We start from the raw sequence: 130626 nt of genomic DNA, 5'->3' as shown, positions 1-130626 counted from the left end.
TCCAAAAATCTGGTGATGGGGTGAGTACATTCATAAAGACATACTCACAATTAAATACATTATTTTGGCTTTTATCCTTCTTACCTGCCTGTGTTTTGGACCACAGTGCGAGTTAATGGAGCCCAGTGGTCAGTCCCCAAGTGCAGAGGATGAGATGCGGTCAGCAGCCTGTGGACTGGTGTGTGAGTGGGCACAGAAGGTCCTCAGTCGTCAGTTTGATAACGTCGAGGATTTGGCCCGCTTCCTTCTCAACAGCCACTACATCGGTACAAAGTCTATGGCAGCGCTTACTGTAATGACGGGAACACCAACAGGTACAAATGAGTTGGTGATTTAGAGAAATTTCCTGTTGCATGCTATCTAAATCCATATGTATTAATATATTCATCTAATTATAAGTCTTTTTTTAAAATAAAAAATAAATTATTATTATTGTATTATCCTCCATAAAAAAATGAAATTGTGCCTAGTAAGTGCAAAACTAAACAGGCATTTCATTACATTTCTATTATTTTTTGGTCTTAATGTAAATTACATGTATAACAAATAATTGTTTTATGTATTGAAGTTGTTAATTATTATTAAAACAAGGTAGCTTGTACGATAATGTATTTGCTTATTTGATAAATGTTATTTTTTATCCTTTATCCAGGAATGAAAACACCAACTCCAGCATCCGCATTTGTGCCCACAGCTGAGGCAAACTCTTTTCAGCCTCAGGTGAAGACCCTGCCTTCTCCCTCCGTTGACGCAAAGCAGCAGCTCCAGAGAAAAATCCAGAAGAAACAACAGGAACAGAAACTGCACTCCCCTCTGCCCAGTGACGTCCAAGTGAAGAGGACAGAGGCCAGTACACCCGGCCCGACCATCCCCTGCGGCAGCCCCGCTCTGCTCTCCCCTCAGCCAACCATCGGCATCGTAGTAGCAGCAGTCCCCAGCCCAGTCACGGTAACTTGGCATCCTCATTGTGGTTTGCTACCTGTAATAAGCCTTTAGTATAATGGTACTCCCTGACTGAGCACAGGGCATTGTAGTTTATTATTACTTTTTATTAGCAGTACACGCATATGCATTTAATTATAACAACATAGCAAGAGAGAATGTCTAAAGAATTACCGTACATTTTCTTTTACTATGTGCAATTAAGGGATTACACAAAGTTGTATCAACAAATGTAAACAATTCTATAAGTCTATCAATTAGAAGCTTTGTAATCTGTTGTTTAGATCTGACACTTTTTCTGATGTCAAAACTTTAAAAAGTGTGTATCTAATTAGTATAACAAAATGCAAAATATGAAACTTAGTTTGTTTATAATACTACATACATTTTTTTTTCTTTTTTTATCTAGGTACAAAGAAATAGGCAACTGATGACCTCACCGAGCCCTGTTGGAACAGCAGAAGGGAAAGTGTTGCCTGTTAACTTCCAAGTCGTTACACAATCTCTTAAACAATCACCCAAAACACCTCAGAATATTTCGGCCAGTCCTGTGGGTGACCGTTTGGCACGTCATGGGACGAGGTACGCTCAAATCCTGCCCAAACCCTCCGCCACCAGCGCCATCACCCTGCGCTCCCCTCCTACGTTACTCATCACCAACAGCCCCATAAAGACTGTGATGCCCACCCCCCACGTCAGCTCGGTCAATGTGGTGAAGATGACGGCCATCGCTCTGGCTCCCAGCAGCGGCAGCACAACTGTGAGACCAGCCTCAGCTGGAGTCAACACCACTGCAGCATCTGAGGATTCACAGCCACATCAACCACCTGCTGTCAGGACGAGCATCGCGCCTTCAGCCTCTGCCCTCTGCACTGACACCAAGCCTGAACCTGGAGACATACCTGCTGCAGAGAAAATGGCTGTGAAGGAGGACAGAGTGGCCAAGTTCAGAGCAGCCAGTGAACCGAGCTTCCTGGTGAAGTGTTCCCTGGGACCAGACAAAGGAGGGAGACTAAAAAGTGACTCCACATCCTCTGCTTCTGTAGCTGGGACTCAGGACAGCAATAACAGTAACTGCCATGACAGTACCTTGTATTTGACTGTTGATAATCAGAACTCCAATGGCAACATGTCCGCCAATGGCTCCTCTGCTGTTACTCATGCACTCAAAGACTCTTGCCCAGACACCAAGAGCCCCCGAAAGCGCACAGGCCCAGGCGGAGAGTCGCCTGTGATTCCTGTCAAAAGGGTTTTCATCTCTCAGCAGCCTCTGGCTGTAGTCGACAATCCCAAACCTGGTGTCAGTGCTGCAGTGAAGAGGATCCCCCGCCCAGGAACGCCCGCACGACCAGAGAGTGCTCCCTGCAAAGTGACTGTGAAGCAAAGCCCCATAGGACCTCCACAGATTCTTGCACTGTCCGATTCGCCGATCACCCACACTCCGACTGTTGTTAAGCCACAGGCCTTGGTTTTGGTGAAGCCTGAACAGGGCTCTCTCAGCAGTAACGCCAGTGCTACAACCGCTGGGAGCTCCGCTGTTGACCAGGTTTTACTGCAGCAGATCACTGGAGACCCCCGTGCCATACCAGCCAACTCAGGAGCACACGACGCCTCTGCAATGAGTGACCTAAAGAGCACAATCTGGGAGGAGGGACAGCTTGATGAGCTTCGGAAACAAGCATTTGCTCAGCAGATACCAGCAGAACACAAACAAGCCCCCACTGACCAGCTTTCCATTATATCTCAACCTGCAGAGGCCTCAAGCCAGCTCACCCTAACACAGGAGATGGTTGACTTTGCAGGTTCTCAGACCAACATGGACTACTTTCCCTTCAATGATGATGATATGACACAAGATAGCATTGTGGAGGAGCTAGTCCAAATGGAGGAGCAGATGAAGCTGAAAGGTTTGTTCGGTGGTTGTGTTGAAGTGGCTCTTCAAGGCCAGACCCAAAATAATCAAACCTCAATACTTAATACTCATCAGACAGGCACTACCTTCTACCACTCTGCACACAGCAGCACCACACCCGTTCAGACACCCACCCCAACCCCTACGCCTACTCCGACACCCACCCCCACGTCAGAGATGACACTGGTGCACACGCTGACCAGAGAGAGCCCCTGTTCTCGCATGGCCCCCATCACACCTGTAGACAGCGCCATGGGTCGCCACACACCAATCAGCACACCGCTCTCCAACTGCAGCAGTAGTGTCCCTCCCAGCCCAGTCGAGTGCAGAAACCCTTTTGCTTTCACACCCATCAACTCCAGCATGACCGGTTACCATGACGCCAGTATTGTGTCCAGTAGCCCGGTTAAACCCATGCAAAGGCCAATGGCGACACACCCAGACAAGGCCAAACTGGAGTGGATAAACAACCGTTATAACAGCAACACTAGTTCAGGTCCTGTGAACAACCACAGCATTGGCATTCTGCCTAGTTATCAAGACCTGGTAGATGACCAGTTTCGCAAGCCACATGCCTTTGCTATCCCAGGCCAGTCATTTCAAGCACAGTCCCGACAGGATGCTGCTCACCTTGGACGTTTGACCCCAATTTCTCCAGTCCAACAACAGCAGCAGCAGCAGGCAACAGGTGTCACCACTCCCACTAAACAGGAGAGCTTTGCTGTGCCTGCCCCTTTGGATAATAAAGTATCCACCTCCGCAGCATCTAGTACTTTCCGTTGTCGAAGTGTTAGCCCTGCAGTGCGACAGAGGGACTCTGGTGGTAATTCGGGCCCACCTACCACACCCACCAACACAGCCTCAACAGCACGAGCCGTTGTGTCACCCTTTAGTTCCCCCATCACTTCTGAGGTGCTAAGCATCCTCTCCAACACACAAGCGGTCAGCTCTGTCCACAGCATGGTGCAGAGGAGCCAGTCTGTACCTTTAAACATTATGATGCAGAGTGAGATGTTGCCGGTGCAGCAGAGTAACACCGCCAAAATAACGAACGTTCTCCTCAGTAAGATGGAGGCCGACACGGATGACTCTGTCCGCGGCCTGGGCATTAACAACCTTCCCTCCAACTACACCGCGCGCATGAACCTCACACAGATCCTTGAGACCACTCCTGCCTTCGCTGGAGCAGCTTCCCACCAGAGCCAGCTGCCTGTCAGCTCCAGCCCTGCTGCCTTCGAGCTCCAGCAGCACGGTTACCTCAGCACGGGCAGCGGAGAGACGGCCTTCTCATCCGGGGAGGCCCAAGCACAAACGGGGCCGAGCGAACCAGAGCCGCCCCCGCCGCTCCAAGACAGTCCCACACAGACACAGCTCCTCCTCCAGAGCACACCGCAGCAGGACGCGGAGGACGAGCAGCAGCAACTGGATTTCAACAACACTGTCAAAGACCTGCTGGGAGAGGATGGCCTGAACCCCAGCTCTCAGCTGGTGGGCCAGGTAGCGTCCGAGCTCAATGCAGTAGCATCGGATTTCTCCAATGACATCAGGCTGCCCTCAGATCTGTCCAGTAGCATCACTGATCTCAATACGCTAGACACCAACCTGCTGTTTGACCCGAACCAGCAGCAGGAACAATATGAAGACTCGACACTGGAAGAACTGAAAAACGACCCGCTGTTTCAGCAGATATGCAGTGATACTGTGAACTCTGGTTTTGACTGGCTCGAGAGCAAAGACCAGCCAACGACAGTAGAGATGTTGGGCTAAGGATCTTTAATTCTATGTTTGTTTGGTGCATATGTAGTATATCTGTTTTCTTAAGAATAGTTTGTTGGGATTTGTCTGGACTTTGCCATTAGTTCTGTTTATAGTGCCAGACTCACCAGAAAATATCTGCAACATTTAGTTACTGCTCTACTTTTCATTTGTCAGCCAGAACACCACATCTTAATTTCAAAATGAAAACATTTCAAGTATCATTGTTTCAACAGCAACATACAAGTGCAGGCAAATATGCTATGAACATTTAACAGAAACAGAATCTTCCATGTTGTTACAAATCAATAATGCAATATTTGTGTTAAATCGTTATTTCAATTTGTACAAGTAGAGAAATTGGCACAATACGTCACCAAAAATGTATGCTGTTCTATACCTTGTGTTCATTGTGTGCAGTAGTACAACTTTAACCAAATGAGGTTAAAGTTTATGCACAGAATAGCTGTAGTACATTTGCCTGCCATATCTTAATATAAACGGTAGCAACTTTTGCTGCCAGGTGCTGAATTTATGACATAATCTTTATATTTTATCATATACCAAATCAGTGGAAAACTGATTTACATCTAAGCATTGTCCAAGATTGACATTTTCTTACTGTTTAATATCTTAAAGGGAGTAGATGAATCAGTAGGCAGAAGATGGAAGTTTTAGGCCGCTGTATGGACTAATACATTTAAAGGAATCAACAACTGGCTGCCTTATCCCCAAAGTCCATGGCCTTAAACCATCTGTAGAGATTGACTGTATATAGTACAAAGTCAAAGTCTGAACCACCCAGAGCTTCATCATATCAAGGCAGCTCTTGCTCTGTTGATCTTTTCACTACTATTTCTTGTTCTGTTTTCTTCTGCCGTGTTACCGTGTAGATGTTTTTGTATAGGTTGTGTGCCCTAATGGAGATTAAGGAATTCAATATGCTCATTATTCACCCAGCCATGGAAGGCACATGTAGAGTCTTGAGATTTCCTTTGGCATGCTAGACTCCCAGCACAGATTATATTATCAATGGTATGGAGAAGGCTTTAGTTGTAGGCTTTAGGCTGAAAACCTGTCATCTGCAAATCAAGAGGAATCCAGCCTTATATCCATACCAAAGATGATTTTTAATACCATATGAGATTAGTACATCTGATGAACATAAAGAACAATGGGACTGGGCTGCCTGTGAGATATTTAAGAGTTTAATGAATTAAGTTGCATAAATCTTATGTACAGTATGTAAATTAGTGAATCGGTCACTATGATTTATAGGTAACCATGGACCTGAAAGCATGTTGAAACCATCACTGCTAGCCAGGTAGGCTCCGTGATTCAGTAGGATGCTTGCTTGAGTTTTTGGCTATCGTCAATGTTGTATAAGTCATGTTTAAGCTCCATTTGTAAATAGAATAGATACATAGAGATTTGATGTATCAAGACACTATATTATGGCCATTATTCTACCTAAGTATGTGCCATTTAAAAGAAAAAAGCATAACAGATCTATAGTCGCAAGATACTGTATGTTGTGTGTTACATTTTTGGCTCGATGTGTTGTAACAGTAATGCTGTCTGGTCTCGCTTGCTGATTTTACTTTCTTTTTGTTTTCTATTCAAAGATAATAGGTCTCTGCAGTTGCAGAAGTGATGTTTCGCTTTGAGCAGGATCAATAGCATGGTATATTGAGAAAAAAGTTGTGATACTGTTAGCTGGTTCAGACATCTCTGTGACAGACTTTGTGCTCGGAGCCTTTGAGCAGACACTGGAAAATAACTATTACTCATGTTTCAACTCTGGAGGTTCACCTTTTTGCACTAAATTTTTATGACACATGGCTTTGACACATCTTAATGGACAAATGAAATGATGGATGCCCGTAAAAATGATAGAAAATATATGGTGAGTAAGGAAATTGTCAGTAAATGACTAATTGTCTTGTAGCAAAATGTGCATTAATCTCAGTGAGATACACATTTCTTACTCATTCTCATACATGAGAATATAAGCATTGAGGGAAAAAGTTGAAAACCTTTTGAAACCTACATGCTCATTATGTTGATAAATGATTGTACGCACGCATGTGTGATGATTTCTGTTGTATTTTGTATTCTTGATAACCACTGTCTTCTGTGATTTGGGCAGGTTCTGTTAAACCAGACTGGCAGTGCTAGTTTCATGAGTTACATTACTTTTGTTGTGTGCTGTTTACTAAGTTAATGTTCTTAATGTTATGTTGATGACTGTTTTGTTGTTTGTTTATATTTTACATATTTTTTGCAAAAGAGCATTTGTGAAGAAATTTTACATTGTTTCTTAACGTTTTCTTTTACAACAAGGCACTGATTTTTGAAATTTGGATGAAGGAATTGCACCTCTTATGAGTACAAGAGCTCCATCAAGCAGTGACTTTGAACTTTCCCTTTGACTGACCCAAATCCAACTGTTTGACTGTCCATTTCTACAGTAGAAGAACCCTCCTCTGTGATGTTGTCTGGTGTACTGCTTAATGTACAGTAGCTTGTTAATATTGCAAACGCGTTGTTTCTTTTTCAATGGAAAGTACTCACTGGTGAGATTTTTAAAGTGGTTTTAAAAGCCAATAAACTTTTTTAAAGAATGATTGTGTGTGGTTTATTGATAACTTTTATGCAGCAAATACAATGACATTCACTATTGGCATTAATTTGTCTTTTTGTCAGTTACAGTTGTTTCCTATTTAATAAAAAGTTTCTACCAGAGTGTGCACCCTGTTTCCTGCTTTTTTACATTACAAAATAATGAATCCACATTGTTGGTGTAGTCACCTTTTGCATAGAGCCAAAGAATTAGAGCCCTATAAACTATTTTTTGCATATTAGTGCAGTTTTTAGTCAACTTAAAACCAGTCTTTTAGAGCAAAAAATTCCCCTTTATCTCATCTTGGATATTGGCGCCGCAATAATAAAATGCTTCTCAAGTTAGTGATTTTAAAAAAGAAATTTTTTGGCAAACCTTAGAAATAATGTCTTTGATTTTCAAAAAAATCAAAGACTTAGTCCTGTGACTATTAACTTATTGTTGAATGAATAGATTTAACAATGTTTCTTCAGCTCAATATTTGTCCGCAGCTGTAAAATGTCAAATAAATAAATTCTAAGATTCATTATAGATACTGACTAATTACAGTTTACAGATGTCTACAGTTTTATTTGGGTTTACAGCAGCTATTTTATTCATGTCATAGTCTTATTTAACTGATAAACCTGGACCATCCTGGGCCTGTGACATAATGGTATTGATCCTTGCAAACACTATGCTTACTCTGTTTATTTGCATTTGATTCATTACCATACACACTTTTAATATTTTCACCACCAATTCAATTCCAGCGTTAAAGCCTTTCCATCACTGTCTTGGCAAAAAGGTTACAGGTCACTGGCTCTTTGAATGACCCTGGAGGTCAACTGGGGGTGGCCTGTCCCAAAGACAAGTTTCGACCAATCAGAGGCAAGCATGAGGATCCTGGCTCTGGTTTCCCAGGGCCTCGAGATCTTCATACATGTTAATGACCTTAACCCTATTGATCATGGCCGAACAGCCTATGACCTGCAGCCATGTGGAGTCCAGGCCAGCGCTAACCTCCACCTACGCACCAGTAGTGAGTGTGCACATTTCACAATAGGGGAGAGAGAGGGGATTTTATGTTTGTAAACAATGTATTGATTGATAGGAACTGAATGAACAGCTGAAGCCAGAGAGGCAGTTAAAGCAATGTATTTTAAAAACTGCTACAGCAATAATAGTAATCCAGTAACCTATATGTGAACAACCCATAACACAAATTTTCACTGTGGTCATTTTGTAAAAAAAAAACAACACTTCAGTTTGGAGAAATAAACAAATCAAAATTGCAGTTTCAATGGTCTCTAGCAAAGAATGCCATTATAGATAGTGTATTTTTAATTCCAAGCATAGAACTAGCCTTAACATCTTCTTATTGTCAAAAATTGTAAATCCTGACAGAATATAACTACATGCATATTTTTAAAAAGCTGGTAGTTAAACATAGGAAAACTCCAAAATGTCCTTGTTTAATTTTTTCATTTACCTTAATTTCATTTACTCAGACTCTCCTTCTCATGAGCATCCTGTTTAAAATACAGAAAAATACAAACAAAAAACAAACAAAACAAATAAGTGCATAAATCCATTTAAAACATTAAAAACAGGAGCAGGTGTCATTATAAATGTTGTCACCAGATTATTAAAGTGCATTTGTGGCTCCAGTATTTCCAGTTTTGCATGTGTTTGAAATATATTCCATTTTTGGGAAGAAAAATAGCCTTTTTTTCTCATTTCAGTTCTAGTGTGGCCAGTTTTCATAAACAATCAAGAGATCTCGTATTTAAAGTTTCCATATCGAAGTTCAACAAGCAGGTTATCAAGTAGTCCCTTATAAATAAAAATTATACAGTGTTGTTCTCTTGTAACATAGCAACTGCCAACCTACTTTTTCATAGGGTTCACAGTGATGGGTTTTAAATTCATCACCTGTTATGAAACGAAGGGATGAGTAAAAGAGTGTTGAAATTGTCATATTGACTTTCAGACTTCATTCACTGTCAACACACTCCTCCAAGTCAACCTACACATTATCTCCACTCCAACCTCTTTAATAACCAGTGTCGACCAGGCTCACATCTGTCTTGTTTTCCCCAATCAGAAATCTTTAATAGCATCATCTAAAAATCCAAACTATCGAGTAAACACTTTATGGCGTACTATAAACAACAAGCTATTGGTTTGTAGACATGAATTATGATTTTAACTATAGGGATCGAGATGGTTAAATCAATTGTTGGCAGTAATCAATAGATAATTACACTTGGCTTTCCTCACTTTGATTGCATATTGGAGCGCACAGATGCATCTTAAAAACCATTATACAACTATGCAAGGTTACTATTGTGGAGAAATGTATGTAGGATGCAGTAAAGTGATATTTTGTTTTACCTGTTTATATAGCGCTGATTTGGCAGGTTTAAAGTCACAGCTGGAGCCCATTGTATGACAATTCAATGAAAGGAAGAGAGAGAGAGAGAGGGAGAGAGAGAGAGAGGGTCATTGTCAAAAGGCACGGTCGCCCGATCAATATTTGAATTCATTAGACAGCTGACGTGCGGCCATCAATATCTCTTCATAATTACCAGCTTCTGTTCAGAGCAGATGCTTTGCAATAACCTTTTACCAATCACTCCCACCGACTGATCATTCACTTTGGTTTATTTGTACGTTGTATATCTGAAAAAAAATGAAGAAGAGTAGAACATGCAATATTAAGGGGAATATCTGAAAGCCAGAAGTCCAAAAAAATGCTAAATTACTGCAAAGTTGAATATTTACAAGTCTTCAAATATTTTAACACCAACTTTTACATGGTGCCAGTGCCACAACTACTGACATTACTACTGCTATATATACTAAGCTTTACTTTAAAAACTTTAATCACCACTGCCCTGTCCATTTTGCCCCACTTTTTAATTTAAACAATACAAACACACAAAAAAAATAAATAAAAAAAACACAAAAAACTGAATATACTACATATATAGTTCATTATTTGTGTGATATATCATCTTAGCCCCTAAAAAAATCATCTTAGCCCCTAAATGTTCCAAGTGCTGTCCCTGTCTCCTTAGATTTATGAGTGGAGTAATAACAGTCTAAAAGTACAGTACAGTAAAATATAGGCCAGAGAAAATATTATATAACCTCCAGGTATGCTTGGCCACTGCATAAACATTCTTTTGGTGCAAAGGCATAAATTTAAGCAAAACTTTAAGGATTTCATGACACTGGACATATTTAAGGAACGCTATAGCCTAATAATTTAGAAACTTGCAGACCAACATGCCAAGTGTGTCTGTAATGTGTAAGAGTAGTAGCCCCCATACCTCTGTAGAAATAGCTCTACTTCTTAATTGGACACTCTGCATGTTAGTTGCAACTTAAAATACACAGAAATATGCCTAAACACACATAGTAAAAATCTTAAACTCCTGCGGTTGTCCATGCACAATTTTACAACCTTGTCCAGTGTATTTGCTGTTATTTCCTGTGGCCCCTGGGTCCCCTGGTGCAGAGGTTTGGCCGCGCTCGCGTGGTTGTGCGCATGTGCATAGGACGGGTAGGAGGGGGCTGTTGGGACCCCTGTACAGAGCACGGTGCGGTTTGAGTTCAGAAGTGATTTGGGGATCTACGGAGCGCACGCAGGAGAGCGGAGGATCCCGTCCCGGTGGAAAATGTCTGAAGAAAGTGGATTATAATGGCGAAATTTAAAATGAAACTTTGTCAGCGATGGCTTCTTTTTGTTTTGTTTATAGCTCTACCAGGTAAGAGTTTGGGTTGCACGTTTTTTACAGCTTTGTGGACCAGCAGATTGTGAGAAGATGCTGAATGCACGTAGCCTCAAATACCCCTGGAAAACGAGATCATATGTAGGCTGCAATATTTTATTTAGTCTTATGGATCCAAATAGGTTATGATGAGACAACTTCGATGGTGTTTCTTAGACTAGGCTGCTATTCAGTAATTAGTTTTTATAGTTTTTAGTGTTATTATGTAAACCCTCTAATGTTCCATCCTCTATGTGAATTTGACTATAACTTTATGACAGACCTACTTGTTCATGACATGTTCATAACATTTAAGGTGCACAATTTTGTTTTATTATACTACATTTAACTTAAATAGCATCATGATTTAGTTATTACACTGCCACATTTGAAATATAGATAACACACCGAATATACTCATATAGGCATACATTATTGAGATTGTAATGTGTTTGTCTACATATAAACTGCAATAAACAGATTTAGATTAATAATTCGTGCACTTACAGTTTATGCATGCTCTACGATACAGGTTAGGTAAGATGATCCACGATATCTGATCTGTTGTTTTGTGTTTCTTGTCTTCCCAAAGGGGTTTTAAGCTTTAGCGAGTTGTCCTTCATCACAGAGCCCAGTGATGTGATAGTCTTACCAAAGGATCCTGCTGTCCTTGACTGTCAGGCTCATGGGCAGCCTCCAGTCTCCATCAAGTGGCTTAAGAACGGAGTCCGCCTGACAGAAAGTGAGCACATACAATTTCTGCCCAACGGCTCCTTGTTCATACCAAAGATAAAACACACCACGGAGGAATCGGATGAAGGATTCTACCAGTGCCTCTCCCAAAACAAATTCGGAGCTATCCTAAGCCAAAGATCTCGTCTGACTATCGCAAGTAAGTATGGAGCTCAGAGTGATTTAAATTCTTTGCAGACTGACATTGACATTTTTGGTACCATGGGGCTTAAGCAGCTTAGTGATGTCTGTGTTTTTTGCATTGCACTGTGCAGATTGTCAACGTGCAGGAGGCATTAGAATGGCATGGGTTATTAACCTAAAGATGGGAAGCAGATGTACAATGTGCTAGCCATTTTTAAAGAGGAAAAACCCTTAAATCTTTGTGTCAGTGTCACTGAAAGTTGTTCTGACCTGACAAAATCGGAGTTTAAATCGGTCAGTTCAGTTATAGGCCCATTTTAAGAGACAGTTACAGGTAGATGGAGAGTCAATCAAGAAGCCAATAAATAGCCCATAAATTGAAAACCTTGACTTTACTATATGGACATGTTTTGCCAGCAGTGCCACTTGTTTGCCTGTAAAAGTGAAGGGAACACTTCCAGAAACTTCACTTATGATTGCTGAATGGTCTGTTACCCAAAGGAATCTCTCAGAGGCCATTTGCTTTTTAGCTTTTGTTTGGAATGGCTCTGACTACCCCAGAAGAAAAGACTAGGGTCCAGGGCATTTGTTTGTCCATGTATCAGTGGACAGGACAGCTGTGTCCATTCAATAGGCTTCTCCTGCCATTGAGTCTTAAGGTCTTTAAGGGCATATCCCATGGCTGTTATCATGGAAACTAATATATGCTCCAAAAATGTTAAATTTGACATTGACACTGAATTTTGACCTTTGAGAAAGTTTTGTGTAGTTTGTATCATAGTTAATTTAATAATTCTGTCCCACTGTATCATACTTAGAAATATAACCAGGAAATTGTTCAACAGGTTATCTTTTAAAAACATTTTACTCTCAAACTAGTGCAACCTAAAAATTGTCAAGTTTATTTGTATGTTGTTAGGTCAGTTACATCCAAAAGTCAAGTTTGCTATAGTGTCCAGTTTTTTTGTTAATGAAAGGGTTAAAGGTTGTGGTCAACTGCAGGCTGTGGGGCAGTGAGGGCAGTGGAGGATGGGTTGGCCCTGCTCTCCTTCTGTCCAGGGGCTCTAAGGGTCAAGGGTCATGAGGGAAAGGCTTTTGTGATGTCAGGGCCTGCTTTGGTTGGGACAGCCTGCTGTTCTACCCCCACAATCCTTTTCACTGGATCATTCCCTCTGTTGCCGTGTCAACCAGGGGCCGTTTGTGAAAACTGGCCATTTTGTCATATGAGTAAATAGCCTGAACCAACAGGGTGCAGTTGAGTTTGAACTTCAAAAACAAAAGTGTGTTTACATCTTGAAAAAAATTGTATTTGTTATGACAACAAGGGAGAACATTTAGATGCAATGCAATGACAATCAACAGTGTCATGAAATTGTAAACATACACAAAATATATAAAGTTCAGTTTTGTTTAATGGCACATTTCTAAATGTGTTCCTATAATATCACAGTTACCTGTCACATTTCAATAACCACATAGTGAGGAAAAAACAAATCATGCTCACAATGATTATTTCATAGGACAACCCAGTATTTGAATGTTCATAGATCTTATTATCTTCTTATAACAGTCAATAGTTTATAGTTCACTACATACAAACCAGCCTCTGGCTTTTCAACACAAATGACCAAAGTTTTCCATCTGAATCTGAATCTGAGTTTGGGTTAAAATTAAATGGACAGGGGGTTGAGGCGAACTTTGACCTCTGAGGGGAAACCTTTGTGCTGTTTGGCCTAGGCATTGATTTCCTCCTTATAGCAGAGGTGGCCATATTACCGGACCGGCTCGGATAGGCACCTCCCACAATTTGCACCAGGAAGGCAGCTGGCCGGTTCTCTCTCATTAGCTTTTCAACAACATGCACTTTTTGTTCAATATAGGTCATGATGCTCATAGGCAGCCATTTCTGTAAAGGACAGAAAAACTACCTATTTTATAATGAATGAAATAGTGTTAATGCTTTACAAGACAGAACGTTGCCCTATGTCAATAGTAACACATTTACCTGTAAGGGTTATGCATTAAAGGATTTTAAAAAAAGAAAACATAACAATATTTTAAAATGATCAGTCTTATTATGCTGTCTTCTCAACACTAATACTACTGGTCAAAAATATATAAAGTGAAACAAAGTGATAAAATACTTAGTAGTGAATAGAAAAGTAAATAAAGTGTAATTATTATAGTTGTGTGAGTAGTTGCTAGTTAATAGTATTATTTGAACAAAACCAGTAAAAAGTTACATTTGTGTTAAAAATAACCTGGACTATATAACTGTAATAGTATTTATTTACATTTACAAACTTCACATTAAGTTGAACACATAAATAAAATAAAAAAAACACACACAAACAGCTTAACCCTTAAATTAAATCTATCTGAGGACTTAACTAGAATAATATAACAGAACATGGTTCTTTACTGAAAATACCCTTAATACACTCAGGCTTCTCTGTCTATCCCTGTTTTATTGATAACATAAAGTGCTAAATTAAAGGATTGGTCTTTCATTTGGACCCCCCCCCCCCAAAGCCTGGGATTTGAATGTTGAGCTTCAGCTGGAGACCAGGCTATTGATTTCCTTTAACATGATATTGACTGTCTTTCTGTAAGTGAGGGGGAGGAAGAGGCAGTTTTCACCTTAATGAGTGAAGGTCATTGGCTCATATTTTAGGTACAAAATGGGATGTATGCTTTGTGGTCATTATTGATATGGGCTTTGAATCTATATGCGACTAGGTAACAAACCATGAGTCAGGGGAATTTGATCAGCTGTTTATGAGCAAGCACATATAAGCCAGTAACCACTCTATCCAGAAATGGGCCTCTGGAGTCTATACCAAATCGTTAGTTATATCAGGTTGGCACTAGGACATACAGAAACTTTAAAGTTGAATGTTGTCCAGTCTGTGATCAGCTGTTGTGACCTAAGTTACAACATCATATATCTATCTATAAAATGTGTAGCTTAGATTTGTCAATAAGTCTAGAAATCTATACTAAAATCACATATTTTTATTAGTCTTTCATCAGTTATGTAGCCTATGATTTGTAGGTCTAGTTTGTATTTAAATTGGGTCAAATTAATTGGTTTGGCAACTATAACATTGCATCATTCATTGTCATTCTTGCATTGATCCATTGATTGGCCAGCTAGTGGGTATGACTAGTAATATAACTCATCTGTTCTAAAGCAAGCACCCCAGTGCTATAGAAATCAATGCTTTTTCAAAGGAACAGTTGACATCAATCTTATGTGTTTGATACAAGATCAAAGGGTTTTTAGTGTTAAAGAGTTTAGCTTTAACTACAGTTAAACAAAAAGACAAGATATGGTAACTTAAAGTGAGGCTAAATTTAGGCGTCTGGATTATATTTCCATTTAGTAATTCTGTGGTTGTCACTGAGAAGTATTGCTTTTTTTAAAATAGTGTAAAGTTGGCCTTAAATTTGATCACAAATTTAACACGGACTTGCAGTTTTAATTTTCTGATCTTCTGGTCTTCTACTTGAACACATAAAATAACAATTTATGTGTTATCTTTGCAGCTATTTCTGAGTTTCTCACTCATCCAGTGCCTATGGTGGTGACCGAGGGCTCAGTGGCACGGTTTTCCTGTGCAGTGGCCTCCAACCCTCCAGCCACCATCACCTGGGAGCTCAACCAAAGCACACTACCACTATCAACAAACAGGTAAGTGCTACTGACATTAACAATGTACCATTAGATTTTGATCTAAGAATGCCTTGTGACCATATATGTAGTGGTTTCAATGTGGAAACCATAGAAGGTTAGAACTATGTCTTTAATATTTTATTTCATTAATTTAATTGTATTTGTTCAGAATTACTGTTTTGCCAAATGGAGTACTCCAAATCCACAATGTACAGCTAGAGGATGCTGGACAATATCGGTGTGTCGCAGCTAACATCGGTACCCGTCTAAGCAGCAAAGAAGCAACTCTCACAGTCAATCAAGGTGCAATCACTGAATTCACAGATAGCTTTAGAATAAACTGACAATGTATGGTGGTGTATTGAACTATTTTTCTCTTTGTCTACAGTAACAGGCCCTGTACCCCGCCAAAGACCCAGGATCATTGCTGGACCACAGAACATCACAGTGTCTCTCCATCAGACTGTGGTTTTGGAGTGTGTGGCCACTGGGAATCCTTGGCCTATCATCTCCTGGAGCCGCGCTGACAGTAAACCCATTGACGTGTACAATGCCAAAGTCCTGGGAAATGGAAACCTGGTTATCACCGATGTTAATGTCAAACACAACGGGGTCTACCTCTGTAGGGCCACGACGCCAGGGACGCGGAACTATACCATTGCTGCTGCTAATCTCACTGTCCTTGGTAAACAAATATAGAATAACATTTTATTCAAGATTGATATTCATTAAAGACTTTGGAGGAAGAAATTTGACTATATTTTTGGTTTCAAATGGCAATTATTAAAAGTAAATCTTATTCAGGAAATTAATATTGAAGTCATTTTAGTCATTAATTAGACACAATGATAAACTATTGATCAAAATGAGAAAATATAATAATTTTTTTTTAAATTCAGTGCCCCCATCCATTGTGGAAAAACCCGAAAGCCAAACCCGTCCAAGAGCAGGGACAGCGAGGTTCATGTGCCAGGCTGAAGGAGAGCCCCCGCCCCGAATAAGTTGGCTCAAGAATGGAGAAGAGGTCCATTTGAACGGCAGAATTAAGCTGTACAACAGGTAACCATTTTACATGTTTGTCTGTGTAGGCCTTTGTGACTTGGTTATATTAACCATTTTTATTGCTGACCTGCAGTAAACTGGTGATAACTCAGATCATCCCAGAAGACGATGCCATCTACCAGTGTGTGGCAGAGAGTGAACAGGGCTCTGTGCTGTCCTTGGCTAGACTCATTGTTGTCATGTCTGAGGACAGGCCCAGTGCACCTAGAAACATCCACGCGGAAACCATCTCCAGTTCAGCCATCTTACTGGCCTGGGAGAGACCTCTTTACAATGCAGACAAAGTCATTGCTTATTCCATCCATTATATGAAAGCTGAAGGTAAGATTATAGTGATGTTGAAGTGGTTCTTCTCCCTTTAACTAGTTGAAGGGGTGAAAGATATTTACCATGATAACAACAGTGGGCTATCTGACTCACACATGTGATTAGTTTTCTTGGTGAAGGCCATCTGTTGTTGCAGCGTGGAGCAGAGGTCAAGGAGGACCTAGAATGGCAACTTCGCTCAGATAACAACAGGTTTAGTCAGGCCTTTGTCCACTCAGCAGCACTCCACATAGTTAAAAGGACAAGGCAGCTTTTAGAGGGACAGCCCCCTAAAACATACACAAACATGAAAGAATATGTGAAGATTTTTTAGTTACAAACATTCATCTAAGCCAATTTTAGCCTGTAAACACTTTTTGATGCGTAAGCTTTTAGGGGCACTGCTCAGCCTCCTAATCTATATAACTTCATTAACTCATGTAAACAGTGACATGCATGCTCTTGAACATATCTTAACATGCACAGACCCTTTCATGTTAAAACTGAACATAATTTGTCACCCTGTCTGTTTCATGCCAGGTCTTAACAATGAAGAATACCAAGTTGTTATTGGAAATGACACAACAAGTTACATCATCGATGACCTGGAACCAGCACGAAACTACAGCTTTTACATCGTGGCCTATATGCCAATGGGAGCTAGTCGTATGTCTGACCAAGTCAGTCAACATACTCTGGAAGATGGTAAGCACAGAGCAGAGACTTTAACATTCCTAGCAGTAAATCACAGTGGTAGTTAGGCTAACATGCATGCAAGGGATGTGTTCACAAAGGGCTCTTTTGGGGAGTGCAGAGGGGGGCTGGAATTACTTTTTTATGTCTAAGGGGAAGAGTAGATACTAGTCACTAATGTCCAAGCCACTGAGTGTAATAATAACAACCAATCTCTGTCTCCTCCTAGTACCGCTTCGGACACCTGAGCTAACCCTGACCAGCCACAGCTCCACAGACATCCAGGTGAAGTGGAATCCGCTTCCTGCCAAACTGAGCCGTGGTCGGGTGTCTGCCTATCGCCTCTCCTATCGTACTGCAGCGGATGCCTCAGTCACCTCAGTGGAGTTGCCCCAAAACACCACAGAGTACCTCCTGGAGGATCTGCAGCCGGACAGCATCTACCTGCTGCGGATGGCTGCTTCGACTCGGGCTGGGTGGTGTGAGCCCTCAGCCTGGACCTCCCATCGCACTCCCAGAACCACCAGCAGCAAAGGTATCTGCACAATTTCACTTGTTGTTGAGAATCTCTTATTCTAAATTAGTAACAAGAGTTATAGTTTATAAGTATGGCTGCAAGATTAATAGCAATCAAATCAAAATCACAATTTGAATCAGTGCAACAAAATCACGAAGGCTGCAATTTTTTAAACTACCATAATTTCTGCCACAAACAACAAAATATCCAGTCTAATTCTGCATAAAAACTGCTAACCTGGCTACAAATGTGGTAAAATATGATTTTTGTATCAGCTTGTCAGTTCATATTTCAGTATTTTTGTCAGTAGTAGTGGATGCATCTCAATTGTGAACTTTGAACAGAATCACACATCTAATCAGAATGGCAATGTTGGTCAGAAAAATTTCAATTACCGTAGATATTTTTTGACAAAACGTGCAGCTTTAGATATACACGTGGGTTAAGCATTTGCCCACAAACTGTAGGATGGAAAGTATAAAGTCTGCTTATATTCTTGTCTGCTTCTATATTGATGTTGCAGTTTATTAAATTAAGATTTCAGTTATTATTGTTTGAGTTGGACAATACAGGTAATGAGATTGTGTTAAAATCATATTGTTAAAAGCACAAGTTACAGCCACGATACCCTCTGTTGCCTAAACAGTGGTATTGTATAGCCAACGGACTCTCACGAAGAATGCTATAGTTACATCAAACATCAAACAGTACCACACAAGTCCAATATTTTTATGGTGCTTTCCTGGTAAAAAAACAAGGCCCTCTGTGGCTGATGTGAAGTGGCCAGCTCATGAGCATTAGCGTTAGCCCTTGTAGCATTGTCCCACAGTCTTTGTGTTGGTTACCCAGGAACCTTTGCCCTCTGCTGTCAGTGATGTGAGAGCGGCCTCAGTCACGGGTCATAAACGAGGGCCTCAGGCGACTGTGTGTTGGAAAGAATAGCGGCTTTTCACCGCTCTGTGTGTTGCTGTGGAGGCTGTTTGTTCACCTACGCAAAATTTTCTTGTTTTCAATAGGTTTGTCATATATTCTCAGTCAATGGCCCGAAAACAGAATATTCTTGTTATGTTTGATACAAAGCCAGTTGTAAACACTCCTGGTAGGTCAACAGGCTCAAAAATATTAAATTGTATAACCAGGTCCTAAAGGTTTTTCATGTTTGTATTAAATGTGTCAACAGTTATGAAAAAATATTGTAACAGAGGCAACATATTTAGCTGTATGGTTAATTTTTAATGATTGATTTACGATTCATTTTAATATAGCTTAGGGTGGCTTCATTTAAATTAAACTCCAAGATAGTTGTACAAATGTTTTCTTACTGTAAAAAGAAATATGTCGTTATGTTATAGAAAGTATTAATGTCTTCAGTTGACAAGGCAACATTTATTATGCAACATGATTGTGTATGTTGTTCATTGTTTTTTACAGTACCTTCAGCCCCTATCCTGCAGTTGGAGCCCCTCAACTGTACCTCAGTAGTGGCCCGTTGGCAGCCCTCCTCAGACTCTGTACCTGTCCTGGGGTATAGGCTGGTTTACCACGAGGAAGACCAACCAGAGCAGCCCACCATCCAACTGCAAGCTCTCAACTACACTTTTACCATCACTGGCCTTGGTAGGTTAATGGTAAAATTATCTTGAATTGAGTATAGACCTGTCTAAACTTGTTTTAGTACTTTTTTCTTTTTTTTCCTTTGGTGAAGTTATTTGAGTTGCAAGGTTCTTAGAGTGATAAAAAAAAAATAGGACAGTTGCCAAGCAATTAATAATTAAAACCTAAATATCCTACTTTTTGAATGGTGAAAAGCCCTCAAAATGTTGCCTATAATAGGAAATTGAAACCCATAAATTGGTTAACTTAGCATTTTCAGAAACAGAATTTTCAGAAACACTGCTCTCTGGTGTATTTTTACTATACTGGCCTTGAAGTAGTGACCACTCGTTTGGTCAATTTGCATTTTGGCCCCGTGTCCTGATCAATATGGAGTGACCCCACTTCCATAAGCAGTCTGGCCACCGTTTTAAGGCTCCAGAGGGTCAAAGTTCATAGTCCAGATGTCCCTCCCACCACCCGTTCCCATCCCAGTGCTTGCATAGTCATTACCTAAAGCCATTGTCCTATGTCCACTGCCAGACCTGCTCTGTAAGCCCCTGGTCCACTTCCCCCTTCTTCAGCTGGACACTGAGACATATTGGGAATACCCGAGGGACTGGCCAAAGCTGGACAGAGACAATGACCTCTGGCCATGAGACAGCAAACCTAGACTAGGACCCAGCCCCCATTTGCTGTCCATTTAAATAAGCCAATGAGATCAATATGCAATTCACATGATTTTCTGGGACTATAATGATTTTCCATCAGTTGTTGTGTCAAAAACAAATGAGTTAGCAGTATTTATAATATAGACAATTGAACAAACCCTAGGACAAAAATTGAAACAGCATTGAAATAATAAAAACTAACTAACTAAACTAACTAACATATCTTGTTGTGAGATTTAGTTGACCTGTATATCTTTCTTATAAAGAAAACCTAACATAAATACAGTGCATTGACCCCAGGAAAGTCTTAGTTTAGTCTAAACATAATCTAAAACTAAATTTATCATTTAGCTTTCACTACTTTTTAACAAAATCTTGAATAAACCAATGTAGCACAAAACTGTAATTGTATATACCATTCTAAAGCAATATTATAGAAAAAACTAGAAGCCACGATCATAGAAGCCAGTATCATATTGCATTTTTTTCACACATTTACCTCTAGACACAACACACACTAGCACTGTCCACTTTTTCCAGCATCCATGTTTTGAAGTTTAAGGCTATAGCAGTGGCCTGGCTGGATGACCGTGAAAGAGGGGAACAAAAGAGGCCCCGCTCCTGTCCCACAGTCCAGAGCCCGGATTCCTTCTGTTCTATCTTGGCCTGACCCTCCGACCCCAGTCAAACCCCCTTCGTCCCATGGGCCTAGGCTCCCAGCAGCTGAACCTCCCCCCATGGTGGTTCTAGACACACCGCCCTCACTGGTCAATATCCATAAGCTGACCTTTCACACTGGGGATATAAAACAAATCTTAACACTCCCTAAAATGTCCAAATTTAGGAGCTGAGGAGAATTTTGAAAGTTAAAATGGATGATTTGGGGCCATACTTAACCAACAAAGTTTCCTCACACAACTTTTTTACTTTTTGTATCTCTGGCCCTTTTGAGACATATAATATAATCCACACGGAACAGCAACTTTACTGTTTACTGTAATAAGTCAGATTGTTGTCATGATATACTTTTTTGTTTTGTTTCTTGGAATTCAAAACTTTATTAAAATGATTAAATAGTACATCTGAAGGATAGTTTGGGTTGCTGTGGAGATAAGGTTTGCCCAATCAGATTAAGACAGCTTGGACATGCACAAAGCAGAAATAGTGTATATATGTGAAGGTGGTAAGACATTTTTCCATTTTTCCAACATGTAGAGTGGAAAAAGTCTACTATCTTATGCCTTTTTTGTTTTCTATTGTCCTGTTACTTCGGTTACTTCCTTCCATCTGTTCATATATAGAAATATTTTATAGTAATTGGCCTATGCTTTATTGATCATGTCTGTTTTTACTGCCCACCTTATAGGCTGCTCTTTCTCATGCTCCTTACACTTGACATCACATGACAAATGAGAGGCTGGGCTGACTCAGGAGACCTCATATTGTCCATGCAAAAGGCCTGGCCAGTTTTGACCCCCCAGACCTCCCCTCCCTCCCACAGCTAATTTACAAAGCTGCTGTGCTTGTTGTTAAGAAAAAATGTTCTCTCCTTGTTTCATCTATGGTTTCTATGGTTCAACAATTAATTTGGCAGTTATAAATATTGGACATCTAGGTTTATCCTGATCATTAACTCCTCAAAAATGTTGTATTGAAAGTAGCTTGCTGGTCTTAGTAGGTTTTAGATTGATTTCAATACTGCGGAAAAGGCTCCATACATGATACTGATTTCAATGCCACAAAGATAATAAAAAAGGCTCTTTCTATAGATAATAGACTCAACATTACTTTAATATTACCATGTGATCTTCTACAATTATAAAACTATTCAGGCAATCAATATTTGTTTGATACTAGTTTTAGTATCTATTAGTGTCTGGGTATCAATATGTTTTTTTTACCCTACTAGATTTACTATATAGTCATGTCATACTTTTTATTTGTAGATCCAAGGAGAAAATACCATGTGAAGATCCTCGCTATAGGTCAAGCGGGAGAAGGTTATCAGACTGACCAAACTGTAACTACACCTGGATGTCTGTGTAAGTGATTTCCCGAGTTTAAATTAAAACAAATCAAGTTTATATCAGTACATTAATTGTAAATATTTATGATTACAGCCACCAGAGACCAGCTCGCAGCCACCCCTCCTGCTCCAAACAACTTGATAGTTCTGGCTAATAACTCCACCTCTGTGTCCCTGCGGTGGAGTCGCCCTGCCTACACCTCAGGGAAAGCTGTGAGCTACACGGTCCGCTGTACTCCTGTGGGCACACACAATGCCTCTGCCATCAGATACCTGCAGACGTGAGTAAAGATTTGAATATGATTTTGCATTTGTGCTCTGAGCTGCTCTCTTGTAAAGTGTACATTTAGTTACTGTACATAAGCCATTTGCCTGGGATTAGCATCAGAGGTTAATCAAATTGTTTTGTATTATCATTTTAATTGATTATTATTTTTTATTTTTGTTTATGTAACTGTAAAATGTGTTTAAAGTTGAGATTCTTTAGAGCCGTTTGAATGGATATACGTTTTGCTTTGGAAGAAAAAAATATTTGTAGGATGATCAAGGAAGGTTGCACAAAAGTTGGATAATAGTTGTAGTAGACAGTAACTGGACACAAGAAGCCAAAGCACTAGAGGTTAGACCTGTTTGTTTGAGAGAAGAGAATTGTAGATGCAGAGGATAAGGTTAAATGAAGGCAGAGGGTTGTAGTACTGCTGTTTTACAATACAATCTGTAGCTGGAGAGAGTGTGGAAATGTCATTACAATTTTGTTTTTACTATAGTATCCTTTTTCTTCTGTCCACAGTACCAAGCAGACTGTAGTGATTCTGAAGCTCCATCCAAATACCCGTTATGAGTTTGTAGTGCGTCTTCATGTTGACCAGATGTCCAGTCCATGGAGCTCTGTTGTTTACCACCAAACTTTGCCGTCAGGTAAGAAACTAAACATGTAGCTATGTTCACTATATTTATTTACACCAGTGCCAAATTAAATGGCTCTAAAGGTTAAATGTTGTTGTTTTTTCTCTATGCAGTGCCAAACCACCCACCTGCAGCCGTCCGGGTTACTTTGATTGAAGATGACACTGCGTTGGTGTCTTGGAGAGAGCCTCCTGAACCTAATATTGTGGTCACACACTACACCATTATGTACGCCTCGCAGAAATCATGGTTGGCTGGAAACTGGCAAATTGTGCAAAGAGAGGGTGAGTAAAATGAGTAGTAGTTATAACTTTTTATTGCCATCTGTGTCAGTTTTTTCAGTTGTTACATACGGATTTATCTTAATTAGGCTGCAAAATCACAACTGAATCAAAATCACAATTTCAGTTGACACAATAATCATATCACAAAGACTGCAGTTATTTAGATAATAGAATACCCTCTGCAAAGAACAAAATATCTGGTCCTTAATCATTTTGTACCTGTATTTTAGTACTCTACCAACTTCTTCTGTTATACATGGGATTTTTGTATTAGTTTATTTGTTCATATTTCAGTATTTTCTGAAATGTTCTTCTCTTCCTACTTTTAAACATACATACAAATCTAATCACAATTCATAGTATAACATCCAATATTATTATAGAAATATAAATACTAAAATTGCAGGGCTGTAGTTGTATATTTTTTGCACAGAACACAAGATAAGTCAGTATTTAAAGATAGTGTAACTTGTCATAATTTCCATTGTTGTCAATAGGAAGTCATACAATGGCTCTGTTAGAACAACTGGACCCCGGGAGCATTTACCTGGTGAAGATCTCTGCGTCGAACCAGGTTGGGGACGGACCATTCTCAAACCCGGTGGAGCTGGCTCTAAAGAGAGGAAGTGCACATCGCACAAAGAACCCGAGGCACTCAGATAGCTTCCCAGACACCACAGGTAAGGGAATTCAAATGATTTATTTTGACAAAAGGCATCACCACACTCAAAATGATATGTGTAAGTTGTACAGTTGCACTATGTTTTGAGACTTCAGTGGTATAGGTAGCTGTTGTACATTATATCAGTAATTTTAGAAGGAGCAGTAGCAGTAGTAGTACTAGTACTAGTACTACTAGTAATAATCTTTTACTACTCCTGGCTAACGCTGAAGCAAGAGATATTTAACATATATGTAATACTTATATAGCAGAATAGTGAAGGAAACCATTTAAAGCTCATGGTTTAAGCCAGTTGGTTATTGTTACCATGTTGTTTTGACTGTGTCTATCTGTTTCTATTCTAGTGTATTCTGATGGCCTCTACCACATTGACCAGAAGTCCATGACAGGGATCATTGTTGGAGTGAGCATTGCTTTGGCTTGTATCATTATGTGTGCCCTCATTCTCATCAGCAAAGGCAGACCAAGGTACAAAAAAACAACATCATAATAGTATTCTAGTATTCTATAGTACTTTTTTCTAATATGGCTTTTTTTGGTCATGTCAATTAGAAAAACGTCTGGCCACAAAGTGATTGCTGTTGGGAACCCTGATATATTAAGACCTGGTATATCTCTCCCTAATGAGCGTCATGTGGAAAATGTGGAAGCCTTGATTCCAATGATGCGGGACCATTTTATTGATGCCAAGGTAAGACTGGGTTATGTTTATAAGCATGTTGCAGAAAAGTGTAATTTTTTGCTGACATGGAAAGCCATTAAATGCAAAAGTAAGTAAGCAAAGGTGCCTGATTGTCTTAATAGTAATTATATGTATATTCCTTTGAAGGGTGGATCCACTATAATTATAAATAGTGGTGGCCCAGTCAACGACAAGAACCAAAGCAAGAAATGGCTACTCTTCAGCAAAGAGAGAAACAGCGCCACTGAGAACGATGTAAGTACAATTTTATCTTAAAGAATCTATAATTAAATGTATACAGATCATAAATAAAGAAAATGAAATTATTTACAGTCATCAAATTAATCATTGGAAACTGTATTGAACCCTCTATATAATGTTGCTTAAAACATGACTTTTTTAATAGGTTGAAAGCAGAGCCTGTTTGTATGAAGCTGGTAAAACCGTCCTCACATATGAAGACCGTTTGGGGGCAGCTCCGCTCCCACCCTCCTCCAGAGAGATCATCTATGGCCCACTCCACTCAGAGAGCTCTCACTCCAGCGAAGGCAGCCAGGAAACAGGAGACTCCGGACATTACTCCAACGAAGTCAGCAGCGAAGAGATGAGCAACCCCTCTACCTCCGAAACCTCCAGACCCGCATCATTTGGCCCAGAAGACGAAGTCCCTACTGTCTCCAAACTAAAGCAGTCGTTTGAAGTAGAAAACCAGGAGATGCGAGGACACCACAAACATCACTCCACCTCTAATGCCCCTCACTGCAACACAGAGGCCTCCCATCCCGATCAGCACTTGTCCCAAGCTGTCGACTCCTGACAATGACCAGCCTTGCTTTCCAAATTACCAGAGTTATGCCACTAATTCTTCCTTGTTTACTTCCCAAGTTGAGCCTCTCTATTTTCTGTGGCACAAAAGGTCAGGAAGCTAAAGCTGCTGCAATGGGGGAAAGTGCATGTACTCCGGATCTACCTCAGGACATTGTATGAATGTTCAGTATAACTTTGATTTCCATTTGTTTTCTACCTGTTTGTCTGTGTTTGGTCATTGTCCAAAACCAAAGCTCACCTATGATGAATGTCAAGAAGAATGTACTGTTTGACGCCGATCAGGCATAACACTATGACCTGCCTTTTAGTCCTTCCTTGGATTTCTTCAAACCAGGTCCACACAACCTGTAGTTTTATAGATGCTTTGACCTAGCAGTCTAACCACCTGCCTGCCCTTGACAAGTTTGCTCATATTCCACCCAATAAGACTTTCCTGGATCAAAAGTCTTTGTTATGTCGCTCATCGGTGGTCATAATGTTATGCCTGATCTCATATATTTAATTTTTGGGCCACTGGAACAAGAGGTGGAGTGGAGCTCTTTAAGTCTGTTTATCTACCTCACTGTTTTTGTATGCTACTACCTCCTTTTTACCATATATTGTGCAGTATTATTATCTCAAACTCAGGGACAAGGTAATTCATTTTTACATTGTCTTTCTAATATTTCCAAAGAGGTCTTCCTTAATTTTGACTGTCCCAGCTTTAATTCAACGGTTGGAAGAGCTTTTGTTTCATATTATTTCTTTCTTTTGGTGTATGTTGTTGAAAAATACAAGTGCATTAGATGTTGCCAGACTATTTTGAGCTTTAAAAATTATATAAATTAGTTTGGCATCTCAAGTGCACTACTTTAAAGCTTTAACATGGCCTTAATATTGAAAGGTCTTCGAAAGCGGAGATCCAAAGACAGGAAGAATTGTACCAAAATAATACCTTAGATATTTTAAGGCAACCAAAAAGAAGATTGTGGAGTTGAACGTTTGCCAAATATTGTTCTCCTTTTTTGCCAAATGATGTAAATTTTCCATAATGGTTTAGGTGCTTTACTTCATTGTATTTTCAAATGCTTTATTCTGGTGAAAGCTTTAGCACAGGTCGTCTCAGCTTGTGCCCCATTTGCCTTTGAGACCATTTGCTAAACGCAGAGGTGATGCCGATGCTATTATCCAAAGAGTTGTCTGCTTCCTCATACGGTTAAGGCTTTTCATTCAGTCTTTTATTGAAACAGGGTTAACTTAAGATACTGACAACCGCTTGATTGCAGATGATGTTATATATTTGTTTTGGAGAGTCATCTGTGATTCTTAAGCATTTTTTATCATAATGGGGGAAGAATTCTTTATTTCTCCATGTTATTTGTCTAGGTGTGACAATGAAGGATTCTGACTATCAAATGGAAAACCCTATGTGTGAACAGCAACATAATCATTTTTATAGCTTTGTAATACAAATAATCCTAACCAAAGAAATGTAAAAGTTATTAAGCCATTTTCTTTGGTTTCCTCATTGTTTTCATTTAAAATTTAGTTTTAAATGATTATTGGGTTTTTTACTAGTATAAGGCATAGGTGATTAAGGCTTGAGATATCATAAGCTGTTCTGCTGTATTTGTCCACCATATTTTTACCGGAATGAAACTTAGGTTGCAAGTAATATTTTGATTTTTTTTTTTAGTTTGCTATTGTGAACAAAAAGTTTCCCATTTTTATATGGATTTTTCTAAATTATTTGAATAGTCCCATATCGTGTCTGTGATTGCTTATTGGTTCCCTCATGTTAATTTGCTGACTTACCTCAGGTGCCAAAAATGTAGACGTAGAATGTAGACTTAACTGTTCTTATTTAAGTTATGATTTCTGCTTTTGAAACCAAATACATCTTGATGCAAGTTTGCAACAGGCTATTTTATGAGTTGTAATGTTGCAACAGACTTTTTGATACTCTCAAGATTATCGCAGATATTAGAAAATAAAGTTGTTTTGGAAAAATAACTGGTTTACTGTTTGTTTTTGTCCAAACACACAAACATTTACAACAACATGAAAATAATTTGCCAATTTATATCCTTATTTAGTGGCTATGAAGGGACCTATTTTAAGCACCAGCATAGTCTTTGAGATATCCCTAATACTACTGAGCCATGAGGGGTAGCAGTAATAGTGACAGGCTTTGAAAATTATGTTTTAATGTTGTGTTTTCCAATTAAATTAGAAAGCTATCACCATAATAATGGATATTCTTGGATAGTTTCACTCTGAATTGTATTCACTGCCTGCTACAGATACCATGAAGTCCTTACCGTTAATAAATGAATACCACTGGTGTAGTTTATATTATCTCCAGCAGATGGAGGCCGTGAGGCAGTGGGCGCTTTGTCTGTCACAGTAGCTCCGGCTGAAGAAGCGCACGGGGCGGTCTTGTTTGTGTCGGTGCCACACGCAGCACATCTGCGGCCAAAATGCGCATCGAAAAGTGCTATTTCTGCTCTGGACCGGTGTATCCCGGACATGGAGTCATGTTTGTACGGAACGACTGTAAGGTACGACAGTTTTTCTAACCAGAATCTAATGTATGATTCGAGCTGTGGTGCTGGAGCTGTTTGGATGTGATGTTAGCCTGCTAGCCCTTTTCTCTCACGTGGAATGGATAGGAGGTGATGCGTTCAAATTGCACCTGAAGATGGTAGAGGTTATGCGAGGACCCGTGACCACGATTCACATGTAGATTTTGTATGTTCTGGTTTGATCATTTCACTGGTTGTCATTTAAAGTAATTTGGGCCTGGCCCATCAGCGTTTATTCTTATACAGCAGCGACCTCTAATGGTGCTTTGTTGATATGCACGTTTCAATAACGTGATTTCTTTGTCTTTTTTGCAGACATTCAGATTTTGTCGATCTAAATGCGTAAAGAACTTCAAAAAGAAGCGTAACCCCAGAAAAACGAGATGGACCAAAGCTTTTAGGAAGGCATCAGGAAAGGAGCTGACAGTGGTGGGTTATTATGATGGTTTTGTTTATCCTTTATAATACTATTACAGCGTTGTTTCACATTTGGGCACTTCCTTCTTAACTATTTAGTTGTAATGGATACATTGTTAGAAATATGTCATTTTCAATAACATGTTACATAGTCCAATATGTAGTTACAATACATTTGTATCTTGCAGGACAACTCTTTAGAGTTTGAAAAACGCAGAAATACTCCTGTTAAATACAACAGAGAACTATGGGACAAGACGGGTAAGCTACAATTTTGTGTTAAACTGTGAGTCAAATATAAATATAAATACGTTTTTTAATCACTTGTTTTGCACTTTTTCCAGTTCAAGCTATGAAGAAGGTGGAAGAAATAAAACGGAAACGACAGGCAAGATTTATCATGAACAGGTAAACAATCAGAACTTTGTATGCTTACTGTACATGGGAATGTCAGGCTTTTTACCAGAAGAGCTGTGGAAATGTCCTAAGCTAGTGTACAAAAGAAGTGTATGCGTGAGAGAGTGTGAGAGAGTGTGAGAGAGTGTGAGAGAGTGTGAGAGAGTGTGAGAGAGTGTGAGAGAGTGTGAGAGAGTGTGAGAGAGTGTGAGAGCGTGTGAGAGCGTGTGAGAGAGTGTGAGAAATACTTGACGCCTGTTGGATGCCAGTTTTGTTACCATTGTTTATTCAGGGCAAAAACCCTGACCTTAAATTGCAACTGCTTGTCCATGTAACTGTTTTGTTTTAAAAAAAACAAACAATTTAATCTCTTACAGAGGCAGTGTACCACTGCCTTTGTTTCCTTCAACTTGATGTAATAAGATAATAGGGTTAAAGGTCTTGTATTGATATTTTTTTTTTCTTTTTCAGATTAAAGAAGGGCAAGCAGTTAGAAAAGGAAGAGGCCATCAACGAAGTCAAGAAAAATATCCATCTCATCAGAGCTCCACATGCAGGTAAGATTTATGAGCTTTTTGTTTTGGCAACTGATCATGTGCCAGGTATGTATTTACCTCATACCTTTTGTTCTGTTTACAGGAAAGGCCAAACAAATGGAAGAAAAGATGGTGCAGAAGTTACAAGCAGATGTCGACATGGAGGATGATGATTTATAATTATAGAAATATAATGCATCTAAATAAAGTTATTATTGTGTTGAACTGTTGCATATATATACACAGTAACACATACTGTACAGTTTTGATTATTTCATTATTTTCATTTGTCTGATAATAGAACTTACTGAATTGCAATTACATTTTGGCTTTCTTTTCTCATTTAGATCTATCTTAATGCAAGGTTTATTGTCTTATAGTGTACAAATTGGCACAAAAATAAATGTTTACTTTGTACCATGTTTATTGAAATCATTTTCATATTCATATATTGCCAGTCTTGAAATAGTGAAATTATCATTAGTGTTCATTAATTTGATTCTGCTGTTAAGTCGTTCAGTAGGTCCCTTTAAATGGTTCCTACAGTGAAACATTTCACGTTTTCCTCAGCTCAGTTCATGTACAGTCTATGGTTCATCTCTGGTATTTTGTCTCAATTTTCAATCTCCTGCGTGTATCCATGTTGATTATGGGATATTATAAGACGGTTTACGCTGAAATAAATTATTCCTGCATATATCGGCATTATAAGTATTTAGCTTTGTGAAACACCTAATTCTAATGCAATATATTGAGTTTTAATAACCTATTAAATGTATTAACAGATCAGTTCACATTAGAAACTGATCTGTTTTGTAGCCCTGTGTAAAATGATAAATCCCGTTGTAAGTTCCCAATAATATATTCATCGATCACCCGATCACCGTGATTTAGGAGCAGGGTTATACATTCATCGTGCACTCTGTGATCGGCTGAGCTGCCTGTCCGGAGCTTCCGTCCTGCTCTGAGCTCACTTCACCCGCCGAGCCCATAGCCGAGCCGCTGCTCTCAGAGCTATTATCCCCGAAGAGAAGGAGGACGAGACCGACACATCAGGGACCAGCACGGGGAGAAAACACAACCATGTCCGGGGAAGAAGAGACAATGACCGTGGAGGAGCAGCAGGTAACATATAATACAAAATCTTGGAGGTTTTGAGCAAATGTGCAACTGTCTCAATGTTGACAGACAGTTAGCAGCTAACAGCTAATCAAAAACGCTACCGTCAACTAATTAGCTTTTAGCTCATTAGTCACAATTGTTCGTGATAAATTCAGACTATTTCACACTATAAATTCACACCATTTGTACACTTTTGATGATCTCGGGAAAATCAATTGACATTATTTATAAGTTTGATGTTTTAGCCTATTAATATATTTTGTTCTTTTTGTGTGAGAACCTGATGCTAACTAGGCAAACATTAGCATCAGGTGCTGTCACTCTTGTAGTGACGCCAGCTCAAATTTGATGCTCCTGTGTTTTTACGAGCTTTTCTGTTGTGTTTTATCTGGATTTGTCTGAGCGTCTGGCTTTTTTATTGTTTAATCAATAGGAAGTCAACGACAAAGTGGTCAGCCCGGAGAAAGCTGAGGAGGCCAAGCTGAAAGCCAGGTATCCTAACCTAGGAGCCAAGCCTGGAGGATCGGATCTGCTTAGGAAACGACTTCAGAAGGGGGTATGTTTACAGCCTTTGCTCTGTCCAACGTCTTTGTGAACTAAGTTTTCATGTGACGATAATGCTATGATTTGTCCGTTTTTCATATAGCAAAAGTATTTCGACTCTGGTGACTACAACATGGCCAAGGCAAAGATGAAGAACAAGCAGTTACCATTGGCCCCTGTGGAGAAGACTGAGATCACAGGAGGACACATTCCCACACCTCAGGACCTGCCTCAGAGAAAGACTTCTATTGTAGCAAGCAAACTGGCTGGTTAAGGTTTTATGTCCACACTGTTATGTTACCATTCCAAATCATGTTTAAATCTAAAGCCGTTTACATGTTTTGTTTATTATTTGTCACTTTTGTATGTAATATCTAAAAGAACAGGTAATGCCCAGAGCCGAAATACTTGAACTATTGGCAACTTCTAAAAAGTGCTGATAAAACTGACAGCTGAAAACACTTGAAAAATTGCATGGAAAAATGTATGCAGAATTTCACTTAATGATATGTGCCTCCACAGGGCTCTGCAAATGCAAACCTGCAATATTCAAGGTGAAGGGGCTGCTACCTCCAACCACAGGCAAAATATCTTGATGTAATTTGCATGCTCTTGAAGGATTTATGGACACTCAAAGCGCTACACAATTATTTCTTTGTGTTTAATATTTTTGTTCAGTAGAGCCGTTTGAAACTGTGTTGCAGGTAAAAGTAGTCAAAAAATAATTTGTAGCCAGTTATACTTGAGTTAGTACTAACATCCGCTGCTCTTTTTGACCTCTAAATGGCCTTAAAATTACAAACACTTGTTCCTCTTGAGCAATATTTGCTCCCACATTTCAGTTGTGAATCTTGCTTGATGATATGTCTCACTGTCTGACTGGAATCATTTAGGATTTTATGAAAGAAACATGTCTGGAGTGTGCATGTGCAGTTACACTGTGCCATTTGTTTTGTAAATAAAATAATTTTGCATAATATCTTGTAAGTACATTTAATCAACAGTGGAATTTATTTCTGCTATCTCTAGTTAAAAGATTTCATTACCCAGAAGGTCCAAAGCAAAATTGACACAAGGCTAATGGATAATAACATCTGTTCTAGTGGGGGTACTAAAATTACTACTAGTGTATTGTGCAACTGCAAATTCATTTGGTGGTTTATGATACAAAAATATGCCAGCAACTGTATAAAATTAGATATTTATTCAAAACAAAACATTGCCAAATTTTCTGTGTATTATTTTCTCTACAATGACAGAACTGTGGACTCACAATTTAAAAACTTAAACTTAAAAACATCAATTAATAAAATTACATTTTACTTTTATTTATGCTCAAATGGACATAATTAGACAACATTACTGCATCTCTCTTTCAAGGGTCATAAATCATTCCATGTTTTTTTTGTTTTATGCCACCCCAGAAATACAGTTCAGAGCTCCATCACCACTCTATTACCAGCCTAAAACGTATTTCATTAGAAAGCATTTCCTTTTAAATATCAACGGTGCATCCTTTTTTGCCCAGCTGCAATAGGCACTTGTGTTCCAGTGAGAGACAGAAGACATCCCGGAGGTGGATTTGGGCTTGCTTTTTCCTGTCCTAGAGTGTTACTCCGTCCTTTTTTTATGTCAGCTTGTGGTAAGCTTTGTCCACTGATTGTTATGTTTTGTTGATGTTGCCGTAGCTGCTGAATTTTGAGATGAAGTTGGGTGTTTTCATAGCGCATGGCATCTCTGCGCCTCCTAAGAACCTCCCGCTGAAGAAGTGCTGATTTCTGATGGGCAGTGAATAACTTAAGCTGTGGGTACTCCCAGGACTGGTAGAAAAGAGACATAATAGTCTGTACATGAGTCTGTAGTGGCTTTTTACATTATACAAAAAAAATAAGTAAGTAAAAAATTGACCTGCATGTTGACATTCTCACCTCTGGTTCTTCATCCTCTTCTGCCATTTCATTTTCAGGTGGAGTTTCCAGCTCATTTGTGATCAGTAGCTTCTCCTCCAGCTTCTTACAAAGTTTAGCAAGACGTAATGTTCTCTCACCCTGAAATATGTTCATATTATAAATGTTAAATGGTCTATCAAATGCTTGATACTGTTTGTTCAGATATACAGTATTCTGATTCTAGAAATCCATTTGAAATGGTTTCAGAAATGTTTTGCATAACAGCGAGTATATTTACATGGCCAGTAAATGAAAAAGCTGATAACTAGAATAATCATATTACTCAATAATTAGATTTTTGTTGTGTGCTTGCATCACAAACACGTGTATCAGTTAATCAGTAGATTTTTAGATTACATACTTGGAAAATAAACTCCAATTAATTTACTTAATTCTTATTAAAACCTCTACAGATGTGAACATTATTCACAGCAGATATAGCTGTTTACATGGCATTTCTATAATCTTATAATGAAATCAGATAACAATCAGATTTCTGGTGTGTATGTAAACATAGTGAGTGTAGAAAGATTGCACTATATCTAAAATGTATCAATGCTTTTCTACTGTCTCAAGTAAAAGGACACTATCATTTAAACAAAAAATTTCAGTGCTTACTGTGTTGACAACATTGAGTAGTTTCTTTGCTGCTTTGTCGTTGTTCACAGAAAGCACAGTGAGGAGTTTCCTGCTTTTGCTGCGCTCCTTCTCCATCTGGGCCCTCAGACTCTGAATGCCCTCTGTGGTCACACTCAGCTGGTGCTCAAGCTCAGACAGCCCATTATCAGTGGAACTGAGTGATGTTTGCAAATCAAATAACCTTTTCTGGGGAATAAACAAAAACATCACATGTATTTAAAAAAAAAAAAAAAAAAAAAAAATTGAAATATAATTTTTTAAAGTTTTTAATGAAAGATATATTTTGACTTAACAACATTACTTTGGTCTTGATCATATTTGAGCCTGTGCATAATTTGTCTTTTCAGTAGGAAGATCAGTACCTTTAATAGGGATGTGCAAATCAATTCTAAATGCCAGCTGTTCTAATTTATTATGTTGATACTGTTCTAAAAGAATCAATACAAAACATTTACAAACACACAGCCAATATTTGACACAATGACAACCTGAAGTACTTTTATTATTACCTATTAACATCACAAAACTGCATTTCAGTGGTAAGGTCTCAAATGTCTTGGACAACCGTTGCACATTTATGCATTTATATTTGAAATTGGCATTGGCATGGTATCTGTATTATGTTAGAATAAAATCTAACATGAAAATCTTGGCATCGCACATCCCAGACATTTAAATGACTCAACAAAGAAAGTCAACGCCTGTCTATTATTTTTAGACAAATTCTGATGTGTTCCTCACCTGTAGACGTTGTATTTCTCCACTGCTCCGCTCTATGGACTTGGTGTACTCTTGGTTTTCTTTGATTAGAGATTCCAACTCTTGACATCTGGCACTGTGCTGCTGCATCAGCTGCTGGTGCTCCCTTCTTCTCTCCTCAGGGATCTTCTCCAATTTGCTTACCTACAAGATTAATCAATGTAACACCACTGACAGCCTCTAGATGGTACTGTGTCAAAACTGGACAGCTACAGTGAGACGACTGCTCAGTGTTTAAAGTTTTTTTTTTTTTTTTATTAGCTACCCGTGTCTCTACATTCAAATCAAATATTGAGTTTACTGATAGCAATTCTAATGCTATTTATAATTACAAAACATTAGACATGATGGCTATTGTTGATGTGGACATGGTATTTGGGTTGCCAGTTCCAATCCCTATATCCAATTGGTTTGAATCAATAAAATAATTTACCTTGTCCAAGAAGAGGTTCTCATAGAAATCCATGGCCTGTCTGTACACTGCAGCGATCTCATTCATCATCTCGTCATAGTTGTGTTGAATCAGTAAAGAGTTGTCATCAATATCCTGGTGTTGCTGCTGAATTTCAGCTGTAATTCGTTCCCTAAAAGATTTTGCATTGTAAATATGTTTTCAAAAAGTTCAAAATTATATTTCCAGTCATTATGGTTTATACCGAAAATCTTTAGAAACCCAATATGTATGTATATGTATAATGTGATACAAGGTTGGTTGATTAATTAACATTAAAAAGAGGGACAGACTTTACATTAACATTATTTTTCATTATCACAGGAATTAAATGAACCAACTTCACTGAAATTATCTGATATTCCACCTTTTATTTGTTATCAAGACTAATTTAGTATAGAAAAACATTACACATCAGCACCAGCGTATCTTTTACAACTCTCTGAACTCATGTGACCTTAAGGAAGTTATGGGAAACAAAATAATACAAGTGTGAGGAATAGTTTTAGTAATCTGCATTTGTAACAGTAGAGTATAATATCTCTGATGCTTTATTTACCCCTGGGTTATGTACCGGTCCTGGATTGCCTCCATGGTGCTCTCCCATCCCTGCTCAAGGTAGTCCATGCGTTTCCTCTGCAGCTCCAGTAGAGTCTGGATCTGCTGCAGGTGAGAGCGGTGCAGCTGAGCCGACTGGCTCTCAGCCTCAGTCACATTCACCCCCAGGTTCTGCACAAAGTCAGGTTCATAAATGTATCACATGGTTTGGACAATACATTACAATACAACACGGCAGTGGTTCTCAAAGTCACAAAAATCTTCCAAACTACACCAATGCAACAGAAGTTCTAAACAAGAACTAACTCAAAGAAAGAGAAAAAATATATGCTACCAGAACAAGCCATACCACAGGTTGAGAACCACTGTAATATGTAATAAAATAATGATTTTCTTGTGAATAATCACATTTTTATATAGCACTTTTCCATCTTCAAAGCGATTTACATCAAGGAACCGCTCACCCATTCACATACCAGTGTACGGGGGTAGGGTGGGGTTAAAGGTCTGGCTCAAGAACAATGATCTGTGGGAGGTGGAATCACACCACCAACCTGTGGGTCATTGGTTCTGACATCTCAACCAATAATGTTTATGTCAAGAGTGGGATTCAAACCATCAACCTTTGGATAAGTGGACAAACACTCTACCAACTGAGCTATTGTTTTCTACATGTACATGTGGGATTCATCATGATATAGATCCATAAAGCAGAATATTAATCTTTAAATCCAGTATGAAGCACTCTTACTTTCAGTTAAACCAGTTCTTATTATTTATGTGTGTGTCTGGAACTGTCTACTGTGCTATGGACATTTTTGTGGGGTTTTCCTTTTACTTGTTCCTTACCTGTTCAATAGCACCATTTCAAGTATGTTCTAGTATGACTGATTTTATTGCCACATTAATATAATATATTATTAGCCTACCCTTGTATAGACAGATGGATAGACAGCTTTGTAGATAGAGGCTTACCTTGATGATGCTGTCCAGTAGGTCCACTTGCCTCTCAAAGGTCTGCTGTAGAACATCCAGGTCCTTCTTGATCTCTGTGGATTTCTTCTGACGCAGGATGGACCTCCAGCCATCATTCAGCTTCAGCAGATTCAGCACACTATTTCTCTCATCGTCCTGGAGCTTGTCCTGGAAAAAAATAACAGACAGCTATTAGAACGTGGCTTTAGAGTGCATTTTTACGTAGATGGTATTCCATTTTTTCACTCAGATTAATATATCATGATGATGGCACAACAAGTCTAGACACAGAAAGGAAAAGTATTTTGTAAAGACACAACAAAGACAATGCATCAGTGGCAAAAACAAATCTAAAACATTGCAAAAAATAACTGCTTTCTCTTCTTTGAAACAGTGGCATTTCTGAAGGACTGCCATAATGTTGAAGTATTTATTTCTGATCCCACTTATGTGTGTACAAACATATTGTAATAGTACAGTATACTGCAGTAGCAGCAGTAGCATTAGTAGTGAAGAGTTACCCTGAGGAAGTGTGTGAGTATCTCCTCTTTCTTGCGGGCCAGCTCGGCCTCAGCCTGTGCCCTCTGCTGCAGGTACAGAGGCCTGTCCTCCTCTGACCTCACCACCTTACTGGCTCTGCTCCTCTTCCCTCGCGGCATCACGTCTCCTGCAACACGTCACCTGTGAACTGTCCAAATAACACCACTCACATCAGGTTAAAACTCATCATACAAACTATTTCAAAGGTTATTCTCCAATTTAGATGCCAAATAAGTAATTTGATTAATTCATCAGCTCTGGGCTGTAATAATTAATTGACAGCAGAATTTTTACATTTGGCATAAGTGACCGATAAAGTAACCCTGGCCTGGCCTAGGGCAGATAAATGGACCTAAAGCTGACTATAGTTTACAAAAAATAGTTTTCATAATAATCAACAGCCTACCCTGAAAGAATATTTAAAATAACTTTAAACTGACACACAAAGACAGGTGTAAATACTGTATTTTAATTGGTTTACCTTTAATAGATTTTGTGCTCTCTCGCGCGGGGCCTGAGGCTCTCTCCTGGGTTTTGTTGTTAGTCTCCGTGGTGACGACGTTAGTTACGTCTCCTTTGAAGTCGCATTTCACGCGAGTGACCACTAGGGGCCGACAATATTCAAGTACCACTGTCCATTTCCCCCATTTATCTGAGCCCCACAAATCCCAGAGGCAAAGACACACTTAACTGTGCTACAATGGAGCTTTCGTGACAAAAGAATGTCTTGTTTCCCTGTTGTTTAGTCTAATTCTGCTGTTTTGGTTTCTGCTCAAGTGGACCTCTCCACAGGATGCTGCCTCGAGTGCTATTGCCAGATTCTTGGTATTGTCAAGCTTTTAGAAGCTATAAAATAATAGTCTATTTAAAAAAAACAAAAAAACATATTATTTGTTTTTAACAATATGGATCAGTACTGTGCTTTTTTATTTTGAATTGCAGCACAATAATAAAATTCTAGCCACCACTTTAATATTGTGAAATCCTACAAAAATACTTCAACTGTGCGACCTAACAGTATTTTGTTGTAGGCCTATTTATGTTATGCTGAAATCCCATAAACCTGTATTTATTTTCTCTGGTATGTTAAGTGAGTGTGAAAGTTACATCCGCCATCCAGGCTGCAGTTAAGTGTGGACTCATTAGAGGTTCTTAACAGTGGATAGACCCGGCACAGGACCCTGAGCCCCTGAGGGCAGACTCTCACTGTGCCCTGGCCCTTTACTCATTAACACAGATTTGGAGGGACAAGCTTTATTCGGCTTCAAAGACACGGTACCAAACCCCCAACGAGGTTACCTCTATTGTGTCCCTTTTTGTCAACACATATTAGACCAGCTTTTGGAGGTATGTATTTAGAAGAAAGGGTTGTATTTGTGTTAATTGTTTCTAATAATTTATGGCCTGCAGGTTTGTTGATGCATCGCTCAACCATAAACAAAAGGACCAAAAGTACACATGGGGTTACGTGATAAGAGATGTAGAGCACTGACCCCTAACAGGCCTAGTGTTACTGATGACGTCACTTCCAAAAAAACAGAGAAAGATCAAGACAACTATAAAGCAAAGAGTGCACAATTATGAAAAGTTGCACAGAAAAGTTACATTCTTTTCTGAGGGTGGGTCTGCCATCTCCTTGGCTCCATGATGGTTCAAGATGTCATTGCTTTGCCTGGAATGTCCCCCAGTGTTAAAGAAATGACTGTTATCCAACTAGGCAGGAGACTCTGGATGTCTGAAGCAAGAGAAGTGCATTTTCTGTTTCATATTCTGTAACAATTGCATGACACCAGAGCTAACCACAGAAAAATGTCAGCAATGAACTAGAAGTGTCCTTGCTAAGACTATGCAGGGGACGCTAAATTTCACAACCTTCCAGTATGGCATTAAACCTCCATCATCCATATACAGTATTCAGTTACAGATGTTTTATTGCTAGAGAATTCCTTGAAAAACATTAATTCTTAGTCTCAGCAGGGCTCCCGCTCCACAGATCTGATCTGTAACTTAGTCTGCTGGTGTCACCTATTTGTCTTAATGGAGGTAATGTTATACTGTGGAAATGTCTGTCTATTAATGTATACAATGGCTATATGTTCAAAGAAGGACTTTTTTTTATGGGGGGAAATATTAGAACAACATCCAAAGGTCATACATATCTATTCTAAAGAAATAATTTATTAAACAGGTCTAAAACTGCAACCATCACTGCAATAAATTAATAAAAAAAGTTGTTGTTAACATTACAGAAAACCCAAGAATCATCAGATGGATTCTTGAATATTTTTAACACCATCATAAAACTTTTACTTGCCACAAAACACTGTCAGTTTACATAGTTTAGATAGTCTATCAATGAGATTAACCTTATCTCAGACTCATGTTTATGATGCACTTACTGTTTTATTGCCCCAAAGTACACCTTTTTGTCAGCTTCCCATGTCTTACTCCCACTCTTACTGGTGGGTCTATGGTGCAGACTGGCGCATGGACTCATATGGCTTTGATTAACACGTTCATTTCACCTCTCTCTGTCACACTGCCCAGAGCCGGTAGACTGATCGAATTCACAGAGCCCTCACGTGGGTACAAAGTGTTTATAAAATTCGGTCTAGCAATTATTCATCTGTGTCTTGCCAACTTTGCTGAGTCTGGTCTATGATACAGTGCTGGGTGTCTAGGCATTTGTCCTATATTGACAGACTTAAGGTCTTATATTCTCAATAGGCCTAATTATCTCTTTTTTTACACCATGATGCTACTGAAAACATTTGGCATTTAAGGAATCCATTTAAATAAATCCAAAAAGACAACACACAAGGCTATATAAAGGCACACCAATATATTCACACAGCAGGAATAAATTAAGATCTAATGTTATCAGATAGAATTTAATCAGGACTAACCCAGGTCTAACTTAAACTAGGATTTAATTAGAACACACTCTCAGTCTCCAGTTCTCAGACCACCATTTGAGAAATTGGTGCACTGTATTCTGTCTGAATGATGTCAAGCGTCTACAAAATATTGCAGGTTTTTTAAGAGTGTGTAAAAAATGATTACCTAAGTTTTGGGATGTACAGTCTGTGCGTAGCTTGAACGTAAATTAGCCACAAACCAGCTCCAGATGTGAAATAATCAGTGGATTCATTAGTCACAGTCAGAAAAGGAGCATTTTGTCAGTGATGAGAAGACAGTTTCCATGTGTGCAGACAGGAGCTGTACTGCACAGTAGCACTAGGATTATGCAAGAGCAGCATGGGGAACAGTCTAGATGATAGAGTACTGTGGTGTTGGCTATAGCCTGGATGAGTTGTGAATATTGGGAAAACTGTGATTTTTATATTAAGTCCACAATATCATACAGCTCAACCATCACAAGATTCATAATAATTATAAATAATAATTAAACAATAGTAATAATATTGCAGTTATGACTTCTTGTAAGCTATGTTGTTGCCCTGTAGACCATGGACAGATTCAATCAAACAACCAAATTAATGACGCTGGTCCTTCTCCAAAAATCAACAATCGGTCGTCTTTTATTGGTAGAAGTGCTGGACTGCTCGTCTAGATGGCGTATTTCTAAAGCCAGGTTGGACAGCGAGTGGCGCAACTTTGAGTGGCCCCAGCCCGCCCCCTCTGGAGCCATAATCAGACACTGTCTCCCGCGGCAGTCACGCTACAACCGCGGCTCAGCATCTCATCCACTTCCCGTCTGTCTCAAACTCCCGAGGACTGTGGCGCCCTCTGCACCCTGCGCACTGACGACCACGCGGGAAATAAGACACGTTTCTCTCTTTTTACCTGTGCAAAGTTTACCGAGCCTGTTTCAATGGGTCCGCGTGCTGTCCTGCTCTGCTCCCTCTTTGGGATCATCCTCACTCAAGGTAAGTAAAGTTACCTGCTTGTATCGCGTCACTCCTTTCTGCGTTATTACGCATCTACACTTGTTGGTTATCTTATCTTTAAGAGCTAGTTACAAAATGCTTGTTCTAATAAATGCAGTGTAATCTTCTAAATACAATGTATAGCCCGCGTTGTGTCCATAGACAAAGAGATAGTCCTGTATGATGATGTCATGAATGTGCGTGTTTGGGCATGTGGTGCTACCTCACTTCATAGCCTATTAGTAATCTCTGCAAGTCTTAAACATTAGCCTAAAGTTTATTGAGGTGAAATCAGGTCCAAGTCTCTCCAACAATATAAACCTTTTTTGATTAACTGCTAATTTTGGCTTTACATTTGAGCGAGATTAATGGTTGCCTGAAACATATTCATTATATCTTTAGATAATAAACATAAGCAGAAGTCCAGTAGGAGGTCTGTGCACTGTGTGCTGTGAGTCAAAGGCCAATTCTGGTATGCAGCGATGCTGTTCAACATCCACTAGCCCAGGAGGAGCAGACACTTGGTTGTGATTTATACTTGAGTGCCCACAGTAGGGTCACAGGCAGGAGGAGGACACTGATCCCCTGGACATGCCTTGGCCCATTTTCTCAATCAACAGCTCATTTCTCAGCTGTCATGTTCCTGAGGTCATAGGTCACCCTCTCTACCAAAGTTTGAACAGATCAGACTGCACATACAGGAGAGTTCTGTGTGGGACAGGATATGAAAAGTGCGTCACATTTAGTGTCTTAGTGCTTTATAGTGCATGGTGTAAAACTCTTGAAAGCTCCCAGTGCTGAGGAGATGCTGAGTGCTTTTGCGATGTCTGGCTCGGACCATACTTTGTTTTGGCTCTGCTCCACTGTTAGGCTCATTAGACTTGTTTACATGAGGCGTCTAGACACAGTCAAGCCATGTGCTTTTCTGCCAAGACACAATAACCCTCTTTACTCGCACTCCTGCAATCCAAGATGAAAATCAGCTTTATGCAGGCAGACAATGCATCAGCGAGATGGAGCACTGTGGCAAGCTGCTCTGTCTATTTTGATGCAATTGGAGCACATGTTTTCCTCTGGTACTTTGGGATGTTGGAATGAGAGTACTGATGTCTGAGTAACTGTGGTTATCGACACAACTACTGTGTGGATAACTCATGAGGGGGAGCAGACACTGGGACATCCAGGCTGTCATTCACAACATGTTTATGAATCTCTGTAGAGGAGAAAATCTGAATTAAGCTTCTCTTGGAATCTACACTGCTTCAAATCTCTCCTTTTGGCACTAGCACATAAAATGTGACACTGACTTGCACTGTTAGATAAATGTATTCACTGACCTGTTTATAGATGTCCCTTTTCTCATTGTGAGCAACTGATATGAAAGTTATTAACAGTAGTGAAAAGAGTGCTGAAAATGTGTAATCAAGCAAACATACAGTTATATGTTGAATCAATAATGCTAATTTGTGCTTAAGTAAAGTAAAAAAAAAAGTATGAAAAATACTACTCAAACTACAGTTACTAGTTCCTTCCACAATTTTATATGTATTTTAGGTCAGTCTTTAATACAAACATGATCAATCAAACTGTAAAACAGAATTTTTGTCATTTTAAAACACAATTTGCAAATTATCTATCCAATCAGAGCAGGCTATGAGGTGCTATTATGTTTGTTTGTAGGAGCAGAGACAGGATAATTGGAACTTATACAGTTCTGAGTAACCTGGTTTAAAATGTAATGAAGTGCAATTACATGTCTAGAATTATACTGTTAAAAGTATAAGTACAGGTTTAAAATACACTGAAATCTACTCAATTACAGTAACTTCAGTATTTGTAATGAGTTACTTCCCACTCCTGGTTATTGGGTAAAATAGTTTGTTGAGATAGTTTAAGAACTCTAACTTTCATATTTGTCAGGTCTGGAGTGTTTGGTAGGTCCATGTGAAGCCCTTTAAAATACCATCTGATTGTGCTGCTGAGAGGTGGCAGGAGTCCCGGAGTCACAGTGAGTCAGTAGGCTCAGCACTGTGGATGTCTGCTGCTCCATTGTCTTGGCTTCTTGCCTGGTTAATCACTGGCCATTTAGCATGAGCTGTCACTCACTGCTGGATTTGCTTAGTTGGGGTAATGGCTCAATTTTTTCAGATTGGTCAAATTTCAGAAACCACAAATGCCCCAATGGCAAACACTGTACAAGTGATCAGTAGGAGAATCATAGTTGGTAAGTGCAAAGCATTTGAAGAATCTCATTTTTGGTTTACTGGTTGAAAAAGATTATTTATGTCCTCTTGAGGAAACAAACAAAAAAATAAACATGGAAGTCTATGTTCCAGACACTAAATATGAGGTCTGTTTTCAGCTGAGGCATTATTATTTATTATCATTATGCTTATTCGGGTATTTAGAATAAAACTATGACATGCATAGAACAATAATGATCGGTGCTATTGACTTCCTGTTCAAAACTGCAGAGCTAACAGGCCTCATCTCTTCATAATGGTATTTCACTGCAGTACAGCTGCAACGAATCGTCTACGTAATCGACGACGTAGACTAGAAAAATACGTCGACGCATGTCGAGCGCGTCGATGCGTCGCCTGTAGAGCCGAGTCTATAATCAATGACATATTTACAGGTACAGGTGCGCTCTGGACATCGCGCTGTATTTTCACACAGAGCACAGCAGTGCACGTGCAACACACACACAGAAGACCATCGTCAGAGAGTTTTCAGATCAGAGCGATAATATTAACCCTGTGCCTGAACAGAACCTCGTGTTGTAAAAGCGAGGCAGACTCCATAGCGCTGCATGTGCCCCGCTGTCCGCTTATCTGCTCCGGATGCAGAACTTTTGTCCAAACATAAATTGTGCATCAGGGAGACTCCGTTTCTCATTGGAGCTACACGTGCAGGGCCCTTAACACACAGAGGACACCGACGACTGCACAGGCACAAGGCACCGCCGAGTCAACAGGCGATTAGTCGACTAATCAGAAAAAAATCGTTAGATCAATTGATAAGATAACAATCGTTAGTTGGAGCCCCACACCACAGCAAGCAGTAAATATTTATAAGTTACTTTGTGACTGAATATTTTAAATACAGAGAAGTGGGTGGAGATAGGGGGTAGTTGAAAACATTTCCTCTGTACTCAAGCCTCAGTCACCACAGGATGGATCATTACTGGTTCAGGCAGTCATATTGTATAGACACTTGACCCTGAACTGAATTAAAACATGTTGCTCCACAGAGTTGGGTTTCATCCAGTTAAAATCAACACATCCAACACCACTGTCTTTGGTAAAATACCCCTGGGCTGATCACATTGTCAGATATATAAAAAATCTTTTCACCACCAATCAAGAGATTAGGCAATTGCCTTTTGGTAAAATTTTACAGACTAGATAAAGGCTTGCAATCTACCTTGCATTCAGCCAAAACAACTCAATTGTGTTACCAGTTAGTTTGGTTAATTTGCTTTGATCTGAGACTGTGAACTTGATGTAAATTAGAATCAGAATCAGAATCAGAATCACTTTTATTGATCCCCGAAGGGAAATTCACTTAGTTAACCGATGCCACAACCACAGGATAGAATTTAAGAATAAGAATAAAAGTCATTTAAATAAGAATAAAGAATTAGAATTAGAATAAAGAATAAGAATTACAAACAGCAGGCAGGTTGAAGGCTAATGTAATCTTATTTTTGCAATTAAAACGGCCACTGTGGAGCTACGCTATAATGTCATTTCTGGTCCATACTGGTTATGTCATCAAATGCCTATAATAGCTTTTCATCACTATTTTTTGATAATGAAATATCATAGGTAATGCAAACCTTAGATGTCTCACTTCTTGCTAAAACTGTGTTTTTTTCTAGGAACTAAAGAGATCACTTTGGAGGATTGCTGTGAAGATGGTCAGTCACGTGGCAAGATGGATGAAGACTGCTCCTCTCTCCCTCTAATGTCAGATTCAGTGACCTGCATGTAAGGAAAATGGTACCCCCCTCTTAGTCCTGATTTGGCCAGGACGTTTAGTTTAGTTCTGATGTAGACCTTAGTTTAGCCTAACTTCTAGCTATGGTTTTGGCTCAGTACCATTTCTATTCAATAGTCCATTCTGTGCTGCTGGAAGTGGTTCCCTAGAAGTATAACCTTCGATTATTGGATTGCTTTACCAAACACACTTAAATTTCTGTCACATTATTGACTTTATACAAGTGTAGGAAGTGTAACAGGGACAATGAGTGTTATATTGGTAACACTAGAAAGTGGAGTGCCACAGGTCAGGCCATTATATGCCAGAGGGACCTACTAATGGCAAACGCATTCACCAGAGACACCAAAGCAGATCCCAGATTTGTTTAAATTATACAGTGAGGGGGAGACAGTAGGTTTTGTGGATGATAATTAGTTGGTGGGGGTCAGGAGAGGTGCTCTTCAAAACCCCAGGAAATACCTCTGAGGTGAACTGCGACATGGAGGGAGGATAGACAAGCCAATAACAGGAAATCTCAATGATTACTGCAGAAACCAACAGGGGAAAAGTGAAAGTGAGGAGAGAAAAGAAAAACAGGAGTGGAGTGTGCCCTTAAAAGGCTGTGCTGGGGAGGTGTGTGTCTGACGTGGCTCTCAGACGTTCGATTCAGATGTGGGTTTACGGGCTGCATAAGATTCTGGTAAGTGTTGATAAAGAGCCTCTATGGAAAGAGGAGGGGGGCTGATGATGTGTTGTAAAATCTCACAAAGAACAAGATCCAGACCAGACTGTCACTGACCTCTGTCCTAACATCAGTTTGTTACTCTTGGAACTATGTCCTATTCATGCACATTTTTTTAATTTATTCTTTCTACACCTTTAGCTTTATGCTTTCTCATTAAAGTGCAGCGATAACATGGGGGATGATGTTTTGCACTTGGTTCTTGCAGAAGCATTTACTGATGACTAAGTATCTGGTCTGCCTTTGCTATTGTAAACAACATAACATTGTTCACATTCATTGCAATAGGCAGTTAGTGTTTTAAACCCACCTAATACTATTGTAAAGTGACCTTTGCAAACTTGACATTTAAAACTGCATTATACCAGCTGTGACCAGTGCGTCGCTCTGCACCCTTCCTGTCTTTGTGATATAAAAACAAATCTGGCAGACAAACAAATCCCAAATATGCTAACCTCACTCATCTGTCCTGGCTTTGAGCCTGGGGGTCAATTAATTAAGCACTGTACATAATTAAGCATTTGTACAAAAATACACAGTCAAATAACATCTGTTTAAGAAATATCTTACAAAAGAATATGGCTAAAAAGCATTAAAATTACACCACAGCACCTTGTCACTACTATGAGTAACAAACAAAGTATTCCGTCTTTTACTAAAATCTCCTTGTTTATTTGCCAAAAGCTACTAAAGATTGCATCAGAAAATCCTCTGTCTATTTGTCTTAATGAAATGTTACTGTTTTGTTTTTCTATTTTTGCTTGTTGGCAGGATAGTCAGGGAGCAGTGCTGTTTGTCTGTCCTGGAGGACAACATGTGTAGCACCGGCATCAACACAGCCAAGAGCAACGGAGCCTGCGATGCCCTGTTCACCAGCACCTGCGATGCCAAGACTACAAAGGTCTGTTAAAACAAGTACTGTCACGTCATTATGTGTGTATACTCAAATAAAGAGGATTGTATCGGGGGAGTCATGTGAAATCCAAAACCCTTTTAGGGCTGATACAACTATATTATTGCAACTGACATTTTGTCAGTTGTATTCCTCTTAACAGTTCAGAACACTGCATGATGTCATAAGGCAAGGAAAGGCAAGTTTATTTGTATAGCACAATTCGTACACAAAATAATTCAAAGGTCATAAGGTGTTAACCCATGAAGTCTGTGTTTTTCAAGTCTATAAATGAATACTGCACAATGTATTTACATCTAATTTCAATGCTAGCACTCCCAAATAAGCAGTAATAACTGCTCTAATGTTTTTGGTGAAGGGTCTGCCATCTACTTGTCTCCATGAAGATGTTATTGCAATGCTTGGAATTTTCCACAGTATGACATTTGGCTTATCTAACTCCATGGAGAAAAGCAGGTGAATATACCAGACCAAGTTACAGGTTGGCTCTGTGAAGAGGTGACTTAGCCAGCTCACACTAAGAGTGCATGTTTTTAAAGATAATAAAAACATCTGTAACTGACAAATGGAACATTCCAGGTAAAGCATCAGATTAAATATAAGTTTGGCCCCGTTCTTTACGTACGTATCTTGACAATAATGGCCAAAGTACCTAGAAAGATGTTTTATGACTTATAAGACTGTGGGCTTCCTGTTATATCAAGATTGTATCACAAAATAATAATCACAAAATTTCCACATGAGAACAAACTTTATATTTGATTAAGATTTGGGGGAAGATAGCAGGGCCTTACAGAGAGCTATGAGCAGGACGGGGCATGCCACTCCACACAGGAATGGAGTGAGAAAGATAGATTATAAATGAAGTCCTGTCTCAGGGAAATCCGCAGGGTCTGAAATTTCATCTCACAAAATACCTCTTTGTGTTTCAATAATGCATCAACAAGTACTTGGCAGGCTTGTGTTTTCTGTTACTACTAAAATAACCTAGCTGCATGGCCAAATAAAATGAGAGTTGTTGGGTAAATTTGACACACTGAACACTGTTGTTGTGTTCTTGGGCAAGACATTAACCCACATTCAGCATCATGATTTGCCCAAGGGAAACTGTTGACTATTGGAACAAGGAGGTACATTTTTAAAAGTAAGTAACTTTTCTGAGAGAGGGATACTACCTGCTTGTGTCCATGGAAATGTTATTGCTTTGATTGGAATAGTCCAAACTGATCTATCTTGCAATTATTCAGTTGCACAATAGGGGTACATTCCAGGCAAAGAAATTACATTACATAGAGATGATAGGGTAGCAGACCCTCCACCTGAAAAGTTACACTGTGTACCTTTAATACATAAAATATTAGAAAATTAGGTACTATTATACCATCTCTTTCCCTTGTAGAGTTGATAGTGCTGGAGCGTATTTTTCCTCTATGTTTTTGTCTTGTACCTTTGTCCTGTAGATGTGCTGTGGGTGCTGTCTGTTGGGGAAGGCCCTCCAGGAGAAAGGCCTGCCCTGTGACCATAAGCTCTCAGTCAGTTACCAGTGTGCGCTTGTGTCCCGGGCCTGCTGTGCCGATAGTGTCCATGACAACCAGACGGATTCAACAGGGACAAATGAGTGTAAGGAGTAAACATATTTCAATTTTTTAATAAAACAGCTATAAATTGCATAAATCAAGACACCTTTCCATAAAAGACAATCTATTTTCTAGATCTTGATGATTTATTCTGTTTTGCCATTAAAGCTGCAAGCCACTAATTTAGAATTTCTTCATAGTGCCAAACAAAGATGAAACCCCAAAAACTGGAGATAACTTTGTGTTACCAGATCAGTGCAATGGTGAGAAAATAATACTCTCAGTGAGTAAAGGTGCAATAAGTAACAGACATCTTTTTGTTATGTAGGTGCGTGTGCTCATCAGTGTGTCGGTAACAACACCTGCGGCTGCCTCAAAGGTTACAAACTCAAACCAGATGGAAGAAGCTGCGATGGTAACTTATTTTTGGTGTGTTACATCTTTTTATTTTTACTTAGTATACTAACTTGTCTTCTCATTTCTCTCTGACAGATATAAATGAGTGCTTGTTGGGCTCCAGTAACTGTCGCAGTGGAGAGCGGTGCATTAACACAGAGGGGTCATTCCGGTGTCAGAGGGAGGTCAGCTGTGGGACGGGCTATGAGCTCACTGATACCAACGACTGTGAAGGTCAGTGGCTGCTTCTAAAATGTCTCCTTGTTTTTATATAGTTACAGGGCCTAATATGTGTCAAGGTTTACAAACATTTGTCCCCATATCCACAAGGTTGGAGGTTCAAATCCTGCTCTTCCAACTTAAGACTGTCACTTTATCCAGTTTGTCTTGAATGTGTTAGTGTGGTCACAGAGACAGTAAGTGCAGAATTTCTCAAATCATAGTGCAAATCTGCACGTACTTGGAAAACCACGGCTCACTCTGACAACACTATTGCATTCAACTGCACAGGGGTAGAAACAGCCAAGAAATATTAGACGTGTATGGATAGGTGTAGGCCCTTTTTTTTACTTGATTTTTCACCACACAATATGGCCCTTCCGCTTTACACAATTGCATCTGGCAGAAAGCAATAACATCTTCCTGGAGACAAGCAGACAGTCCCTCCACCAAAAAGTTTTCACTTTTAAATAATATTACAACAGTGTGATTATATGTATGCTACCAGCATTTGTCATCCATTATAGCTACATAGATTTCCTGCTACAACACACCCCTGAACATCTCTCAGCCATCTGCAGTATTTTGCTTTCGGACCTGCATACAGACTGGGACATGGACTGACCAGCTCTCTGGAGAAATCAGACAAGAATGGCCAAAAAGTTTATTTGCAGTACTCTTGTGTGACTTAAAATGTCATAAGCAGATTTTGTTGTGATATTTTATTACAGATATAAATGAGTGTGAGGCAGGCATCCATAACTGTGGTTCCGAGTTTGAGTGCCAAAACACACAGGGCTCGTTCCGCTGTCTGCCCAAAGTCAAGTGTGCCTCTGGCTTTATCCAGGACGCTCTCGGCAACTGCATTGGTATGAACTGATCAAAACCAGTAAATTGCATGTACATGTATTTTAGTCCACACATTAATTCTTGTGGATGTTTCTTAGATATAAATGAGTGTTTGAGTCAGACTGGTCCCTGCCACAGAGGACACCTTTGTATCAACACGGTGGGGTCCTACATGTGTCAGAGGAACTCGGTTAACTGTGGACGAGGATACCACCTTAACGAAGAGGGCACGCGCTGCATTGGTGTGGAACTAAGCCTCTTCAGAGAATATTAGTGGCCTAAGCAGCACTTACAAGATAATTTCATATTTTTGTTCTTGTATTTCTCAGATATTGATGAATGCAAGAACCCTGACAAGGTCTGTGAGGGTCATGGTTGTGTAAACTTGGTGGGCTCCTATCGTTGTGAGTGTGAAGCCGGATACAATTTTAACAGTGTAAGCAGAACTTGTGATGGTGAGTAGACTTCATTTTTTTTTTCTTCAGATTTTTTATTCTCTCTATGGATTACAGTATTTTATGTATGATGCGAATGTGACTGGTTTATGGATATCATATTAGTGGAAGCAACATTCTTTAAATACTAAAATATATTTAAACACAATGTGACAAACATGTTTAGGTATATTTTTAAAGTTAAATGTAATACATTATAATAAGAGACACATGATCATGCTAAATCAGATCATTTAAATCAGACAAAACCCATACTTAACTAGAAAGAACAGAATAAACCAGAATTGACCAGAACATTGACTCTATATACATTTCTGTAGTTAGTTTTTGTTTTGCATATACTCTAAACTGTACTGTTAACATTTGCACCCCTAATCAGTTTTGCCTATGCTGTTTTAGACATAAATGAGTGCAGACACTACCCTGGTCGCCTGTGTGCTCACAAATGTGAAAACACGCTTGGTTCATACAAGTGTGGCTGCACCATGGGCTTCAAGCTGGCAGCTGATGGCAGAAACTGTGATGGTAAGTAAAACACACCATATTTATAAAAAAAAAAAAAAAAAAAAAAAAAAATATATATATATATATATATATATATATATATATATATATATATATATATATATATATATATATATATATATATATATATATATATATATATATATATATATATATATATATAGTATTGATGCACTGATCCGATACTCATATTTGATATCAGCACTGATACTGAAAAAATAGCTGGATCAGATATTAGCTTCCAAATACTGTTTCAGCTGATATCATTGTTGGACATATAAATTAATATAATAAGGTTGTAGTTGCCCCATGAATGTCTAATAATATTTGATCTTTTATTATTACAAAACTGTTCAGTACCTGTTACTTGTTAAGTAACAGGTACATATCACATTTGGTTTTCAGTTTTTTCTTATTTTATTTAATTTTTAAAGGGAATAAAGGGTGTTTTCAATTTCTACACTGGTAATGTTGATTTTCGACAGATAGTTAAAGCTTTAGAGTCAGAATCGGTATTGGAACATAAAAATTTTTGCATCAGTGAGTCAGGAGGGTAATCTTTTCATTATTTTTTATTTTTGCAACAAAAATCTAACATAAAAAATATGAAAATCACATTTATTCTCATTCATATTTCAAAGAATCAAATAGTGACTTACTCCATTCATAAAGTAAGTGTTTGTATTACTAATTATATTGTACAGCATATTAATGAATGTATGTTTTCTGTATAGATTTGAATGAGTGTGAGGAAAACCCATGCAGTCAGGAATGTGCTAATGTCTATGGCTCCTACCAGTGCTATTGTCGCAGGGGCTACCAACTTAGTGACATAGATGGCCAGACATGTGAAGGTAAAACCTATTAAAATGTTATTAACAGAATATATTCTTTTTAGTTTTGCTCTAGGTTCACGTTGCCTTTCTTTCCAGACATTGATGAGTGTGCACTGCCCACTGGTGGTCATATCTGCTCATATCGTTGTCACAACACTCCAGGAAGTTTCCACTGCTCCTGCCCTGTTAACGGCTACACATTGGCTCCTAATGGACGTAGCTGTCAAGGTATGATTTTATTTTGAATTATTTTTTAACTTAACTCTGGAAATGAATTTAAAAACACATAATAATATTGTTTCAGATGTGGATGAATGTGTGATCGGGACACACACTTGCACGGTGGACCAGAGCTGCTTCAATGTTCAGGGAGGATTTAGATGCCTGTTTTTTGATTGTCCGCCAAACTACCGCAAAGTGGGAGAAACGTGAGTAGTACTAAAATTGCCACAACCAAAACTACTGAGGTTTAAATCCAATAGAAGATTAACTACATTCACAAAAATGTTGAGTCAGAGAGGGGCAAATACCATCAGAAATATGCAAGAGACAATATCACGCTTGTTGGATAATTTGTTCCTGGTTTGAATGAAGGCTGTGCATGTCCAGTGACTGGGCAGTAGCATGATCTACCCAAATATTGAAACACAAACTAGAACTGCAGTGAGTCTTAGCTTCAGTAGTAAATCTTAATATCTTAATGGAGGCAGTTTGAATGTCTTGCATGACTTCACTGAGGGCACCACAATTCACTTGAAATGCTGCTGATGTGATGATCCTCCACTGCATGCCATGCACGGCATATGACATTCACTCCTCTTTTCTCTTTGTGCCTGTTCTGTTCTTCTTTTTTTCTTTCACAGTCGATGTGAGCGCTTGCTTTGCAATGAGTCTGTTGAGTGCCTGCCCAAGCCCCTGAGAATAACCTACTACTACCTCACCTTCCCCACCAACATCCCTGTCTTCACCAACATCTTCCGTATGGGCCCGTCCCAGACACTGCTCGGGGACGACCTCCAGATTGCCATCACTGCAGGAAATGAAGGTGGCTTCTTCAAGACGGAGCGGTCGCCCACAGGAGGGATCCTGTCTGTGGCCAAACTCATCAACAAACCCCAGGACTTTGAGCTGTCTGTGGAGCTGAGGCTGCGGCGCCACACCTCACTCAGTACTTATCTGGCCAAAGTACTGGTGTTTGTCACTCAGGACGAGCCCAGAGTGCCTTATAACCCTCTACTGGAATGAGTGTTAGCGCTATCTCTATCCCTCAGCTCAAATGTGCCATACAGATATTAGGAGCAGTGATAGTAGGTGTGCAAGATTACTGTGAAGAGGGAAAGCCACTGTTTTAACTCTGCATTTATGCAACAGCAATTTAAACAACCAGCACAGATGAAAGTACGCAATAGGACATCTAACTAACGCAGTGGGTTTACTTATATTTACAAATATTTGCCAAATATTTATGGCCTTAACGCCTTATAGCATTAATAGCTGACCGGGGTAGTTAACATTATGGTGAATTTTTCACATTACAGCTAAGGACTTGCAATGTTTTAGATGTTCCGTTTACTCTTATGTAGTTTTACTTCAGGGCAATGCACATAAGATGTTAAAACTTTATTCTTAATATTGAGAGAAAATCTGTTTAGCTCACAGAGATGAGTACATACATTTGTCTGTAAATATTGTAACTAAATTGTTCCATTCAGAAAGGCACATACATGCTACCAGGTCATGAATAAATTATAAAGTGTTATTCTAAATGTAATACTTTGGGGCAGCCACAAGGTGGAGCCCTATGTTAGGGTATACAAATTGGTAGTAGTCCATCTGCAGTGTAATTTAATGATAGTTGCATGATAAAGCCTAACGCTTTGGGAGTGTTTTATGGTTTTTGTGTTGGATGAATGACTTTCTATTAAAATTTAAATAGAAATAACACATGTTCAACAACTCGTTTCAAGTTTTTGGAGCTGTAACACAAAAGGCTCTGATTCTCCCCAGCAGTTCTGCTCCCAAAGTAATGAATTTGATAGTAGCTTGTGTTTACATTTCTTTCAAAATCCCTACCACAAAACTTCAGAAAGAGTGCCAGCTTTCTTTAAGTGATTCATATTCAAAACCATCACTTACTTGAATTATAAATGCATCAGTTACTCTCATCCATAGTTTTGGCCTTCCTTAACCCTTTTGATTTTTATGGCAACACCCCAGCCAATGCAGAGTAAAAATCGAATCACATTACTCATTAGTACCTGTGCTCTCCAACCACACAAGATAAAATGATATTGAATGTTAAGTAAGTGACATGAGAGGGCATGCAGAGCATAAATATTCTTAAGGCTGTGGTTATCCAAGGTTCCCCCCTCCCTCACCCAACATACGGAGGATGCACTGTGTCCCTAGAGGGGGTCTCCTTAAAATAAGTAGTACTGAGAGGCATTGGAGTGGACTTTTTTCCCTTCTTTCTGACAGTGAGTTATGGGACCCTGGGCTCTGGCCGGTGGTCTGAACAATTTGTGGTCCGGCAGCATCAGCACGCGTAGAGTGACTGATGCCCTGCAGTGTTTGTGTTGGGGCGTTATCAATGTGCTGACTATAAATAATAATTACGCACACAAAAAAAGTTTCAAAACGGGCTGTGCGCTTGACCATAAGACCTTCATCCAAAAAGACTGTTTTTCTTTCTGGTCTGAAAACTATTGGGGTTTTGCCTCTGGGCCGGGCCACGTGAGGCACAGCGAGATGAAGAAGTCATACTCAATATACTCTATGCACACTTACAAGAAGTGGGTGGGGTGGACCAAGATTGTACCAAGTTTGAGCAATGGAGTAGCTCAAATAGTACTGAATATTCTTTAATATTGTTAAAGATCCACTGTAACTTCCTAGAATGTTCCACAGTATGGCACAACATTTATCTTGCATTTATTCAATTATGATATTCATTGCTAAAAAATACCTTCAAAACCATGGATTCTTGCTGTGAGCAGGGTCACCTCTCCACAGATCTGAGCTGTAATTTGGCCTGGTGGTGCCACCTGCTTAATTGTCTAAGTTTAATACAGTAGAACATTCCTGACAAAGCAAGTAGGTCTTTATGGACACAAGAAGGTAGCTTAACATCAACTGGAAAAGTTACATAATGCCCCATTTAATACTGATGTAGTATTTTTTTAGACAAAAAAAAACATAAAAAACAAATGTGCAAACTCTACTGTTGTCAAAGAAAATACACACACAGAGACACAAGCACAAAGTACTTTTGACTGAAAACCATTAAAATAAATTATGATGGTATACTACTGATACAACTTAATAAAATGAAGACTTGAAGTACTCAATACGTTAAGTGCACACTCAAACCTGTATAGAAATAGCTGCACTTGTTATGTTTTTGAACTGCTCTTTTGTGTGGGACAGTATGGGCAGAACATTATTATCTTGTCATAAATTTTACTCTGTGCCCAAAAGAGCATTTTCACCTTGTCCTCCAGAGATCCATATACGGCCCTCTCTGCAGCCCAGGCCACAGTATTACAAACTATACAGAACATTTGGCGGTTTTGGCCCAGTCCAGAGTCAAACTTGGACCTAATTGCTAATTACAAGCCCCTATACTCAGCGGTGGCTTGTCTTTATGTCTTCTCTCCTCGCTCTTGAAGAAAAGGAGGAGTGCAAACCCAAAAGCTCGGACCGTGGTTCAGGTCTATGGGTCCCCAGAGGAGGCCCAGAGAGATCCTCCGCCTATGACTCAACTGTGTGGCTGTACGGCTGCCATGCACATTAACTGTTCTTATACATGGCAACTTGACTGTTTTCATAACCCAATATAACCAGCTTGTCTCCTGTGTGAAGGAGGTTAAATATAACATGTTGGATGTCAACGAGAGGCCTCGTATTTACCACACCATTGAGGAGGTCTATATGGTAGAAAAGTGGATTTATTTCAGTAGTTCAATTGAGAAATGTAGGACTAGGTGATCTCAAGAATGATTGTGTCCTCGCTACCAGCGCTACTGCCATTGTATCCTTGGGCACTTCACATACCTCAGTATAAAACAACCAAGGAGAAAATGAGTGATATAGTATAGTATAGTAGTAGTATAGTATAGTATTTGTATAGTAAAGAAAGGCACACACAGTGTAACTTCTCTGCTTGTCTCCATGGAGATGAGGTTGGAGTTCTTGCTTTCTCTGGAATTGGCGTTAAAGGGTTTCATCTCCATGAAGACAAGCAGGCAGTGCCATCAAGTTACAAGTCAGATCTGTTCAGAAGCAACCCTGCTAATAATATGAATCCATGTTTCTTAAGGAATTTCTTTTAGCAGTAAACACCAGTAATTGAATAAATGTAAGATGAATAAATGTAATATCTACACTGTATTCTGGGGATACTATAACCCATAAAGGCAAACCTATTTTATTTTATTTATTTTTTATTCATTATGTGCTCTTTGTGGTTGAATTTTTATAGTACAACATTTTATAGTACAAAATCTAAACTGCTCCTAAAATGCAATATAAAATACTACACTATTTTATCCTAGCACCAAAGACAAAACTTGATATATTTGACTACTAATGCCTTAAAACCTTTGAGACAGCAGCGCCCCCCCGAACCCTGTCACCATTCAGCCTGGAATAAACAAAACCCTAAATAATGGTATGCACACTTCCCCGGGAACAGACTGGGGAGGTGTCTAGTCTTGTTCCTTACAATTTAGGAGTCTTTTAAAACACTCCCTTGTCCTATAAATCCTTGTCAGGAGATTATCTGATGTGAAGTCTGGGATGCTCACTAAAGCCAAATATTTTCTTGAGCAGGTATTGGATCATTCATTGTGAGTGCATGCGGCTATTTATTTAGCGCACAAAAGCAGCAAAGTGCATCGCTAAAAAATCTATGTAGGGCAGTGCAAGTCTCCAGAAGGTCTAGTGTTTACAGTTTGATTCAGATCAGATTTTTTATAGTTTATCATCAGTGGGGTTTTAGTCAGAAGTCTAAAAGAAAACAAAAAATAAAAATAAAGGGGAAATAATAAAAGTAAACTCTACTCAACTAACACAAACATATAAATAAAATGCAATTATGCTATTATAACATTTATTTAGAGTTTTGCTCATTGTTATTATAGCCTATGTGCACTATGTGACGTCTTCTATAGGAACTGTATGTAGCCCATGCTCTTTAAGATATTACTATCACAATTGAACCTGGGTTGCCAGTGTTTTAAGCTGCATGTAACGGACATATACATTTTTTTGTCTTTCTTTATCTATGGAAGAGGCAGAGGCTGCACTAGCACTGATTAATGATTGGCTTCAGGTGCCAGAGTTTAGGTAGTGATCCAGATCCTTTTAAGTTAAAACCAACTGGACTTCAGCATTGGAATTTGCAATCCAAATGAGAGACTCATGTGACTCTGCTTTCTATTTTGTACAAAAATAATGGTTGTCTGTGTAACTTTTGTGTTGCAGAGTGCCCAGACTTGACCGTACAGACATTATTCGCTGCATAAAGAACTGTCTACCCAATGACTACAACTGTGCCACAGACCCAGTCACTTCTATATCCCACACATTTATCTCCCTGGCAACCATGAGAGAGTTCACCAGGCCAGAAGGTAAGCAAAAAACACATTTGGCATTAGTTAAAGGTGCACTATGTAACTTTTCTGTTGGAGGGTACGCAACCTGCTTCAGTGGTTAGTAATACATACAATTGTTGTGTCATTCGGAAATTCACTTCACTTACCTTGTCTGTGTATGAATTTAGTGAGTGATTCTTGGTGGTCAGAAAGGCCCGTCGGTACAGATAGGCAGCCACATCCTTGTTCATCAGCCCCAAGGCAACTGTGGCTATAGAATAACTTTCCATTGCACTGTGCAGAGAGAGTGAATGAATAATGTAATTTTCAAAGTTTTGGTGATATAAGCTACTTGGTTCTACTCCAACAGAGATTGTTTTCCTGAGGACTTCAGTGAGGCCGTATGGCACCTATCACCTGGGGAGTTACGATGTGCAGTTTGAGATCCTGGAAGGCAATGTGGAGAACGCCTTTGACATCATCAAGAGGATAGAGCAGGGGATGTATGTGGGTGAGTACACAGGACACAGTCAATATACCATATAAGAGGTTGACTGAACAGAATTTCACAATATATGAAAACATGGAAATATCAATTAATTTGGCGCAATTGGAACAAAATATCTTGTCTTTTGATAGAAAATTCTTGTCTTAGTTTATCAGTTTGTATTTCAGTCTCTGCACTCTGAACATAATCCTACTGTTTAAACATAATTGCAATTCTATTCACAATTGCAGTAAATTTTTATTTCTAATGGTGCAGTTCCATTTTTTAACCAAAACTTGTACTTCAATAACCACAAAAATGAATGACATTTCAAATGAGAACCTGACCAGACAAGCCCTAATCAGACAAAATGGAAAGTTATTTGAGGGGAATAGTGTGGTAAGAATTTACAAGAAGGTAGAAAAATTTTGCACATTCCCAGAGTATTACAAAATATTCAAGGACAAAAAACTAAACAAGTCCTAGAGGCAACATTTGAATCTTGGCGTCCTTTTTACTCAGTTGGTTATGGCTTTTGCAGTGAGGAGCTGTCATCAACTTGTGGGGGACTTCCTGTGTCTCTTTCTGTGGAGGAGTGGCCCTTAAGTGGCCCTAACAAATAGACTAAGGCTTATTTTTGTCCTGACCAATATGTGGTGTCCCCTTCCAATCATGTGGTCAGACGGAGAGTACCATTCACTTAAACATGGCTATGGAGGATCATTACTGTCCTCAAGAACCAAGGACTGGAACATACTGGAACAACGTAGTGTATAAATCAGTGCAATACTAATGTATTGTACTTGAGCGAATTACACATTTTAATTCATTTTTTTACGTAATATTGGCTTACCCTCGATGTTATCTTCCAGCTAGGTTTTATGTCAGATGCCCTAGTGTTTTTTTTTTCCAGCTTGGGACAGGCACAAAGAGTACATAATAGCTCGTATTACTACGTTTCATTGATTACCTGCATGTCTATATCTGTTATATTCTTTAAAAGGTGCTCTGTGTAATTTTTCCAGTAGAAGGTCTGTACCTTTTTTGTGACAGTGAAGATGTTATTGCTTTGCCTGTAACGTTCCACTAGACCAAGGTAAAGGTCAGCTCTGTGGAGAGACAAATCCACTTAGATTTTGAAGTATTTCGGAGGAATAAACAGTTGAAATTCTGATAGATAGGTTTAAGACATAATGCGATTACCTGGCCAGCCAGAACCACATCCTTTGACAAAGATGAGTGAGTCTGAAACTCTATCCTGTCTCCCCAATTCTAGAGGACATGACTGACAGATAGACAGAGGCTCTATAATCTGGTTCCAAACCCTTCTGGATTCAAACAGAATGTAGAACGGATCACTGGTCAGGCGAATACTGTGGGACATTCCAAACAAAGTAATAAAATCTCCATGGAGACCAGCAGGTTACTAATGAAGAAACAGACAGAATATAATCATATCAGAAGACTGGACTGAGACAAGCAGGTGGCAGACCCTCCACCAGAGAAGTCACACAGTTCAACCTTAAAATTTATTTTAAAGTAACAGTACATTTGCATAATAAGAACATAAACATTTATTTTTATTTTTTTGTATTGACGTTATATTCCCTGGATTGACTTGTTAGCAGTTTGTGATTTAGTGGTGGTGGGCACAGGTGCAGGCAGCGGTGTCTTCCTTGTCTGGGGCAGCAGATGGATGTGGGGCTAGTGTGTGAGAGGAAGAGCAGGGTCAGGAGGCTAAGAACATAACCACTTATCAATATAACATATATTCAAACACTTGATGGATCTCTTTTAGTACCTACATGACACATGCAGAAATAGTTTGCGTGTACATAAAATGTAACTTTTCTAAGAGATCGAAAAAATTTAGTTTAGTTTAGTTTATTTGAAGGGACAATGTGCAAAAAAACATTAATAGATGCTTTGCACCAGATTATAGCTGAAGCTAGTTTCCATGTTTAGTTGCTAGTTTAATAGCCATGTCCTCTTTGTCTAACCCCGACTTCATAGCATTGCCAAATAAAAATGTGCTTTGTGAACTGGTGTATCTAAAAAGCACTGTTCAATAAATGAATGAAATATTAAAACACATAGTTTTGTGCCATTCAATAAAGTACACTTAGTTCACCCCACACAAGGCTCATTATGGGTGAGTGGTCAGTGCTTGCTGGTAAGGATGTTATATGTTCAATCCTCCTGGTCCCATTACAAAAGTTAGAAAATGAAAAAAATGGAAGCATAATGTTAATGCACATGTGAAAATATGTTCACACAGGTTTATATACAACTAAACTATAATTCACTTTTTGATATATTAGCTGCAACATTTCGGCACAGCAGCAGCAGAAGTACACTGCATGTTCACCATGCTTTTGACTTTTGCAGTTTTAATACCCCGTATGCTGTATTCTTCACAGATGACACCAGTTAAACTTGATTGTGTGAAACCAACAGCTCCAACAGTCCTAACCCATTTGTGTAAGCACTTGTAGATCGATTACACATCTTTGAATCTGAGGATTGCTGTTTCCTTGTCCTGTTTCTGGCACAGATTGTCACACAGTCACTAAAGCCATTGCATCTAATCAACTTTTATATTGCAGTTGGCTATAACCCATATGTGTGTGACTTAACTGTGTAAAAATTCTGTGATTATTTGGCAACAATGAAAATATGTACAGTATGTCTTTTAAGTCAGAGAGAATGACACTCAATCAAAGAGGAAGATTGAGAAAAAATGTGCAGAATAATCCTGCTTTGTTTCTTCATGTGGTTAAATGTATTGTTTCATTTCCCTATTCTAGGCTCTCGTGTCTCGCCAAGAATTAGAGCACTTATGTACCCACCACATCAAACGGCTATGTCAAGAGAGCTATTTCTCTCCCTAATCTGCCCGGATACTGTCTGAATACAGCTCATGCATTTTAGCAACAGTTTGATAAATACTTTGTTCAAAAGAGAAGGCCATTTTGATTGTATTGTTAAAAAAATGCAAAAATAATTTGAAACTAGCTTACTTGTTGCATAGAGGAAGTGGAGTTTTCAGTGTTACAGTTTGCTGAGATGTGAAAAGTAGCAGACATAGAGGCTCCACTATTGAACAAGTGTGTGAACTCAAGTTAACTTTGGCCATTATTTTTGGACACTTCTGATGTTTTCCAAATGGGACAAAAGAGGCAGTCAGGAATCCCCAGAATCTATTGCTCTAAGGTGACAAAATGATTTTTAAAAGGTTTTCTTGGCCTTCAGTCAGGGCTGTCCTGACCGTAGCTTTGATTTAAAAACACGTAATCCATTCACAGCACAGCAAGACGATAACATTGGAATGCTAAAACATCCATCAGTCTTTTTACTGCTACAACTATAAGTGGTATAAGTACTTCCAGTGGTACACAAGGTTCCTCTGAAGTTCTACTTAAGTCCGCCTTTGGATTATACGTTTAGTCCCCATTTACTACTTTAGTTATGGTATAGTCCTATTTTAGACCTGATTTTGCCCATGTTTAGATCTGATATAGCCCTGACATGTTTTGGATCTGGTTGTGATCAGAAACTGAATGTTTTCTTAGGTGGTGCATCCAGCCCCATGCACCAATCCCTGTGATAATAATATGCTGTATATAGAAACACTGTGGTCTAATGGCCTGATAAGAATAATAGATTTCATCTTTAACACTTATAAAACACATGAATCATTTAACCCACTCCTTCTTGACCCATAAAGCTGACTAACTGTTATCAGCCGACATGACTCTCAGTGAGTACAGGCAATCAAACTGTTGGTTCAGTCATTCTTCATTGTCTCTTTTACGAGTATTTTTCATGGAAGGATTTCAGAGGATCACAATTCAACTGTGTCATGATGACTCATTGGTTGAAGTGTTTGCCCACCAACTGAAAGGTTGACGGGTAGATCCCAGGTTTGTCCAATACACATTTGTCATAACGGGTGTGTGTAGCGGACCAAAGGATGCAGACTCGGGGAATATTTACAGGATTTATTGTAGAAATGGGACAAGTACAAACAGAGGGTGATCTGGAGGTGAGCAGGTGAGCAGGAACACAGGAAACACAGGGACCGGGGACATGAAGGGACCACAGGACGACAGGCAGACCAGACGGGCGTAGGGCAGAGCGGGCAGGAGACATCCAGGGCCGGAGCATGACAGGAACACAGGGACGACAGGAACGCAGGCACGACAGGAACAAGTAAAGACGACAAACGCAGCACAAACAGGGTGAGTCCAAACAGACGATCTCGCACCGAGTGTCTTCCCCCATCTCATCTTATCCATGGCAGGTGTGGTGATTAGCCAGATAGACAGCAGGTGCGCACGGGAGGAGCCGAGAGCTCCGCCCAGCTCCAGGCACAGGCAGGTGAGGGAGGGGGAAGAGCACACAGGGAGAACAGGAAAGGCAGGATCATGACAGTACCCCCCCCCTGCACCCACTCTGTGCTAATGTATTGTGTATGAGTGATTGATGGAGGTTAGGGGGCCAGTCGCACAGATTAGCAGCACAGATTAAAACCAGGCACAGTATCTAGTCACATGTTTATTTTTCAAGTGCACTGTTCAGTCTGTTTTTAAAGCAGACATATTGTGCAAAATCAGCTTTTAACCATTTTATAATAGTTTTCCCTTATTTACCCACTCGAATTTGTATTTAGAGTAATTCATGCATGCTTGAGTAATCCATATTCTCCTGGATTTTTACGGTATCATGCCGTAAAGTGGCAAGTGGGATCTTAGAGTACCAAATAAGCAGATATGGTTCTTGAATTTGAAAAAGCATCTTATTTTGATTTTATTGGTGAATTACTTGTGGAGGTATGCACTGACCACTGCACACTTTATTTACAGCCAGTGGGGCATGTGAGATGAATGAATAGGATGTGGAAAGTTTGTCTGCTGTGTACTCAGGTAGCCATGGCAGTCCTCGTGGTTGTCCACAGCGGGAGGAGGAATCTCAGCGGTCGGTGTGAGCCATGACTCCTCCTGATCCAGAGGAGTTTGTGGTTGTGCTGTTGAGTGGAGTGAGACAAGAGCGCAGATAAATACACAAAAACAAAAGTGTCTAAAACACTCATCATCAAAACGATCAGCGCTGAGAAATATTTAGGACAGTCTGCAAGTTAAATTTATGACAAAACACACTATAAACATGATCTAGTGTTATAGAGCCATTTGGTGGTTTTCAAATTTTACAGTGTGATGATATCATACTCTCAGATGGGGGGGCGGGGGGGCGGCAACATCCAGATTTCCCTATTAATCACAAGGTATTCTTACAAGAAATATCCAAAATATATATTCATAAATGTTGGACCTGATCATCATTTCTATTAGTGGATGCACTTTATATCTCGCAATATTACAACTAAATTCTGCATTTTAACAACATTAATTTTAGGGGTGACCTATCCATAATAAATATTATTGGTCTATAGAATGTTGTGGTGCCATATATGTATGTGATATTTGTAGATTGTTAATTTATATTTGGTTCATTGTAAAAGATAATATTAGATATTATCTACACCAGTGTAATAACAGAAACAGGTCCATTGACTTTCTGTTGGAAACTAAAAACGAGCAGTCGACATTTTTTGAACCATATGAGTGTGACCTAGTGTTAGTGTTGAAGTCTTTGAACCATAAATACAAAGCTGTGCATGGAGGTAGGGGGTTGGCACTCAAGACTCGAAAGCAGGACAATGTTTAGGTAGTCTTTTTCTCTTAGAAAAGACTACATGGGGAATCAGCGTTTACGTTTTATGTAGCTAAAACCTGAAACAATCTTCCTGAAGATGTGAGACAGGCCTCTACTTTGACAATGTTTAAATCCAGGCTCAAAACGGTTCTGTTTAGCTGTGCATATGACTGAAAGGTTTTTATTCTGCACTCTTCTGGTAATTTTTTTTTTATGTCTTTCTTATTCTGTAAAGCACTTTGAATTACCTTGTGTACGAATTGTGCTATACAAATAAACTTGCCTTGCCTTGCCTTACCCAAAACATGAATGGATTAATCAAAACACATGCATGAATCAGTTGAAATACAACCTAGAGTAAGCTTACTTAAGATTAACAAGGTTAAAGTGTCACAAAAGTTTATTTACATGGTAAGACCCCTTTTAAGACCTGGTTCAGATTTGGTCCTGTAAAGAAATAATACTAATGTAAAAAAATGGCAGGTATGTTTTTGCAATTTGATGTGATAAGTTAGATGATCATTGCAAGTCAAATCAGGTAAAGTGTCTTGCTCCAGGACACAAAACAGGTAAAACCATAATTGAACCAAAATGTCTTTAAATATAATCAAGACGACTTCATATGCAGGTACCACCCACGCACCAAAATACCTATATCACAGTATAAGAACCACCGCTCTAAATCTTGTTGTTTATGTACCCATTTAGTGCTCTGTTATCTTCTCTGTGCTGACATCCAGGCAGTTATATGCACATATGTTACGCCTGCAGACACAAATTATGTATACAGTCAAACATACACTTGCGCAGTACTTATTACATGCAATAAAACTGTCCCTGTTATTAAGAGGCTCTGATCTACTTTATGCACCCACTTTACAGTTGTGGTTAATATGCGCTCCTAAATGTTCTTCCCTGTAGGATTATAGTCATTGGAGATGCAATAATGTAAAGGATCATAAAACTTACATTTCAATAAAAGCAGGTATATAGTCACATTCCTCATTTTTCAAGTGTATTGTTTACTCTGTACTTAAGAGTCTAAAAAATGTCTTTTCAGAGCTTTTAACCATGTTATAATTGTTTTCCCTTCTCCTTTACCCACTCAAAGATGCAGGCTATTTAGAGCAACTCTTGCATGTTTGAGTAATCTATTGTCTTGTATTCAAGACGTCATTGCTCCAATCTACCTCATTTCCACAGATACATGCCCAGTACTCCAATTTTCTCAATCAGTAATATGTGTAAGATTTGAGGCACTGCAACTTTCCAACCCAGAAATCAGCAGCCTTGTTTCTTTAATTAAGCCATTTTCAATCAGTATTGCAATTTAAAATATCTAAAATATAACTATAGCAGAGAAAAGCACAATATGTATTTTTAAAAGGGGCCCATCATAAAGTAAAATCTGTACAGATATATTGTAAAAGCAGCTCTTACGGCCAAAACTGGACCACTAGGTGCTGTCTGCATCTAATTATAAAGCTTTTTTTTTTTTTTTTTTTAATCTTCCGTGAATCTAGAAATAAAGCTGATGTGCTGTAAGAAAGCTATTTTTTACTTATTCTATGTATTCATTTATTTGAACAAAATTAATTGTTAATTACATTGAAAAACATTTACTTTCTATTTCTATGGAATCATGTAGGTGACCTGCCACTTCCAGAAAATGGCATATTAGGACTTTAAGACAAAGCTACACATACAGCACCTTCATGTCAATCAGTTTAACATTATGGGTCTATGAAATTGTTATAATGTGCAAAGTTTAGATAATGGCAGACATTTCATTTTCAGATGCTGTAAAAAGACAAAAAAAGAGCATTTCCCTGGACAGTGCTGACTCTGTCCAACAAAGACCTACAGACCATTTGATAAATATCTGTATATGACTCATTGTTAATTGGCCTTAAAATATCTAAATACACATTATGGTCTACAAATCCTCCTAGCCTATGCAGTGGTCAGTCTCATGTTAGGACGTCCCAGCCTGGCCATTCCGTCTTCTGCCAGGCCAGGGCCTCAGATTGTAAAAACACTGCTTATGGGGCCTATGTAGTTACAGTTGCACAGTGGGTTATTCTGTTGTGCTAAGCGATTTAAAGAGATTATAAATTAGATGTGCTGACAGAATTTGAAAACTTTTTTTTGGAACGGCTTGCTTTCCTAATGGGATGACAGGGGAGCATGTTAGCCAGGGTTTTTGACTTTTGCTTTTGGAAATCAGTCCACACTCCAAGAACAACTTGGTCAAATTTAAAAAAAATAAATATTTTAACCATATTATTAAATCTGTTAATATATTGTAGACTTTGTAATTGTAACACACATCTGGCTGTTTGAGTACAATTATTTAGAAGAAACAGTCCCACTACTACAATCAACTACGTTTTTTCAAATTTAAGCCAATGTTAGTCATGCAGTTGTGGCTGATAATCAACTTTAGACAATGCAACAATATCAACATATATTAACGTTTCACTTAAAAAAATGTAAAAAAATAAATAAAAATAATGTAAGAGTGTATGTATTTGAGGATATATTACCATTTGTTGTAAAAATTTATGAGATTCTTGAACATACAGTAACATTTTAGCTATATTGCATTCTCCATTTTTGTATTTGTATTCGCTAGCCCGGTAAAAACACACACATCTGACACACTGAGGACAAAACTGGGACTGACACATGGGCACACAGAGACTAGGATGCAAGTTTATTTTATATAGCACAATAGCATCATAAAATTAACATTAAAAGAGAAGAGTGCAGAATAAAAAACCTTTCAGTCAGTCTCGTTTTGAGCCTGGGTTTAAACATCAAACAAGAGGCCTGTCTTCAGGAAGACTGTTCCAGGTTTTAGCTGCATAAAGCTGAAACACCTGATTCCCCATGTTTCATCTTGACTCTGGACAGCAGCAGGAGGTCAGTCCCCGAAGTCCTCAAAGTACAAAATGGTTCATATGGCACTAACATATTATTTGTCATCACCATATTAAAATATCTTTTTTCTCTGTCAGGCCAATAAAGATATGGAAAAGAAACTCAGATATCACCAATATTAGCACCCATACTGTCCATCCCTAAATGTTATTATGGGAATTGAAATCATTCCCAACTAAAACATGAACCAGTTGTTGATTCTTTTTGTAATTGTTTGGACTCACATTACTTGAATCTGCCCCTTCACCTGTCCTGCACATAGACTTATCCCTGTTGCAGCCTCTTGTGCTCTCAGCAGCACCTGGATGCTCTCCAGTGGTTTGCTGCACTGTGTCATTACCCAGACTGTGGTGAGGCCAACACACACTTTTCATTTGTCTCTGGTGCTAAAGCCACTCATTTTGGAGTTTGTCCTTTACTTTCGAGCTGAGATGTAGAAACCAGAAAAACCCTGAAATGTAACTGTTTACATGTAAGCCTTCAATATTGTAACCCCTGTGGCCATGAGGGATGACAAATGTGCACCTCCAGTTTCCACATGCTGTTGGTTTTACTCTCTGTCATGTATGGGAGTGGAAGGAAGAGCCAAACATTTGACTTTAAAAAAATCAATGTTAAAAGGTACACCATGGAACATTCTGCTCTGTTTTATTTCTTTGCAGGACTGTTCTAAGATGTGGCATTAAAGAGGGAATATTAGACTTATATTTTAACACATTACATATTAAGATCACCTTGTTACACTGAATGTATTAATCTGTTTATAAGTTTCACTTTTGTTTTTGACACTCTGAGTTTGCCCTTCCTTTGCGCTTCCCTCGAAGTCAGTCCCCCTTCAGAGCACCAACACAACATATTCAGTGTTCATTCTGCTAATGAATCTACTGCACATTGCATCAGGTTTGTGAAGATGCAGTTGCAAGATTACTCAAACAGGAATGGATGACATCTAAAAGATCTTCAGGCATGTTTTTGATGAGTAAACAACATTATAACATGGTAGAGAGCCCCAGAAAGTTGATTTTGTCTAAAATGTATTTATATCCATGGAGACAAAGATGCGATGTCATCAGGCCACACTGAAGGTCAGATCTGTGGAGAGGCAACCCACTCATTGTAAGAAGTTTTCTTTTTTGCAACAACAAAGCCTAAAATTGAATTGCAGGTGTGATAAGTTTACTGCCATACTGTTGGACATTTAAAAGCAGTCCAAATGTTTAAAAGTCATACTACTCAAGCAAGCGTATAACTCATTATGTGTTATGGCTTAGCAGTTACAGACAACATGGTTACTGTCACAACTTTTACTCTCATCTTTGCTTTTTGCCCCACCTAAATGGAAACACATACAACCTTTTCCAACCTTTTACACTGATTAGATATACAGTAGAAGCCCCATATAACATGACCATGCCGAATTTTCCAGATCTCCATGAGTTTATTTATGTAAAATTCAGGTGGTGTGCGCTAACTATCTAATCAGAGAAAACCTGCTCTGTGGCTGCTCTGTGGAGGAGATGTTAAAGATGAGTGTGTGGTTGTGGTTTCACCTCAGGTTCACTGCTGTGTGGAGGATAGACACTTTCTCCAAGTTCAAACTGCTGCACTTACAATGGCTTTAAGGAAACATACAGATGTAATGCAATAGGGGTACGCGAGAGGTCATGCACTTAACAATATCAACATTTCATACGTTTGGCTTGTTGGTTGCACAGTGAGAATTGTTGTTTAAATGACCATTGTAAACTAATTGATTTAAAGGTCATTAATTTTATTTATTGGATATAGACCATATTTTGTCAATTAGTTTAATTACCTGCTTGTACAATGATGATCCTCAAGTGTTGAGGCCGATGCTTGCAACCATGAGGTGAGGCAGAAACAGAGGTATAGCTTGCAAATGTAACAGAACTGTTTGTTGAGACAGCTCCCTTCTGATTGAATAAAAACAGCTCAGATTTGGTTTAACTTTTTTGCACACACTTTTGACCTGACTTTAGAACTTTCAGTTACTATTCATTTATGTTTCAAAGTAATTTTGTCTTTTTGACTGATCATTTTTGCAAACCATAAAAGGGCTGTTGGAAGGCTGTGCTTTAATTTCTTAACATTTAAACCAAGTAGGATCGCTCAAACCAGGTGGAGATGGTAAGCAGACTGGTAGAAGTATGGAAGGTCATATATAGAGCAAACAACAGTGGTCCTAACACAGGACCTTGTGGCACCCCCACGCCATTAGAGTGAAGTCTGTGTTTAACAACATTCACGTTAATACATTGCAGTCTGCCCTTAAGCTATCTCTTGAACCATACTAAAGCATATTAAAGGAAAGGCTGCTGTTTGTTCAAGACTCTGTGGTCCACATTGTTTAAGGTCTTTTTGAGGTCTAAAAACTCTGTAAAAACACTGACTTAGTCTTTGTCTAGACAGCTCTTAATCTTTTCCAGCAAATAGTATCACACAATTAGGACCTGACCCACAGTTTCAGAAACACTAACAAATATACGTATATGCAAAGTTTTGAGCGGTGCAGCTGCATAGTCTTTGCTTCTTCCAGATGTTCCTTTACTCTACATCTTGCAGCCAGAGGTAAACTGTTTTCCATAGAATTTACGCCCATATCTGTCTCCACTTCCAACACAGCAAGTCGCTGACTGACAAATTTGAAACTGTCAATTGTGTGGTATAACAAAAGAACACTAAACACTCAACTTTCAGCTATTTTTTCAATTTAGAAAAATAAATTTTGCCAAACTGCTGTTACACTTCCCACACAAACAAAATGTACAAATCACTAACAGTTCCGACACATTCCACATATTGCTCTGTTTTGATGAGCGGCTTGAAAATTGTATTTATTCAACTGTCAAAATTGTTTCTTTTCAATTTTAGGACCCACCATTTTGACTGCAAGATGTTCTTTTTAATTAAGTGCAGGATCATCAGGTTGCCTGTGTTTGCTATATCAGCACTGTTAAAGACTGATGCCAGAGAAAGTGTTTGCTACTTTTGACTCTTGACGTGGAGAAGGGCCTTCACCTATTTGGTTTAATTGTTGTTATGTTACAGAACAGAATAAAACCTATCTTTCTCCATGTATAATATTCCAAAGTATGCTTTAAACATTCTGTTGCCATTAGGGATGCACTGTAGCAGAGCGAAAAAAGCATTTTATTTACATCAAAACACAGTTAACACAACACAGTTGGATACATTTTGTAATAATAATAATAATAATAATAATAATAATAATAATAATAATAATAATAATAATAATAATAATAATAATAATAATAATAATAAAATTATTTATCCAGCAAGTAACTAATGAACAGCTTTGTAGGAATACAAATTCAAACATTACAAACGTTCTAGATCAACATGCCAGTGAATGGTCTTATTACATCCGATAAAAGGACCAACCAGGATATCAGCTGATCCGATATCATGGAAGCGATACCCAGCCCAGCTAACCAGTGTGCATCCCTAATTTCCAAAGAATCATGCAGGTGATGTGCCACCTCTAGAAAGTTATACAGTCTTGCTTTAATACAATTTACAGTCCATCAGAGAAGTGCTCAAACTTGCCCATAAATGATTATTTGCATGTATTACACGAATGTGAATGAACTCATTCGTGTAGTACTACAATTTCAAATTTTAATTTAAATACAAAAAATTTACTTTGCCTTTGTTTGAAAGATTCTAAACTTCTGTTCTTGACTTTTTCCTGATTACAAACAAAAATTTCAATATTTGTAGTCCTCTCTATTTGACTATCCAGCAAGCTCCTGACTCACTCTCCTTATGTGGCTTGGAGACCCAACAAGTGCTCTTACTTTTGACACCCAGTGAATAGACTGTCCAGATTGGCCATTATACTCCCACACTACTTCAATATTTGATCATCTCTCAACAAACAGAATCACTTTTTCCACCTCTTTATACGGATGTTATGTCTGTTGTTTGGCATATAAGGAAGTAATATGTCTTTTTGTTGGCGCTTCGGAAAACAATAAAACTGCAGTTGCCCAATCTCAAGTGTTGTCACTACGCAACAGGGACCCAAAACATCCAAACAGCAAGGGCCAACTGTGATGGATCAAGCCTATTTTTCACTACTATAGCTCTTATCGACAAAATCTCCTGGAATCTACAGATGGGATGTAAAAAGGGCGAAACAGTGACAGAGAGGGAGAGAGTAGAGGGGGCTCAGATGACTGGTCCCTCCCAGAGTTAAAGATGGATTCCTGAAGAAATGCCTTTTTCCCTGTATCGCGTGACTGCACCAGCTCCCCTCCATCAAACACATGGGACTCATTTAGCCTGGTGGGCCACAGACACAGTGCCACAACACCAGGCCCCCGAGGAAGAGAGGAGAAGGAGGAGAGAACGAGGAAACAGAGAGAGAGGAGGAGAATTCATCTGGAGATCTGCTGTCATACAAAAGACACAGGGGATGTCTCATTATGGTCCATCAAAGGGTTTTACTGCTTTGTTATAAGGACCTCACCAGAGCCTCATAACTCAGAGACATGGAGGGACTGCTTTGTCATTTTCTCGATGTTGAATCAGAGCCTCAAGCGTAAGTCCACTGCAGTGTCAGACATGGAGTAATCAAGTCCGGGACTGGAGTAAAGTCATCATTAGATGGTTTACTGAAACTCCTGACTCAGCTTCAGCTTTTTAACCAAAACATCATTTAATGCAGTAGACTTGACGTGTAATTTAGCAGATTTGATCAAACCATGAACAATTTTGTAGGCCCCAAACACGAGAGAGAACAGGGCAAATGGGACTGAGGATTGTGAGAGAAATATAGCAATATTCAAGGATGTGCCAAAAACCCAGGTAACTTTTGATGCAACAAGATCATCAGCCAAGGTATTCCTGACCAAGCCTAAGATCTGGAGATGGGTCCCTGTGCGTTTCTGACATGTAGTCTCAACAGCATTGAAGGATGGGTCAAACTCAGAGAACAAATTTCCCTACAGGACAATAAAGTACCTTAAATTTAATTAACAGTGAAAAAAATATAACTGTCATACAACTTTTTCCTGCTCAGTTTTCTCTGGTAACTTATCTAACATAGACTTACCTCTGCAAATCCAGGACTATTTTTACTGTCTCTCCTGCAGGAAGCCATCAAGCAAGCATACGTTAGTGTGTGTTACGTAATATTCCTGAAGTCTCCTGTTATTGCCAGTGTTGATACCTGTCACTCATGTCATGTCCTCTCTCTGCTGCAGGCGTCGTGCGGCAGGTGAAGCCTCTGATTGGTCCAGTCTCCACCGTCCTCAAGCTGCTCATGCGCAACCTCAGCACCCAGGGCGAGTCCAGCCAAAATGTCATCAATGTTCACGTCTTTGTCTCCGAGTTCTGGTTCTGAGGAGTAACAACATTTCCCCACTTGGTTATATTATGATTGTAGTATCTATTTTCAACACTGTACACTTATGTAATAAATGCTTTGATATATATTTTTGATTTCCCTTGATAGGTAAACTGCATTTGTTATATTTTACAGACAAACTCAAATATGAAAATGATTTGAAAATGTATGTTTTATTTTTGTGGAAAGTGCATGCTTTTTGGCTGTAAACGCTTGTACTGGTTGGATACTTTTAAATATTGCCTATTAAGCCTGTACAAATCACCTTTTCTTCCTGACAATATTTTATCTGAATTTTTATACAGAATAAACATTATTTTAGACAATGGCGCCTACATGTTGTTTGTCTTGGGGTACAATATGAATGCTTAATTTAAAATCTATTTCCTATCCAATATTTAAAGCAATTTCATTTTATTGTTTTAAGCATTTTGGGGCTGGCTATTTTGGGTTTATGGTTAAAATCCAAGCCAGTTGCCAAAAGGTTCCCAAAAGTAGCAAAACGTGAGCCATATTGTGGATTAGGTCATAACTCAGGACAGGAAATGGAACGTGTCAATATTAGCCGACAAACAAGACCACAAATACGGCTTGAGAAGCAGTTGACTTTGGCTTAGTGGAATGCTTTGTTTCCATAGAGATTTTTTGAAACATTTTGTTGATTTTTTCATTCTCTGATTTCTTGTCAAAGGGCTAAAGAGCAGACAAATATTACAAAATGGCCTCCACAATTGGCTGTATTTCATAGTGTGTGCAGGTTAATAGTTCATTGTGGTTTGTAACAGACTGGACTAGAGGACGGAAATTACTTTTTTTTTGTCAAGTTCTAATATAATCAGGCACATAATTCACAGTAAATGTATTATAAGTAGGGTGATGTTATAACAATTCACAACTGAACCTGGGCTGCCAGTGTCTAAACCTGCAGAGAGACACAAGCAAGTTTTTCTTATTCTCAATATATGGGCACACCATTCCTCATGTGAAAGGGCAGAGGCTGCACTAGCAATGATTAATAATTGACTGCAGGTACTGGGGTTTAGGTAGTGACCATTTAGATCAGAGAGATGCATTTTAAGTTTAAACCAACTGGATTTCAACATTGAAACTGGCAACCCATTGAGAGAGGCTCATTCTACTTTCTGATGCAAAAATCATCTTGAGAACCAAAACACAAAGTTGTAACATACATAAATGAAACATCATTAAAATCTTCTTGTAATTAAGAATTAATCAGCATTTGTTATTATCAGTAAAAGCTATATTTGATGTGAACATGTTTACTATGCATCTGGTAGATGGGTCAAGTTTATGAAATTTGCATAAACTTCCTTTAATACAAATGTTTACTGTTTACCAGGTTAATTTACTCCAAGTATCACAGGGACATAGCGGTTTTCCTGTGAATGATGGTCCATAGCCTGTTTTTTTGGACCCCAGACCAGTGATTGAGGACCCTCGTTTTAGTAAACCCTCTTCTTAATTACCCTTGTCACTGAACCAACTCTTCCCATGCAACAGTGGTCACATCAGACAAAAATAAACCATACACATATCCCTAAGTGGCTCTAGCTAAAACAGCTATCACCACTGTGACCAAGTCTTGCCTCTGCTTCAAAGACAATATAAAGAAGGCCATGCTCTGGGATCTGAAGGACTGGACTGGGATGGGTTTAAAACAGGACTCTGCACTAGCCCGGGACCCCACATCACACAGGCCCACAGCTGGACTGGGTCAGCTTATGTGACCCCAAGTCAACATCTGTGTTATTCTTGCTTTATTAAAGTCATCATTCATATTTTACGTACGAGTTAAGTGCAAGTGTTGAAAAAATGGATACACTATAACAGACTTGATGTATTCTGTAATGTTGGAAAAGCATAAGAAATGATATTCTGTTTACGTGACGTCAAACAATTCTAGATTATATATTAAAATTGCAATGGACAACAGGTGACAGATTTATATTTGCTTAACTTTAAAAAATTTACTTTCAAAATGCAAGGGTTTTCCTGGTTTGAAGTTATGTAATATAGTTATAATTACTGGGCCTATCCACATGAAACCTGGCACAAACTTCAATGTCTTTCCTGTCAGCACAAAAAACTGACATTATTTTTTATTGCGTAAAAGGTGGAGCCATCACATAAAGCAGTCATTGTTGTCAGTTGAAAGGAGATTAACGCAAGATTAACATGGCAAGTTTATGGACCCAATCCCTGACAAATAAAATTTGTAGATTTTCAATTTGAGTACTTCCAAAAACAGAGCATATTCTTTAGAGTTACAGGCCCCTGCTCTCCATCTGAAATTACAACATCATATTCAATGTAGCAATTCCATACAAATCAATTTTATGCTAAAAGTTATAGAGGCTACAGTGGCTTTTCGAACGTGAATATTTAGTTTGACAGGTCGTTCTGCATAGTCAGTCAAATAATAAAAGTGTATGCCTCACAAAACCAAAATAAGTATGCAGAATCTGTGGTAACCCTTTATAATAAGTAACTACAATTAACCACGAACAATTTAATTTATAATAAACAAACTGCTTATTAGAATCGTAAGCCTAACTCCTAACCCTAATTGAGCCTAAATCATTCTATTTACACTATTTGTTCATTATGAAGTAAGTCTTTGTTCATGCTTTATTAAGGCTAATTAAGTTATAGTTCATTTAAAGTGTAACCAGATCTGTACTGTGGGTGGACATTATCCTGAAAAGCCCTGACTGCAGAAGAGGAGAACTGGATTTAAGGAGCAGCTGGCTCTTGCACGTTACCAAACCACATTCAAGTGCGGGGACAAATGAGCAAATATCTTCTGCCTGATCCACCGGTCCAAGCCAAGCCGGAGCTCTGCAAGTCAGACTAAAGTGAGTGGTCTTGATAGAGTCTAGTAGTGTACATGTGCAGTGTTTTGTGAACCCGCAGTGGTCAGATCCAGCGGTCAGGGTGGTGTGCTGGACTGTCCCAGGGCAGAGGGGGCTGATAGGAGTCCAGACCCAGAGCGGAGGGCCCTCAGGAGGCACGTGCTCGCCCCTCTCCTCCACTCACCCACTCACTCTTTTTCCTGGCTCCGACCCGGTCCCTCACCGCAACACATGTTAGAGGATGTAAGTGAGTTCTTTTAATACTATTTTACCGACCGCTTAGAATAACATGGATACGAAATAAGTTTGAAAAGGCAATACTAGTTTTCTCTTGCCTATGTGTAGTTTTACAGTGCTAGTTCCTTCGTGATAGTAGTTAAAGATGCATTATGTCACTTTTCTGGTGGAGGTTTCACCATCTTCTTCGACATGGAGATGTTATTACTTTGTCTAGAATCTTCCAAATAATGGCATAAAATGTATCTATCTCCTTGGAGAAGAGTAATGCTAAGCTTTATTTTATTTGATCTATGCAAGATAAATAAGTTTTACACCATATGGAACATAGCAGGCAAAGCAATGTTACATAGCGAACCAATAATCACATAATTGCTATGTGTTTCAATTTATTTTATTTTCCAGCATTTTAAGGCCCCCTCCTCAGTGCATTGTTCACCTGACATTAAAATGAAATATAATGAATTAATTATAGTAAAAGTATAGCTTAATATTGTAGCTTATATCAACACCAGATATAATGTTATGTTCAACTGTGCCTCAGTGTTATCATGACTATTTCAAACCATATAGGATTTGAATTTTATTTTACAGTGCTACAACTTCTTTAGCATCCTGTCTGCCTTAAACACATTCAAAGTGATGTTTCTCACCAGTCCAATAGATGGCAGAAACATACAACCCAACACTAGAGGACTTTCCCAGTGTCTTAAACAGAACAACTGTCACCACCTTACATGCATTGGCAGACACACACAGCTAAACCCCTTTTTGAATGGGGCTCTCATATATGCTAAAACAGACCATGCAATAAAAATCACTGTACTAAACCTCCATATAAGACCTAAGCCAAATGGAGTGCTGGCTTGTACAAGGAGATCTGGTGTGGCCATTATAAACTGGGAGCTTCCCCAAAAATAGGATTAGATTGTAACGCTATATATTTTGACAAGTATACACATTTGGAGATGGTATACCTTAAACTCAATTAAAATATTTTGAGGTCTAGCGTGATAGACAGTCCAACAATGGTTCCAGTTCTCTACATTGACCTAAAGAAAAGTGTGCTCCTCCATAACTTAGAGCTACTGAACGAATGTGGGTGCCAGAATACACAACAGATCAATCACGTCAGGGAATATAGACGGAGGTGGAACTCATGAAAATTCAGAAAGCAGGCTCTTTGTTGTTACAGGCCGGGCACAGACACACAATGACGTCTGCAGTGTAGATGTGACTGCAAATCGTATGGAAAGAAGGACAACCACATGAAACTGCCCAAATAGTATGTGTCCTTACAATGGCGAGTCACGCTTCCTGATAGTAAAAGCATGGTATTTTAAAAGAAGTTGTTTTGAAAAGTACTTGAACTTAAAAAACCCTACAAAAGTGCATGGCAAATCCAGAATGATATCAGAGGGATATCTGGTCACCACTCCCTCCGTTGAGTCTTGAGCCAGAACCAAACATGTTTGGATTATTTTTTTCAGTGAGGCATGTGAAATGAAAGCTCATTACATTCTGCAGAAATACGCAATATTTTTTAGTCCCTTGTGATATGTTTTTTCCATTTTCCTCTTAAACAGTAATATTTGTTTAGATTTGTTTAGACAGACCATGCATGTCCCTGATTGGCTAATTCACCTGTCTATCACGTCCATCTGAGCTCAGGGACTTTCACCGGTGACCAGACTCATATCTTTGTAAAGTATTGAAGAAATGCATTCTGGATTCCAGGCAAGCACAATACAATATGTACAAGAATGATTGGATTTTTGGCTTTATTTAAGGTTAAGGTACAATATATTTTATTCATCACCATAGGGAAATTGCAGTCTGAATTTGACCCATCCTTCAATGCTGCTGGGGCTACCTGACACAGTGCAGTGCTCAAGGACCCATCTCCTTTAGCCGAGCTTTATTTTACCTATTGTGCCTGTTTCAGGTTGATTAGGTAAACATAAATGACAAACAAACAAAAACCAAACAAAACCCATCTAGGCGCAGAAAGAATATGCAAACTGCACAAAAAGGCACCATGCTGAATCAAACCAGGACCTTCTTGCTGTGAGGAGCGAGTGCTATAGTCACTCAGCCACTGTGCCACAAAGAATATAGACTATTATGTGAATTTTTGGCATAAAAATACACCTCAGGTCCATCCACGTAATGCCAGCAAATCAGTTTTGTTATGTGCCTTGTTTTTTCTGATAATTGTCGCATTACATTAAAACATAAAAGGCTCAGAGTTGTTATCTTTGACATGTTAAAAAAAAATATAAACTGTAATTAGACTGAAATTAGCTTCCTTTAAAATTTGTCTTTAATTTATTGCTATTTATTAACTTGTGTAGATATGACCTGCAGATTCATTTACAAGACCCATAAAAAGTTATTGGACTGAATCAACCTTATTTTATGACACAGGGAGATTTCCCAAGCACCAAAAATCTGACACATGATTAAATCTACACCGAAAAATTTGATCCGCTTGTCCTGCTAATGCTTGGCTCTTAAGGAGGTCCAACACACGCTGACCATGATCTCACTCTGCCAGAACCCATCATCGGCATCAGCGACCCTACGACCTTAAATACTTGGGCTCATTGTTGGTGAAAATGAGCCGGGCGCTTGCTGTGTCTCCTAACTGCTTGTTTTGTCTGTGGATTTGTGTGCACCTCCAATTGTCACCCCCATGCGGACCAATCACTCCATTGGAAAAGTCCTGGAGTGTTGGAGCTGTGATGGGACAGGAAAACTGGGACAAAGGAAATTCCCCTCTGCAAACACAGAGTTGTCAGTGGATTGTGGCATTCTGTTACAAGGGAAACAATTACGTACTGTATGTTTGGATGGCTTGTGTCAAGTGTGTAATCAGCAGTTATACATTCGGCGTCACTCAGCAGATAGAATAATGGAGTGAGATTTGGCATGGTGCTCACTCACTGGGGGTGTATCTAAATGTTTATGGAGACAATAAGATAACAGATGCTTCCATAATGTGAAACAACACATTCTTCAAATGTGATGGCTGATTTCCATTGTGCTCAATGTGGCAACCACTATAGTATAACATCTGGGGACCGTTTACCAGATCTTAATAGAATATACTATAGAATCTTGAGAGTATCTAGAATTAGTATCTTTTGCATGTAACTCTCACCTATGCAACATATCAACAATGACTGTGATGTGTAAATTCTAATTATAAAAGAGCTTGAAGATCAAACAACTAAGTGCAATGAGGCTTAATAATAAGCTTAATTTTTAAAATGTTTTGGTTTTTTTTGGTTCCAAAAATCTCTAGTACCTAGTGCCTACCACCAAGGATCCAGGAGTTTGCATATTTCTTCCTATAATTGGAAGGGTATACCCCGGGGACTCTGATTTCCCCCATCAACCCAAAACATGCACGATAGCTAAAATTCTATAACTAAGGTAGTCCTGACCAAGCCTAGCTCAGGTTTTGGAAAGGGGTCCCTGACCATAGGACTGTGGCACCCACTGCTCCTGCAGGTTGCCCCAGCAGCATTGAGGGATGAGCCAAATTGTTAGAAAAAAATTCCCTACAGGGACAATGAAGTGTATATTAACCTTAAAGATGGGGTAATATGTAAAATGTATCTTCTGAAGCTTTCCACCATGTTATAATTTTGCCTTATCAAAAACATGCCTGAAGAAATTTTATATGTCATCCATTCATGTTTGAGTAATCTAGCGATCTTTCCCAGGCACTATTTGACCTCTCCTTGTAGTTAGCTGTATGATTCTGTCCAATGCTCAGTCCACAAACCTACATCAGCTCCTGCATGACAGTTTTCAAATATAAAAAAGCATGATGCGAAACAATACACTACAACTTCACAAACCTGATGGAATGTGCAGTAGTTTCATTAGCAGGACGCATGCTGATTGTGTTGCTCTGAAGGGCGAGTGACTTTGCGCATTTTATTAAACATGTTAATAAGTTGTTTTTGGCAAATACATAATTTTCAAAACAAATAAAGATAACATGGTGATCTAAATATGTTATGTGCAATTAATACACCAAAGAAGAGTAATACCTTGACTTTCCAGCTCAAGATCTGGAGTGTGTTCCTTGTAGCTCCTCACAGGTCACCCCAGCGGCATTTAAGTGCAGGTCAAATGCAGAGGAGAAATTTTCCTACAATAACATCCACCTTGTCTTTACCATGAACGATTATAACTACAAATATTATCCATGCATGTTTTGCTGATTATATTCATGGACCACTTAAAAACTTTACATTTAACCACTTCCTTCCTCTTTCCATTTAAAGTCTGCTAATCCCTAAACTTAACCACTTTGGGTTTCAACATAACTGTATTCTTCTGCTGCACTAACCCAACTCCCCACCAATTAGAAGCTGAGCCAGAAGAATGCACATATGGCCCGCATTGGCTACATTTAGACTGCTGGGATGATATCTTTGTTTTATTCCAATTTTGTCTTTCTGGATTAAGTAGATCAAGCTGCGTCATATTGACCCACAAATAAACTCTGCATTCATTGGTCACATTGTATGAAACAGATATAATGGATGCTACAGTTGGGGTTGAAATGGAGTTTGTTTGGTTGGAGGAGACTCTGGTATCCTTTGTGAGGGTTTTGGGGTCCATGTTTGGTCTTTGTTGTGGTCCTGGGTACAATGGGTAACAGGCCCGATGCAAACCGCTCAGTCTGTCCCAAAGCTGCAGCACACATTAAAGACAGGATCCGGTTACTATGGCCAGTGGGAGAGAAAGCATCTTCAACCCAAATCCACTGTTAGTTCACTGTTATTCTAATATGCAAAGAAATATATTTTGTACTTTTAAAGAGTGGTTTTGACATAAGTTACTTTGTGTTTGTACTTGAGTGATATTCTGAATAAAAGCGTATATGCTCATGGGTGTTCAAAGCTTTACCTTGCCAATTGTTATTTCTGTACTTGAGTAAGGAAAGATTTAGATTTCAAATTCCATAAGCATGACCTGTGTGCCCAGATACAAGGTAAAAAAGTTAAAAATCAAATAAAGCTCGTAACAATAAACATCTGATTTAATCTCTGTTACAAAAACACTGGATCAGCTGGCCAAGTTGTTTACATAATAATTTAGTCTTTTGATTCTCAAGATAATTATCCAATTTGAAAATAGAATGAGCCTCAAAGTCTCTTGTTTTGGTTGCCATTGCTGAAAGCCAGTTGTTTCGAACTTAAAACGTCTCTCTCTGATCTGAATGGTCACTACCTAAACCTCAGCACATGCAGCCAATCATTAATCAGTGCTAGTGCAGCCTCTGCAGCTCAGTGAATGAATTCTGGAGGCTCTGAGTTTTCACATGAGGCATGGCCTGTCCATGCAGAGAATGAGAAACACATGTATGACACATACATGTATATATAAATTAAGGCACTGGCAACCAAGTTTCACTTTGTGATTGTAGTACCTTTTTTAAAACTGTAAGAGCACATACATACATATGGTACCTTTAAAGTAACAGCACCATTACTTACAATGTTTGGATATAGTACTGAGCAAGAGACTGGAGTCACACAAACATAGTCACACAAACAATTACTCAAGTTTTACCCCAAAATATTTGTCAAGTACAAAAAGGTATCAATAAACTACTCTTTCTTCAACCCCATAACCAATACACCTTTTCATTCATTCCTGACCTAGCATAACTGTCCGCATACAAAAATAGCAGTGACTACCGAGAAATAAGCAATTGCATGTTGAAAAGTGAGTCATCGTTGAATTTATTTCAATGTAAATTTTCTCTCAATACGTCTTTGAAATGGTTGCGGAGTTGGCTTTATTACTGGAGCTATCAAATAAACTGCAGATGACAAACACAGCCATTATGATGAAGTGAATAAACAATACTCCCCAAAGAAATCTAACATGTGTGCCACTAAAGTAACAATGGTGATTTCTGTTTGAGTCTTGTGGCTTCAAACCCCAGACCCCGTCTCGCATTCAGCATCAGAAAGAATGCCTCATATTTGGCACATTTGTCTGCCGGTTCTTTTTCTTTTTTATCCTCAGCAGTAATATCGACAATTGTCTCAGGAAGAGCACCTGATGTAAAACCTTGCGCAAATTTGCCCAAGTAGATGATTTGGGGGAGTGACCCAAAAAGGACACATTTGTTATTTAGAAGATATAACAACAATTACAGGTGGAATAAAATATAGAACCTTTCCAGGCACTAGTTTAGGGTCCACATACTATTTGATTTAGTATTTATAAAACACTTAATGCTTATAAACATCATAATGTATGTACAAAAGCACCTGATGCTATAGATACAGTATATGACAAAAATATGAATGTGACCTTAGACAAAAAATGATTGTAAAAGAGGCATAATTGAAAATATTAGTTAGCCATTAATATGTGGTACTGGTCCCTAAACTAAGCTATTACTAAAGTTGCTTTACAATTCCTTGCAGTATTCATTCATTCCTCATTCTCAGTGTGTCTTGCCCGTGGACATAACAACAGTGTCATCTGGTCTAAACTGGATACAAATGGTCACTTCGCTATCCCTGGTTTATCTTGTAAAAGTACTGTCTGATATAGCCTACACAGACATAACTTCTTATTCCAGCATTCAAACAAAACAAAAAAACTGTCCTCAAAACAAAAACCCTGTTAGTCTACCATATTGTCTGATGATTTTAGTTATAAAACACAGACATCCTGGTATTTGTTGGATTCCTGAGTGATGACATTTCTTTTTGTTTGTGGCTGGTTCCTGTGGAAAATGTATCTCGATGAAGCCAAGCTGCTACTAGACTGCTGCGTTCTGCCTAGCCTGTCTGTGGGATCAAATGAAAGAACAGAGCGGGTCTTGACGAAGTTCCTGATGCCACAATTAAGAGCAGAGCCGCTGTGAGTACATGACGGAGAGGCTTCATTAGGAGGACTCAGGATTTAAGCCCAGAAAATGTCACCCAGACTATTTCACCCACCACTATTGTTTTATTCATTACAGCATCTAATTGTATAATCATTGTGCGCTGTGTGTTTCCTACAATGAATTGCCATAATCAATTCTTAAAGGTGCAATATGTAAGTTTTCTGAAGGAGCATGTCGCAACTAGGGAGATGCTATTGATTTGCCTGGAATGTTCCATGGTATGTTATTAAACCTTTCCAACATGCATTTAGCCTACTCAGTTACATGTGTTTTTATTGCTCTAAAATACCTAGAAAAACATTCTTACAATTAGGGGTCAAATCTCCACATATTTGATTTGAGACCTGATGTCGTGGCACCTGCTTGTTTCCATTGAGATAGGTAAGATTAATGCCATACTGTGAAGAATCCAAGGCAAAACAAAATCATCCCATGGAGACAAGCATGTAGCAGGCCGCAAAAGTTACTTACTGTAACTTCAACAACTCTACTTTTGAAGACCGGATTTCCTTTGTATATACCTCTGAATAATATTTCTGTGTCTTAATGAAATATTTCCACTCTTTTTTTTTTTTTACATACATTGTGGATTTGGCTCTGGTTTGGTTTAAAGCAGTATTAAAGACATGGGAGCATCCTAGACCACACACAGTCCATTGCACAGTGCACTTGCCCAGGTCTGGAGAGTGGGCAGACAGTGGATGTGTAGCCAGCATAAGAAATGACCTGTTCACTCAGGGTTAAACCTTTCGGAAATAGTGGTCAGGACTTATTAAGGTGAGACACTGCAGATGAATAGGAACAAATCTTACATTTAGATCTATATAAAACTACTGTAGAGTAGACCTATGCCTAGCAGGTTTTTCATCATGTAATGTTTCATTAAGCATTTTATGTGTATATTAGTCAAAATTTGACATATTTGAGAGTAAAAGTAGTAAATAAGAATAAACTGCATCTTGCTAAAAACCTTGCCTTGTTAAAACTTGAATAAATCAGGCTTAGAAATAGATCAACAATTTTTTAAGAGCCATAAAAATCTTGTTAAGTACACAAATAGAAAGTTCAGTGTACATATGTGCTACTTTAAGGGATGATCTTTATGCCTCTATATGAAGAAAATGGGTTTTAAGTAAACTGCCTTTGAAGGTACAATGTCCTATATAAATTTATGGATACAACTTTGGTACATTATTGAATATACTTGCATGTGAAAAGCAAATTATTCAATTGTTTCAACCTACAACATACACCTAACCTGGCTCACGCCAGATTCAGATTCATATGTGTGTCAGTCTGAATTGATTTCATTGAGTCAGTCTGGGATGGCCCTCGCTGAAAGCAATAGGAAAATGCAGAATGTCATGATGACTAGTTGAATCTGATTGGTCGAAGTATCACAACAGCAGAACAAGATAAAAAAATCTAACTTTTGTTACATCCAGTTGAGAGAAAAGCACAGACAGCTTCCCTGTGCACAAATGTGCAAAGCACTTACCTTCTGCACATTTTCACATACAAAATAGTCTGTATTGATGCTAAAATAGGCTGAAGTCGGCATGGCCATGTTTGTTTTGGTTTGCTTGAGCGCTTCGCCTTTGGCTTCCACACAAACCTCAGTACAGTTCTGTGATTGGTGCACCAGCCACCTGTTGGGCCCTGTCGGACCAGTGGGGGCATGTCAAGATGTATTCTTGTGAGTTTGTGAACTCACAAATATTGCGTTAATCCATCTTGCTGTGCAAGCTTAACATACACCAACAGTTTTGGAAGATTTTGGAGAAAAAACAGAAATGCCGTATCTGACAGACAGCAACAGCCAAAAGTGCCATTGCTTCATATGGACTTACTCAGACATCCATTACATTGAAATGCAACAGCCCATAACAAAGAGCAGAGACATGTCCATGTGTGAGTGATCTAAACACACACAGCTAAGCATATTGTTTCTAAAGTTACACCAAATTACCGTGAGTTACCGGACAATGCAGCTGACCCTTCTCTTGGTGTGCTTTTTCTCTTTGGCTGTGTACCCATCCATAACACTGGAGCATATGTAAAGCATAGTATGGCCTATGGGAGCTGTCATCATGTGGTCACTGTTTTAAACCTTCTCAGAAAAGGGAGAAATAGAAGATGGTTTATATCTGAGTGGTTACTGTAATAGAGCATGGTGTGAAAGTTCATATGTGCAGGTTTAGGAGGAACAATCACAGGCAGTGGTTGGCTAACCTTGGGTCAAATACGTCAAATGGAACATAGAAATTACTTAAAGGTGCACTATGTAAATTTCCTGATGCTTGTCTCCATGTTATTCCATACCTTGAATGTTCCACAGTATGGCATTATGGCTTCCTTCTGTTCTTTAACTGTGTGGTGCAATACTGGAATTTCCCCACTGTGGGACTAATAAAGGCATAACTTATCTTATCTTATCTTAAACATATCCATCCTACATTTATTCAAGTATGGGTGTTTATTGCTAAAAAAAATACCTTAAAAAACATACATTCTTATTGTATCACCTGTCCATGGAAACATAGATACCCTCCACTAGAAAAGCTGCATAGTGCATCTTTAAATTCTATGGAGCATTCAGCATAAGCATGTCTGCCTCTTTGACGCACACTCGCTGCCTGGTGTGAAACATGCCACAGCTAATTGTACAGTGGTCACAGACTAGGTCTAAATGGGGTTTAGACCACACAGAAAGGTACAGGCCCACAGGAAGAAGAAACCCAGAAGGCAGGCCACCCTCTTATTGTTGAGAACAGGACCAAGATTCTAATAACATCTGTGTATTTATGATTAAAACAATAAAAATATATCTCATCAGATGGATCTTGTTTTTCAGTCTTGAAAGTGAGTTTGCAAACAGAATCATCCAACATTCTCAATAGCAACACCATTCACACCAATTTCCAAATACTGATTTCTGCGTGGATGTTGGATCAGTGCATACTGTTGTGCATACTTACATACTTACACCCAATTATGTAGGAATGTGGTAAGAATAAGTGATTGGTGGTGGTCTGAGGGAATGATGGTGTAGATTGGTAACCTTGTTTCTATGGCTGCATGGTATATTGCAACTGAATTAAAATTGCAATTTTAGTTAGCACAATTATCCAAAAAGACTGCAATTATTTCATAGAATATCCTCTGTAAACAACAAATTATCCTGCCTTTTAATAGAAAAAATTGTACCTGCAGTTTATACCTCTACAAACATGTTCTGAAATGCATGGGATTCTTGGATTAGTTTATAATTTTGTATATCAGTCTTCCCTCAAATGTCACTGCTCCTGGAGTTGTTTACAATGTGCAGCTTACCATCACCAGGTGTGGAGTGAATGAATAACGCAATGTAAGTGTCCAAAAAGTGCTATGTAAACCAAATGCACAATTACTGATATTGTGTGAGTGGATTTATGAAGTGAAAAGTCCTGAGACTAATCTTGTGGCTATACGGCTCTTTTGCTCCATTCACAATAAGAAAAAAGCCCAGCGTATATCTTTTAGACCTGCTAGACTGCCCCATGTTGCAGACCCCTTACTGCTAATTGCACATGTATTCAAATTAGCCATGGAAAAGCTAACTTCAGATACACAAACTCCATTCACACAAATTCTTCTCCCCACCTCACCTCTCTCTGGTCTGGTCGGAGCAAACCACAGGCCGGGGTCAGTGAGCTCTCTCTCAGCCAAACCAGACCCATAATTTTGCTTTTGTTTCAGATGAAGCCTCAGAAAGCTTGAAATATAAAGAGCTCGTCCAGCATGGGAAGGTCAGTCGGACAGAAAATGTGTAAAAGACTATATCAGTGGACAAAATGAGACTTAGTAGTAGATGATTAGCTGAGGAAGTCTTTATCGAATAGACAGGAAGTGCCAAATGTCCAGCCAAACCACTGCCCATTACTGACCACTGCTAATCCCATACAGCCAACAAGGATTAAATGTTTCTGGACATGCTCTATCACTGTCGTTTATAGTTTCTGCCAGTTTAAACCCGTGGCGTGCGTATGCGACCATACTGTATTCTCATGTGTAACCTTGTAAAACATCGTGAGTCACGGTTTTGCCTGCGTCATGTGGTCATTAACCTTTTCAGTCTGACGATGATTTCTGGATTTCATGCCGTGGAAGGAGGCCCATCTGGGAAGGCAGTGTGTCTGGCTGGACTTCCCCCCCATCGACCCAAAACATGCACAGTAGGTAAATTGCAGTCGGTCAGGTTGCTCCAGCGACATTGAAGGATGGGTCAAAAGCACAGGACAGATTTCTGTACAGGGACAATAGAGGCTAACCTGACCCTAATTTGAACCATAACATGAATGTATTATTTGTCACGAAATGGCTGTAGTTGGTTTAAATAACCACAATCTTGTTGCTTCCACTTAACACTGCTCTGGAACATGCAATTGGTTTTGACCAATGGGGGTGGTACTATGCCAATATTATTTTTAGTTTAAGTCCATGATATAAAAGGAGTTGCTGTAGTACAATGAAATCAACACTGCTCAAAGGGGCAGTCTCCCACACATAATGGTTCTCCCCTATGTAGCAGGACAGGACTTGGAGGAGGTCTTCACATTCATTGTATCTGCTGTCTTAAACAAATTCTGACTTTCCTTTTTTAAGATGAACTTTTGCGTTGGAATCTTTGGAACAGTGACTTCTGCCTGGTGTTACATCCCAAAGGTCACACGGCGCTCACGTCTCCTTTTGTTAGCAGCACAGGGCAGTGGAGGTGGTGTGGGAGGCATGGACAATAACCCAAACCACAGTCTTGAACAAAAACACACCCACCTCGGCTTTGGACGTCAGCTGGACCATTCTACTCCTCTGACCTCAGGAAGCAGCACCGCCGGACCACTGCTTGGGAAGGACAGTGACACATGACGGGCCATGGGCAGTCTGAGCACCTTTTTCATGGGATGCTGACCAAATGACCGCAGCCGGGCGTTTTAAACAGGGTGCTTTTGAATTGGACGAGATGCATCAGATTATTTATTCAATCATACCATTTCCCCCAATACTCCTACACTGAAAACGTAAAAGGACAGGATTAACAAAAGCATTGTGTGTTGGGAAAGGCAAAGGGCAAAGCAATGACTGAGCTGTGGGATATTATCTGTTTGTACTTGTCTTCAGCTGTTTAAATGTATTGCTAAAGGTTACACTGCACTATTTTTTGTTTGTTTTAGTTCTGTTTTCTTTTCAAGAACTACACTATAGTAAAAGAAAAATTAGAATCTGTCAACTGGACAAAAAGGTTATAGGAGTGATTTCTACGGATTAATTGTGGACGATTGAAGGACTAAATTATAATAACTAATAACTATAATAAATAACTAATAATAACTAAATTATAATTTTAAAAACATGTCATTGTCATAAATACTTTCATATTCTAGGACACATTACACACCTTGCCTATGTATGGATGCAGTATGAAAATGAAGTGGTTAAATGGCCATATGCGCAGATTGGCAGCCATGTTACAGACAGTTCAGAGCGCCTGTGGCTTCAGAAGTGCCTTTAGGGCTGCAAGATTAATCAGAATGAAATCAAAATCACAATTTGATTAGACTCAATTAGCAAATCGCAAAGGCAACAGTTTCTGAAGTACCATCATTTCCTTCATATACAAAAAATAAAAAAAAAAACATATCTTATTCTGCATAGAAAAGACTAATTCTATAGTTTAAACTTGTACAAACTTGTGCAAACATGTTCTGAAATGTGATTGTTGTATGAATTGTCTTTGGTCAATTCTTCTGAACGTGTTTATAATGTGAACCTTGAAGAAAACATAAATCGCAAATCAAATCGCAATTGCAATGTTTGTCAGAAAAATCACAATTAGATATTTTTCCCAAATCGTTCAGACCTAGTGCACAATTTCTTAAAGAGACTAACAGCTCATTATTATAATTATTAGTATAAATGATTTTGGCGCTGAGACTTTGCACAAGCCACTAACATGAGAACTTAAGGAGACAGATGGTGGTTATGAGGGCTTATGGTTATTCAAGATCTACTTTCAATCTAATCTATTATGATTTTCAACAAATGACACAGCTCTGCAGTACCAAAACTGTCCAGCTGGGAGACACTCCAATAATAATGAAGACTGAGTATAAGTTGCCAATAATGATCTGGACAGCCGTAATATTCCATTTTAAGAAAGCCGCACATACTTCTCTATCAGAAAACAGATTATTTTCTCATAATTTTCCACTTTGGACTGACTTCCCCCAAACATTGTTTTAGAAAGATGACATCTTAATTTTTACTGGTCTTGCTGTAATTGTTTATCCTGGGAGACCACTGACAAGTCTAATCTTGTCATGTTATATTATGGTTGATGTAGATAATGGGCAGTGATGAGTTTATGACAGATACCACCATGAAGAGTTTTGATATTTGAACTTCAATAGGATAAAATTTACTTTAAAAACATTTCAGTTTCCCTTTATGTCCGATATTGGAATTCGACTCAAATATGCGTGCGGTCAGGCGGTCAATGTGTTATTTCCAAGGCTAGAGAAATTACCAGACATGTTATTGTAACAAGCTGTATACACCTTCGCTGCATGGCAAACTAAACAACATAATGCGTGCAATTTCAGAGCCGCTACGTCTCATGTAAATTGTTTATTTGGAAGTCAAGGGATTGTTGTGAGTAATTGTGTCTGACAGAGAAACCACACAAATGCATTATATGTTGGTGGAATGGAAAGGCATGTACATTTTTCTGCATATGTTCTGTCTGTAAACAAGGCGAGACCAACCATTCCTTCCTCCTCAATTTACCAAACGAGGTGAGTCTAGTTGCCAAAAATGTGCTATTAATCATTGAAGTTGTATTAGTAGCAAATGTAATTTTTGTATTGATTTATAAAAAATTTTTAAAAAGCTCTTTGTAAAATACAATAATTATTTAAATATTGTTAAATACATTTTAAAGAAGACTAATGGTATTTTGGGGGGATTTATTAAACTATAACACACATAGATCATTATTTTACATTTTGTTCATTATAAACCATAATATTGATCTAAAAAGCTTAGTAATATAAATAATAGATGGGGAGTAGGTGAAAACAGGAATTTTATAAGCACTCAAGCCTCACATTACATGATTACTCAAACATGCATAAATCACTTGAAATACAACTTTGAGTAAGCTAATGATGAGAGACATGTTCCATAACAATGTTATCAACTGTGGTTGAAAGTTAAACATTGCTTTTACATAATATGTCCCATTTAAATGCTTCTAAATGTACTGTGCAAGAAAAAAAACCCCACTGAAACTACCATAAGTAATTAGACTGACCGACCCTCCCCTGTTGTATTCTCATATGTCATCACTAGATGCTATCTATGTTACTGCTGTTAGTGTGCCAGCTTTGGACAGAAGAACACCAGAGAGCACAGGTGAACCTGAACAAAGGCCAGGGGAGGGGAGGGATCGAAAATCTAATAAACTTGTAGATAATAACTTTAAATACTGTTATAATAATAAAAAATATATATATAATTGTTAACAAACTAAACATAATTTAACGCTACCCGCCCCTAAAGGAGATGATTCTTTCGGCTCTCAAACTGAGTATTACAGAACAGATTCCTTGCCCCTCCAATTTCATTCCTTATTGGCCCATTTGAACAATTGTGTTATAATAGCAGTGTAAATAGACTGGGAATGCTGATGATGTGTAAGCTGACACTATAGCCCAAGACATATAGAAAGCACTGTACTTTGAATTGGTATTAAATGTATATGTGTGGAGTTATACGGACATATACCTTCAACAGCTGACCCGCCGTGATCAGTAAATCGTTATCACACTTGGCATAAATTGAGCATAATGACAGCTATTGGCACTGGTAACAGAAACGGTATTACATCCAAATAGTAACCCCCCTCCCCCCAACCCCAATCATCTGTTGTATTTCTAACAGTGCCCCAGCCCTTTCCAGTAAGACACTTTATTTAGGAGAAAGAGATCCAGCCCATTTAGTCTCTAGAGTTACAGTAGCAACAGTGTGTAAATCTAGCCATTGTTAGCTTAGCGGACATTGATACCCACTCTTGGACTACCCACACTGAAGTAATGGCAAAGGGAAGGGATGTTGTGCGTATAATTTAAGGTTCACGGGACAAGTGCAAATAATAGAAATAAGACATTTTTCCTTTTGTATTTGCTCAAGATGCTACAGATCTCAGATTTTAATTCTGGCTCTTACTATTGTCCAAAGACATGTGTCAATCTGAATTCAAATAAAGACTGAATAGTGTACAGTGGAGAGACAGTGAAGAGAACTTTTTTATAAAAAGTACAAAATGACAAAGGGGGAAAAGTAGAAGGCCTCAGGGAGATGCTCATGAGACAATAAATCAATCTAATTAATAATAGTAATGAAAAATGTAATAGAAATAAATACATTTTCTTAGTAATAGCCTTATCCTTATCCTTCAAGGGCAGTGCAATTAATCACATTTTAATGAATCCACATATTTGAAATTGTCAGCGATGCTTTCTACTAATAAAGAGGTCTATAACCTGCTGCCAGTAACAAGCGTGTGTACATTTTAGTATACTTGTGTTAAAATTCACCAGAAAATCCTGTCCTATCCTATACCTCCAATATGGCAAATCCAATGCAAATGCTGCCGTTTTGATGTCATTCAAGCGAATACTGAAACCTAGGCCGACATCTGACCCATTTAACTCAACGCCATAGGCCAACTTCTTCAATCTACACAATTCCCTCAAGTAGTGTGCCAATAAGCTGTGGACTTGATTTGGTGCCATAATGCTTTTCTTCATTCTTTTCCACAGTATCCATCTTATAGCAGAGACATGAGGTTAGTGAAGCCTGTGAGAGCTTAGGGCTAACTACATGGCTCTCCTGGTGTACCTGAAGGACAACCACAGTGTAAATCCTCGCGCCTGAGTATCCCGCCGCAGGATGTGGGCTCAAGTAAAAGTAGCATGGGAGATGGACATGCAAAGTGTGTATGTATGTGTGTGTGGTCCTGTTAGTGGAATGGACATTTATTTTTAAGCTTTAGTCAAATATTTGCTTTCCCCATTCAGTTGCCAGTGACTCTTTTTAGAATCAGAGTTGCAGAGAGATGTTCAGATTGTGTGAATGGATGCCCAGTCAGACTCAAAGAACAAATTTTAGAGTCTGCACAAGTTTACTATAATCAGAGGAGTTGCTTTCTAGAATTTACATTGGGAAATCCACAGGCGCTGCAGCAGACATCACAAAGGAGTGAGCTGGCATCCGCAAAATGAGCTAAAAGCTAAACAAAAGTCACAGACGACCAGTATTGGATGTTGTGGTCACTGCTCAAATGTGTTGTGGTCCATTTTGTCTTCCAGTTGCAAAGGTTTGTAACATGACCAACAAGCATCAGAGGGATAAAGGCGACATGGCATGCAGCTCAGAATAGTCTTCATCACCTCAGGAAAGTGTAAAAAATAGGTCTCATTGTATCATTTTAAGATATCCTTTAGCTTTGACCTCATCTCTTGACCTGTTGAGGCTTTGAATAGTCTATTTTGATGAGAGGAATCTCTTGCTGCATCTATCAAACTAGATTTTTTGCTCTAAGCTGCATGGAAATGGCAGACTAAAACTAAACAGCTTGTCCAATACAAATACACAATAAATCTTGCACCATAAATATATACAAGGAGCTATATTTAATCTCTAAGTCATTTTTTTTATTTATTCAAATTTTATTCCTTTATTTATTCAAATTTTACGCTTAATTTTATTGCATCAGTTTACACAGAAAAGGCTACAAATAAGAAAGAACACATTTCCAGTTGCTCACCTCACCTGCTGAATGACCTGTAGTTTGCAGCTCCGCCAGCAGGGTGCGCTTGACGATAATGGCGTCTGAGAAAAAAACACAAGAATTAGCCAAAGCACGCGCCATGTGATCGTGATGACTTTTACTGAAGGTACATTTAGCAGGTAAGATGCTCGTATTGCACAAACAAATTATTTACTAGTGCATCAACACATGTAAAGTGCAAAAGATCGTCTGTGCGTCATCCAAGAGCCACCAACATGGGAAGCACAGTGAAAAGTGTGAAAACGGCATGCTAATAAGACACAACGTGCATAGCATAGACTACATGGGTAATTACTTTGAATGTTCTACCTCTCTGCAGCACAGTGCCCTCCGCTCCCAGTCAGTTCTGCAGAGAAGACCCTTGCTTTGCCTCATTCCTGCGCGTCTCTCATCACCGACTCTCTTGAGCGGCTCCACTCTCTCCCAGAAAGCACCTGAGGGCCTCCACTCTGCTGCAGGTATTTCTGCTGAAAGCTGTAATAAATCATTTGCTCTTTGTGTCTCAGTTTTCTATCTATTTCACTAATGTGTTTTCTCCCCCTCCTCCTGTTCTCAGGGTTGACAGAGGTCTACTTTAAACAGGTGCTGTGACACACTCAGGGCATGCAAGTGATTCCTGCTCCTTGTCATCGCTCCAATGCTTCATTTCCCCAAACTGGCTCACAACGAAGTATTTTTCTGTGCATATTGGCAAGTAACAGGTAAAGTGGAGCTAAAACATGAGTCTGTTAAGTTGAATTTCTTGTTCAAGTAGCCTACATCTAGTGTCAAATTACATTAGAGGGGGCTTTATTCATTCATTTCTTATATCAATATGAAATTTAAAAATGAATAGAAATTTGAGTATTCATAGTCATCTATTTTTCTATCTCAACATATCAGTCATATCTAGTTCATAGTTCTCAACTGAGTGACTTCTGTTTGGATCATAACATTCAAATGCCATTGTCTTCGGTTGTGGTGAGGTGACGCTGCAGGAAGCAAAGCCGTGTTTATTCTAGAGGGATAGTTTCACATTTTGACCAGTTGGACTCCAGAGAGAATAGCACAGTGGGCCATGTAAATATCAAAGAGCATTTATAATGAAACCATGAGGGGTGACGGCGTCCAAAGAACATATTATCTATGGAGAGGTCGCAGTGGGAGAGCAGACCACAATTCATTTCTATTGCTTTTGGTGGCTAGAGAGTCGTGAGCTATTGTTGGAATTTTTTGGTCAGAGCTCTAGCATTTGAGCCCGAGCTTTTCTGACAGCCCCTTCCTCGTCGTGTCATCCCCCCAGACGCACACAACATGCACACGTGGAACAACACATGAACGCACTGCCATCCAGCTTAGTGGCTTGGAGCCTTTTGCAAAAGTTCCCAAATCTGCTGTTTGCATTCTGGATGCTGGGGGCAGACTGCTTGAAAACAACGCATGGGACAAATCTGTGGATTTACAAGTGGATTTGATGAAGGCCTGTATCCTAAGCCAGTGTTTCTTTGACCTCTTGGAAAAAAATTCTCATCTCTCTCCTGTTGTTTTTGTTTCCGGAGATACAATGTTTCTAATGAAATCCACTTGCCCTATCAATCCCCTATGTCACCTCCATTGTAACTTCCTCTGTTGGTCGGACAATCCCCCTTTCCCTTTTGGCATTTGGATGAGACTTAATGAAAAGGCTCATGCTGATGGATCCTAACTCAAGTTAAGCAGTGTAGTGTCAGGGTCACAAGTCAAAGGTCAATCCCTAGAGGTTGGCGAGAGGCTAATCAGGTTTTTTGTCACTTGAAGAAATGGCTAATCTCCCTGAGACTCAAAGGGATGCATCTATCGTATGGCGCCAGCCCTTTCTTCTATGGCCAGCTTTTATTGTTGTCCATTCTTTGTTGTCTGCTTTCAAAACTAGGATTAATTCACTGGAACATCCGCTCTGAACATGTTTTTACTCTTTTAATTTTGATAGTAACCTAAGCCTATTCACGCTTCTTTAATGGCCATACCATGAAACAATTGTGACTCCTTCTTTTTACTTTCCCTTGATGTGAGTCTCCTTGATGATCATTTTAAAGGTGCAGTCTTTAACTCTGGTGGAGGGTCTGCCACTTGCTCCTCTCCATAAAAAAAAAGAAAAGTATTTCAATTTGAATGAACATTGTGAAGGTTTTTGGTTTTAAGGTTTTTGAAGTACCTTAATTTCCTCCACAAACAACAAAATGCCCTGTCTCTTATTCTCTGAAAAAAATGCTAACCCTGTAGTTTAGATCTGTGCAGACATGTTCTGAAACATGATTCTTGTATTAGTTTGTCAGGTCATATTCCAGTCTTTTTGACATGTGAACATAATCCTATTATTAAAACATGAATTACCAATCAATCATAATGTTTGTTTGAAAAATTGCAATTATATATTTTCCATTAGATGTTCAGCCCTAGTGTCGTCTCTCCACAGATCTGACTTGTAACTTGGGCTGGTACTGCCACCTGCTTGTCTCCTTGGAGTTTGTGGAACGTTCCAGAAAAAGCAAAATATCTCCTTGGAGACAAAGATGTGATAGACCCTCTACCAGAAAAGTTACACAGTACACCTTTAATGGGATGTTTACATTGTGATACACTAAGCACTTGATAATAGCTGGTAACTAGGACTGGTAGCAGGCGACTCAGACAGCCATCTCCACAAAACATTGATAGTTGCACATAATATAATATTCCTATATACTTATCTTTGAATTCTCATTAAAATCATTGTAATATGATATTTGTTTATAAGACCCACATTTTTCTGGGGTGAGTGTTTTCCTCATCCCTCACAGAAATAGCTGGTGGCATACTGCGACCGGAGCTGAAACGGCAGAATGTATTTAGTCCTTTTACGCCCATGTTTCCTGTTTACTATATCATTTTGTCATGTGGCGCTTTCTTCCTGTTGGTCAGTAGTATCTTTGGATGCTTATAGACATGGAATGGTAAAGGCACGCCCATATTAAAACCAAATGAGGCAAAACCAGGGAAAACACCTCAGACAAACAGCTTGGAAACTCATTAATCCATTCTGTATTTCAGAATATTTTAGTTCAATGTGATAATTGTTTAAATAAATTTGGATAGTGTTAAATGCAGGAGATTAGGTCAACGTATCGTGCCTCTGATGCTGAAGAATGTGACATATTGAGACCAAACAGACTTTTCCACATCTCTAAAATATGGGGAATTCCCACATTCGTGTTTTCCACTCGTTTGTGAAGCAGCCACATTGTTATTGTTTTCTTGTCAATGTGAATTACTATTGTGTGAAAATATATTTTGGTCCATTTTGTAATAAAAATCTCTGCATCATTTTTGGGCAAAAAGGGGTCCCCAGACATCAGCAGACATTTTTAGAATGACTTATCACTATCTCAAAGTGTTTTGAATTTGATGTGACTTATTTTTATGTAGTTGTGCAATAACAGCATAGCATTGTAGTTTTAATGAACTCAATATACAATTTACATACAGAATGATTCTGGAGCTTTATTTTATTAAATGAACATCCTTAATGTCTGCTATATGAGATGGTACATTCCTGATTTTGGTATTATATTACCAATATATGAAGAAACCTCTCACTAACAATCTTAAAATTTATCATTTGTTCTTGTCTCCTTTTTTGTTTACAAAATAATAAAAATAGCTACAATGGAATTCCACACCCGCAAACATTCTGTCTATAGGCCCTGAACAGTTCCAATAATTGTGCTGGTGCATGCATCAATATTATGATTTGGTCTTTTTAATTGAGAGGTTAATCCTCTGTCAGTAAATGTTTAGAGCAATATTCAAAAAGAAATTTGAACATTTTCAGGAAATTAATATTGAAATCTTAGTTTTTTAAAAATCTAATCAAAAATTGTCATTGCAGTGAATATAAGGAAATATGATTTTTTTTTTCACCCATCCCTACCTTGCAGGCAGAAGGTGGCTGTTCTTCATTGCATTTTCTTTGTGGTGAGTTATTTCAACAGTGGGGTCCAGCTGCTATACTCCCTTTGCGTTCTGTGGCTTGGTATCACCCATAGGTGTCTGATGCCTTTGGCTGTGGTGCTCGGGTGGCCTGCCCTGCCTGCGGTTGTGCTTTGTTTGGGTTTCTGCTTCATGCTCAGATTAGCAGCTATCTCTGCTGGGCTCTGGCTTTTCCTGGAAGCTAGCTCATTCATTGAGTATTTGTTTATGTTTCTGTGTGAATTGGCACACTCTTGAGCATTTCAGATAGACCCTGCTCCAAACTGCTACTTTCATAACAGAAATAATACTTTACTGGTATTGCTTTGTGTTAGGGCTTTCAAAAAATCAGAACCAAGACAATCGATACTAAAACTAGTATCAAAAGTAGATACTCATTTGAAAAAGTATCAACAACAATCAAAAACTCATAAATAATGCAAAAACCTTTATTCAATCATTTTAGATCTAACAGAACAAAAACATAGTTATATTAAAGTAACTACTTATATTTGGTGTTGAAAAATGCATTCTGTACTTTCAAGAATTGTTTTCTTTGTGGTATCGAAATCAGTATTGAGTACCAAGCCTTTTCCTTAGTATTTGATTTTTGTTTAATTTGAATATCATGGTGACACTACGTTGTGTATAATTTTGCCCAAATGTATGATAATAACCAGTTTTAAAGAGGAATGAATATACATTTGCACATGATCTCGTATGCTGTACAGGCATATCAAGTAATAATTAGCTATGGCAATGGCAACGTTAAAAACTTGGCAGCAATCATTTTAATACTGCCAATGTCAAGTTAGTGTCACATTATACCACACAACTTGATGTAATCAATCCCAATCAAACTGTCACAAAAACACATAACCATCTCCTCTTTAAGTATGTTGTCAAAGTCTGAATAGCACAGAGATTTGCAGCAGGCTCATCTTGTTATGTAATGAGTAGATCTTGTTACCACAAACTGCAGTGTCTAAATTAGTGGAGATGATTGCAAATCCTCACAAATGTTATCTGTTCCTGTCTCGTTCTCTCAGCCTGTGGGAATAGGCCTAGATCATTATGTCTGCAGCGAGTTTCAGGCAGCAATATGAGAGATCCACATCCTCTTTCCCAGAAATCTGCTCAAAAAACAGGCAATAAAAATGTATTTCTAATCAAGATGGGCCTCACTTGTGTGGTCTCCTTCATTATTCATTCATAAACCTTTTTATTTCTGCTGTTCTTGAGGTCCTGTTATGCCAGTTATGTTTTTGTGATGAATTTTTATACCACTTAAAATGTTATTCTAATTCTCATTCATTCTACTTTTACTGCGTTTATTATTGTAAGCACACAGTTATTAGCACAATTGTGACAGGGTTGTAGCTGTAAGCTTAATTAAAGTTAAAGGTGCACATATATAACTTTTCTGCGAGGGTTTTCCGCCTGCTTGTCTCTACACAATTATTTGCTTTGCCTGGAATGTTCTTCAGTGTGGCATTCTATTTAATCATCTTGCTTTTTTCAGTTAGAGACATCTTTATTGAAACAATGCATGCATTCTTACTATGAGTGTGAGTGCCTCTCCACAGATCTGACCTGCAGCTTGACCTGGTGGTGTCACCTACTTGTAGGTGACACCACCAGGTCAAGCTGCAGGTCAGACAAAAAAATAACAGGCAAGAACAATTACATAGTGCCTTTAAATTGAAATTGAAAACAAGTACCATGTATTAATGTGGACCTTGAACAGAATATAGATTTTTTTTTTTAATGAAAATCACAAATTTTAGCACATTCACAGTGCAGTAATTGTATAGATCTTCCAAAATGGGCCATCCCCTGCTTCTATGTGAGTATGATTGATTGAAAACGCAACACCGATGATGTGACTGAGGCTATTACTTAGCATAGACAGGGTGCCGACAGCACAGGCCAGTAGAAAACTGTTGCTGCTGGTTTACGTTTGGGAGAGAGGGCACAGTGCCAACTCCTCTTTTCACTGGGGATGAGCCTTTAATCTGAGCTTGTGTCCAACTGATGGGGCTTCCTGGACAGTTGGGGATGCTTTGTCATCACTGGTTATTGTTGAACTGAGGTGTGTGGCCTTTTTCGAACTCTGTGTTTTTGTCTTTGCTTTATTGAGACCTAGCCTGAGGCTTGCAGAGAAGTGAGTGGATCAGAGTTCTGGTGAGCTAAAATCATATCGGATGACGTTTAAAACCACTACCAATAATAAATTAGTGGAAGTGTCTTTGGCATTACACATCCCGAAGGCTGAATCTTGTGTAAACCTGCTGGAGAGGAAAGGAAGAAACCTCTCTGTTTGGACAAGCCATTTAGTAGAACCAGGTGGATAGGGTTTCCCACATCAGGTCAGCACACAGCGTCTGTTAAGCTGTCATTGAAAAGTGTAATAAAGGCACTTCCAGGCTCTTTATTGTGCTTGTCTAAACATCAGTGGGTCGGTTTAATGTCCTGTGTGACAAATCCTAAAAATGGGACTCCACAGTTGGTGAAAACAAACACTTGAATGGTTTCATCAGTGCTTGAGCCGAGCCTGCTGCAAAGACAGAGGCTCCAGAGGAGAGCTATATTTACCCTGATGTGAGAGAGAGGAACTGCTCCTTCCACAGGAAAAGGTGTCATGGTTTGGAAGGTGTGGGCACAGTGCATTCCTGGCCTCACTGGTGGTGGGCCGGCCCGCGGTGGAAGCCACCCTGCTCCGGCCCTCGGACTGCTGGACAGTAGGAGCTCTGGGGAAGGGTTCACGCTGAGGTAAACAGAAAGAGTGACTCACTCTTGGTCCAGACAAGTGCCACCCCAGACCACAGACAGATAAGTCTACCACACTGTCTGGTGGCTACAAATGATGTAACAGGACTCAGGTCCACCCCAAGCCCACACCAGTCTCCTCCGCTTTCCTGAGGTTTTACTCTGGGTCTCTGCTGACAGCTTGGTAAAGGCCAGGTTAGACCAGGCCACTGCCGGCAGCTCTCTGTTCCCTTTTCTATCCCGTGTTTCCTTTCAGACAGAGCCAGCTGATTCCAGCTTGACGCTGCAATGCTAAAATAGTGGCATTATGTGAATGCCATCTGCCCACCCAGACATGAGCTGTGTTCAATAAATTCTCCTCTTCTTCTTTTCAATGTGCCAGACACCAGAGGCCTTCATATGCAGATGTGAATTTAGTCTAGTGCTTGTCATGCAACTATTTCTGTATTAAACAAACAGCTATTTTCGGTCCAACCATAGCACATGACAAATGTATTTTACCAAGTTTTGACCAAGTATTGCTCTACAGCATCCACTAAGGAGATCACCTCAGTGCATCTGATGATCCTCATTCAGGAAAACTAAAGAGGGGAACCCCCCTTTGTGGTTATGGTGGTCCTGCTGACCTCAAGAATCTTCTCCTGGGACAGAGACACAGGAAGAGGAGTCAGTTTGGCTCATTCATAACACCTCATCAGTGAGAGCTAGGGAATCCTTGGGAGAAAGTATTGTCTGTACCAAGTTGTGGGTTAGGTGGTTTGTGAGTTTTGAATTCTGTATTCTAGTATGAATTCTGAACACTGGGATTTGAGACAGCAGATCTTTGCTGAATGCAATTTTAATTTATTTTTGGTGCACACAAAACCCCTACATTTTATACCCAATATGACATGTGTGATAAAGGAAGTTTTCAAAATCCCCCAAAATCATGCTATTGTGATTGCAAAAACAATATGTCAAAAAAAAAAAATATTCTTAATGCTCAGGGGTAAAAGTTTGTTGGCATGTAGGATGCAGCTCTTAATTACAGATGTCTAAAAGAGACTGCAGGCATTTACAAACATAATTATCACTGTACTTTGAGGCTTTAGCAGCTCAGTGTGTTGTTTATATGGGTGAGTTTAGGATGTAAGCTGATGATGGTGGTGAGTGCGTTAGTCTCTGTGTGGTTTGGGGGATAATTCCACCTTACACTGGGTCTTCTTCATTCACCTCTGAGTTAATTCTTATTTTGGTTGGAGCCCGAGTCTTGTTTGTTTTGACAGAGAGTGTGGGAAACACAAACACAGCATACTGTTAGTGTTCATCCACAGCCCATAGTAATCTCCATCTGAAGAGACTCTTACCAACACTGCCTTGTGCTGGCACAGCCATACTCTTTGGAAGGATCATTTTCTCTCACACTAGGGGTCAGTGTTGAGTGTGTGCCTTCCTTGCACAGGCAGTAGTAGACTTTGCATGTTTACACTATTTATTAGAACAGCAGGGATAGGATATAGTTGAACACAGCCCAACTCCTGTAGGTGACTAAGCAAATGTCATGTGCTTACTCAAGGACTGTTTGAAGTTAAACATTTGGTTATTGTGTCTTTAAAGATTGTTTTCTTTATTTTGTTTTAACCCGTATGAAACACCCAATAAAATGACAAACGTGGCTTAACAAAATCCTACTATTACCATTAATGTGTACATGGTTGATGCAACTGCTTTACATTCCTTTCAAGTCTGTAAATAAACCACAAATCACGCTCAGTTTGCCATTGTGCTGTTAACACAAGTGAGCTGTGAGGACACAGACACATGGGCTGTTGGGTTTTAATAGAACAGAACAGAAAGTTTAGGCAGAAGAAGTTATTACAAAGTTACAGACTTCAGACAAGACAAACATTATAAAACAAAAATTATAAGACCGAGGAAAAACAATGCATGCATACAAGTGAACAAAATATATAAACTGATATATATATATATATATATATATCTTCTTTTGCTAATTATTAGTAGATCTCATCATTAGAATTTAACAAAGGTGGTGGCAAAGTTGGGCCTTAGAAAGATAGTACAGTATAGTACAATAGTGCTGGACATTGACAGGTTAGTTGTATTGTACCACACATGGAGACAAACATTCAAAATGCTATATAGCGCTTAATCTTTTTACCAATGTCCACATTATTCTAACACAACAAGTAGCTAGCAACAAAAAGCCGAGCTTGTTAGTAATACTTTTTCAGGAGCTGCTTAAACACAATCCACACAACATAAAATGGTTAACAGATCATAGTATATGTATATAGTATTCATAAAAAGCATATTGTGTCATCTATCTTATATCATTATCACTATATGGCTTTGGTAATCAATGTGAATGGCAAAAAAAAAACTTTGGATATATTTTCTTTCATTTCTTTAAACTAGAAATATAGTTACTTGTCAAATCCACAATGACATTTCTCTGTATTTTTTATACAGATGAATGTCAGTCTGGTCACCACTCCCTCCATTGTCTCAAGCCAGAACCAAACATGATTGTGCAATCAGATGTATTTATTTCAATGAAGCATTTACAAATAAAATCTAATTTCTCTTACCTCAGATTAGTGTTGTTTTCACACATCTTAGTGCCCTCTGTGGACCGATCCCAGTGCACACTAGATTTACTTCCGTTTACTTTACTTTTGGATCTGCTTTGTTCACATACACCAGGCATCATTCACCCCAAACACAGACCCGGGCTTCCCTGGGCAGACTGGAGGAGATTGTGGCTGATATTAAATTAATCCAAATTAGCTGGTCAGACAACGTGTCAAACAGCAGCTTTGCAATGGCCATTGATAAAAATATAAGTGATCTGATTTTTTGCCCACTTCCAAGCACTGTTACTGTCACAGGGGACTGCGTAGGTCGCGTTCACACCACATTTGCCCCACTCTAGAGTATGTGTGGAGCCGCTGTGTTAAGCGCTCTCGGATCAGCTGTTTACTGCGGTCCAGAATGCGACTACTGGGTTCACACCCAAGTGCACCACTCTCAGAGCGAATGCTCTTATACGTCAACTAGTGACAGTGTGAAAAGGACCTAACACAACTGAGTGCTTTGCTCACTGATTCTGCAAAAATATACAATGTTTTTCAGTCCCTTGTGATATTTATTTTTTTCTCATAAGCAGCCATATTTGTTTTGATAAGGATGGACCATGCATGCCCATGATTGGCAAATCAACCTTTTAATCACACCTATTTAAACCTGAAAAATGCAAAAAATTATACCTCAGTAATAGGCAAATTCAGACACAGGCACCATCCCACCAAGACCTGAACCTCTGACACAGAACTTTGGACTTACCTGTGTAAAGCCCAGTGGTGCAGCTGTTTCCCTCTCTCTTGTGTGTGGACAGGGTTTTTGCATAACTCGAATCACATCTCTGAGCATAGTGGTGACATTATATAAAGTTGGCATAAATACAGCCCATGGTGACTTTTGCTTGAGGAAATAGTCTCAAACTGAACCTTGGTGAAATAACAATATTTTATATGTTATTGTAATTTGGAAAATCTCCAATAGAATAATTGTGATATTATCTATTATATGTCTAACTAAGGCAATGAAATGTAGATCCTTAAATGACCATTCTATCACCTGAAGAATCACAGGTATGTGTTCCAAGTTAAAAAAGTAAAAGGTCATCCATGTTCAGATCCAGGCCTATGTATTAGCAGGCTTTACGCGTCATAGAGGAAATTGCAAGATTATGCCTTAGGCCTGGCCAGTAGTAATTACTGAAGAAGTGGCCTATAATCTGTGGCATAGCTGTGATGTGTGAGCCTTACTCAGATTGTGTGCAGACTGAAATGGCATTGTTGCACACGTTTCCTTTGGCATTTGTAATGGTTGTTTGTGGTCAATATTGTAAAAGTCACACCTCACCTTTTAGAGTCAAAATATAGCGGTGTACAGTAATTGAAATGCCACATGCTCACCAAATATAAATTGACTTGTTGACCTATTTTACCTCAAGTTTTCAATACACTTTTGATTTTTAGAAAGATATTTGAGTGATGATGTCATCACTTTTTTTTGTCATATTGATCAGTTATAATTTTTGCTTTTATTTGTTTCTTGTTAGAGCATTGTATTCATGAAAAAATGTATATTTATTTCGTAATTACAAAATAAGTTTATCGTAATTATGAGATAATTTTCCCATAATTATGACTTTTTTCTTGTAATCAGAGATAATGTAACTTTATCAATCAGGTAGCTTGCTGCTCAAATGCACAGTAACCAGCCATTTCCTCAGTTTGGAGCATACTTCTGTGCTTGGACAGGCACTTTGGTCTAACCTAAATGTAGGGCCTTTGATTCCCTCCTGGCTCTCTCCTGTTTCTTAAGAGTGCACGTGCCTTCCACTGCAAAAGGACCTGTAGCTTTGTCCAGACTCCAGCAATTGTTCAGGTAGCCATGTCCCTTGTTCTCTTAACACCCAGAGTGTGGGCGCCGGGAATGTTTTGCTCCTTGGTGTGCTGCATTCTGTTGTACTGGACACACACACCCCGTGGTGCCCCTGCGCCCTGCCCTCCACAGAACAGGGAGCTGACCATATGTGGAACCCAAGCTGCTTTGACCCCAGAAACGTCAGAAATGTATTGGTTTTACCATCGAGCCGACCAAAACGCGGATGTAAGTCTATAGCTCGTCTGGGATATGCATGTGGGTGAAGTTTTGAGCGCTCTTTGGTGGCATGTTTCTGTTACATGGGATCAGAGCAGCTTGGCTTCAGCATATGTTCAGTTCCCTGTTCTGAGGAGGGCTCCACAGGGTGCATGTGTGCAAAACATCTGCACCATGCAAAGTAGTGAGCCAGCTACATTTGCCCACACGAGTAGCTCAATCTTCCGCACACTAGACGATGACCAAATCACATTATCTGTCTATTTTATTTTTGCACTCCTAACAATATGACTCATATGAGCCTAATTTGCATTTGCAAAAGGGTGATTATAAATTTGAATAGGAGTCACCCACCCCCACCTATTTATATATAAAACTTTTAGAAACAATCCCTTAGTTTGCATCCGTCACTCAAATCTCTGTGTTCCTTGGAGCTTGTGTCTTTGTGTGTAAATCCATAGATTTCTGTTGTAACATGAAATGATCCGTTAAGACCTGTGCCTATAATCCATTTTTGAGAGCATTGTATGGTCCAGCTCCAATGTGGAGCATGTCCTGCGGCTCAGACCCTGGCTTTCTTTACGTCACGGAACCAAGTGCCCCGCTCTGATCAGGCATAAAAGCGTGTGGATGAAGGATCTATTCAGATGGCTTTGGGGTTGTATTTCATTGCTATTGGGCTAAGTTAGTCTTCGTGTGTGTGTTTTGCTCATTAGGACTGGCAAGTTCGGAGCCGAGGCAAGGAGGAGAAGGGACATAACTTTGTGGACCAACAATTGCTGGACTCTGGACAAAGCCACTGGTCCTTTTCAGTGTGCTGGCCTCTTAGGGTCATAGCCTATGTGGCAGGCCATGGACTGTGGAGGGCAATAATTGCTGGGGGAGAACAGGGCAATGTCTAAGAAAACCCTGCATATAATGCTTCCTCGTTGGCATAGAGCAAAATACACACATGTGTAGGCTTTGTGTCAAAAACCTATTGCTCGTTTTGGACCTCCATGCTGGTGAAGGCTTGCATGTTCTTTGGTGGCACAAGGAAAGAAACTATGAGAGAATCAGTGGTTATAAACTGCAACGCTGGATCTACACAGAACAATTTTGGGATCAGCTTTTTCCTGAAGCCCAAAATATAAATTAGAATTATGAGACATCTTGGAGTGACTGGTATGTCCAGGCACACAGGCGTTCTCCAACTGTGCCAAATGCAGCAACACTGTATCAACACAGATGTGCGTACCCTTTTAGCTTTATATGTTATATGTATGATTGGTGTCACTAACCATCGGGTAAGGTGCATGCCGACATGCCCAAGAACCTTAAAGATGTATCTTTGGTTACACACAGACAGACCTGGTCTCCACGCTCATCACCTAAAAGGCAGGCTCAAAGCTTATTACAGTAAACCTATGCCTACAAGTCAGAGGAGTCATTAAACATAAGCAAAATGATAAGCGCTTAGTGGCTCTTCCTTCGCATTGCTACAGATTATACAGATTACAAGCTCAGACCTGCAGTGACTTGCCCCTTTTTAGTATTGGTATATTTAGGTCATTGGATTTGAGCTAAATATGTTGACATTAAAACGTGAAACTTTTGGATCAAACAGTGGAGTTGGAGTAGAGTGGCGAGGACAACAGTAAACGAGAGGCTGCCAAAGACTGTGTCTGCCCACAGTCCTTATTCAAGGCAAGCTCAAATGTACCGTGTGTTTTGAAGCTAAATTTGTTTGCCATTTTCCACTTATGAGTAACATCAGTGCATCTGACAAGGCTAACATTGTGCGTGTGCACATACACAAGTAACTGTGCTATGTTTTGGCCCATCTCCATCTCAATGTTGTATCTGAAATAACATACAGTTTGTCTTTCATCAAATGGGAGGAGCAGGGAATTGCTGTCTTACTACACAGAACAATTAAACAGAAATTTTTATTGTTCATATTTAGCCTGAGGACAATAAATCCCCTTCAAAATACTTTACCTTTAATCTCACCACTTATTATAACCTTTTGCTGGTTGGTATTGGCTTGTCAGTTTTCTTTCCTTTTTCTTTGGCACGTTTGTTGTAACTAATTATTACATTAAATGTCCATCCATTCTTATATCAATGCAAAAAAAATTATAATTTTCCTGTTTGGTTTTGGAAAGCACCTGTTCTACCTGCCCTCAGCTTCTGGTGTGTCATGCAGCTGGTTCTTTGTGGCCAATGGTTGGTTCACTTCCAGGCCCCTAAGTCTTTCACAGTCAACACTTGTCAGTCAGATGCCAAACTGTGGTGATAAAGGAGGCCTGGGGTCATGGCACATCACAACAGCTCACCACAGACAGTGGCAGTCAGGAACATTGTGCTCTGTGCTGTTTCTTTGAAGGATGTCAGAAGTCTTAATCAGAAATGCAGAAAAAAGCTTGTAACATCAGTCTGGATTTTCCAAGTTCAAGGTGGATGTCAGCAGGTCAGCAGGTTATACCTAATCCCAATTAATGTGCTCTAGAAATTAACTAATGAACGAATCAACTAATGTGGGTCAAGTGTTTCGCTATCAACTAATTTAGTATAATGCTGTCATATAATTCTTAACTGGTCTATACAGGCTCCATGACATGACTGAAGAGAAGATGTTTTAGGACTTGGACAGAGCAGGAAACCTGTAAATTTAGTGTTTTTGTTGAAAAACTGTATTAGGCTGTCCTCAAGCAATTTCACATCAGCATTATCTGGATAAAATGTTGTAAAAATCTCACATTTATGGTGTTTTGCATTTTAAACAATAAATCGATTAATGATAAAAATCATTGCTAGATGAATTGATTAGCAAAATAATCATTAGTTTCAGCCTTAAAAATACACCTATAAGTGGATGAATGCAATGTAGATTAATACAGTCGAACATTGTTGGTACAGTGGTCCCTTGTTTATTGAGGGGGTTACATTCTAAAAATAACCCACAATAGGCGAAATCCACAAAGTAGTCAGCTTTTTTACAATTATTATATATGTTTTAAGGCTGTTAAAACGCCTCACCACACACTTTATACACTTTTCTCAGACGGGCATTAACATTTTCTCACATTTCTCTCTTGTTTGAACACTCTCAGAGTTCAACCCATTGTATATTATATTCCCCTTCCTCGATGATCGCTTTAAATTTGTTGTTCACTTGCCTCTGCTCCAGCGATATCTGCAGAGGCGGCCTCTCGTGCAGAGAAACACTTAAGTCCAAAGTGTTTCTGAAATTTGTCAGAGCAGAATGTTTAATCAACATTGTGGGTTGTGTTGGGGAGAAAACTTGCAAACATACAGCACTTCAGAGTCACACTGCGATCGAACATTATGTAAATGTAATCCTAATATATTGTCCTCACCAGTCTCTTGAGGCTGTGGGTTGGTGGGTTACAGTTAGATTTAATATGATGTATTTTCTTGCTGCTCTCCTTGCTTAAATAGACCAACACGGCAGGACAGTGTACAGCTCATCTTTATTCAACAACTTAACTCATCTCATCTCATCTCGTGCCCTTTGCGCATTCACACTTGTTACATTTTTATCGGTGCGCTTCTCAAATGCGAATAAGTAGGAACCAGTGTTATTAAGAAGAAAGTAAATAATGTATCCAACATAATATAATAAATAATATTCATTGTTAATAAAATAACTCTAAAATGACCCAAATAAATGTTAATACATGAAATAATATACGTCAAATAAATCAAAGGTTACATAAATTTGGCTGAATTGAACTGTACAGGAGACACAACATAGAGGAGATTGATTAACAATGGTCTCCATTCCCTTAGCCAATCAGCACGCAGAACACAATGTGTGTTCATACACGGTAAAAAAAAAGCATACAAAATTGCACCAAAAAAAATCCACAAAACAGCGAGGCTGCTAAACAGTGAGGCTGCAAAGGACCACTGTAAACACCTCCATGGAGATAGGCAGGCGGAATACCTTACACCTGAAAAGTAGAATAGTGCATGTTTTATTTTCGACATGGGCAAAACCAGACAAAAACATGAAGCTGTTTTACTGTTTCCAGTGTAGGCAAATAACAGCTGCCTGAAGTGGCTAGGTACAGGTTCGGCATCGGTAGTTTATGTACATGGCCTGAGAGACATTCTTGATCAGATTTTTTTTATTCTACTTTTGCAATCACGAACAGTTGTTCTCATAGTTGTATTTTCTAAATTCTTCTTTTCCATCCCCTTGTTACTAGGCGACTGACGCTCTGTGAAGTGGTCCTCCTTTTGCCAGAAGGTGCTGTCAAAGCCAAACCTGAACCCTGCTCCAAAGTGAGTAGAAAATGATGTACAAAAACTTAGCTTAAGTTGCCAGTAGAAAGAAAAACACAATCATTAGACAGGCTGCATGCTGTATGTCAAAGTCAGTTTCGGCTGGATCAATAACCTAACTCGGTAACAGAAAGCAGCAATGAACTATTCATACGTGACCTGAGATTACATGTGTTAGTGGATACACCCTCCAGGATTAGACTACTGCACTACCTATCCGCTAACACACACAGCTAATTAGCACATAATGACTTAATGAGCGCTGCGGGTTTGAGTCAGCAGGAAACCACTGTTCTGTTTTACATCCAGTAGCCTGCTCCGGCTCATGACTCACTCAAACACTCGGGCCGATCCTGGCTCTGCTGCGCTCACAGGAGGTGTACACGGGCCCATGACGGCTGCTGCACTGACGGATGGGTTGTATGTGACATGGAGTCTGTGTGGATTTGATACAAAGGTAGAATTAAGGGTAAGTTAAAGTCAAATTTGGCTATGGAAGTTCATGTTTACTGGCACCTCTAATTGTCTACTTTTCAGTCTTTTTAAAATTCTGGGGTCAAGTGCAACTCATTGTTATTGTAATGACAACTTTAAATGCTGTTGCTTTCTGAAAATACATAAATAATATAGTAATAGTAAGGTTAAGATACACCTTGTAGGGGAATTTGTTCTCTGCATTTGACCCATTTACTGCCACCTGGGCACCTCATCAGGAGTAGTGGGCACTGTAGCTCAGTGCTCAGGAACTCATTTCTACCTTTGTTGGAGGCTGGTACCTATTGTACATTTTTTGGGTTGGCTGGTACCTATTGTACATGTTTTGCTGTGAAGCATGAGTGCTAGCCACTTAGCCAATGTGCAGCTGTACATAAATACTGTTATATAGACATATATATGTGTTCAGATAATGGAAAGTGCTTAGATTAATTTTAATTGCTTGTTGCTTGTTGCTGTTGCAGCATTGCAAATTCCTGTCTGGTCCTCGTTAGACACTTTTGAAATTCCTTTCAGGTTTTCCACATTGAATTTACAGGTTTTATGTTTTGTATCTTTCTGGGTACACCACTTTTCAATTTTCTCTGCTTTGAGTATAGTTGCCCCCTTGTTGGGTGTACCTGCAGGGTAATGTTATGAGCTCTTGTATGGGAGGTGGCTCGGTAATGCTCAGGGTCTGTCAGCAGGTGAGGAACTGGAGATGCTCTTGTGTGTGTCTGTCCCAGTGTTGCCAGGTACACGGTTTTCTTGTGGAATTGGGCGGCTTTTTAAGAGCTGCCGGAGGTGAAAAATATTGTCCACAGGTTTAGCCAAAGCTATTTTCCATGTAAAACATATTGATTTTAGAATAATGCTGTTGAAAGCCGGAGGAGCACTACTCTCATAGTGGAAGTGGAAAATACCACCAGGCCGTTTGGGTTTTCAGACGCTGTTGTGCTGGTTGGATCTCTGAAGCCTGGCAACCCTGGTCTGTCCCTGCCCTGGGGCTGCACAGAAGGAGTGTTGTTGGGATGAAGGCAGTGAAGCGTGTCCACTCTCACTGCACAAAGGGGCACACCTGCAGTTGCACCATATTACTCTCTCATCACATCCACTCAAGCTCATTAGGTGGCAAAAACACTCTCCTCTCACACAGCTACACTGGGCTGTCCTTGGTCTTTAGTAGCTACAGGCCTCAGAGCGCCTCATTTAATACAGAAGGAATGTTTGGGCACTGTAGGAGCTAGGCATATATGTAAATAAACAATTATAAACAATAATAATAAAATAACTTGTAAAAGAATATGTAAAAATAACTTGTAATTATAAATGTATTGTGTATTGTTTCGGTAATCATATACAATTTATCATACTGATGATGCACTAGTCTTAAAATTCTTTTCAAGTCAAATTTGTCATGTAAAATTGATTCACTCACCCCACTTAGTACTACATGCTTCTGTAGCCACAGCTGCCCTGGAGTAGGAGGGTGGAAACAAGGCTGCCTATCCGCGCCATCTGCCCTTTTAATCACACTAACTACTGCCTTGATTGATCTACTTATTACATTTTATTTCAGGTATGTTACAACTTAGATTTCTAATTAAGAATTATTATAAATAGAAAGGATACAGTGAAATGATGTCTACGGAAATTAGCATTTTTGGTATAATCTGACATATTTAGACTGTAATGACAGATGTTCATTAATATGCAATGTCCCTATCAAATAAATACAAATACATCATTATAATAGATGTACCGGTAATTAGTATTATTAATTACCTGTTGATTGACTTGACTTCTTCAGGTTAGCAGAGATTGTACCATACATTGAGATGCGATCACATCCATTTCAGTTGAGCATTTGTCTTGACAACTTGCCCCAAATAAGTCAGAGATATCCCTGTGACTGCTTCTATTAGTTTTACTGGGACTGTTGCAGTGGGTTCATTGGAGACCGCCCAGCAGTGTCCCCCTCTAAAACAGCAGGGAAAAGACTCGCACGCCATTTTATTTGTTATTGCCATTCCCTCGTGACTTCTTGTGAGGCGAGTTTTACGACAGCGTCTGAACTCATGTATTTGCTTGTGGTTGGGCTCCACATCCATTTTATATTATATTTATTTTGTTTTGCACAGTTGATTAGGAAATAAGCAAATGTTATGCTCTTGGCAAGTGGCAGAAACAATATTTAACTTTCTGAAAGGTCAAATTTATTACTAGAATATAAAATCGGGAAGTTCATTTTGAGGAAACAAAAAGACATACGAAAATGTAACCACCTGCTCCTAATTCTGCTGGTGAATGATCAAACCGTGGTTAGTTAAACAGAGACAGATGAGCTCAACATGGAGGAGGCTGTAGTTTGTTAAAAAGGAAAACTTAAATTGTCTTCTGCTTCCCTTTTAACTGTACAGCTTAAGATGTTGTGAATTAGAGCCTGAATGCCAGGCTTAACCACAAACCAGTCACAAACTGAACTTTGAACCCAACTGTACCCATCATCTCCCAGTCGGCACTACTTTTTCTTGCGATCATTCATCTTACTGCGGTTTTGTTGAAGACGCAAGTTGTTGTATGAATATGTAATCTTTGTGTGATGTGTTTGGTTATGGCGGCCAGATGAGGCAAAGTTTTAATTATTTTGGTTTGCTAGTATTTATTAATCAACCATTTTCAAAAACACTTTTTACTGTCGTCATGAGAAAACCAAATGGAAGTGTATTCATGCTTCAGAGAACAGGAGACTTTTGTGAAGCAATCAATGTGCGAACTGTAATAAAGCAACTCATAAATGATATATATCTACAAAAACAGTTTTGATACCGGCTTATGCTTCAAATGAACTTTATCACGGAAGACTTTTAAAGTTAGTTAAATCCATCATTAAAAACTCTCTTTGGTCTTTAAGCACAAAATCACTTCATTATTTCGCAAATAGTGTCTGTTTTTATGTGTGTGGTTTCAACATCAAAAGGGCAAGCTGGAGAAACAAAAATGCTCATAACTTTGTCAAATTATTAAAATCACAAACAAATACAGATAAATGCAACTGGATCATGGGATGAGCTATCTTTGCATTGCCATCCTACTCTTTCCTTTAGATTTCAGCAAAATAACTTGGATTTTGGCTACTTAGCTGACAACAGTTTTGATATCACAATAGGATTAGGTTTTAATTCTCAACAAAAAATTGTGTTTTTAAGGGCTGAAATTATGATTTCACATATTGATGTCTGTTAATTAATCAAGCATGTTGCCGTATACTTATATATCATATAAGTTTCAAAAACTACTCATTGACACTTTCAATCGTTCTTTGTACTTGATTGAAGTCCCATTAAACCATTGTTTTAAATGTAAAAGTGAGATGGGGAAAACTCGAGAGTTTTCTCATATAAACTGATGATGCACCTCTGTTACGTGTGCACACTCCTCGCACTTTAGCCCAAGGGATTAGTAATGGTTTCTTGGCAATAAGCCTAGTTTCTAGCACCACTCAACATTGGGATCCCATATCGTGGGGATTTTCACTTCTCAAACTGTTTTTCTTACCCTGTACTTACATGTTTTCATCTTGACAACATTATGTCAAATGAAGAGACATCATTGCAATCGCACTACACCATAAGTACTGCTGGCCCAGATGTTTAGTTGTGGTTATAAAATGTTTCTCCAAAGGCAATGACTGCAATGGTTTCATAGCCCCTGGTCTCCATGGCGGCGCTGGAAGCCAAAATAAGTACCTCCAGAAAGGACAATGAAGTGTGTAAAGTGTCCTGGGGATTAGGACCACAGGGGTATTTCTCATGCCACCTTTGGCTCCTCGCTCTGAATAACACAGTAATAGGGTGCACTGGTGCTCTCTGAATCTAATCTCTCATCAACACTTGAGAATGCCCCACAGGATTGTGGGAGGATGGTTGGTGGGGCTGCCGTTGTATTGGAGTGAACCAGACGATGCATGCTAACAAGTGAAACAGAAAATAAATCACTATGCCTTAGAAGCACTTTTGTCAAGAGGAGTATTCAAGACATTCAAGACCAGTCTGCAATTTAGACAATTCAGTGAAGCTGTTTTTACACCTAAAACTTAGCATACTTTTAACACTTTTTGTTCTTTATGCTCTTTCTCTTTGACTTTGCAGGATTTTGACTATATTTTGAAAATTCATTTTTTTTGGCAATACCAATTATCACAGTTTACTAGTGTTAGGTCCATGTATTGTCCAAAACAATTATGATTGGAAAAGTGGATCGACTAGGTGTGTCATTAAACTTTAAGTTCTAGTGCCGTCCACTACCTGCATGGATTATTGACTACAGGTGTTTTTAAATGCCTAAAGTACTTACTGTAAGCAGGCTCATCTCTCAGACTGGTAACTTGGCTGGGTGGTGCCACATGTGTATTTTCATGGAGAGGGTAATGGTTACATAGTGAACGTTTAAATATAAAATGAAAATGAAATAAGCCTAGAAATCTGCAGCACCCTCTTTAGTGTGTTGGCTGTGTCCTTACATGCCCATAGTAACATAACAGTGCCACTTCTGCTGCAGGTCTGTAATTTGTCATCCGTATGATTTGAGGAAGCTTTGCATTTGAGGTCTTGCGTCACTGGGAAGAGCCGTGGTCTCAGTTTGGCCTGAGGGAGTTGGGTCTAAAAGCAGCTGCTGATGTCACTGCTGTGCTTCAGGTGCTGTAGGTGTGAAGTGAATACTGACCCCCCGAGATAGAGAGTCACTCATCCACCCCTAGCCTGTACACCACGGAGACAGCCAAAACACACCCAGATATCGTCATCACATTTTATTTGGCTGCCTCAATAACTATCTCCTCAATTTCTGTGCCAGCCTTATGTAAAACAAAGAAATTGACAGTAGGGCTGGGCGATCTGGCAACTTGTTTGATTTTTAATAAATTATTTTTTTCTTTTAAAAAAAACAAAAAATGTTTTTCAATATTGATTCCATGAACATAAACGTGATACTTATTTTGCCATTTAAAGCTATCATGTAACTGGATGATTACACCACTACTACGTTACTGCTGTCTGATAGTGTGCCAGCTTTAGCCCGACGGAAGAAGACCAGAGGCCACGTGTGAGCCTGAACAAAGGCTAGGTGAGAGGAGGGGGGAACAGTTTTTACATACGCCATCTACTGGTAAAAACAAAAAAAACAAAACAAATAAGCTTAAATATGATAGCATTAACACAAAAATATCCAATTTATTCCTCCAAAGTACATACTTGCCCGAAACCACATACTTTTACTGATAGAGCATTGGCTCTTTTGATTAAAAAAAAGTATGTATATATATATATATATATATATATATATATATATATGATTGAATCTCAATCTCAATAAAAATTTGACCATGAACTGCAATACTCAAGTCATTAACTGAAACTGTGCCAAATGTAGATGCTTAAGTAGTGAGCTTCAGTGCGGTGTCACAAGAATAGAACCAGCATTGGTCCAGGATGTCCAAGATATTTTGTAATTTAGTACAGTCTTAGTGGTGTCCTCTTGCAAATATTTTTTCTTCTGATGACAGGAAGTAGAGCTTCCAAATCCATATTCAGTCAAGAATGTGACGTCTGCAACATCCGAGGGGCTCTTAAAGATCAATGAAACGAATGGTTGTGGATGAGACAGAATAAACCAAGTCAGATGTTTGTGGTTTTGATCAGGAAGCTTTGGGAGAGTGACATTTAATACTTCCTCTCCCCATTGTGATACATAGATCTTGCTTTTCACTTTACATTATGTTTCCCATCAATGAAAAATAAGTCACATAATGGGGCCATTGATAATTGATTAAAAATACATTGTTTCTCCAAAGGCTGTGGCACATCTGTTTGTTTCCATTATTCTGCTGTTCAGTTTTTTTCTCTGGTCTGAGTGACTAACCATTCATACCATCTAACCATCAGCTAGGTAAAAGTTTTTTAAAGTGATTATAATATTTTACCACTCATCCAAGTCGCTTCTTCAATTCTGAGAGGATTCTGGTAAGTCACTACATTTAAACTAACATGCCCTAGTTGTTTACAGTAAGAAATATCTGTTATTATTCAATGTACTTCACTAATAACAGATATTCTACAAGGGTGTGTTTCACTGTAACTCCTTTCAAACAGATACAAGCCAATAATTTACCCTGTCAGAACTGAAGAAGGTACTTGGATGAGTGGCGAAACATGACAAACCTTTGCCCAGTTGACAGAATTCTATTTTATGAGTCATATAATAGTCCACTTAGCTTGTCTACATCATGGCATTTGTAAACTCAGTGAGGTAGTTGCTGAAAGAAATTAGTGAACACCTTTTACCTAATCTGTCTGTTTTAGTAAATGAGTGCGCACTCACACAGAAAATACACCCATTATTGTGTTGTCAAATGTCTTGATTTCCCAGGACACAACAGCGGCCTGTCAACCAAACACAACTGAAAGTCCAAGCAGGTTTAAATGAGATCTTTCGTATTTTACCTCTTTCTTAGAACACAGTGGTTTGCTGTTGTTTGCAACATAGTCTTGGTTGAATACAAGCTCCCCACTTCTTTCTTTTACCACCTTTCTTCTTGGTTGTTTTCTTCTCCTCATGGCTTCCAGGGAACTCAATTAAAGTGGGGAATTGTCTGGGTAGATGGACATGGTGGGAGGGACTGTGGAGTATTGAGGCTGTTAAGCAGGTTGAATAACAGCCTACCTCTGCCATCCCAAAATAAAAGGTCACAGCTGAGCAAGCATCTTCATCTAAAATGGCCATCTTTCTCCCAGCTTCTGTATGTCTGCAAAATGCACACATTATATAAACACAGTTTTTGTTGTATCAGCTTGCCTATCTCAGTTAATAGGTCTTTGTATTGAGTAGTAAATTATACAAGATTTAGTTAATTTACTTGAAGTTTTTTAATTTGTATTACCTTGAGACTGGCCTCAATTGTGCACCGGCTCTTTACCTCCACATTCCTTTCCATCCAAAACTCTCAGAGTACAAAGGAGGATTGAGGGCATCCTGGGCTGCCTGCCTCAATGGGGCCTGTGCTGTGTGCCAGTTTGGGTCAATACAGGCTCTTTAATATGTTCAGGGGCCGAAGAGTCTGGCAGCAACACCAACTATTGTTGTGGTTTGTTGAGCAGATGTGCCAGAAGATATTTAAATTTAACTTCTGTAAGTACTAAGCAGAGCACCTCCATCCCTCCTCTGTGCTATTATCATTGAAAGCTTGCATTTGATGATTTTGTTTTTTTGACATGCATACTAACTACACTATGCACAGTTTTAGTTGATGTCAACAAGTTACTGCCCTGCTGTGCAGGCCCTGCAGTTGGCCATCACTTTTTCCTCCTGCCTCACTCTTGGTCACCCTCTGTGTGTCACACACAGCGGGTGACCAAAAAAAGGTCAGGTCTTATACATCTTCACCACAAGAAACGGTTACTTTGTGGCAGGGGATGCTAAAAACAAAGGAGTTTCATCTTATCATATAAAAATAGAAACTTCAGGTGTCCATGTCTAAGAAAATGCAGTGTAAAGGATGACTGCTGTGACTCTGCACCGTAAGCAGTTACAATGCCTTGTTACACTGAGTGACAATCAGACTGGATAACAGAAAGGAGCACTGAGCATTGGAAGGGAGAACGTGTTGTTTTTCTTAATTATTCTGATGTACTAACCAACATATCTCCCTATATTTGATTACAAAAAAATGGATCTCACCAAGTATTATGCTTACATTGTCTGTTATAGAGTTCTCTTATATGGCCACCACCTAAGCCACACTGGCCTTCGCACTGAAGTAGTCCATCAGTTGTGTGTATGGCAGGGATGGCCTTGCTGATAAAGTAGCTCAGTAAGCAGCGTTCTGACCCCAGGCTAAAATGAAGTTTCTATTGAAGAGAGGATGAGTGACATGTGAAGGGTTTTTACCGAAATAGAAAGTTCTTGGGTGTGTCAGCATCTCTGTCCCCCAATTTTGAGTTGGGGGACTTGGCCGACAACAGGGTCTTTAACATTTCATTGTAAACTGCATATGATGTAGTTTCTGAGAAACAAAAAAACAAAACAACACAAAAACATGATCATACATCTTGTCGGTTTTACCTTGTTTGTTTAGCATTTAAACACTTGTAAACAAGGGTCCTACCAATATTCAGTAGTAACAGTTGAACAGTGTGGGTGTGTTTGTTCACATAGTATCATGCAGTGCACATTGTTTTGGATTTACAGTTTAATGTGCATATGAGGGGGCACAGATTTTAATAATGATCAGTTTTCATGTTCCATCTGTGCTCCTAAGTACAGTGATGGTGACTATAACCAGTAACCACTAAGTCTGGATATTCAAATGATACTTAGTGCCTTTTCCCATGATGCCTTTGTGTAAAAGGTCAAATAGTCCAAAAATGACTGATTTAAAACGTGTGACTAATCAACTGTTAAATCTATTATGTAGTGAAAAGAGAATCATATTTTTAAAATTGGTCACAGGTCATTTGTTAGTGTGCAAAGTGGGCTTAAAACAGCCTTTCCAACAAAGATTGGGTGAACAGAGTGGCTTTATCATTGAGGGGGTCCGAGAGACCTTGTGATGACCCTCATCTGCATCTCATCTGTGGACATCTGTGCAACTGTTGTCATCCTCCAAAACATATCTTTCAACTTCTCTTCTGATCTAAAGTGCACACTGAAATAGCAAAGCCCTTACAAAAAGATGTGTCCAAGAATGACAGTCTTTGGTTTTGCCATGTGTTTTTGCAGTGCATCTGCCTTCCTTCTCCAGCCCAAAGAGAAAAGCCGAGGAAGCGCTTGGTCCTCTTGGAGGCCTTGAATGTGGCGAGGAAATTATCCGCACATTGCGTGAGACTGCGCTGCAGTCTGTGACAGCACTCATCAGTACGGCATTAATTAAGGATAAATACAAAGCATAAACAATAAACACACGACCACAGAAACCACCACTACCTCCTATACCACCAGTTCAGCCTCGCCAAAAAAAGTAAATACATCAATCCTTTCAAGAATTCTCTCAACCCGTCAAAGAGTCCTCTCTATACGGGCTCTTAAGTGAAATGCATTATTCAACAAATAGGAGCGTAAGGATGTCATTCATTGGAATCAGGCTAACCAGAATTAGATCGTATTTCACATGGCAGCTTGGCAGGATCCAAGTGCAGATGTGCAACTTGGCATATTGAGTCTTTTCTAAAATAACCTGTTTTTTACTCTGTGGGTCTGGGGCTGAGTTTTCTGCCGTTGGATCTGATTTGTCCGTGTTTATGGAGGTTTAAACGATGGAGCTTGTGAGTGCGCCCAAGTGTGGTGGAACAGGAGTAAGTGCGTGCGTGCGGAGGGGGTGGCGGAGGGGACAGCTGTAACGGAATCACTTCATAAGTGAAATACCACTCCCTGTACAATAGCCAGCCACAAACCAGAGCTGTGGTGCAAATGTTTTTCCAACATGGCATGGATCTACCCTTGCATACTGAAATTAAAAAATGCATTTTTCGCTTCCTTCATACCGAAAACCAAAGAAGGTTAGGATCAGTACACTTTGTGATTTAGGTTTGCGATGCACAAAGAACTGAGGTTAAATAATTTCCAAACCCAAAAGAATGTTTGCGGCTCAAATGGACGACACCATGTGTCCACACAAATGTTACACCTTTTCAGTGCGGAGACGAGTTCACCAAGACAGCCTTCTAAATGCTGGTGTCATGGAGGACAATCTATTGAAGGGAAAATAAAGGCTTCTTAAATGCATTAGTTCTACACAGTTTCACATGCTGGGGGCTACTTTGCATCTCCCTGCAAAGTTAAGTTTCAATAGACACTCTTTATTTTGTAGAATGGTCTTATTGAGAGGGCCGAGGGGATGAACTAAATTCCAGAGGCCTGCTGGGAGAAAACAAGATGGCCGAGTGTGACATGTGGCTTTGTTGGCGGAGAAGAGATGTCTCTCATGGCCATCAGGGTGTCAGAAGTGGTTACCTCTAATCGTCGCTGATAGGCAGAGCGAGCCTGGGCACAACCGCAGGGCCTCGTGATTCAAATCACAACTGCTTACAAAAAAACGCACCATGACCACACATTGACAGATTAACATTCCGCATGTTTAACTCATATCTCAGGAGCTGTGAATGAGCAGTGGCAAAGCTCTCTCCATCCAGATTCTGAATCACATTGTTTGACCCTTTTTCCTTTGCGTCCTTCACAATGTGAACCTGGGGAACAGGACCACTGGAATGTCAAAAAGGAATTTGTGTGAATGGCTGCTTGACCTGAGTCACCACTTAGTGTCAGCATAGCAGTCTTGCACAATCATTGACAACTGGACCATGGTGACCAGTGCCACAGCCTATAGGGGCAGTGGTGACCTCAGTCCCATGACTGGCATGGCAGTACATGGTTCAGGAAATCCTGGGCCTGGATTACTTCATTAGCCATGACCTTCCAAAGAAGCGATGGAACCACTAGGCACTGGTTTAGATAGGCAGATGTACCTTGATGGTCATCATTGTAAAGTAAAAACATGTTTAAACATGGAACTACATGACTGTGTGTGTGTGTGCGTGTGTGTATGTGTGTGTGTGAGAGAGAGAGTATTGTGTTTTCTGGTGTAGGGTGTACTACCACCTGCTTGTCTTCATCTTATTGGATCTTATTGGGTTTTCTGGAATGTTGCACAGTATGCCATTAAACTTGTTTATCTACACAAAGACAGACAGTTGACACCGCTAGGCCAAGTTTTTTTTTTTTGGCAATAAAAACACACAGTAATGAAGTAACTTACTAACTGCGTTATTTTTTCACTAACGGAGTAATCTAACTAATTTCTTTTCCGAGCGTCCCAACGCCGTTACTGTTACTGACAATAAAATGTGGCGCGTTACTTTTAATTGAGTTCACTCTGCTCTTCATCAGAGTCTCTCAGCCAAGGAGCTGCAACGCTGTCGTGTTTCTTTGGTGAAAGAGGAGGCTAGGGGTGAGATAAAAGGCTTGTTTGAGATGAGGTGAGCGCAGATATGATTGCCGTCGATCGGTGCGCGGTGCATGCCGGTTAGTTTTGTGTCCAAGATGCTCTGACGTAAACTGTCCGCCGGCAACAGGACGTTTTTGAGCAAGGCGAGCGCAGCAGCTCTCCACCGACTGCAGCCGCCTGCATGGACTACAAATGCTTAATGGATGACGGGAAATGATGTCCTGTCCACACGTGCATTGACAGCTGATTGGGTCCGAGTTGTGTTTGGTCAGAAACGGGACTGTGTTCTGTCCAAAGAGGAACAGGCTCTCAGATCAGAGGTTTGAAAGACTTCTGCTTCTAAGATACAACCACTGTTTCAATTGTTAGGATGGATAGATAGATAAATAAAGGAATAGATAAGTGTTAGTAGGGATTGTGTGAATCTTTTAATGAATGTTCAAGAGTTGGATAAAGTTCAGTTTATGTTGAAATAAGAGTGATTAGTATATAAAAACTGGACAGAGAATTACAGTGTATGGCCAGAGAAGGCTTAAAGGTTTTATATTATTTTATTACAGGTTCACATTTGAATGCCTTAGTTTTGCAATGATTTTTTTCAGTATTATACTGAAAGCACTTTATTGTTATTGTTTATTTTAATGAAGAAAATACTTGAAGTTCAGTTGTCTGAAATTGTGTGACATGATTTATTTGCACTTCAAATTACATTTTTTATACATTTTTTAAAGTTTTGATACATTCTGTAATTTACTTGTAAACAAATGCAATATAATTACAATCTGTTAAAGTGAAATAAATGTTAAAGGTTCACATCTGTTGTGTTTTTATTGTTTTAACATAATAAGTAATGGCATAGTTACTTTGCCTAGTAACTAGTTACTTCTCCCAAAAAAGTAACTGAGTTACTAACTCAGTTACTTTTTGGGAGAAGTAACTTGTAACTATAACTAATTACATTTTTGAAGTAAGATGCCCAACACTGCTCAGCAGTTCCTGAATTCTAGACATTTTGGGCATTTTAATAAAAAGGGAGAAAAAAGGAAAGGAATAAAAGTAACCTAACTAAAGTATGGATTTGTGGAGCTGCAGCCGACTTTACCACTATCAACACCTATGGTGTTCTATAACTTAACTTAAGTTAACTAAAAAGCAGCCGTATCATTGTTCATGTGATCTTCCTACTTGAGTCCACTGCCTTTATGTGGATTGGGAGCATTGGTGGGTTAGTTAGCTGTAAGACTGTTTCCACAAAGATTGTGGCATTGCACCTGCTTGTGCAAAGCCAAGAAAATGTCAGAACTACTGTGGTGGATTGTGCCTTGCCTCTTCCTGTCAGCAAGTGTTGGTGATGTCTGAAACATCTTATTGCTCTGTCAAAATTGCAGAGCAGTCTTTCTTTCTCCACACAAAAACACACCATGTTGGTTTCATTTGATATCTGATCACAAATTATGTTCCCTCATCATAATTAGGCAATATCTCTTTTAGACATTTTTTGCCAGCAACATTATATTATGGTTAAATGAAACCAGTTCTTGGATGTTAGTGTACCAGCACTAAAATGTACTGTACGTAAACTTTTCTCTGAATTTGAATGCAACTAAATTAGTTCAAGCAGTGCTTCTTGGTTGTTAAGGCAATGAATAACTTACATTCAGTGAATGTAAACTGAATGGCTACCACAATTGTTTCAGTGAATGTAAACTGAATGGCTACCACAATTGTGTCTTCTACACATAGTTCAAGAGTCCAAATAATGACAGCGCCTTATCAAAACAGCAGAGAAAAATCGGAAAGTGAACTGGCTGTGAGGTTGTGTGTGAGGTATTTTTCATTAAAAGCCAGAAGGGTGCAGTGAAAGGGTCTGTCACTGGAGAGAAAGCCTCCTCTTTTGAGCCATTGTGCTCGAAAAGTGCAACCTCCAGACCTGTCCATTCAGAACTCCATGGGCTCAGTGCTGCTTCCCGTGCCTGTCACTCTCACTCAGAGGGAATATTTGGGATTGTTGGCTTTGTTGTCGGCTTTGTTGTCCCATGTCATATCACCCTCTTATTTGATCCATATCACACTGACTTCCAGGAACATTTCTTGGGTGGTAAAATATTAAATGCATTGTTCTCAGGTGTATAGCTGTCAAGAATAGAATAGCCATTCTAGCCAATACCATTAAATACATTTTTCTCCATAATGGAAGCACAGAGGATAACCAGCTACTCTTTTGAATGTCCCATATTTAATAAACAAATTTTTCATAGCTGTTGGCAGAAGTGTTGTTGTGGAAACTAAGAATTAAGGTAAAGCATCTGGCTGCAGACCTCTACCCACATTACCATAAACTGTAGACTCACCAGGGTGCCGCTCACATGACTCACCCCCACCCACAGGTCTCTAATCGTAAACTGCAGTAAATAATCCTTACCAATTTCAGGTTAAGAAGGACAGTCATATACAATGCTATTTGGCATTGTGCATCTTGCGTTCCTATTTTGTTTTTGCTCAATTTAAAGAACATTTGTTTTAATATGAATCTATGTTAATCCTTAACCACTTTGATTATATTTGAGTTTTGCCATGTGCTCTCTTTGTGGCTGTCCAACCCTCCAATCACAGGGCTTCCACAGCAGTAGTACGTGTTCAACTTACAGATTGTTTTTCTTGCGCATCTAGCCTGTAATCTAGAAGATTTATACTTGACCCCATCCCTGTTATTAACCGACTTCCTAATAACTCACCTCGTACATTTATAACATTTACTATTCTCACATATCAGAACATAAAGAGGGACTACCACTGTAAACACATACAGGTTACCATGGTTACAGCCATCACTCATGGGTTTCTCAAACCCTCTCCAATTCAAGCAGTTTTTTATTCTCCTGCAGAACTTGAAGTATATATATACATACACCAACACACACACCAATTCTCTTTTTTGGAAATGCAAAAAAGAGAATTGATCCAAGGCACTCTGATGTTAACTAAAATTATTAAGGGACCAATGGGTTTCAGCCTTTATGTGTCTTCATCAGGCCATATATATTTATAATCAAGATGGATGCAGTCCCAAGATCTGCAGATTTGTTCAGTGACACATACCCAGGAAGTCTTGACTCCAGCTGGGACCCTAGTGGCCACAGCACAGCCTCACCAGTCCGTCTGAGGCCAGGGCAGGATTTGGGGTCAGTTCTCTGGCCGTGGCTCAGAGCAGCAGCACAAGTGTTCGGTCACAGCCACTGGTCAGGCACCACGCCCTGCCAACAACCACTGTCTGACAGCTGCTGCACTTCACCAACCTGCTGCCTGGGAAAAGCCCACTTGGAGCCAAAAAGACACAAGAAGACATCATGTAGTAGGCTCTTTTTCTCAATGGGCCGAAGGATGAGTGTGTGCGACCGTGCCAGTGGTTGAAGTTATAAATGGGACTGTACTTTTACTGCTCCGACAAGCCTAATAGCACTTCTAAATGAGGGCTAATGCGTTTATGTATTTGTGGATTATGTTTTTATGACATTTCAGGTCAATAAAACAGAAATGTAAGGGTAGACGTTTTCTTTGGAAGGACAATATACATTTGTAGAAGCCATGACACTCAAAATTAGAAACATATTAATTTTTCCTTTTGCTTTCTGCCCAAAGCCGCTAATTGATAGAACATATCCGAATTCTGGTGAGCTGATCCTGAAATGAACTTGAAAGCAAACAGTGCTAACAGGGAATTAAATCTGTTATAGCAGAATTGAGAATTGAAATAATAACCGCTGGTTTTATTGTTGTCTAAAAACGTTATTGCAAGACTTTTATATTATTATGGGCTCATTATTTGGGTTTGCTTTGTTTACAAAATTCAAAGATTACGGCCTAATTGCCATCATACAATGAGCTTTGTTTACTTAATGATTTCTTTTGTAAAATCTACAAAATTTTTATTCCTGAAAATGTGTTTATTCTAGAGACTTTTATTCTATTTGGACATGCGATTCAGTTCCATTTAGAGAGTTCAACTATTCTCAGGGCTTAGGGCCAGTTTGTACAGACTTGGAACTTCTGCTTGACTGCTAAGAAGAACAGAGAATGCAACATTAGGTGATTGGATCTAATGTTGCATTTAGTTAGTTTCCTACTGAACTGCATTCTAATTACAAGGTACTAGTTTTCAGCTAAACTAGTCTAGAAAATCTCGGGTCACTATAGTTAGCTTTTAGAAGAAGCCAAACAGTTTGAACTGTCAGTGCCAGAGCTTTGCCCTAAACAAAGACATGTGTTACCAAAGGGATGTCAGCCTGGCCACTTCCCAGAACTATGTAACTCAATCTCCCACATTCTCATCCACACCGGGACTTCTGAGGAAGAAAGGGTTAAGTATGCTGATCAAAGACTCGGGGAGGGCTTTCCTACATCTCCATTGTGACCTGGCTGGATCAATCAGCCACGAAGATGTCAGGATGGAAGCAGCGTGGGCCCTGTCAGTGCTTATGGGGGGGACTAGTGAGGGGAATGGGTCCCAGAGAGACAAGAAAAGAGGGGAAAACAGGGAGGAGGGTTGGAGGATTAGAGCCCCAACCAGCCTTTAACTTGTCCCAAACCACAGGGAGCTGGTGTCCAATGCCCTACATACTCGGAGGCAAGAACAGGAGCCGCTTCCAGCCAGTGACACAGATGGAGACAGAAATATACAAGCGCTGGGCAACCCGCTCCTCTGATGTTGCTTTCCATGCGGTGTGCTGTACTGACAGACTCACTTACCCATCAAGTCTCAGCTCAGGAGATGGACAAGTTCACTTGTGTTAGGCAAACTTTGTCACTAGGCGGCTCATCATTTACTGCCACACACACTTACAATCAATGGTTTGCCTAGTTTGACACCATTAGTGGAGACTCTACACATAGTCGAACAACAGGGCTCAGTGTTCCCTCAGTAGACATTGCTACATCAGCGTTTGAGCTGGAGATGTTGTTCCCGTGGTCTTCCATCCCCATGGAAAAGCAGCAAATTCGGCAGAACTTTCCATGCAATTGACCCGTATCATGGAACCCCCTTCACCTCTGCCATCGCTCTTTCCACACAACCAGACTGACAGGATGATACATGGCATTAAACATGCTGGCACAGCATGCATATACTTCATATGCTATACTTAGCATCAACTTTCAACTGTTGTTTCTGTTTGATTTTGAACCACGCTATTAATCTTGTAAAGAAAGTTCTTGCCTCTTGTGCATTCTGGTCAAGTCAGGTCATGGTTGGCAAAATCGTAAAAACTTTTTGTTTTGAAGACAATAACCCCTCTATGTAGTACAACATTCAGGTCCTGACAAGGCATTTCTGGTTTAGAAAAAAAAAAAAAGCTCAGTATCTTTCTTCTATTCCCCTCTGCAGCAGTGAAATGACCTGGCATACTATATTAGAAGAAGCTTCCATAGTAAAACCCAAAGTTAAATCTGTCAACTGGACAAAACGTTGTAGGAGTGAGGACGTTTCTCTGCTCATCTAAGCTGCTTCTTCAGTTCTGGTCTGATTGCTGGTGGACACTGCCTTATATCTGTCTGAACGGAGGAACTAAATACACTGAAACTGTAAACAACTATTGTTTACAGTTTCAGCCTTATTGGCCTCCATTGAACCTTTAATGACTGGATCTACTGGATCATTCTATTGTTCTCTTTGTTTCCTTTATTTGCTTTTGGTCTGAGGATGGAATTATAAATCGGAACAGGTGATGTCTCAGGCCTCCGTTCCTGTTCAAGGAAGGACTGTCTTTCCTAACAAAAAATACTTCTTCAACTCCCCTCTCAAACCATTTCTTTTCTCTGGCTAAGATCTGTACCCCACTATCTTCAATTGAAGGTTTAGAGGCAGTGGAGATGTACAGTGGACTGGGGTCCAGAGGAGCTCTCGCGATGGTGTTGGAACATTCTTTTATGGAGTGATTCTTTAGTTTCTCCAATGTAACGCTCACTGCAGTGTTCACTACACTGAATGGAGTAGACTACATTACTTTGTTTATGGCTCACCGATTTGTCCTTTGGGTGAACCAGTTTCTCTCTTAAAATGTTTGTAGGTTTGAAATAGACTGGAATTTCAAACTGTCTGAAAATTCTCTGACATTTTTCTGACACACCAGCTGTGTCAGGAATGGTTACGCCTTTCCTTCTATGTTCAGATTCCCTGGTGTCCTGTTTTTTAGCTCTATTGAAAGCTCATTTTGAATATCCACAAGCCAAGAGGTCTTTCTCCATGTGTTGTTCCTCCTTCACTTTTCCCTCTGTGTTTGTGGGCACCACTTTAATTTAAATTCAAGATCTGGAACCCTTTATGCTGTGGATCCAAACATCAAGTTCACACGGGAAGAGGCCAAGGAGAGCAAACTGGCCTTCTTAGATTGTGCAGTAACTATAGGAGAGGATCGGCGTCTCCAGATAGAAATTTTCAGGAAACCCACACACACTGACCAATGCCTGCTGTTTGATTCACACCATCCACTGCAGCACAAACTCGGAGTTATCTGTACTCTACAACACAGAGCTCAAGTTGGATTTTACTATGGATCAGACCTGGACGGCTGAGGGATCACACAGACAAGAATCCTTGATGTGAACATGCTAATTTTCTCCTTCCAGACCATTTACCAGTTGTTGGTGTTGCGGGGGAGAGGGGTGAAGTGCTAAGAAAAGAAGAGCTCTTAAGGGTCTCGTTGTCCTGCCTATAGGTGGAGTCTACTTTTGGAACCCCAACTTCACTTTATCCAAACAAAACGTGAGGAGAAAAATAACCTCAAGGAGAAGTCGCGGCTGGCCCTATACCACTGGAGGGTAGACAGAGCAAAGCGCGTGTGGGCTATGCTCAAACAGAGAGACTTCTCATAAGGATGTGCCTGACCAGTGTTTCAAACTTTTCACTCCACTTTTGAAAATAATTAGTTTGCTTTCTATGAACATTTTTTTCACATCTAAAAGGAGCCTAGCCTAAATCTGGGTTTATCCATGGAAACAAGGATCAGGGCATAAAACATAGTAAAGAAGACAAAGACAAGATCAAACAAGAGCTACAACAAGCAAGGAAAACAAGAAAATGGGAACTCTATCAGGACAACTGAAATCCAAATTGGTACTGAATCCCAAATAAAAAATGACCTGGATCCAACTCATTCTGTACATATACCCAAGCCCATACACTTTCTACATTCACTACTACCTTCACTTTTTCAGAGTGACCACCTTCTACCATGATATGATATCATATATATTTACTCTTGCTATTTTTTTTTATTTTTTTTGTGACATTTTTGCTATTTACAGAAAACAAGCGATGGCTGCTCTCAGTGCACGAGGGCTTCTATCTGTCACTGGCAAAATCCACCCCTGAGGTTGTGCTCAAATCTGAGTACCAGCTCCACCTGTATTTGAGAACCACTTTGGGTGATATTGTTCATGTAAAATGGAATGCAGAGGCCGAGACGTAACAGACAAGTTTCTAGAGTGATGTGCACATAAGAACACCACACTACGTCTGGCTTTAAATAGATATCATCCCTCAGACTACACTCAAACTGTGAGGCCCGAGGGCGTCACCACACAGCCATTAACCTCAGCCCTATTTTATAATGGAGGATTCCTTGCCCCAGTCCAACATAAACAGGTGTTCACACCAAATTGGACCTCAGTGGTCCCCAGGCTAATGTCTTGTCTGCTTAAATATATACTGTATACATAGTCTGAACATTTACGCTTATCTGTAAATCAGAGGTTACTTAACACATCTGTAAGATATATCTTTAAGTGATACAGGAGAGATACTCTTTTGAATGTAGATGTAGAGTCAGCACTAAGCCAAAAGCTGAACTGTAAAGGAGTCAATTTATTTTCATGCTGCAATTACTGTTTGTTTTTAGTAGACATCTATGATTATCTTATTAATTAGTTGACAAGTCATAGGATTATTTCTGCTGTACATTGAGATTATTTGCATACATTGTATTGGTAATGCCATTGTATTTGTGACAAAGTATCTTTTGGCATGTGTTTTAGTGTTTGTAGTCCAGATAACGCTAAAAGTTACAATTACTTTAATAGTCGACATATACATTTATCAAAGATCAACTCAAGTAAATAACGCTAAAAACAAACCTAAAATGGAAGCAATATAAATGTATTTATATTTTTTCTTTGAAATATGACAAAAACCTTTATTCAGTTAACTGGACAAAAAGCTTTTTCACTCAAACGTTTTGTCCAGTGCACAGAGTCCACAAAAACAAGTACATTAATGACATCCATAGGTAAAACTAATCTTGTGCAAATAAGGCTGAAGTCTTTCTGCCAATATCTAAATCCACATACAATCGTGCTGGCCATGCCTGCAAACAAAATTCTGGGTCTTTACGGGGAATATTTAGGTTAGACTAGCTTCTGTTTTCTTTTAGATGTTGACAAGCATTCCCCGTATTCTAATGGGTTTTTCTACAAAACTATACATGGCTAGACTCTAAAGAAAACAATACAGTCAATCTAGCGCTCACTGATCTTACATACTGTTGGTGCAGAGTTTGATCCTGATCCCAGCTCCATTCCCTCTCCTCTCCACAGTCAGGTACTGCAGTCCTACGGCTGGGGTCCTGATGATCCCCTCTTTGCTCTGTGGTCGATGATGTCACACTGGGCTCTGCCTTTGAATGGCCATGTGTTCCTCACCACTAATATCAAACAGATGAAGAGAAACCTCCAAATGACGGTCTTTCATGAAGACAAGAAGTCAAAACAAAGTTAAAGAACACACAAAAACACCAGTCCGAGTGATCCAGCTAGGCACAGGAGAAGAAAGCTTTAGATTGGTAATTGCTGCAGGATGTGTTAAAAAAAGGCTTTGAAATTGTATATTGTGAAATATATGTTCTTTTACAAAATTATGCGTGTTTGTCAATATTGGTTTATGAGATTTTTTCAGTTGTACTGGGGTGACTTTTGAGCACACTTTTTTAATAATGGTGAGAAAATAAAGTTTTGTATGTTGTCAGTAGTAGGCCACTTGCTTTTATATAACACCTTTGGCAAAGAGCTAAAGTCCAGAAATAACAAACAGGACTTACGGGATTGTCCTGAAATGCTCTGTCACCCGTGGGACAATATTTCTTTCTCAGGCCTGTAATAGGCAGGCACAGCCTGGGAGACAGAGTATTTGTTCTCTGATTGAGGATCTGGATCATCTCAAGTATCACTTTTAGACTGACTCTTTGATTTTGAAATTGGGTGCCATTTGTTTGGCTCATATGTTTTTTGTTTACCGATCTCTCGTAAGCATTACACTCCTTTTATTATATACTTTTAAAGCTTTTTGGTTCATTTTAATGTGAAGTATTGTTTTTTGTATGTGATTTTGGCATTGCTCCACTGAACTACCACACTTTTCTCTTTATAGCACATTGTAAAAAGTGTTTTTGAGGAAAGAAGGAAGTCACAGAGAGGGATCACTCGGTTTTAGGCCTATTTTACAAGGCCAATCTTTTTCAGTCTGATGGAAATCACCAAACAATACTTACACGCACATTCTTGGTCTTCCCTCGTGTAAGGGTTTTCGTTGCTTGATGCAAATGAAAAAGAAGCCACGTCCTGTGTGACTGATAGGAAGAGCTTCGTTGGGTTCCTACAGCAGGCCCTGACTTCCCTCTGATCCCCAGATCAGATTTGAAAATTTGCATATACAGTCTGGTTCTCTGTTATTGTTGTCAAAGTTTCCCAAGTCACCCTGTATGAATTAGACTTGGTTTAAGGTTGGAGACTAAAGCGTCCCATCAAAGGTTCACACAGTCTTTTGACTTTTAGATGTTATATTGAGGTTTCTTCATGAAACAGATGCCTGCACCTGTGTTTTGTCTCACGCTGGAGAAACCTTTTCAATGCTTGCAATGACATAAACACCTGATTTGCTCTCCCATGTTTTTAAAGTCCATTTGTTAATTAACTTATGTCTTAAAGCTAACTGGCAGTTGTTGTTTATAGCCTTTAAACTTCACTTGAGTCTCTGCAACCTCGGGCTACAAAAGAATTTTATAGGACCAGGACCTTTGTCTCATTCATATTAATGATACTGGTGTTAAAGATGTTATAAAAAATTAAGTTGGCTGTGCCAAAATGTGCAGAGCAATCAATATATCAAATCATAGTTTTGTAATCTCTGTGCCAACAAGATTCACCCAATGTCATCTTAAACCTTGATAGAATAATTTAGCATTAGGGTTTGATGATGGGTCTGTGAGAGAAAAGAAAACGTAAAATGTCCTTATGACAATGCAAGACAATGTATTTGTCCCTATATTTTACATACAAAATAGTTTCTCAATGCCAGTCCACCGCTTGGGAAGCTTGTTTCCGGCCCCCAAAGCTTTAGATGACTAACAAAACACATCTTACTTCTGCTCTGTTGCCTGCCCACAATGCTTCTCTCATACACACTAAATTACGGCCATCATTTCATTGAGGACTTCGGAAAAACCATAAACCTAAATTAGCAATTACATGCAATGAGTAAAAGATTGAACGTTTTGCTAATTAGTCCAACTGTTTAACATTCTGTCTGTGTGTCCCGCTCCTTCCACTCACTTTCTCTGTGGTCCTCTCAATTAGCTCTTTACTTAATAAGCACTCTTTCTCCTCTCACTTTCCGGATACACATGCACATGTTGTTAAATGGAGCCATGGTGCCCATCTTAAAAGCAGCTTGACAAAAGATGTGCACTCCTGTTTGTGTGTCCAGGACAAGAGGTGCACTGAGACACTTCCTCTTCAGTCATTCACCCTGTATGCCTCATTTGCATAAGGGCTCTTCCCATCTCATGTCCCACCTGCCAGTAACAAGGAAGCTACAGAGTTTTTAATTAAGTGTAGTTTGGTCAGAGGCGTTACTCACACATAAACATTTTTTGTCTGAAAGTACAAAGTGTTTACTTTAAGCATAAAACTACTGCTACCAACACTTTTCCCACAACATTGTTGCCTCAATCAGATAAGACTGTACATGAAGGGACCACTCTAAATGTGTCAAAAAGAGTGGAACTAAAACACAGCAACCACATTTTGATCAAAGATGAAAAATAACTTGAAGCAGAAGACACTCCTCCCCTCCAACACACATACATACACACCCCCCCACACACACACACATCACCAGAAGAAGTCTGTGTAGACCCTCAGTCGTCCAGGTCTGATCCATAGCAAACAACGAAGTTAAATCTGTCAACTGGACAAATCTTGTAGGAGTGAAGACGTTTCGCTGCTCATCCAAGCCGCGTCTTCGGTTCTGGTCAGAATGCTGGTGGCCACTGCCTTTAAATCTATTTCCTTATTCTCTGCTAATTTCTTGGCTAATTTCTTGGCAATATTTTCCAGCTCTCTTGCCAGTTTGACAATGGTAGGCCTGTAGTTCTTGAGAAGATGTCTGTGTAGACCCTCAGTTGTCCAGGTCTGATAGATTTAGATTTGTCCAGTTGACAGATTTAACTTCGTTGTTTGCTATTACCAGAAGAACCTCATTGGACTAAGCATTTCACTTCTTAGTATCTCACAAGCCACGTCCAGCATGTGCTCTGTACAAAATATTGTCCAAGGCAGCATACTGCCTGATTGCTCAATTTTATTATATATTTTTTAATTTACTTTATTTCACTTCACTTATTTCACTTTGCAGCATTATATACTGGGCCAGTGTTGGATAAACATAACATTTTATTTGCTGCCTGCCAGTGATCTCTCTGCTCTTTCCAAAATGAGAAG

At 39.2% G+C, this 130626-nt stretch overlaps 6 protein-coding genes across 8 annotated transcripts in view; 5 read left to right on the top strand and 1 right to left on the bottom strand.

The window, feature by feature from the left end:
• LOC117371972 (DNA-binding protein RFX7) overlaps positions 1-7236 on the top strand; it is an 11409-nt gene extending 4173 nt beyond the window's left edge. The window contains exons 6-9 of one of the 2 annotated variants that reach the window (XM_055222384.1): positions 1-20; positions 107-266; positions 653-948; positions 1352-7236. The exon at positions 1-20 is cut by the window's left edge and continues 61 nt beyond it. In XM_055222384.1, coding sequence (XP_055078359.1) covers positions 1-20; positions 107-266; positions 653-948; positions 1352-4621 — 3746 coding nt within the window. In that variant the 3' untranslated portion in view covers positions 4622-7236. Of the gene's footprint in view, positions 21-106; positions 315-652; positions 949-1351 lie in introns of both variants that reach the window. The other variant, XM_055222383.1, reaches the window with a different exon arrangement.
• Positions 7237-10920: 3684 nt separating this feature from the next.
• On the top strand, positions 10921-25781 carry prtgb (protogenin homolog b (Gallus gallus)). Its single transcript, XM_033968711.2, has 19 exons — positions 10921-10987; positions 11583-11882; positions 15416-15560; positions 15712-15845; positions 15931-16227; positions 16442-16601; positions 16678-16925; positions 17451-17615; positions 17833-18138; positions 19552-19737; positions 22331-22426; positions 22505-22691; positions 23201-23328; positions 23430-23600; positions 24098-24280; positions 24627-24750; positions 24835-24973; positions 25112-25219; positions 25371-25781. The coding sequence occupies exons 1-19, from the start codon at positions 10921-10923 to the stop codon at positions 25779-25781; spliced, it is 3555 nt and encodes a 1184-aa protein (XP_033824602.1).
• Positions 25782-28186: 2405 nt separating this feature from the next.
• Positions 28187-30122, top strand: rsl24d1 (ribosomal L24 domain containing 1). The gene is made up of 6 exons (XM_033967867.2): positions 28187-28332; positions 28672-28785; positions 28962-29034; positions 29118-29181; positions 29641-29726; positions 29809-30122. Exons 1-6 carry the CDS (start codon positions 28252-28254, stop codon positions 29883-29885), a joined length of 495 nt encoding a protein of 164 aa, XP_033823758.1. The 5' UTR covers positions 28187-28251; the 3' UTR covers positions 29886-30122.
• A 575-nt stretch (positions 30123-30697) lies between these two features.
• LOC117372753 (cAMP-regulated phosphoprotein 19-like) lies at positions 30698-32362 on the top strand. The gene is made up of 3 exons (XM_033968594.2): positions 30698-30830; positions 31261-31383; positions 31474-32362. Exons 1-3 carry the CDS (start codon positions 30789-30791, stop codon positions 31642-31644), a joined length of 336 nt encoding a protein of 111 aa, XP_033824485.1. The 5' UTR covers positions 30698-30788; the 3' UTR covers positions 31645-32362.
• Positions 32363-32872: 510 nt separating this feature from the next.
• ccdc65 (coiled-coil domain containing 65) lies at positions 32873-37741 on the bottom strand. The gene is made up of 9 exons (XM_055222211.1): positions 37723-37741; positions 37223-37389; positions 36702-36869; positions 35728-35897; positions 35151-35301; positions 34700-34861; positions 33938-34144; positions 33299-33418; positions 32873-33190 (listed from the first exon to the last, which is right to left on the bottom strand). Exons 2-9 carry the CDS (start codon positions 37358-37360, stop codon positions 32873-32875), a joined length of 1434 nt encoding a protein of 477 aa, XP_055078186.1. The 5' UTR covers positions 37361-37389; positions 37723-37741.
• A 3149-nt stretch (positions 37742-40890) lies between these two features.
• On the top strand, positions 40891-72082 carry fbln1 (fibulin 1). Of its 2 annotated transcripts, XM_033968051.2 has the most exons (17): positions 40894-41131; positions 45015-45123; positions 46629-46758; positions 48231-48390; positions 48548-48610; positions 48676-48762; positions 48840-48977; positions 49694-49831; positions 49910-50053; positions 50141-50266; positions 50666-50791; positions 51526-51645; positions 51724-51855; positions 51932-52055; positions 57112-57257; positions 57592-57732; positions 71616-72082. In XM_033968051.2, exons 1-17 carry the CDS (start codon positions 41077-41079, stop codon positions 71753-71755), a joined length of 2079 nt encoding a protein of 692 aa, XP_033823942.1. In that variant the 5' UTR covers positions 40894-41076; the 3' UTR covers positions 71756-72082. The 2 variants fall into 2 exon arrangements, with proteins under 2 accessions (XP_033823944.1, XP_033823942.1); XM_033968053.2 differs by lacking the exons at positions 57112-57257; positions 57592-57732; positions 71616-72082 and adding an exon at positions 52491-53571 and having other exon boundaries at positions 40891-41131.
• Positions 72083-130626: the final 58544 nt, after the last annotated feature.

This window comes from Periophthalmus magnuspinnatus, chromosome 6, assembly GCF_009829125.3.
Source record: "Periophthalmus magnuspinnatus isolate fPerMag1 chromosome 6, fPerMag1.2.pri, whole genome shotgun sequence".
NCBI lineage: Eukaryota > Metazoa > Chordata > Actinopteri > Gobiiformes > Gobiidae > Periophthalmus > Periophthalmus magnuspinnatus.
This window is presented reverse-complemented; position numbering and strand designations above follow the sequence as displayed.

Excerpts from the sequence above, each read along its gene's own strand:
- prtgb (XM_033968711.2), top strand. The coding sequence starts at position 10,921 with ATGGCGAAATTTAAAATGAAACTTTGTCAGCGATGGCTTCTTTTTGTT. Across the intron at positions 19,738-22,330 it reads TTTTACCATCACTGGCCTTG|ATCCAAGGAGAAAATACCAT; the intron begins GTAGGTTAATGG and ends TTTTATTTGTAG. Across the intron at positions 23,601-24,097 it reads GCAAATTGTGCAAAGAGAGG|GAAGTCATACAATGGCTCTG; the intron begins GTGAGTAAAATG and ends TGTTGTCAATAG.
- rsl24d1 (XM_033967867.2), top strand. The coding sequence starts at position 28,252 with ATGCGCATCGAAAAGTGCTATTTCTGCTCTGGACCGGTGTATCCCGGA. Across the intron at positions 29,035-29,117 it reads AGAACTATGGGACAAGACGG|TTCAAGCTATGAAGAAGGTG; the intron begins GTAAGCTACAAT and ends CACTTTTTCCAG. Across the intron at positions 29,727-29,808 it reads CATCAGAGCTCCACATGCAG|GAAAGGCCAAACAAATGGAA; the intron begins GTAAGATTTATG and ends TTCTGTTTACAG.
- LOC117372753 (XM_033968594.2), top strand. The coding sequence starts at position 30,789 with ATGTCCGGGGAAGAAGAGACAATGACCGTGGAGGAGCAGCAG. Across the intron at positions 30,831-31,260 it reads TGACCGTGGAGGAGCAGCAG|GAAGTCAACGACAAAGTGGT; the intron begins GTAACATATAAT and ends TTTAATCAATAG. Across the intron at positions 31,384-31,473 it reads GGAAACGACTTCAGAAGGGG|CAAAAGTATTTCGACTCTGG; the intron begins GTATGTTTACAG and ends TTTTTCATATAG.
- ccdc65 (XM_055222211.1), bottom strand. The coding sequence starts at position 37,360 with ATGCCGCGAGGGAAGAGGAGCAGAGCCAGTAAGGTGGTGAGGTCAGAG. Across the intron at positions 35,302-35,727 it reads GACCGGTACATAACCCAGGG|GGAACGAATTACAGCTGAAA; the intron begins GTAAATAAAGCA and ends AAAATCTTTTAG. Across the intron at positions 34,862-35,150 it reads AGAACCTCTTCTTGGACAAG|GTAAGCAAATTGGAGAAGAT; the intron begins GTAAATTATTTT and ends TTAATCTTGTAG.
- fbln1 (XM_033968051.2), top strand. The coding sequence starts at position 41,077 with ATGGGTCCGCGTGCTGTCCTGCTCTGCTCCCTCTTTGGGATCATCCTC. Across the intron at positions 50,054-50,140 it reads AGAGGGCACGCGCTGCATTG|ATATTGATGAATGCAAGAAC; the intron begins GTGTGGAACTAA and ends TGTATTTCTCAG. Across the intron at positions 50,267-50,665 it reads TGTAAGCAGAACTTGTGATG|ACATAAATGAGTGCAGACAC; the intron begins GTGAGTAGACTT and ends ATGCTGTTTTAG.